Raw genomic sequence first — 144179 nt, 5'->3', positions numbered from 1 at the left:
GAAATGAAAGAATAACAACTATCACTAAATGCCTCATAGCCTTCCAATTATAAGTGTAGTGCATAACACACACATAAGAAAGACTCTACTACTTACGAGGTATGAACTTTCTAGGACACGGCCTGCTCTGATGCTATATTTTTCACGCCCCAAATTAGGTGAGGTGCAACTTGCACCTAGTAATTTATTTGACTAAGATAGCCATTGTAACATAAAATAAGTAGGACAATGAAAGCCGACAAGGCCACCACAATAAATGTCTAAAATAAGATGACAAAACTATCATGACTTGACCGAGGGCCTAGCAGTAATATGGAAATCGAAACCACAAAGGGTTCCAACCAATTCTCTTAAAATATCACAAAGAATACATAAGGTAAAGTAAGCGCGGAATAGAATATAAGAAGAGTCTAAACATGATCATAGAAAGAAACGTAACTTGACTACATAGACTCCACGATATAGGTCCAACAAATGCCTCTAGTACATGATAATGATGGGGGCTAAGATAGGTGCCTAGCTCACCCTCTAAATGAAAGAAATATAACAAAGTCTTTGAAATATAAATGATTGACTCTTAACTTGTCCCTAATGGATGAGTACTCACTAAATTTTTATCGGAATAAGCTCTACTAGCCACGCATAGGAATGTAATCCTCAACCTCTACATTATGAAATAATGTAGGCAATAATATGCATTAGTACGTATCAATGTACTAAGTAATAGGGCATGACATGTAACATAAATCATAAGATACCATGGTAAAGTAAAGTACATGGTAAGAATGACATATGCAAGGTCATGAGAAAATCATAAAGATCAAAGCATTTGAAAGGCATAGTTGAAATCATGAAAGTACATGGGAGATCATACATATGTGGGATAGAACCTTAACTAAAAATAAGACCAAGCGAGCTATAACATGGATTCCCAATGTCTCCCCATACAATGGAAGAAAGAGGAATCTACTTGCCAAGGTAGACTCTACCATGCTAGGCGGGTCACGTACATACGCTATATGTGGATCCACTAACTAAGCCATAAAGGCAACTAACGGTGACACATAGTTTAAAAGACTTGAGATTGCTACTAAGGCTTTTGGTAGGGCCCCTACCTCAACTCCATTGGGTGCTAAGCAAGACTTAGTGTCACGACCCAACCCCGTAGGCCGCGACTGGGGTCTGACCTGGACCCTCTTATGCGTATTTATCAGCTACACTTGAGTGGAACTATGTGTGATGTGACACTATACAGAAAAACCTTAATAGTTTAAAACTTTTTTATGTGCCTGTAGCCTTTTTCATTCGTATCATAACATGAAAGCGCACGCGCCGATGAGATTGCCATAACATAAAAATATTTACAACATATCGTATAGGCACAGTCGAAATAAACTTATAAACAACCCACATCCATATATCTACAGACCTTTAGAAATAGTAATAGCAACATATGGCGGGACAAGGCCCCCGCCGTACCCCTGAATATACAAATATATACATTAAGTGACTAGTATCAAAAATTAGGCTCCAGAACAGTGAAGCCCTTCCGACATAGCTGAGAGGAACTCCTAAGCTGACGAATCTCCAGAATGAACATCTGTACCTGCGGGCATAAAACGCAGCCCCCCGGGGAATGGGGGGGGTCAGTACATTATATGTATTGAGTATATAAAGCATAAAACATCACAACTGAGAGAACAACTAAAATGGGGATGTAGGAAACAATTATGATAGTTAATATGGCACTATACCTGCATCTTATAACATAAGGGCATGTAAACCATCTTCACATACCGTATCCAACCCGCTCAGGGACTCACTGTTACCATGTCATCGCATACGGCGTCGTGTCATATGTTACGATTACATTATTATATTTTCACATGCATGCCTATCTATCATTACATATCCTACCTTACCCGGCCCAGTATGGGTCTCGGTGTTATAATCATATCATTATATACCGTACCCGACCGTTTATAGGACTCAGTGTTATAATCATATCATCACATACCGTACTCAGCCCATTAGGGGACTCGGTGTTATCATCATATCATTATATACCATACCCGGCCCATTAAGGGACTTGGTGTTATTATCATATCATAATATACCGTACCCGGCCCTTTAAGGAACTCGGTATCATAATTATCATATATAGGTAGATCATTATCGGGGACTCACTAGGGTAATCATACTGAACTATCGTTCGTGGATCAGGATAATAATAATCTCAGGTGCCCTTTGAGTGCCACTAGGGCTATATTAAGTAAAGTCTCAGGAGTTATAGACATATATTAAGGCAATGCCAACTGGCTTAAGGAAATCATAAACATCTGTCATCACAGAGTCCTTAGGAATAGGAGCTCTAAGTCCCACTATTAACCGACATATAGACGGTTCAGGAAAGGTAGCTTAACTACGATGAGAGTTTTCCTGCTAAAGAGTGAATATGAGACATATAACATATTTGGAGCTTAGGAATGGACTTACTCTAGAGCTCGTATCTTGTATCATTTTTTAAGACATGTTAAAAGAAAGAAAGGGTAGGCCTCACCTGTTTTTCCCTTCCTATCCCAAAGGAGTTTGAGAGACAATAATTCACCTATCATAGGCGTCCTAGTATTCAGCAGTGGATAAAAATCAGGAGGTATGCTCGGGGCCCTATGAATGGGATTATCCCCACTTGCATACGCAGATATACATATTGCACTTTTATCAAGGATATGCCAAGAGGAAGGAATTAGCCTTATGTACCCTCTACTTTCTATTATCTAGGAGACCGTGAGAGACACTAACTCTATTGGCATAGGAGCTTTTACCTCCATTAGTAGGTAGGGGTCGTGAATCATATTTGGAACTTCATGAGTAAATTTGTCCCCACATGTTATATACAGGTCATATTTAGGACTAAGACACACCAAGAGAAGGGAAGCATAGCCTTACATACTCATCACTTCCTGACGTATGGAAGGCTTGAGAAGCCGTAGTTCAATTACTGTAGGAGTGCTTTCATCAAGAAGTAAATGAGGACCGTGAATTATGCTTGGAATTTATGATTAGATTTACCCTCAATCTCATCTTATTCAGTACTTAACTTGAAGACATGCCAAAAGAAGAAACAAGATAGGCTTTACATACTTATGACAAAAACATGCCAAAAGAAAGCTTCACATACCTTGTCTGAATTATTCCTTATCCTGTTTGCCTCGCCGTCCTTTGAACCTATTCAACATGAAAGTAATATGAATATCAAACCCTTTTACTTTCCATCACCCTAGGTTACACCTTAGTATTAATGGAATCTATTTCCTTAGTCGTTTGCCCGACTAGTTCTATTATTCGCTAAGGCATCGACGAAAATTGGGCAGCACCTCCTTTATAATGTGCCCTATACAAATTTACAATTAGGTCCCTAATACCTACAGCCAACAAAAAACAAAAACCTTCAGCAATTCACACCAACAATATACAACATAAACTCCGAATGACTTATTCAAAAATACGATATCACAATAGGGCGTCTAGCCTTTATTTTGTAACACCTTTAACTATACGAAATGAGGGGTCATGTGGATTCAACCAGAAGTAACCTAACCTACATTAGAATATATTTAGGCCCTGAAACAGCACATCACACCCCTGAAGCAGCAACTCACAAGAACAACGCCTTACTTCGACGATAATTCGACTATAACGACTACAATTTGGATTGTCTTCAATGCCAAGCATTTATATACTTTTTTCACGTTTACATCCACCAAAAAGGTGTATAATACACTCCATAACAACACCATAAAGTCCAAATTGAAAGGAGAAAACCTACCTTATCCGAATTTAGCAAAAATTGTCAAAGCGCAACTCAGAACTTCTCCAAACGCACTGAAATTTAACTGGCTGTTTGTGTTACTTCTTCGCTGCCCCAAATTGAAATTTTATGTTATTAAACACCATTATAAAAAATTAATAGTTCATGGAATGAAACTCGGAAGCTTACCCCAAAAGGGCCAAACCCGTAGCCCTCCTTCCTTGCCCCTTTAACATTTTTCTCTTCTTTTTCATCCAAACTTCCAATTGTAAAGATGAATTTTTGGTTCCATAAACATCATAAAACACATATATACATATCCACGTACTTAGGTAACATCGTAGATAATTAATTAACGGAAGAAAAGTGAAGAACTTACCTTAATTCTTCTTGAACCATGGCTGTCGTAGTACTCTCTTCCACTCACGTTTTCTCTCTATGTTTGGCTGATTTTTTTGGACTCCAAATGAATTAAGATTCATTAACACATATATATATGGTTCCTTAGGAAGTGACACATGTCATCCCCTAAGGATGACATGTGTCAAGCCCTTTTTGGACCACGGATCCACCCTTAGCCTCCAAGGCTGCCACGTGTCCTTGGTGGGGCCCACCCATAAGTAGGTGGGTCACCTACTTGACCCTTTGCCGGTGGGTCACCTTCTTCCATGTGGCACTTCCCTAGGCTGCAACGTGGCACCTCCTTTTGCTGCCATGTGTTGCCTTCTCCTCTCCCCGTGGGTTCCTAATCTCGTCTTGTCTTAAGAGCTGATGTAATCTGCACTACGTAAGCTTGATATATCCTTAAGAAACTCAAGTGTATGAGACTCTTAACTTAGTGTCTTACATAGGTAAATCGAGTCCTACAACTCATTTCTTAGCCTCCAACTCTTTTTGGATTCTTATGACTCTATTTCCAACCTTCCTTCTCGCGCGGTATCACAATCTTCTTTCCTTGGAGTTGTTTGGTGTGTGTAGATAGTAAGGGTCTCATGGATACTTTCAAGATAATTAGGGACACATTTCAAGGTTCAAAAGTGCAGGGTATAACATCCTTCCCCGTTTTAGAACAATCATCCCCGAATGTTAAATAAATTTCCCTTAAGACTTTATACGGATCATAGGGAGATTCCTTTCAACTTGAATAATATACATTTTCATCCAAGTAATTAATATACGAGTTTTAGGATTGGGGATTATCTGTAGACATCGGGAATAGGTATGGACACCTGTGTTTGATGTCTTCTTTAACTTCCCAGGTTATGGCTTCACAATTCTTATTCCACCAAAGTACCTTGACGGAAGCTATGTCTTTAGTTCGCAACCCATTTAATCTGCCGATCCCTGATTGAAATAGGTTGCCCCTCGTAGGATAACTCTCTATTATGTGGACCTCCTCCACGGGAAATATTCTGGGAGCGTCGTTCATATTTTTGCGGAGCATTGATATGTGAAAACTGAATGTATTGTTTCAAATCAGATGGTAGATCCCACTCATAGACAGCTTTATCTATTTTACAAATACCCTGAGAAGGATCAATGTATCCCCTTCTTGCCTACTCTAGGCTTCTATTCGATAACTTGTTTCGGATTAAGCTTTACTTCATCAATAATTTACTGGATCCCCTCTGGGCCTATCCATTAGTCGAAGGGCAAAATGTCATACTAAGATTCACCTGTGTTCCCAATCCTTACCGGAATGATCTCCAGCGATTAGCCGTACATTGAACTTCCTCGTCTGAGATAATAGATGTGGGAACCTCGTGAAATTTTATTATTTCCTTGCTATGTCATCTTGTATAACCCTTAGCTGAATATACCTTCCTAATTGGAAGAAAATGGGTTAATTTTATCAGCTTATTTACCATAACCCATATGAACTTATACTTCCATAGAGTACGAGGTCAGCCTGAACTATAACCTACATTAATCGCCTTCCATCTCCAAGTCGGGATTCCCATCCCCCGTAACAGACTATCAAGCCTCTGATGCTCCTCTTAATTCAACTTGTAACACCTTAGGTATGCTATCTTGCTCTTTTACTCAGATCTTCTTTCTAGTTTTATTACCACACATTATACTATAATTCTTACACAAATGTGTATAGGTATGTAGAGCCATTCAGAAAATGCTTTAGTGTCGCTATACTAGCGGCTTACCTCCTTTGGTCGAGGTTAGGGCTCCGTTATGGCTTTTGTCCTTAATACCGATCATATCTTAAGAGTTCTGCCTCGAACCATCTTACACTTTTTTGTAATAGATTCTAAACATGGAAATCATATTGCTATTACTGACTTCTTTTTATCGAGTAATTATTTGACCTCGCTCTTAGTATGCCAATGTTCGTAAGCTGCACAACTATTCTTGTGCCATCTTCACGAGGTGTATTGTATTTTAGTCATAATCTTTTCTTCTCTTGGCTTACTCTGTTCTATATGTGTCATTGTACTAACACGCCTTTATAATCTCTTTTTGTCATACTTGTTTTGTTCCCTTTCTCACTTCCTAGGGTTTCACCCATCCCAATGTTACTCTCACCCAAGCACACTTAACTTCAGAGTTTTAATGGAATCCAATGCATTAGTGCGGGTATGATCACGTCCATCCCTTATGGAGTCTCGTTAGAAGTTTAAGCATTCCTATTTGCATACGATAGCGTCAATTAATTTTCTCTTATGTTTGTACTTCTCTTGTCCACTTCCCCCCGTTTAGGGTGTACCCAGGTCATCCTCCATTTATTTTCAGCTATTCACACGCGGATGATTCCACTCCAACATATTTAACTTGCTGCATCATATCAACATCTTATGTTAAATCATCCCCATGTTAGGTTTCCTTTCTAGGAAACCCTAGCACAACCGTAGGGTGCTTTAGTATTTGCAATGTATCAGATAAAATCTCATTTAATGGTTGATACTCGAGTAATACCCATAATGTAGCAGTACATTCAAAGCCACATTCCATTCATCCCAATAAGTAATTAGCGCGGCTCGTAATTGGTTCAGATTCTCCACTTGAGAGTACTTACACTTTGATAATTCGTGTTTCAACCTCCGTCATTAGACTAACCTTATACCAGTGGACACCGCTTATTCTTCTAATAATCTCGTAATGCAGCAGTTGTTCTGCAAATCGACATTCCCTCTCCTTACAGGATCTCACTAATCATCAAGGTGGACTCACGTATACACAATACTTCTTTATACCTTCTAAACTTTCATTTTCTTGTCAGGTGCTTAAGGCTCACTTCTAATCCTGCTTAAAACCATCTCAACTTCGTTGTAGTAGTGGCCTTGTCTTAATACCTTTTCATCTTACTATACCTCCAGTTCATAACTGTCTATTTCTCTTTTTGTTCGATACTCATACTTAATTAATCACATCTATCTTGAGTGCCTCTATTAGAACTTCTCTATTATTCCTTCATCTCATTTCCGTTTTTGGTTGGGCGTAAGGAATTCCATATTACCCTTTATTTGCTTGCACTAGCTATCCTTTTCGTCATCATATAACCTTTATTCGAAACTTTCCTTATGGAACTTGATAAATCTTCCTTATTTGTTCCATAGCTTGCATTTCCGTTCCACACCTATCTTTACATTCCATTTACATGGACCACGCCATACCTTCTAGTTAATTCCTTACTACACTTTACTTATTCTCATAACGGTGTTTGTTATATTCACCTGGTACCCTGTTCGTAATCAGTCCCATAGTATAACACCGCATGACTTTCTTCATGATTCTTACAATGGGTTACTTACCCTTCTTAGTTAGTCTTATCCTTAATGTCTCACAAGCTGTCTTATTACTACTTTATATCTGTCACAATTCTTTTCCCTTTGTACTTTTGTCTTAACCATACTGTTACTTCTTTTAACTATAACTCATCATAGTTTATTCTTGTGTATTAATTCAGTCGGTCCCTTAATATAACATTCTATCCAGACCTATCAGTCTTCTCTGAATCATCTTCCTTCGATTATAAGTCTTTTCCAACTTCGTCCTACCGTACCCGTATTGACCTCCTAATTTCTATTGCAATCAATTTAGCAATTAACTTATTCCTTGAGCTCAACCATACTTGTAGTTTAGTCAAATCTCATTCTTATTATGGACCAGGCATACTACAATCCTGTATCTCATTCTCCTTTTACTCTTAGGAAAATTTGGGCAGAGTTTCCTCTATATTTCTTACTATCTCAACACCAGCACACAGAAAATACCAACAATGCCTCATAGGGCACACAGATATATATTCGTATCGTATCATATTGCAGCCACCCAAGGCACACATATATATTCATATCATCTTATATCGTAGCCACACAGGGCGCCCACATTAGCAGTATGAACATGGACTTACCTCGTATGTCCCCTCAAACTGCACCTGTTGCACTTTCCTGTATAATTTTTCTTTCATTTTCCAACTTTATATATCAATGGTATTGCAACATGTTACCTGACATAGGTCATTCATGCCTTTGCTTACCTGCGTGCTTCGTAACATCTAATATTGTTAGTTACTTTCTTCTATCGGCATTGTCTTCTTGCTAAAATCGTAGGTTAGTATAAGGAATTTCATTTCTTATGGCTCGGCTCTATCGCACGATCTTAGATATGAAAGAAGGTAACATCCTAAATGTACTGTAGCCTCCTGTCTATAGATGTGGTGCACAACACACTGATACACAAGACTCTACTAGACACAGTCTGTAGACATTCCAAAAACGAACTGCTCTGATACCACTTCTGTCACGACCCAACCTCGTAGGCTGCGACTGGGGTCTGACCTGGACCCTCTTATGCGTATTTATCAGCTACACTTGAGTGGAACCTTGTGTGATATGATACTATAAACAAAAACCTCAATAGGTTAAACTTTTTCATGTGCCTGTAACCTCTTTCATTCGTATCATAATATGACAGGGCATGCGCCGACGAGGCTTCCATAACTTAAAAACATTTACAACATGCCGTAAAGGCACAGTCGAAACAAACTTATAAACAACCCACATTCATATATCTACAGACATCTAGGAATAGTAACATCAACATATGGCGGGACAGGGCCCCCGCCGTACCCCTGAATGTACAAATATATATATTAAGTGACCAGTATAAAAAATTAGGCTCCAGAACAGTAAAGCCCTTCTGACATAGCTGAGAGGAACTCCTAAGATAACGGATCTCTAGAATGAACATCTGTACCTGCGAACATAAAACGCAGCCCTCCGGGGAATGGGGGGTCAATACAATATATGTACTAAGTATATAAAGTATAACACATCACAACTAAGAGAACAAATGAAATGGGGATGCAGGAAACAAGTATAACAGTTAATAAGGCACTATACCTGCATCTTATAACATAAGGGAAAGTACACCATCTTCACATACCGTATCCGGCCCGCTGGGGGACTCGGTGTTACCATGTCATTGCATACGGCGTCGTGTTATATGTTACGATTACATTATTATGTTTTCATATGCATACCTATCTATTATTATATATCATATCGTACCCGGCCCAGTATGGGTCTCGGTATTATAATCATATCATCATATACTGTACCCGGCCCTTTAAGGGACTCGGTGTTATAATCAGATCATCACATACTGTACCCAGCCCATTATGGGACTCGGTGTTATCATCATATCATCATATACCGTACCCGGCCCATTAGGGGACTCGGTGTTATCATCATATCATCATATACCGTACCTAGCCCTTTAAGGGACTCGGTGTATTAATCATCATATATAGGTAGATCATTATCGGGGACTCATTAGGGTAATCATACTGAACTATCATTCGTGGATCAGGATAATAATCATCTCAGGTGCCCTTTGAGTGCCACTAGGGATATATTAAGTAAAGTCTCAGGAGTTATAGACATATATTAGGGCAATGCCAACCGGCTTAAGGAAATCATAAACATCTGTCATCACAGAGTCCTTAGGAATGGGAGCTCTAATTCCACTATTAATCGACATATAGACGGTTCAGGGAAGGTAGCTCAACTACGATGAGAGTTTTCCTGCCAAGGAGTGAATATGAGACATATAGCATATTCGGAGCTTAAGAATGGACTTACTCTAGAGCTCGTATGATGTATAATTTTTTAAGACATGTCAAAAGAAAGAAAGGGTAGGCCTCACCTGTTTGTCCCTTACTATCCCAAAGGAGTTTGAGAGACAATAATTCACCTATTGTAGGCGTCCTAGTATTCAGCAGTGGATAAAAATCAGGAGGTATGCTCGGGGCCTTATGAATGGGATTATCCCCACTTGCATACGCAGATATACATATTGCACTTCTATCAAGGATATGCCAAGAGGAAGGAATTATCTTTACGTACCCTCTACTTTCCGTTATCTAGGAGACCGTGAGAGACACTAACTCTATTGGTATAGGAGCTTTCACCTCCACCAGTAGGTAGGGGTCATGAATCATATTCGGAACTTCGTGAGTAAATTTGTCCCCACATGTTATATACAGATCATATTTAGGACTAAGACACACCAAGAGAAGAGAAGGATATCCTTACATACTCATCACTTCCTGACTTATGGAAGGCTTGAGAAGCCCTAGTTCAATTATTGTAGGAGTCCTTTCATCAAGAAGTAAATGAGGACCATGAATTACGCTTGGAATTTATGAGTAGATTTACCCTCAATCTCATATTATTTAGTATTTAACTTGAAGACATGCCAAAAGAAGAAACAAGATAGGCTTTACATACTTATGCCAAAAACATGCCAAAAGAAAGCTTCACATACCTTGTCTGATTTATTCCGTATCCTGTTTGCCTTGCCGTCCTTTGAACCTATTCAACATGAAAGTAATATTAATATCAACCCCTTTTACTTTCCATCACCCTAGGTTACACCTTAGTATTAATGGAATCTATTTCCTTAGTCGTTTGCCCGACTAGTTCTATTATTCGCTAAGGCATCGACGAAAATTAGCCAGCACCTCCTTTATAATATGCCCTATACAAATTTACAATTAGGTCCCTAATACCTACAGCCAACAAAAACCAAAAACCTTCAGCAATTCACACCAACAATATACAACATAAACTCCGAACGACTTATTCAAAAATACGATATCACAATAGGGCGTCTAGCCTTTATTTTATAACGCCTTTAACTATACGAAATGAGGGGGCATGTGGCTTCAATAAGAATAAAACTAACCCAAATTAGAATATATTTAGGCCCTGAAACAAGACATCACACCCCTGCAGCATCAACTCACAAGAACAACGCCTTACTTCGATGACAATTCGACTATAACGACTACAATTTGGATTGTCTTCAACGCCAAGCATTTCTATACTATTTTAACGTTTCCAGCCACACACAAGGTGTATAATACACTCCATAAAAACACAATAAAGTCAAAATTGAAAGGCGAAACCTTACCTAACACGAATTTAGCAAATATTGTCAAAGCGCAACTCGGAACTTCTCCAAACGCGCTGAAATTGAACGGGCTGTTTGTGTTACTTCTTCGCTGTCTCAAATTGAAATTTTATGTTATTAAACACCATTGTATAACTTAGGGATACTTCAAATAATTAATTCATGGAATGAAACTCGGAAGCTTACCCCAAAAGGGCCAAACCCGTAGCCCTCCTTCCTTGCCCCTTTAACGTTTTTCTCTTCTTTTTCATCCAAACTTCCAATTATAAAGCTGAATTTTTGGTTCCATAAACATCATAAAACACATATATACATATCCACGTACTTAGGTAACATCGTAGATAATTAATTAACGGAAGAAAAGTGAAGAACTTACCTTAATTCTTCTTGAACCATGGCTGCCGTAGTACTCTCTTCCTCTCACGTTTTCTCTCTATGTTTGGCTGATTTGTTTTGGACTCCAAATGAATTAAGAGTCATTAACACATATATATATGGTTCCTTAGGAAGTGACACATGTCATCCCCTAAGGATGACATATGTCAAGCCCTTATTGGACCATGGATCCACCCTTAGCCTCCAAGGCTACCACGTGTCCTTGGTGGGGCCCACCCCCAAGTAGGTGGGTCACCTACTTGACCCCAAGAAGGTGGTTCACCTAAAACCATGTGTCACTTCCCTAGGCTGCCACATGGTACCTCCTTTTGCTGCCACGTGTCACCTTCTCCTCTCCCCCGTGGGTTTGTAATCTCGTCTTGTCTTAAGAGCCGATGTAATACGCACTACGTAAGATTGATAAATCCATAAGCAAATTAAGTGTATAAGACTCTTAACTTAGTGTCTTACGTAGGTAAATCGAGTCCTACAACTCATTTCTTAGCCTCCAACTCTTTTTGGATTCTTATGACTCTATTTCCAACCTTCCTTCTTGCGAGGTATCACAATCTTATTTCCGTAGAGTTGTTTGTTGTGTGTGGACAGTAAGGGTCTCATGTCTACTTTCAAGATGATTAGGGACACGTGTCAAGGTTCAAAAGTGCGGGATATAACACTTAGCATATATCATAACTTGTTCCTAAATTTCATACTTCATAGAATAGATCATTTCATAACATCATTGCAATGTGCGTATTGGCCTTTCATCATTATAAATAATATGCATAATTCATATAATTAGGTCCTAGGTCTCTGTATAGGGACTTAAGTCACCCCTCTTCATAACTTGCATGAAATCCATATCTTTAACATACTTATAATTCATGATCATAATTCATACTTGAATTTAGAGTACAAATCATATAGATAGTCAATTTGAATGAAAAACCATGATAATATCTTGAATTCATTGAATTTATAATCACACTTCATAATATCATCTTAGAAAATAACTTCATGCATGAGCAATCTTAATTCAACATAAAATCATATATTTCATGAAGAAACATACTTATAATGATCATATATAATGACTAAAAACATAATTTAAACAACCTAATAAAATTCATAAAACTAGGGTTACAAAACCAATTGAAATTCATGAGATTTTGAGTAGAAACCTTGGAACTCCATAGGTGAAAAGGGCCCTTGGATCATTCCCTACATACCTTGACTAAATCTGGCTTTAGAATTGAAAAAGGATTCTTATTATTGAATGAACCCTAGCCAAACTTGATGAAGAATATGAACCCTTGAATGCGCCTTGAAAGTGAAGTCTTAAAGTTAATTATAAATTAATGAGGGAAACGAATATGTTTAGGAGTATTTAGGAAAGTTTCATAATGAATATAGTCCCAGAAATGACCACATACATTAATAAAAGAATAGGAAAATGACCGAATTAATCCTCATTAAACTATAACTAGGACTCACCAAGAAGGACCCATTATATTCCGTGATGCTCATCACTACCCATGGTGGTGTCCGTGATGATTGATTTAGGCTTAGATTTTGGGAGTTACAAGGAAAGGTTTCAGAACTTCCTCCACGAAATCGTTAACAGTCCATGGAGTGAAATATGAGACAGGAACCATGAGCGTGGTACAGGACCTGCAATTGGGTATGCAAGAATGACCACCAGGGAATCCATCACAGTCCATGAAAAGCTACCCGGACCATGGTGGCCAGTCATGGTCCTAGCCTTAGGATCATGTTTTGAGGTCTCAAGGGAGGGGTCACCATATAAGGCTTCACAACTCGTAGTGCTCACCATGCTCCATGGTACCTTATCGTACACCTCACCTTGTAGCAGTAAACTAGGGTCACCATCACGGTGGCTCACCATGAAGCATGGTGCTCACCACAGCCCATGATGGCCTCCGCTTTTATCACGTGGTGCTAACATTGCATCTTTTTAAGAAATTCCATATTTTGATCCTCATTTTTTGACTTTCTAAAATTCAATGTCTTATAATATCTCCCCATTGGGAACATTCTTCCTCGAGTGGGACTCATGCTAGAATGAATAGAAGAGGGATTTGGTGAAGGATTTTCATCGTTTAGCTAGATTAGGGGTGAAGTTGAGTGCTTCTAATGATGGTGGTGTGTTTGTTCATAACGGGTCCGAATCATCTTTGATGGTGAATGTTAAGTCAAAACAAGACCTTGACTTGACATTGGTGGTCCAAAAGAAGGTAGTGAAATAAAAGAAAGTAGAAGTCTTTTCACAATGGGGGAGATGGGGTACATCACTACGAAGGTCATTTATGTGTTTTGAACATTGATGGCCTAAGGAATTTGATATTGAAGGAGGCTAATAATTCTTCAAATTCTATTCACCCAGTTCAACTAAAATGTATAGAGAGTTAAATGAGATTTATTGGTGGGTGGCATGAAAAAGGACATAGCAAGACTGATCACCAAAGGTCATATGGCCTTGAAAAAGATATTGAAATCCCCACTTGGAAGTGGGAAAATGTGAACATGGACTTTCTAGTGGGTTTGACTCATACCCGAAATGATCATGACTTGATTTGTGTGATTTTTCATAGAATGACGAACCGGCCAAGGATTATGCTAAGTTATATATATGAGAATTGTTAAGGTTGCATGGTGTGCCTTTGTCAATATTTTCGTATCATGGTACCTAATTCACTTCTCATTTTCAAGGGAGTCTTGGCACTATAGTTAAGCTAATTACCATATTCCATCCTCAAATTGATGGGCAAGCTGAGCGGATAATTCAAACACTAGAGAATATATTAAGGGGTTATGTGCTAGAGTTCAAATAGAGTTGGGATGACCTCCTACCTCTTATTGATTTTTCCTACAACAATTTCTACCACTAGAGTATTGAGATGGCGTTGTTTGAGGCTTTGTATGGGAGATGATGTAGCTCTCCAGTTACTTGGTTTAAAGCGGGAGAGATGACCTTGTTGGGTCCCGATTTGGTGCTTGCTGCTTTGGAGAAAGTAAGAATTATTAGAGGAAGGTTGACCACTGATCAAAATCACCAAAAGTACTATTCCTATACTAGAAGAAGGGATCTTGAGTTTAGTTGCCTTATAGAATCTTCAAAAGTGTTGGCAAGGTTGCTTATGAGTTGGAATTGTCATTGGAAATGGCTATAGTTTATACGGTATTCCATGAGCCGATGTTGAGGAAATGTGTAGGTGATCCAAGTTCCATTGTGACTTTGAAGGTAGTGAACGTTGAAGAAACTTTGACCTATGAAGAGGTTCCGATATAAATTTTGGACCGGCAAGTCAAGAGATTAAGGAACAAGAAAGTTGCATCCGTCAAGGTCCTTTGAAGAAATTAAGAAGTTGAAGGCGCTACATGGAAAGTGGAAACGGATATGCTAAAGTGATACCCTCATCTCTTTCACTTAACTCAAACCTAAGGTATAAACTGTTCATGCTCAAATTCATCAAGACTTCTACATTTCAGTTTTTCTGAAGTCTTCATATACATGCATGTTCACAAAGTTGATTTAAAGTCATGTTTTATTTTAAGTATGAAAGTCCCATGGTTTATTCATGGATATATATCATTGCATTCATGTTGGGTCGCTAGTCCTCATTCTATATCTTTTCTATGCTAGTTGTATCTCATTTAAGATTGAACGTTCCGAAGGGGGAGATATTGTAAGACCTCGTAAGTCGAAAAGTCAAAACGAAGGAGAAATTTTATGAATGGGCAGGATTTTTAAGTTCAACGACTCAGCCTATGAGTCATAGGAGTGACTCCTCAGACTTATGTTGAGGCTGGAAATTTAACCAAGTGAAGGAACAAGTCCACGAGTCAAGGTTTCGACTCATAAAAGACAAGATGAGTCATACAAATGACTCATAAAGAAACTTTAGAGACCTAAACTTGCAGGTTACTAAGACCCTACAGAATGACTCGAGTCTACCACTCGTAATAGGTTTGACTACTCGTAATAATGAGTCCTAGGGAAATTTCAGAGGATCAGTTCTCATGTCTTTCTCAAACCTTTTAGTACGAGTCCTCTAAATGAGTCATAGAAGGGTCTACGACTCGTAAGGACCATTTGTAAAGTTTTCCGACTCAACTTTTAAGGGGAATTTTAATCCTTTCCCATGTTAAATCAGTGAAGTATGGTCATTATGGGACTGAGTTTACCCTATCTAATGACCCTACACTATCCCAAACTTCTCATTCTCACACTAAGTCTCAAATTCACAAAATCCTTTCCTCTTAAGATTTCTCTCACGGGTTTCACGTTCCAAAGCTAGGGTGTTATCCCAAGATCTTCAAATCTTCATTTTCAAGCTTTCATTAGGTGTTTATTCCCCAAGGTATGTGGGTCTTTATTCATAGGCTCTTCCACCCATGGATCCTAAGTATTTTCTAATGTAGTAGCTCAATTTCAATGGTGAATTTTATGGGTTGTCATATTATGATTCCAAATGTATAGATTATTGAGTATTTGATATTTGTTTACCTATCTTAGCTTTTATTGGCCCTTAATTACTTAGAATTGTTGATTTATCAAAGGTCAGTATATGAAGGAGAGGAAGGGCTTTAAAATAAATTGGTGGGTTATTTTAAATATATTTTAAATCTTGCATTCCATTATTCTCATGCATGCTAATATTAATTTTTATGATTTGAAAGTTGAATTGAATAGAACCCACCTAGATTTGCTATGTTTTTAATGAAGTTTGATTTGAAAGCTTTTGGATCCAAATGAATGCTTATGAAAGTGATGCCTATGAAAAAAAGGGAGTCTTATGTAATGAAAAAATGATAAAATGAAGTGAATGATGTATTCTTATGCAATAACGCCAATCCTTGCATATTTGAGTCACCAAATATTTTAAGAAGATATGCATGATAATTTAAAGTTTCAAACTATATGTATGCTAATGTTACTATGATATACTATTTCATTGGATTGACTTATCCTCAAATGGGTTATTGAGGTGGGATTCAGTAAGGGAATTCTAGTAACAACCCCTTATCTCATTAAGTATGTGCCAACATAGGAGCTCTTGTAGTCTTTTAGGCTAATGGATCCACATATATCCACCTAAAGTTAAAGTTAATGAAATGAATAAAGTCTATGGAGTTCTACCCGGCAAGTAGTCTCCCCGTGCCAATGGCGGGGTTATGTTGGATTCCATGAAATAGCTTGAATGGTCTTAGATGTCGGTTATAAACATCTTCCCACAAAATGAATGTTTCAAATAATATTCATATTGATTGCTCATGCATGCATCTACTTATGTACTTTACCTTATAATGCTTTAACCTTTCCATTGAATTTCATGTATACTTACATAGTACATTCCAAGTACTAACATATACTATTTTTCCTACATGATATTACCATATAGGGACCGGCATTTATCCACGTTCACCTCCATGTGGCTAGTTGGATTTTTTGAAGGCTACTACTTTGGTGAGTTCCCATGTTTTGGGAATAATATTCCTTCCCTTTTCTAGCTTATGTTATGTAAAGACTTTTGGATACCTTTCATAGTACTTATTTCCATTTCTATTGAGGGTGACATAGGGACATGTCTTAGCCCCCTCCAAGTCTATAAGTAGATGTATGCTTGAACACAAATATGTGATTATCTAAGGTCAGTAGTGACTCCTACTTGATGATACTTTCCTTAGTCCCACTTCCCCCTTTTATTTCCACTTATTATTCTTTGTCATTACCTATGAAAGGGTAACGAATTCTAAGAGGCTTAGGTGAGATACCTCTGGGTTTCTTATTCGGCGTGTCACGTCTAGACCCTAGGCATAGATCATGACCCTACTAGTCCCGCATTTGAATCTAAGAAAGAAAAATAGTCTCTCCCTAAAGCCCTAAAGTCTCATGCTCTATAAAATATCTTTCTAACTAGTGCATTTACATATTTTTAGATCATGCCTCCTAAATGAAATTTCAGTTAGGGGAACCTCGCCGACAACAAGATCCCACTGATTATTATGCATACACTATCTAGAATGTAGACAAGGAACATAGCCCGAGTAGTTGAGCAAGAGAAAGACAATGGAACTCAAGAAGTTCCATAAATCCCTACTGCTCAGCCTACTATTACTTCATAGGTGGAGAATAGAGATGCTATTACCATTCTGACCCAGTTGATGGCTGCCTAGTCACACAATCAAATCACTTCAGCCTCTAGCTCTAGTTCTTAAGAACCTTCAACTGCTACAAGAAATAGGGACTTCTTGAGAATAAACCCACCATGATTCACTAAGTCTAAAGTTGAGGAGTATCCCCAGAACTTCATAAATGAAATGTGGAATATTCTCTAGGCTATGAAAGAAATTGAGATTGGGGAGTTGAACTTATTTCCTACCATCACAAAGATATTGCAAATGTATGGTATAATCAGTGGGATGATAGTTGTGGTGAAAAAGCCGACCTTGCTATTTGGGATGAGTTTGAGAATATATTCCTAGACCAATTCTTTCCCCAAGAGTCGAGGAAAGCAAAAGTTGAAGAGTTTTTGAACCTTAAATAAGAGGGGTTGACTGTGAAAGAGTAAAGTATAAGTTCATTTAGTTTTCAAGGTATGCTCCATATATGGTTTTAGATGTGAGATCAAAGATGAGGAAGTTTGTCTCTTTCCTGGGGAAATATGTGAAGAGAGGGTGCAAGGCTGCCTTATTAATTTCATACTTGGACACCTTTAGACTCATGGTGTATGCATAATAGTTAAGGAGGACAAGAAGAAAGATAGGGAAGAGCTCCAGCATAAGAAAGCAAAGTCGGCTGGTAATGAAACTAACCACTAGAAAAGTTATAATAGCAATCGATCGTTCTTTCAAATGAGGTATCAGGCTATCCACAATCATCAACAATTGCATCGATAATTAACATTAGAAATAACTAGATATATTAGAGTGATCAAAATTTTGGGGCTCAAGGTTCTCAATCTTAGGGAAGTGTGGCTTAAGGTTCTTCACATAAGTCGCCTTATGGTAAGTGTGAAAGACTGCATTTGGGGGAATGTCGTGATGGCAGTAATGGATGCTATAAGTGTGGTCAGATAGGTCACTACATGAAAGATTTCCCATCCCAAAGACAAGGTAATGGGAAAAAAAGGCCTAGTCTTCTTAAGCATTACTTTCTAGTAGGGTTGGCATAACAGGCACTACTTTGGTAGTAGGCAAAGGTTCAAGGCAACTGTACACTAGGGCTAGTTCCCAAGAGTAGAAGAACTTGTCCGGTGTTTTCACTAGTATATTTAAAGTCCTTTCTTATGATGTTTATACATTACTTGGTCCAGGTGCAAGTTTGTCCCTTGTGACTCCCTATATAGCTGTGAAGTTTAGGATGTGTACCGAATATCATTTAGAGACCTTCAGTGTTTCTACTAATATTGATGAGTCCATTTTAACTAAGAGAGTCCATAGATTTTGTATAATTTCCATCTATCATAAAAATATCTCAGTGACTTGGTTGAGTTAGACATGGTAGATTCCAATATCATTTTCAGCATGGATTGGATTTATGCTTGTTATACCTTATTTGATTATAAAACCCGAGTTGTTATGCTTTAGTTTCTGAAGGAGTCACTCATCGAGTATAAGGGTAGTCCGATAATGCCTAAGGTTTATGTCATCTCATAAATTAAGGCGATAAAGTTAGTCTCTAAGTGGTGTATCTACCACATTGTTAAAGTTAGAGATGATAGTGTGAAGTCACCATCCCTTTAGTCACTTCAAATCGTAAATGAGTTTCCTGAAGTATTTCATGATGATTTACCTAAAATACCTTTTAATAGAGAGATAGAATTCGGAATAGATATTCTTCCTAATACTAAGCCTATCTTCATTCTGTCTATAGATGTTACACCCCATACTTTTGTACCTTGGAACACGTTCTTAATCTTTTTAAGCTTCTTAAGTTCTTAAACTTTTAAAGTTTCTTGAAAGGCCCTTAAGCTTCTTATAAGTCACCATGTGAGTCAGATAATCTCTGATGTCATCAAATAACTCTAAGGTAGGGAGAATAAGATACCCTATAATTGAGAAGATTGGAAATAGAGTCGTAAGTATCTGGAAGATGTTGGAGACCAAATAATGAGTCGTAGGACTCGACTTACTTACTTAAGATACCAAATTGGAAATATTACGTACTTCAACTACTTGAGTACATACTAAGCTTACGTAGCAAGGATTACATAGGTTTATAAAGCAAGGCGAGATTACGAACCCACGAGGAGAAGAAGATAGCGACACATGGAAGCATGGGAGAGTGCCATGTGGAAGTATCTGGAGGTTCCATATGGCAGAAGCTGCAGAAAGGGGGTGGGTTCCCACCTTCCATGTGGCAACTCCTAAGGGGAGGAGGTGGCGCGTTGGCCCTGCGAGGGATTAACACGTGTCACCACTTGGGGCTTAACACATGTCACCTCCTAAAGTGTCCTATATATATATATATATATATATATATATATATATATATATATATATATATATATATATATATATATAATTTATGACTTTAATTTCATATTAATCCAATAAGTGTCATCTTCATCCAATAATGGTCTAGAAAAACAAAAAGAAGAGAAGAGAAACTTAAGCTAGAGAGAAGAAAGAGCTACGGTTTTGGGAGGAGAAAAAGGTAAGTTCTCCGATTCTGTTCCATGAATTAATTATATGGGGTATAACAAGAAGGTATGAAGGCGTTATTAATTTAAATTTATGGTTTGTAGAAGCCCCAAACGTACAAAAAATAGCCATAAAGTTTCAGTTGCGCTAGAAGAGCTTCCGAGACGAGTTTTGGCGAGTTTCGGACAAGATAAGTTTTTCCCCTTTTAAATTGAAGTTTGTGATATTGCTATGGGGTATATTACATGTATTAAATGAGGCTGGAAGTGGAAATATTGCATAAGGATGTTTGACGTTAGAAACAAACTAAATTGAAGTCGCTAGCGTTAAATCAAAGTAGAGTTGTGTGTGGTGATTGTGGTGCTGCGGTTGAAGATGGTTGGATAGCGTGTTGCAGGGATGTAAAGTGTTATAAAAGGGGTGTGATAACTTCTGGTTTTAGCCACGTGAACCTCCATTTCGTATTGTTAAAGGTTTTATGAAATAAAGGCTAAAAACTCTATTTGGTATCATAGTTTTGAGCTAGTTGTTTGGAGTTGTATTGAGTAACGTTGAAGTGATTTGATTGTATATATAACTGCTGGTTGTTGTTGATAATATGTATTCTAAGATTAACAGTTGGATAGGAAAAGTTATAGGGGAGATGCTACCTGATTTTTGTCAACTTCAGAACAATTAATAAGCTAGTCGAGGGAAATAGATAAGGGAATGGTTCCTATGACTACTTGGGTGTAGAGCTGGAAATTGGAAAATGAAAGGTTATTAATCTTAGTATTAATTTCATGTTAAATAGGTTAAGGAGATATTGAGGCAAGCTGTGTTATGATTAATCCCTAAAGAGGTATGTGAAGCTACCTTCTTTCTCTTGGCATGTTTTTGTCATAAGTATGTAAAACTACCCTTCTTCTCTCTTGATATGTCTTTGACATAATTTATGATGTTATGATAAAATGATTATGGTACCGATTCCCTTGATGGTCCAATTATGATATATGTTACTATATAAGGATCGGGCTGAACATTCCTCAGCATATGTTACTATATAAGGATCGGGTCGTACGTTCCTCGGCATATGTTGCTATATAAGGATCGGAACGTACGATCCTCAGAATATATGTATATGATGACTCCATGAGGGAAAGTAGAGATTATATAAAGCCTATCCTTTCTCTTCTTTTGGCATGTCCTAGGTGTACTTAAAAGATGAAAAAATCTCAGAGGTAACTCCATTCCTAAGTGTTTCTTACTTATCCTCTAATGTTGGAACTCTTGCAATAATTGAGCCATTGCTTCTCAAGTTTTTCTATACATTGGGAAGTAGTAAGTATGTAAAGCTAATCTTCCTTTCCTTTTTGCAAAATCTTTATGAAACAAATAGATGAAGTGTATACGATTCCAAGAAAGTTCCTCTTCTTAAAGCCACTAGGATAACCAACTTCTTGATTCCCAAAAGATATTTGTTGATGACTTGATATGGGTATATGATTCCAAATGTTCCATTTGGATCTAACGTATAGTGGCAATAAAAAGGCACTTGATATGACTCTTGTCTTCGTTTTTGAATGATAGGATATTTTGAGTATTCCATCGAGTCTCAAATACGATTTAAATTGCATATGGTTACTCATTACTCTACTCGTGTATGCTATAACCCGTCCTATCATTGAGTTCCAGGCTGGGTACGTAATCGTGCGTAGTTTACTTCTTTATCCATTGAGTCCCTTACTAAAAGGTCGGGTACGCTATACAAAGACATGATAGTGCAATGACCTGAACGACTCATCGAGTCCCTTACTAAAGGGTCGGGTACGCTATATGAGGAAATGATAATGCAATAACATGAATGACTTACTGATTCCCTCAATAGAGGGCCGGGTATGTATGTATATATATATGTATGATGATGTGATATGATAAGGTGATGATGGCACCAAACCCTATGATGGTCCTACAGTTATGATTCACGAGTCCTTGAAAGGCCTGGCTATATTGTATAATATGAGCATGCATGTTTTTATGATCAACAAGGTACATGTATAGTGTTTTCTTAAGTAAAGTATTTATCCCCCTAGCTCTCTTTATTTCAGATATTCTTCTAGTTATGCTTTGTATACTCAGTACATACGTCGTACTGACCCTAATTTTTTGGGGAGGGCTACATTTCATGCTCGCAGGTTCAGATACACACTTTGGGGATCCGCATGCATAGGAGTCCTGCTCAGTAGTTCAGAAGCGCTCCATTGTGTTGGAGCCTAGATTTTGGTACTAACCCTCAATTTATATATTTACATATTCACGGGTATAGAGGGGGCCCTGTCTAGTCTTATGTTACTGTTTTTACTCTTAGAGGTCGATAGACATGTATGTGGGTTAGGTACACATGTATGTAGGTTGTGTATACGTATATGTAGATTGTAAATGTATGTATGTGTAGTGGTGCCTGTAAAGCGAATATTTTGGGACGTCCACTTTGCCATGGCAGCCTTGTCGGTTTGCATGGGATTTTATTATGGGATTATCCTACATGTTACGATAGCCTCATCAGATCATATGATATTGTTCCTTTCAATACATTATAGCATAAATAGGGGACAAGTTTACTTATAGTTAGCAGGGGTATATGCGAGTGTCCAGTTCGAGCACCGGTCACGGCCTATGGGGTTGGGTCATGACAGAAGTGGTATCAGAGCGGTCCTTCCTTGGAATGTCCACAGATCATGTCTAGTAAAGTCCTGGTTATTAGTGTGTTCTGCTCACATCTATAAACTGGAGGCTACAGATATACCCTGTACCGTTGTGCTTCGGAACGTCTTCTTAAGCATCTTAAAGGTTGCCCTGTGACCCAGATTATCTATAACATTGTCAAATAACTCTAACGAAGAGAGGACATATGCCCCATAAGAGTGAAGGTTGTAAATAGGGTTATAAATATTTGAAATGAGTTGTGGGCCAAAATAACTAATCGTGGGACTTGACTTACTTGCGTAAGCTACCAACTGGGATATCTTACATACTTAAGCTACTGGAGTACATGTTGATCTTTCGTGCAAGGATTGCATAGGCTCCTAAAGTAAGATGAGATTATGAACCCACGGAAGAGACGAAAGGAGGCGTAGCACCTACTCGGAAGCAAGCAGGTGATGCACCTACTCGGAAGCAAATAGGTGATACACCTACTTGAAAGCAAGCAGGTGATGCACCTACTTGGAATAAATAGGTGATGCACCTACTTGGACCAAGTAGGTGACACACTTACTTAAGGTGGGTACCATACTACCATGTGGCTGCAAAGAAGTGTGTGCATGATTGAGGTGGTACCCTAGGGGGCTACCACATATCACCCCTAGAAGCTGCCACATGTCACACCCAAATAAAGGATATATATGCTTAGTCTTATGACTAAGCTTTCATTTTCAGCATTTTGGACTTGGAAAAGTTGAGAGAAAACTTTAGAGAGAGAAGAGAGAGTCGCGACAGCCACAAGAACAAGGTAAGACCTCCAAGAACATATTTGAAGAAATTCTGACCCCTGGTCGGAATGGTTTGTGGGTTCCGAACAGCTAGAGTGGCTGAACCTAATAAGATAGCAATTACAACCCAAGAAGTAATAAGTACTTGGCCATGTACTTGGAACCCCCTATTTGCCAATAGAAATATTGGCCTACTTCCACACTGGATATATCGTATAACCCCTTTAGAGTATTGATGGACCATGATAGAACATTCATATTGCCTTTCCCTCTAAAAAAATAGAACTTTAAACAAAATTCACCGGATCGATACTAACTTACCTACTCCTGCTCCTACCGGATCCAAGAGGTCCCGTCTTTCTCCAATGAGAATAAAGAAAGTTTTTGGGCATGACAAGAAAGGAACTCGCCCTTTGACACCAAGGGATAAGAGCTGATTGCTGGCGATGACTTGGTGAAGGTAATCTATCAGAGAAAGTTCTCGAATCGGGTTACGACCAATGCGGAACCCTCATACTTGGAGTGAGTCTAAGAGTCTTTTTTTTCGCTGGAAGAGCACAGATGCCTGTTCCGCCCCTGGATTTGGTTCCTTTTCGCATACCAGCCGACCGCTCTACCACTGAGCTACTGAGGAATAAAGGACTTAATGTTGGAAGCTGTTACGGAGAGAATAGAGCAGCAGATTCTACCGATCAGGCGGGATAAAGTCAAAGAGAGAAGATGGGGCTTAAACGGGCGGGGGCTTTCTATTTTCTATTAATCTTGTGAACTAATCGAGACAAAAATTGGAAAAAGAGATACGAACAGAGAGGAACATCTCTCTTTCTCGCATTGACCGGACAAAGGTTTCAAATGAGCATCCTATAGAGCCATTTCTTCTATGAAGCGTAAAACTTCAGATTGTAGGTAAGGAAATTTCTTGTTGAGCTACGCACTTACTTAAAAACTATTTATTTCGTCAATTTTGGCTAAGAACTCAGAAGTCAAGTTTCATTCAAATTAGTCTCTAAGCTTGATTGCTCCGAGTCGGTAACTGGTAGGTCACAATCTAAATTTCTCAGGATCGAGCCCTTATTAGAGGCGTGCCTACCGACACCTGTCAAAGTCTTTGGCTTGCAAGACGTCTCCTTCCATCTCCATGAGATGCGTCTTAGGCCAGCATGATGAAAGGGAAAGAAAGGAAAGATTACTACCTAAGAAAAAAGCTGATGGACTACGAGTAACTCTAGGGTTCCAACAAGCTACTGCGACATCCATTTCATTAGGAATTGATGATCTTTTAACAATACCTTCTAAGGGATGGCTAGCTGGATCCGAAGCTCTCTTGGTCGGCTTGGCTAGAACAACCATGATCAAAGTGATTGGTCTCTATCTTCCCTATAAGGCCCCACCGTCGGGGCATAAGCGCCCTCAACATGAATTCGTACACAAGATACCAAATTGGATCCCTTGCCCTTGCAGATAAGATAGATGAGATACGGAATAGGGAACTCGCTCGCTTCGTGGGGAAATGCCTACCTTCAGAAGAAGATTACCGAATGACTCCTGAGTTGGTGATTTGTCACCAGGCAACACATTACACGGGGCAGAGGCTTCCCCAATACCCCTTCTTTTTCCAAATATTTTTACGAATACGCTTTTTTGATGTCGAAGTGTGTTTTTTTGGTACTGCTATTTAGAAATTAAAAAATTACTCATTGTTATAGCTGCCCTCTATTGCTTTAAGCTAATAGCGGGAGGGGGGAACTCTTTTGAAAGAAGAAATGATTTGGTCTCAATAAAAGAGCCTATGAAAAGAAAAGAAAATGGAATGGAAAGTTCCTTGCCTTAGACTTCGAGTTGACAAAGAGGAATGACAGAACTCTTGGCCTTACGCGATGCGGGCTTCAAATTGGACATAATCTTTTATTTTTATCATGCTATTCTAGTATCTGCACATAAAATGTATTGGGGTTATGAAAAGAATCACTTCCATTTACAATTACCAAATTCCACTTTTATGGGAGTTTATGCCCTTTCTCGACCCTATCGAGGAGAAAAAGAAGCTAACTCGAATGAAGAATCTTTCTGAGGAGTGACCCGAAGTTGCTCTCCTTTTGCCTGCCTTCAATCGAGTTTGACTTTCTTCTGTCATGCCAGGCGAGCCATTCTAACTAGAAAAATCGCAAATTTAGCATTCCCGTTTTCTTTTTTTGCGGCTGAGTAGTAGGAGCAACTTTTAATTTATTATCTGCCCAAACGATAGATTTAATAGGCTTCTTTAGCTTTGTCTCTATCCGAGGAAAGAGTGTTCTAAATCCAAGGAAAATTTGGTCATAATTTGGAGAGTTTGCTTCTACACTGAAACGAAAACAAGGGACCTACTTCTCATCCTAGGAGTTAGCAGGTATCAAAGAGTCCCCTCTCTGTCGAGATCTATTCATTGATAAGAAAAAGAAAAAACATGAACGGGGATTGGATTGATGAGAAAATAGAATCTTGGGTCGCGTCTCCTTTTTTTGATTCCTTCAAAGACCAGATCTAAGTCCTGTCGAGTAAGAAGTGTAGAGATTTTAGTTGGTTGTTGACCAACAAAAAGCATGGGAGTTGTTAGGCGTAATTCAGATGGGTTGAACAATTCATGTGATTGTTTACAGTTGGCAATTGTATGCTCCTGGATTAAACATAAGAATCCAATTAGGTACGCCGTCAGTCTAAATTCCTAGTAGTCTTTTTCTGAGGCAAAAAAGACCGCTTACGCCCCTTGCATTTCCCTCTTTGAGTTGGCCGCCTGCCCTGAACAAATAGGAGGTGTGGGCCACAGGTCGCAAGAAAATACTTTCCAAAAAAAACAAAAAAAAACAATTTCTTTTTCTGGCTACGGATTTATGGAACCTGACTTACTATTTTTCTTTGTCCTTCCCCCCTATTTTTGCCCTATCACTAGTGATTACTCCCGATCCAAAACACTGACAAAAAAAGGGATTTCAATAAGAAAGCAGCGACCGGATAAAGAAGAAAAAAGAGGCTGGCTACACCATAAATTACTAGTCTAGATAGAAAGGTGGTTTTCGCATCTTTTAGAATGACACAGCGAGTCCAGACTAGCCTCCTGGACTGAACTCCCCATTGCCACGCCTTTCACTAACTCGCTTGAGTCGGACCGAATCTAACTCCATTTTCTTATCAGCAGACCAACTCTGTTCAAGAGCAAATTGGCCTTCTTCATTTTCGGCATTTCTATATTCTAAAATAGTTCGCCAATTCAGTGCTTATGGGGGTTCCATGATATTAAGGTGTCAAGGCGGTCGAAGAAGGCCACAGGTGGAAGTAATCGATGCCTTGATCATTCAATTGACTCAGAATGGAACCAGTTTATCGGGCTGACTTCCATGCCAACACGAGTATTTTAACTCATCACTACCTCGTAAGGGCATTGAGAATTGTTTTTGCCTTAAATCAAAATACTTAAAAGCATGGCGATACATTTATACAAAACTTCTACCCTGCCTTAGTAGAAGTGGGTAGCGGCACTGGGTGGATGGTGATTTCCCATCAAGGTTCAACTGTGAATTCGCAAAGAGGGACTTGAGGCAAAAAATGGCTTGATGAACCGTTCGCCTCCTTTCCTAAGCTTGAGAAACCCCGCTATGTTTCCGAACCAGTCTTTCTAAACTTGGAAAAAGAATAGGTAGCGGATGTCCTTAGAGAGCATATCTTATGATGCAATCTCTTGGGCAGTACTCCCCACTTGAGCTTTAACCTGAAGAGGAGTAGGGGAGACAAGGTTAGGCGCTGGGTAGCGCAGCCGCATAAAAAAGTGCTGCCCATCAAAAGTCTAGTTCCTTCGCGAATGAAGTTCAAAATCAACCTTTTTAATCTGTGAATTAATTATTTAAGGTATTCTACGGTTACATAACAGTGTTGAATAGCGTAAATTAATTATTTGGGGCAGCAGGAAGTGCAGCAAACAGCCCCACCAATTTTCAGCACATTAAGGGGTTTCCGAAGTTGATTTTTAGCAAGGTATGGCTTGGTTCTCCTCTCCCACATTTTGGTATGGGTTTGGACATGTTATAAAGGTATAAATATGGATTGGAAACATAAAAATATACATGTTATGACTAAAGAACGTTTCAGGTCATGTAGGGGCTGATGTGAAGTAATTTTAATGGGTTATAGTTTGTCTAAAGTCATTGTTATTGTGGTGTTGTGTTGGGTGTTGTTTTGTAGTGTTTCAGGGATGGAACATGACTAAAAATGACTGTATATACTGCTGTTTTCATCCACATGACACCCCATTTCGTGTGGTTAAAGGTGTTATGAAATAGAGATTAAAAACTCTATTTTGGTATCGTAGTTTTAGGTGAGTTGTTTGGATTTTGTATTATGTAATGTTGAAGTGGTTTACTTGTGTATAGGCTGAGGATTGTTGTTGTTTGTTGGATGTATTAGTTGAGTTTGTAATTGGAAGTTCGTATAGGGCGAGTTATAGAGGAGATACTGCCTGAATTCCGTTAACTTCTAACTAACTAATAGACTAGTCGAGAAAGGCGAATAAGGAATTGGTTCCTATGGATAGTTGGTAGTAGAATTGCAAGTTGGAAAGTCGAAGGTCACTAACCTTGGTATTACCTTCGTGTTAAATAGGTTAAAGAAGTAACGAAGCGAGCTTGGATGCGAGTAATCCATAACATGTATGTAGAGCTATTCTTCTTTCCTTTGGCATGTCTTAGATATAAGTTATGATTGATATGTATATGAAATGTGGGGATAATTCAACTCATAAAACCCCAAGTATGATTCATAAGTCTTTCCCACTTCTTGATGTTAGAACTCCTGCAATAGCTGAGTTGTTGCCTTCAAGTCTTTTATATGATGAAAAGTAGTACATGTAAATCCTATCTCGTCGTTCCTTTGGAATGGATTAATTGTAAGTGAAATGATATATGATATGGGTTTAGAGCTAATTCCAATTATGAGCTCCGAGTATAACTCATGACTTGTAGTCACTTCTGAACATTAAAAGTCTGAAAGTAGCTAAACTACTATTCTCAAGCCTTCTATATAGTGAATAGTAAGTGGTGGTACCAGCTCCTCATCTTAAAGGCTCTACAGTGATAATGGTTTCTGATTGCATAAGTTGTGTATTTGCTTGCATGACCTATGTGGTATTGTCTTGATGCATGTCTATGATTCCTGAGGCCCCAATTGATGTAATTCCTAATGACATCTAAAGGGTACTTCGGATAATTAGTTTCCTAGTCTTCAAGTGATGATTTAATTGACTGTTTCATTGATTCTCAGAGGGTGACTTAGTTGCATATGGTTTCTCACTACTCTACTCGTGCAGACTGCAACCCTTTTTTCTCCGCATCCCACGATGGGCCAGATATTATATCGGGCGTAATTTTACTACTTTTTTTACCGAGTCTCGGGCCGAGTACATATAATTCCATGTACGAGGAGACAATTCCATATGTGAGGCATGGTAATATGTTATGACGATACGATTATTCATTGATGGTATGTATTGTAATATGATGGTACGTGTGTGATTGTATATATCAAAATGTATACGATTATTCATTAAGTCCCAGGCCGGGTACAGTGTATGAGAATGTATATGACTACATGTCCTAAGATGCAAGTACAGTGAGTTGTTAAATGTTATATTTATTTCCTGCATCCCTGTTTTAGTTTTTATCTCAGTTATGTTATGTTATTCTTTATATACTCAATACATATATCGTACTGACCCCACTTTATTTGAAGGGCTGTGTTTCATGCCCGTAGGTACAGATGTTCATTTCAGAGATCCGCCAGCTTAGGATTTCAGCTAAGCCATGTTGTAAGTGCTCTACTGTTTTGGAGCCTAGGTTTTTGGGTACTATTCCTCTTATGTATATATTTGTTTTTTCAGGGGTACAACGGGGGCCCTGACCCTCCATATGTTACCACTACTATTCATAGAGGTATGTAGACATGTGTGAGTGTGTTATTTGTAAGTTTACTTCAATTTTGCCTATATGGCGTGTAGTAAGTATTGTTATGTTATGGCATCCTTATCGGCTTACGTGCCCCTTTATATTATGATACAAATGAAAGGGGCTACGTGTATAAGAAGATGTTATAACCCATTGGGGTGCTTAGGTATAGTTCTTATATATAATAGGTGTGCATAAGAGGGTCCAGGTCGGAACCCTATCGCGGCCTACGGGGTTGGGTCGTGACAATTTAAGATGTTATCCTTCTTTCTTGTCTTAGATCGTGCGATAGAGCTATTCTATTAGGATACTCCCTCTCTGACGCACTACTAGGAGTATAGTAATACGTCTAAGGAAAATTTATTTCTGACCTCCTTTCTTGCAGGTGGGTACAGGCTGAGGTGAAAAATAGAAAGGCTAGCTCCGGATAGTGGATGGGGTGCAGAGAAGGCCCCCAGGGTATATATGGGACCTCAGGCTCCAGGACCAAGCAGGCAGAGTCCCCGTTACTCGATTGAGACTAACCCCTCAAAAGACCCTAATTATGTTATACAGACCAATCTCTCAAAAGGCCCAATGACAAGTTCCCCAGAGCATCAGATGAACAGGAAAGTGGTTCCAAAAGCCATGCCAGTGGTTCTTATGACAGAGCACTATGTCAAGCCAGCTCCTACGATAAGTGTAATGGCATATTCAAGCCCTCTATCTTGGTCGTCGGTGAACTAGGAATTACCTAGCTATCGATGTCTTTTGGATTCAAGTGAGGAAGATGATGAGGGATAGACAAGCAAATAGCAACCAGATAGAGATGGGGAACATACTTTACCTCCTAGGTTTTTTTTGTTTTTTAATAAAATTTTCATCTTATATATATAAAAGTAAACTGTCGAGTACAAGGAGGGGGACGTGAAAGGCCTTACCTCCAAAAATAAAATGGAAGAAATGTAATGAGAGGACTCCTCTCGACTAGGAAGATCAAGTATAGGAAACTAGTTCTATTCAACTAAGGTACATAACCTAGCTAAATTGAAGAAAATCAAGTATACCCAATTTCCTTTGCATGGGTCGATATCGTTCATATCTTCTGTGATGCTCGACTAACATTTCCGAGAATCTATTCGGGCTTTACATTCTTGGGTCCATATAATAGCTAACATACAAGTTGTTGAAAGTTGTTAAAATTTGGATTTTGCCAAAGAAGAAGAAACAAAGAGGTTCCATAACAATCGACTATCTTTTTCAAGGTCTCTCGACTAACATCTCTGATTTTCCGTTCAGGCTGAAATTTCTTAGGCTCTACAATTATTGTAGTTGCTGTATTCCTTCAAAATTTGGAGCATTTTTGATGATGTATACTGTTGCTCCTCTTGAGAGTTACTGTTCTGCCTGCAACATCGACTGTCTTTTTCAATGTCACTCGACTAATGTCTCCGGTTATACGTTCGAGCTAAAATTTCTTGGGCTCAACCATCTTTGGGGATGCTAATATCCTGTAAAATTTGGAGGATTTTGGATGTTGCATGATGCATGTTGTTGAGGGCTGATGGCTGCTGCAGAGGTTTGTTTCTGGCATCTACTTCTCCTTAGTTTTGACAAACTTGTTGCAAGGAACAGCTTCTCTTGTTTTTGATCTTGAGATCTTGCTGAATCTGTAGAGCTGCATGTCTGCAAGTTGTTCAAATTATCACAGCTGGAGTGTGTTGTGAATCTGTACTGATAAACAGACAAACACAGATGGCTCAAGAGGTGCAATTTCAGGTTGGTAGGAGTTGTTGAGAGGTGTTCCTGATGAATGCTTTTGGATTATTGTAACTGCTGTAATCTTGGAAGAGGCTGGAATATTGTTCCTGCTGTAGTTTGTAACCTGCACAGAAACAAAAACAAAAGGCAAAATCTAGAAACAATTCTGTCACCTTAAAAAGAAGCACTTCCCTTGTGGCTCCTCTTGTTGTTACTGATGTAGAAAAATTCCAGGATGTGTAATGTGATGTATCTGCATAGACCAGCAAACAAAAACAAAAACAAAAACTTGAATGTGTCCCATGTGTGTTGCAAGGAAACCAGCCTGGGCTTCCAATCAAGATTCCTATACATGTTAAGCCAAGAAGGAAGAGAAGACAAAATATAAACTACTCTACTCCTTACCTCTAAAGTTAGACTGGTTCTTCTAAGAAAATAATAAAGATAGTAATAAGAGAGGGAGATTTTCCTTTTGCCAGGAGTTCTAACTGTGAGATCTTCAAGGTATTTATAGCTATGCATAGACAAAACCATGTTGAAGTTTGAGTTAGAACCAAAATGGAATGAGTTAGGGAGGTTTCTTGATTCTCTTGAGTTTTTTTCTTCTGAAAGAAGGCATTTCCAGCTTGTCAATCTCAAGGTATGCCTTAGCTTGTTTGGGGAGATCATGCACAGTGAAATAGAGTTCAGGAGATTTGCATTTGTGGCTGTGTTTGGATAAGACATCAGCTGTGTAGTTTGCTTCTCTAAGGATGTGTTTACAGCTGAAAGTTTGGAATTGGTTGATGATGTTGTTTAAATTGTCCAGCAGCTTCTTTATTGACCAAGGGGGTTTTGCTTCTTGTTGTAACCACCTGATTAGGAGTTGAGAATCTACCTCTAACTCTACCTATAAATAACCAAGATGAATACACCAAGATAGACCAAACATAGCAGACTTGATTTCTGCTTGGTTGTTAGTTCCTTCCCCCAATGGAACTGCATAGGCAAAGATAAGGTCACTATGAGTATTTCTAAGTATTCCTCCTCCACCAATGTTGCCTGGGTTGTTAAAGGCACTACCATCTATATTTAGCTTTACCATGTGATCACCTGGTTTGATCTAGCATATAGGGGTAATTTTGGTGTCATGGTAGCATTGTTCCACTGAAATGACTAGGTCCTTCCAGTTATTTGGCCATTTAATATAAGGAAAAGTTGTGATTTGCAGGTTAGAGATGTCTTTGTAGACAGAAAATTTGACTCTTGAAAGGTTAGATTTCTTCCCTCCATATTTGGAAGCACATCTATTCTTCCATAAGTTCCAACAAATGAAGACAGGGATTGATTATAACAGGAGCTTATGTTCTTCATTCTTGTATTTAGATGTCCACCATCTCATAAGCATATTTCTAAGAGGTGTGTAATCCTTTTTTATGCCCAAAGAATCAGCAAACACCCTCCAAGTATTCTTGGCAAAAGTTCCTGCAACAAAGGTGTGATCAATGGTGTCTTGGCCAGGTCTATCACAACAATGGCACTGAGAGGGGGCTTTGCCAAAGCTGGTTATTTTCTCATTGGTAGGTAATTTCCTTCTAAGAGCTCTCCAAACAAGAAAGGAGCATTTGAAAGGTATTAGTTGGTGCCAAGTACATGCATTCAGCATAGTATTTGTCCTCTTGTCTCTAATGAGCTCCCAGGCAGAGGAACAACTGAACTCCCTATTGGTATTAGGAATCCAGCATGGATGGTCCTGTTTGAGAGGATGGTAGCTGAATTGAGTTGCTAAAATGTTAGGAACAAACTGGGGAGGGGCTTTTTGGATAATGAGATGAACATTCCATTGGCCTTTAGTTAGAAAAGCTGAAACTTGGGTGTGGTTAAACCTACAACTGTTAGCAAAAAAGTGAGCTAAAGGGCCAACACCTAGCCAGTTGTCCCACCAAAAAAGGCAAGAGCCAGACTTAATTTGCCACTGAATGTGAGGCTCAATGTTGTATTTGTTGTTCATGAGGTGCTTCCAAATTAAGGACTGACCAGTGTCCCACTTTTTTGTAATAATATTGGCCCTCTGACAGTATTTGGATTTAAGGAAATCTCCCCACAAGGTGTTCTTGGTTCTAAGGGTCCACCACTGCTTGTATTGAAAAGATTTAACCACATCAGTGATTTGTCTAAACCCTATGCCCCTTTCATCATAAGGATAGCTAAGGTTCTTCCATGAGGACCAGTGGTACTTCCTCTTGTCATTTTTCTATCCCTAAAAAAAGTTAGTAGTGATGCTCTGAATCTTCTTGATGATGGTTGAGGGAGGGATGCTGGCTGAAAGCAAATGTATTAGCATGGCTTGAATAACATGCTTCACAAGAATAGCTCTACCCCCCATAGCTCAGGATTTTAGCATGCCAACTAGTGTTCCTGCTTACAACTTTTGCAATAAGATCAGAGTAGTAAATAACTCTTTGCCTACCAATATAAATAGGACATCCCAAGTATGTTATATGACTACTCTTTTGGTTGAAACCAGTGATACTCTTTATTCTCAGTACAATAGACTTGTAAGCATTGGAGGGAACCATGAAATGACTTTTTTGCTTGTTAATCAATTGTCCAGAAACTCCAGAAACTCTTTCATAGGTAGTTAATGTTTCCATAATGAGAGCTAAGGTGTGCCTTCTTCCAGGGTTATTGAGTCAAACTGGGGATTGATTGATCAGAGGTATAAGGGAGTGATAAGTATAGCTTTTGCTGGTTATATAGGGCAAGTTCTCATTTTTGTTTCAACCTAATGTAGGAAGCCCTGTGCTGCAGGGATATGAGATGCTATAAACATATGTTAATATTAGCCTTGTGAGGCATTATTGATGTGATATGATATGATATGGATGTATATATACGTTGGCCTTGCATGGCATTGTTGGTATTTCCTGAGTGCTGGTTTGGGATAGTAAGGACTATTGAGGAAACTCTGCCAAAAGTTTCTAGAATAGAAAGGGGAAATAAACTATAAGTTTATCATACGGCTTGGAAGTTGATACCGAGTACCCCTATTATGATGAGCTAATGCTGTAAAGGTACCCTCGGTATTGTTGGTAAAGGGGTCCCAAGTTTACTTATGAAGTTTTATGTCGGAGGGAAACTCTTGTTGGAGGGAAAGGTGTCCAGCAATTGGGTTCCACTTTGGTAGGGAAAGTACAGAACCCTCAACCATTGGTGGTGAAGGAGATAAGTTGTTCACGACTCAGGAATGAACTTAGAGGGAAACCACACGAGTTAGGCACTAAACAGTATTGTGGTACTTATTGGATATTAATTTTCTTTCTGGTAGTGGTTAGAGGATGCTTTATGGTAACCTTTTATTGGTTATTAAGTGACCAAAGTAACTTATGGACGGAAGACATAAACTTATGGGCTGTCCAGAATCATGTGCTTCATTTATTGGATAACATACTAGAAGGATGCATAAGGGTCGGTGATACCAAAGAATGATTTTCCCAAGGGATATAGGGGTAGCATGAAACTCCTCGGGCGAAAAAATAGCCGTGGACTGAAAGAACAAAGGACTACTGCAGGAAGCACTCTAGATAGATGTGATCAATTAAGTATGAGTATCAGACGAAAAAGGGAATAAATAGCTGCGAACTAAAGGTGTAGTATGAAAAGGAGAGAATATAAGACCAGTATTAAAGAAAAAGTGACATGAGACTGAGAAGAATTGGAAGTTAACCTCAGGGACCCGACAAGGATAAAAGCTTATGAGATATAAATAAGTATTGGGGATATGTGATTCCGCCGTGGAAAATATAAAGACCCCTCCAGGATGAGGGAGGTAGCTCTGCAAAAGCATTGATGTGCTGCGAGTCCAGTAAGAGGAACAAGTGGTATCCACGGAGATGAAGATAATGTTATAGCAGGCATAGAAACACAGGTCACTAGAGTACAAGTACTTCCGAATGGAGAAGCTAAAATGATTATGAGCGCTAGCTAAGCACTGGTGGGGAAGAAAGGAATGTGGCCCTGGATAAACTACTATATTAATTATATGACTCGAGTACCAGTACTTGAACTCGATTGGGTATTAGTTATAAATAATTCTAAGCACCCCATGGTTGCATTAACGGTTCTTACAAGGCAACCTAAAGTATGGATGATCTAATAGAAGGTGTAGATATGGTGCAGTATGTCAAATGTGTTGGAACAGAATCATATATGTATGAACAATTGAAAATAAACAAGGGGTGACATGGGTACACCCTAAAGGGGGGGAAAGGGACAAGAGAAATACAATTGTGAGATGAAGTCAACTGACACTATCACATGTTAATGGGAGTACTTAAATTTCAAGCAAGATCCCATGCCTGTATGAGTTAGCAAGGGATAAAGGCCAGCAATGAATGGATAGAATCCATGATATTTGAGATCGTACGGAGAACCATTAGCAGAGACCCTAATGGGTTGGTGCATACAAAAAGAGGTGAATACAATAAGTGAGTAAGACTAAGCGATATAAGGACTATGTAAAGGGTAGTCAGGCCATGGTTGAGTAAAGATTAAGATATGGCAACAGAGTTGTTGGCTGCTGAGTTGTGACATACAAGTAATAAGGAGAAAGGATAGAAAATCTCCTACGGTAGGGAATGAGGAAACCCAGGAGTACCCGAAGGAAGGAAAAGAAAGGGGTAGGACAGATTAACGCTAGCGCGAGCAAGTTCTAGTGTGAAGGTGATATGTAAAGCAAGATGGACCAGGAAATGAAAAGACCGCATCTACCTCATACCGGTTGTATAAAAGTAGTTGTGTAACCTACGGATATATATATAACATAAGACCAAGCGGAGGAGTACATGAGGAAAAAGTGGTTATGATATTTTGGACACGTTATAGAGAAATACAAAGAGAAGTTAAATCAAATGACCAAAAAGTACATGGTCATGGTTGAACTAAAGATCTACCCTGATACTAGTTGTAAGATAGAAAAGAAAAGGACAAGGTGGAACCTGACGACTAGAGAGACGACGCTAAGGTAAATCTTGGGCGAAGTTGAGTACCTTCGCACATTATTGCAAGAATTGCAATGTATCGTGTTACAGAAAAATTGGAGCCAAATCTGAGAAAAAGGACCATGGAAGAATCTGAACTAACGATGAAGCAACAACAAGAGATTATATACCTAGAGTGTTATAAGTTACGTTAAGGGAATTGTAAAAGGGCTTAAGCAAAACAAGCAGGATTAGCTGATTACTAATATATGGTGCACATGTATGCCACAGCTCTTCAATATAATACCAGTTAATGATAGGCAAACCATGGAATGTCTATATAGGACATTGTGTGAGGGGATTTCGACACCACTTGACAGCCAACTCTTAGGGGCAAAAAGCAAAACCCAAAAGGTAAGGGTACCAGTTGATGTCATCTAAAGAAGGAAAGAAGTATTACACTATGTCAAAGATTCCACAATACGACCTTGGCTACAAGAATCACTTCTCACTCCATGGACAAATGATTCTAGAGGGAATTTTACCCATAGATTAACAATATCACCCTATGCTTCTTCAATCAAAGACTACCTGCTTAGCCGAGAAGGTTTGAAATTATAGATAAAAGGGTGGTAAGACCTTACAGAGTCCCTATAGCTATTGTCCAAGACGAAGGAGCCTAAGTTACAGTTAACAACCAAAGATCAGTCTGCGAAGAGATTGGGAAGACAAATAGGTCTTCATACACTATTTTACCCTCAAACTAATAGAAAGACTAAGCTTGGTAGCTATAAGGTAAACATATATTGTGGGCCTATATGGTTGACCCCAAAGGTAACACGAATAATTTCCTACCACCTGTCAAGAGTACTTATGATATTAACTATCATTCTAATATATAGGTGGCCCCATACGAGACTTTGTATGGCAGACAGTATAGGTCGCTAATTAGTTGGTTTGGTGTTAGTAAAATATGGCTAATAAGACCAGACGTGGTTCAATAGGCAGTATAGAAGGTGAAGCTTATTCAGGAGAGATTATTAGTAGCACAGAGTCGACAGAAGTCATACGTGGATAATCGACGTCGATCTCTAAGGTTTCAAGTTATAATTAAGCACTCTCAAAAGTGTCTCCCAGAGAGAAAGTAATGAGAGCCAGCTAGAAAGAAGACATTAGTCTGAGATGTATTGGCCCTTATCATACCCTCCACCGAATAGGCAAGGTTGACGGCAAATTAGACTTACCGGCGGATCCAGAAGCAGTACATCAATTCTTCCAATTATCGATGCTTCGCAAGTATGGGTGATCCATCTCGAGTATATCGTAAAGAGGTTATCTAGGTTACAGAGGAGTTATCCTATAAAAAGCAACTGATCACCATCCTGGATCGGCAGAGTAGGGGAGTATGAACTAAGGACATAGCTTCTGTCAAGGTGTTATGGCGAAATGAGAGTTGCGAAGAAATGACCTAGGAAGCCGAAAGGAAAATGGAACATAAGTATCCGTACCTATTCCCTACGTCTACAGGTAATCCCAACTTTTGAAACTTTTATATTAGTTACTTGATGAAAGTGTGGGTTATTGAAATAGATAGGAATTTCCCCGTAATCTGTATAAGATCTTTAAAAATATTTTGGTTCACATTCGAGGACGAATGTCCTAAAGGGGGGAAGGATGTTACACCCCGTACTTTTGTACATTGGAACGTTTTCTTAAGCTTTTTAGGCTTCTTAAGTTTCTTGAAAGTATCTTAAGCTTCTTAGAAGTCACCATGACGTCATCAAATAATTTTAAGGTAGGGAGAATAAGATACCCTATAATAGAGAAGATTGGAAATAAAGTTGTAAGATTCCGAAAGATGTTGGAGACCAAATAATGAGTCGTAGGACTCGACTTAAATACTTGAGCTACCAACTTGGAAATCATACGTACTTAAACTACTTGAGTACATACCAAGCTTACATAGCAACGATTACATAGGTTCATAAAACAAGATGAGATTACGAACCCACGAAAAAAAGAAGTGAGCGACATGTGGAAGTATCTAGAGGTGACACATGGAAGTAAATGGAGGTGCCACATGGAAGTAGCTGCAACAAGGGGTAGGCCCCCACCTGGCACATGGCAGCCCCTAAGGGGAGGAGGTAGTGTATTGGCCCTATGAGGGCTTGACACGTGTTACCTCCTAAAGTGGCCTATATATATATATAAGACCTCCAAGAACATATTTGAAGAAATTCTGACCCCTGGTCGGAATGGTTTGTGGGTTCCGAACAGCTAGAGTGGCTGAACCTAATAAGATAGCAATTACAACCCAAGAAGTAATAAGTACTTGGCCATGTACTTGGAACCCCCTATTTGCCAATAGAAATATTGGCCTACTTCCACACTGGATATATCGTATAACCCCTTTAGAGTATTGATGGACCATGATAGAACATTCATATTGCCTTTCCCTCTAAAAAAATAGAACTTTAAACAAAATTCACCGGATCGATACTAACTTACCTACTCCTGCTCCTACCGGATCCAAGTGGTCCTGTCTTTCTCCAATGAGAATAAAGAAAGTTTTTGGGCATGACAAGAAAGGAACTCGCCCTTTGACACCAAGGGATAAGAGCTGATTGCTGGCGATGACTTGGTGAAGGTAATCTATCAGAGAAGGTTCTCGAACCGGGTTACGACCAATGTGGAACCCTCATACTTGGAGTGAGTCTAAGAGTCTTTTTTTTTGCTGGAAGATCACAGATGCCTGTTCCGCCCCTGGATTTGATTCCTTTTCGCATACCAGCCGACCGCTCTACCACTGAGCTACTGAGGAACAAAGGACTTAATGTTGGAAGCTGTTACGGAGAGAATAGAGCAGCAGATTCTACCGATCAGGCGGGATAAAGTCAAAGAGAGAAGATGGGGCTTAAACGGGCGGGGGCTTTCTATTTTCTATCAATCTTGTGAACTAATCGAGACTGAAATTGGAAAAAGAGATACGAATGGAGAGGAACATCTCTCTTTCTCGCATTGACCGGACAAAGGTTTCAAATGAGCATCCTATAGGGCCATTTCTTCTCTGAAGCGTAAAACTTCAGATTGTAGGTAAGGAAATTTCTTGTTGAGCTACGCACTTACTTAAAAACTATTTATTTCGTCAATTTTGGCTAAGAACTCAGAAGTCAAGTTTCATTCAAATTAGTCTCTAAGCTTGATTGCTCCGAGTCGGTAACCGGTAGGTCACAATCTAAATTTCTCAGGATCGAGCCCTTATCAGAGGCGTGCCTACCGACACCTATCAAAGTCTTTGGCTTGCAAGACGTCTCCTTCCATCTCCATGAGATGCGTCTTAGGCCAGCATGATGAAAGGGCAAGAAAGGAAAGATTACTACCTAAGAAAAAAGCTGATGGACTACGAGTAACTCTAGGGTTCCAACAAGCTACTGCGACATCCATTTCATTAGGAATTGATGATCTTTTAACAATACCTTCTAAGGGATGGCTAGCTGGATCCGAAGCTCTCTTGGTCGGCTTGGCTAGAACAACCATGATCAAAGTGATTGGTCTCTATCTTCCCTATAAGGCCCCACCGTCGGGGCATAAGCGTCCTCAACATGAATTCGTACACAAGATACCAAATTGGATCCCTTGCCCTTGCAGATAAGATAGATGAGATACGGAATAGGGAACTCGCTCGCTTCGTGGGGAAATGCCTACCTTCAGAAGAAGATTACCGAATGAATCCTGAGTTGGTGATTTGTCACCAGGCAACACATTACACAGGGCAGGGGCTTCCCCAATACCCCTTCTTTTTCCAAATATTTTTACGAGTACGCTTTTTTGATGTCGAAGTGCGTTTTTTTGGTACTGCTATTTAGAAATTAAAAAATTACTCATTGTTATAGCTGCCCTCTATTACTTTAAGCTAATAGCGGGAGGGGGGAACTCTTTTGAAAGAAGAAATGATTTGGTCTCAATAAAAGAGCCTATGAAAAGAAAAGAAAATGGAATGGAAAGTTCCTTGCCTTAGACTTCGAGTTGACAAAGAGGAATGACAGAACTCTTGGCCTTACGCGATGCGGGCTTCAAATTGGACATAATCTTTTATTTTTATCATGCTATTCTTGTATCTGCACATAAAATGTATTGGGGTTATGAAAAGAATCACTTCCATTTACAATTACCAAATTCCACTTTTATGGGAGTTTATGCCCTTTCTCGACCCTATCGAGGAGAAAAAGAAGCTAACTCGAATGAAGAATCTTTCTGAGGAGTGACCCGAAGTTGTTCTCCTTTTGCCTGCCTTCAATCGAGTTTGACTTTCTTCTGTCATGCCAGGCGAGCCATTCTAACTAGAAAAATCGCAAATTTAGCATTCCCGTTTTCTTTTTTGCGGCTGAGTAGTAGGAGCAACTTTTAATTTATTATCTGCCCAAACGATAGATTTAATAGGCTTCTTTAGCTTTGTCTCTATCCGAGGAAAGAGTGTTCTAAATCCAAGGAAAATTTGGTCATAATTTGGAGAGTTTGCTTCTACACTGAAACGAAAACAAAGGACCTACTTCTCATCCTAGAAGTTAGCAGGTATGAAAGAGTCCCCTCTCTGTCGAGATCTATTCATTGATAAGAAAAAGAAAAAACGTGAACGGGGATTGGATTGATGAGAAAATAGAATCTTGGGTCGCGTCTCCTTTTTTTGATTCCTTCAAAGACCAGATCTAAGTCCTGTCGAGTAAGAAGTGTAGAGATTTTAGTTGGTTGTTGACCAACAAAAAGCATGGGAGTTGTTAGGTGTAATTCAGATGGGTTGAACAATTCATGTGATTGTTTACAGTTGGCAATTGTATGCTCCTGGATTAAACATAAGAATCCAATTAGGTACGCCGTCAGTCTAAATTCCTAGTAGTCTTTTTCTGAGGCAAAAAAGACCGCTTACGCCCCTTGCATTTCCCTCTTTGAGTTGGCCGCCTGCCCTGAACAGATAGGAGGTGTGGGCCACAGGTTGCAAGAAAATACTTTCCAAAAAAAAACAAAAAAAAACAATTTCTTTTTCTGGCTACGGATTTATGGAACCTGACTTACTAGTTTTTCTTTGTCCTTCCCCCCTATTTTTGCCCTATCACTAGTGGTTACTCCCGATCCAAAACACTGACAAAAAAAGGGATTTCAATAAGAAAGCAGCGACCGGATAAAGAAGAAAAAAGAGGCTGGCTACACCATAAATTACTAGTCTAGATAGAAAGGTGGTTTTCGCATCTTTTAGAATGACACAGCGAGTCCAGACTAGCCTCCTGTACTGAACCCCCCATTGCCACGCCTTTTACTAACTCGCTTGAGTCGGACCGAATCTAACTCCATTTTCTTATCAGCAGACCAACTCTGTTCAAGAGCAAATTGGCCTTCTTCATTTTCGGCATTTCTATATTCTAAAATAGTTCGCCAATTCAGTGCTTATGGGGGTTCCATGATATTAAGGTGTCAAGGCGGTCGAAGAAGGCCACAGGTGGAAGTAATCGATGCCTTGATCATTCAATTGACACAGAATGGAACCAGTTTATCGGGCTGACTTCCATGCCAACACGAGTATTTTAACTCATCACTACCTCGTAAGGGCGTTGAAAATTGTTTTTGCCTTAAATCAAAATACTTAATAGCATGGCGATACATTTATACAAAACTTCTACCCTGCCTTAGTAGAAGTGGGTAGCGGCACTGGGTGGATGGTGATTTCCCATCAAGGTTCAACTGTGAATTCACAAAGAGGGACTTGAGGCAAAAAAAAGGCTTGATGAACCGTTCGCCTCCTTTCCTAAGCTTGAGAAACCCCGCTATGTTTCCGAACCAGTCTTTCTAAACCTGGAAAAAGAATAGGTAGCGGATGTCCTTAGAGAGCATATCTTATGATGCAATCTCTTGGGCAGTACTCCCCACTTGATCTTTAACCTGAAGAGGAGTAGGGGAGACAAGGTTAGGCGCTGGGTAGCGCAGCCGCATAAAAAAGGGCTGCCCATCAAAAGTCTAGTTCCTTCGCGAATGAAGTTCAGAATCAACCTTTTTAATCCGTGAATTAATTATTTAAGGTATTCTACGGTTACATAACGGTGTTGAATAGCGTAAATTAATTATTTGGGGCAGCAGGAAGTGCAGCAAACAGCCCCACCAATTTTCAGCACATTAAGGGGTTTCCGAAGTTGATTTTTAGCAAGGTATGGCTTGGTTCTCCTCTCCCACATTTTGGTATGGGTTTGGACATGTTATAAAGGTATAAATATGGATTGGAAACATAAAAATATACATGTTATGACTAAAGAACGTTTCAGATCATGTAGGGGCTGATGTGAAGTAATTTTAATGGGTTAAAGTTTGTCTAAAGTCGTTGTTATTGTGGTGTTGTGTTGGGTGTTGTTTTGTAGTGTTTCAGGGATGGAACATGACTAAAAATGACTGTATATACTGCTGTTTTCATCCACATGACACCCCATTTCGTGTGGTTAAAGGTGTTATGAAATAGAGATTAAAAACTCTATTTTGGTATCGTAGTTTTAGGTGAGTTGTTTGGATTTTGTATTATGTAATGTTGAAGTGGTTTACTTGTGTATAGGCTGAGGATTGTTGTTGTTTGTTGGATGTATTAGTTGAGTTTGTAATTGGAAGTTCGTATAGGGCGAGTTATAGAGGAGATACTGCCTGAATTCCGTTAACTTCTAACTAACTAATAGACTAGTCGAGAAAGGCGAATAAAGAATTGGTTCCTATGGATAGTTGGTAGTAGAATTGCAAGTTGGAAAGTCGAAGGTCACTAACCTTGATATTACCTTCGTGTTAAATAGGTTAAAGAAGTAACGAAGCGAGCTTGGATGCGAGTAATCCATAACATGTATGTAGAGCTATTCTTCTTTCCTTTGGCATGTCTTAGATATAAGTTATGATTGATATGTATATGAAATGTGGGGATAATTCAACTCATAAAACCCCAAGTATGATTCATAAGTCTTTCCCACTTCTTGATGTTAGAACTCCTGCAATAGCTGAGTTGTTGCCTTCAAGTCTTTTATATGATGAAAAGTAGTACATGTAAATCCTATCTCGTCGTTCCTTTGGAATGGATTAATTGTAAGTGAAATGATATATGATATGGGTTTAGAGCTAATTCCAATTATGAGCTCCGAGTATAACTCATGACTTGTAGTCACTTCTGAACATTAAAAGTCTGAAAGTAGCTAAACTACTATTCTCAAGCCTTCTATATAGTGAATAGTAAGTGGTGGTACCAGCTCCTCATCTTAAAGGCTCTACAGTGATAATGGTTTCTGATTGCATAAGTTGTGTATTTGCTTGCATGACCTATGTGGTATTGTCTTGATGCATGTCTATGATTCCTGAGGCCCCAATTGATGTAATTCCTAATGACATCTAAAGGGTACTTCGGATAATTAGTTTCCTAGTCTTCAAGTGATGATTTAATTGACTGTTTCATTGATTCTCAGAGGGTGACTTAGTTGCATATGGTTTCTCACTACTCTACTCGTGCAGACTGCAACCCTTTTTTCTCCGCATCCCACGATGGGCCGGATATTATATCGAGCGTAATTTTACTACTTTTTTTACTGAGTCTCAGGCCGAGTACATATAATTCCATGTACGAGGAGACAATTCCATATGTGAGGCATGGTAATATGTTATGACGATACGATTATTCATTGATGGTATGTATTGTAATATGATGGTACGTGTGTGATTGTATATATCAAAATGTATACGATTATTCATTAAGTCCCAGGCCGGGTACAGTGTATGAGAATGTATATGACTACATGTCCTAAGATGCAAGTACAGTGAGTTGTTAAATGTTATATTTATTTCCTGCATCCCTGTTTTAGTTTTTATCTCAGTTATGTTATGTTATTCTTTATATACTCAATACATATATCGTACTGACCCCACTTTATTTGAAGGGCTGTGTTTCATGCCCGTAGGTACAGATGTTCATTTCAGAGATCCGCCAGCTTAGGATTTCAGCTAAGCCATGTTGTAAGTGCTCCACTGTTTTGGAGCCTAGGTTTTTGGGTACTATTTCTCTTATGTATATATTTGTTTTTTCAGGGGTACAATGGGGGCCCTGACCCTCCATATGTTACCACTACTATTCATAGAGGTATGTAGACATGTGTGAGTGTGTTATTTGTAAGTTTACTTCAATTTTGCCTATATGGCGTGTAGTAAGTATTATTATGTTATGGCAGCCTTATCGGCTTACGTGCCCCTTTATATTATGATACAAATGAAAGGGGCTACGTGTATAAGAAGATGTTATGACCCATTGGGGTGCTTAGGTATAGTTCTTATATATAATAGGTGTGCATAAGAGGGTCCAGGTCGGAACCCTATCGCGGCCTACGGGGTTGGGTCGTGACAATTTAAGATGTTATCCTTCTTTCTTGTCTTAGATCGTGCGATAGAGCTATTCTATTAGGATACTCCCTCTCTGACACACTACTAGGAGTATAGTAATACGTCTAAGGGAAATTTATTTCTGACCTCCTTTCTTGCAGGTGGGTACAGGCTGAGGTGAAAAATAGAAAGGCTAGCTCCGGATAGTGGATGGGGTGCAGAGAAGGCCCCCAGGGTATATATGGGACCTCAGGCTCCAGGACCAAGCAGGCAGAGTCCCCGTTACTCGATTGAGACTAACCCCTCCAAAGACCCTAATTATGTTATACAGACCAATCTCTCAAAAGGCCCAATGATAAGTTCCCCAGAGCATCAGATGACCAGGAAAGTGGTTCCAAAAGCCATGCCAGTGGTTCTTATGACAGAGCACTATGTCAAGCCAGCTCCTACGATAAGTGTAATGGCATATTCAAGCCCTCTATCTTGGTCGTCGGTGAACTAGGAATTACCTAGCTATCGATGTCTTTTGGATTCAAGTGAGGAAGATGATGAGGGACAGACAAGCAAATAGCAACCAGATAGAGATGGGGAGCATACTTTACCTCCTAGGTTTTTTTTGTTTTTTAATAAAATTTTCATCCTATATATATAAAAGTAAACTGTTGAGTACAAGGAGGGGGACGTGAAAGGCCTTACCTCCAAAAATAAAATGGAAGAAATGTAATGAGAGGACTTCTCTCGACTAGGAAGATCAAGTATAGGAAACTAGTTCTATTCAACTAAGGTACAGAACCTAGCTAAATTGAAGAAAATCAAGTATACCCAATTTCCTTTGCATGGGTCGATATCGGTCATATCTTCTGTGATGCTCGACTAACATTTCCGAGAATCTATTCGGGCTTTACATTCTTGGGTCCATATAATAGCTAACATACAAGTTGTTGAAAGTTGTTAAAATTCGGATTTTGCCAAAGAAGAAGAAACAAAGAGGTTCCATAACAATCGGCTATCTTTTTCAAGGTCTCTCGACTAACATCTCCGATTCTCCGTTCAGGCTGAAATTTCTTAGGCTCTATAATTATTGTAGTTGCTGTATTCCTTCAAAATTTGGAGCATTTTTGATGATGTATACTGTTGATCCTCTTGAGAGTTACAGTTCTGCCTGCAACATCGGCTGTCTTTTTCAATGTCACTCGACTAATGTCTCTGGTTATACGTTCGAGCTGAAATTTCTTGGGCTCAACCATCTTTGAGGATGCTAATATCCTGTAAAATTTGGAGGATTTTGGATGTTGCATGATGCATGTTGTTGAGGGCTGATGGCTGCTGCAGAGGTTTGTTTCTGGCATCTACTTCTCCTTAGTTTTGACAAACTTGTTGCAAGGAACAGCTTCTCTTGTTTTTGATCTTGAGATCTTGCTAAATCTGTAGAGCTGCATGTCTGTAAGTTGTTCAAATTATCACAGCTGGAGTGTGTTGTGAATCTGTACTGATAAACAGACAAACACAGATGGCTCAAGAGGTGCAATTTCAGGTTGGTAGGAGTTGTTGAGAGGTGTTCCTGATGAATGCTTTTGGATTGTTGTAACTGCTGTAATCTTGGAAGAGGCTGGAATATTGTTCCTGCTGTAGTTTGTAACCTGCACAGAAACAAAAACAAAAGGCAAAATCTGGAAACAATTCTGTCACCTTAAAAAGAAGCACTTCCCTTGTGGCTCCTCTTGTTGTTACTGATGTAGAAAAATTCCAAGATGTGTAATGTGATGTATCTGCATAGACCAGCAAACAAAAACAAAAACAAAAACTTGAATGTGTCCCATGTGTGTTGCAAGGAAACCAGCCTGGGCTTCCAATCAAGATTCCTATACATGTTAAGCCAAGAAGGAAGAGAAGACAAAATATAAACTACTCTACTCCTTACCTCTAAAGTTAGACTGGTTATTCTAAGAAAATAATAAAGATAGTAATAAGGAAGGGAGATTTTCCTTTTGCCAGGAGTTCTAACTGTGAGATCTTCAAGGTATTTATAGCTATGCATAGACAAAACCATGTTGAAGTTTGAGTTAGAACCAAAATGGAATGAGTTAGGGAGGTTTCTTGATTCTCTTGAATTTCTTTCTTCTGAAAGAAGGCATTTCCAGCTTGTCAATCTCAAGGTATGCCTTAGCTTGTTTGGGGAGATCATGCACAGTGAAATAGAGTTCAGGAGATTTGCATTTGTGGCTATGTTTGGATAAGACATCAGCTGTGTAGTTTGCTTCTCTAAGGATGTGTTTACAGCTGAAAGTTTGGAATTGGTTGATGATGTTGTTTAAATTGTCCAGCAGCTTCTTTATTGACCAAGGGGGTTTTGCTTCTTGTTGTAACCACCTGATTAGGAGTTGAGAATCTACCTCTAACTCTACCTATAAATAACCAAGATGAATACACCAAGATAGACCAAACATAGCAGACTTGATTTCTGCTTGGTTGTTAGTTCCTTCCCCCAATGGAACTGCATAGGCAAAGATAAGGTCACTATGAGTATTTCTAAGTATTCCTCCTCCACCAATGTTGCCTGGGTTGTTAAAGGCACTACCATCTATATTTAGCTTTACCATGTGATCACCTGGTTTGATCTAGCATATAGGGGTAATTTTGGTGTCATGGTAGCATTGTTCCACTGAAATGACTAGGTCTTTCCAGTTATTTGGCCATTTAATATAAGGAAAAGTTGTGATTTGCAGGTTAGAGATGTCTTTGTAGACAGAAAATTTGACTCTTGAAAGGTTAGATTTCTTCCCTCCATATTTGGAAGCACATCTATTCTTCCATAAGTTCTAACAAATGAAGACAGGGATTGATTGTAACAGGAGCTTATGTGCTTCATTCTTGTATTTAGATGTCCACCATCTCATAAGCATATTTCTAAGAGGTGTGTAATCATTTTTTATGCCCAAAGAATCAGCAAACACCCTCCAAGTATTTTTGGCAAAAGTTCCTGCAACAAAGGTGTGATCAATGGTGTCTTGGCCAGGTCTATCACAACAATGGCACTGAGAGGGGGCTTTGCCAAAGCTGGTTATTTTCTCATTGGTAGGTAATTTCCTTCTAAGAGCTCTCCAAACAAGAAAGGAGCATTTGAAAGGTATTAGTTGGTGCCAAGTACATGCATTCAGCATAGTATTTGTCCTCTTGTCTCTAATGAGCTCCCAGGCAGAGGAACAACTGAACTCCCTATTGGTATTAGGAATCCAGCATGGATGGTCCTGTTTGAGAGGATGGTAGCTGAATTGAGTTGCTAAAATGTTAGGAACAAACTGGGGAGGGGCTTTTTGGATAATGAGATGAACATTCCATTGGCCTTTAGTTAGAAAAGCTGAAACTTGGGTGTGGTTAAACCTAAAACTGTTAGCAAAAAAGTGAGCTAAAGGGCCAACACTTAGCCAGTTGTCCCACCAAAAAAGGCAAGAGCCAAACTTAATTTGCCACTGAATGTGAGGCTCAATGTTGTATTTGTTGTTCATGAGGTGCTTCCAAATTAAGGACTGACTAGTGTCCCACTTTTTTGTAATAATATTGGCCCTCTGACAGTATTTGGATTTAAGGAAATCTCCCCACAAGGTGTTCTTGGTTCTAAGGGTCCACCACTGCTTGTATTGAAAAGATTTAACCACATCAGTGATTTGTCTAAACCCTATGCCCCCTTCATCATAAGGATAGCTAAGGTTCTTCCATGAGGACCAGTGGTACTTCCTCTTGTCATTTTTCCATCCCTAAAAAAAGTTAGTAGTGATGCTCTGAATCTTCTTGATGATGGTTGAGGGAGGGATGCTGGCTGAAAGCAAATGTATTAGCATGGCTTGAATAACATGCTTCACAAGAATAGCTCTACCCCCCATAGCTCAGGATTTTAGCATGCCAACTAGTGTTCCTGCTTACAACTTTTGCAATAAGATCAGAGTAGTAAATAACTCTTTGCCTACCAATATAAATAGGACATCCCAAGTATGTTATAGGACTACTCTTTTGGTTGAAACCAGTGATACTCTTTATTCTCAGTACAATAGACTTGTAAGCATTGGAGGGAACCATGAAATGACTTTTTTGCTTGTTAATCAATTGTCCAGAAACTCCAGAAACTCTTTCATAGGTAGTTAATGTTTCCATAATGAGAGCTAAGGTGTGCCTTCTTCCAGGGTTATTGAGTCAAACTGGGGATTGATTGATCAGAGGTATAAGGGAGTGATAAGTATAGCTTTTGCTGGTTATATAGGGCAAGTTCTCATTTTTGTTTCAACCTAATGTAGGAAGCCCTGTGCTGCAGGGATATGAGATGCTATAAACATATGTAAATATTAGCCTTGTGAGGCATTATGGATGTGATATGATATGATATGGATGTATATATACGTTGGCCTTGCATGGCATTGTTGGTATTTCCTGAGTGCTGGTTTGGGATAGTAAGGACTATTGAGGAAACTCTGCCAAAAGTTTCTAGAATAGAAAGGGGAAATAAACTATAAGTTTATCATACGGCTTGGAAGTTGATACCGAGTACCCCTATTATGATGAGCTAATGCTGTAAAGGTACCCTCGGTATTGTTGGTAAAGGGGTCCCAAGTTTACTTATGAAGTTTTATGTCGGAGGGAAACTCTTGTTGGAGGGAAAGGTGTCCAGCAATTGGGTTCCACTTTGGTAGGGAAAGTACAGAACCCTCAACCATTGGTGGTGAAGGAGATAAGTTGTTCACGACTCAGGAATGAACTTAGAGGGAAACCACACGAGTTAGGCACTAAACAGTATTGTGGAACTTATTGGATATTAATTTTCTTTCTAGTAGTGGTTAGAGGATGCTTTATGGTAACCTTTTATTGGTTATTAAGTGACCAAAGTAACTTATGGACGGAAGACATAAACTTATGGGCTGTCCAGAATCATGTGCTTCATTTATTGGATAACATACTAGAAGGATGCATAAGGGTCGGTGATACCAAAGAATGATTTTCCCAAGGGATATAGGGGTAGCATGAAACTCCTCGGGCGAAAAAATAGCCGTGGACTGAAAGAACAAAGGACTACTGCAGGAAGCACTCTAGATAGATGTGATCAATTAAGTACGAGTATCAGACGAAAAAGGGAATAAATAGCTGCGAACTAAAGGTGTAGTATGAAAAGGAGAGAATATAAGACCAATATTAAAGTAAAAGTGACATGAGACTGAGAAGAATTGGAAGTTAACCTCAGGGACCCAACAAGGATAAAAGCTTATGAGATATAAATAAGTATTGGGGATATGTGATTCCGCCGTGGAAAATATAAAGACCCCTCCAGGATGAGGGAGGTAGCTCTGCAAAAGCACTGATGTGCTGCGAGTCCAGTAAGAGGAACAAGTGGTATCCACGGAGATGAAGATAATGTTATAGCAGGCATAGAAACACAGGTCACTAGAGTACAAGTACTTCCGAATGGAGAAGCTAAAATGATTATGAGCGCTAGCTAAGCACTGGTGGGGAAGAAAGGAATGTGGCCCTGGATAAACTACTATATTAATTATATGACTCGAGTACCAGTACTTGAACTCGATTGGGTATTAGTTATAAATAATTCTAAGCACCCCATGGTTGCATTAATGGTTCTTACAAGGCAACCTAAAGTATGGATGATCTAATAGAAGGTGTAGATATGGTGCAGTATGTCAAATGTGTTGGAACAGAATCATATATGTATGAACAATTGAAAATAAACAAGGGGTGACATGGGTACACCCTAAAGGGGGGGAAAGGGACAAGAGAAATACAATTGTGAGATGAAGTCAACTGACACTATCACATGTTAATGGGAGTACTTAAATTTCAAGCAAGATCCCATGACTGTATGAGTTAGCAAGGGATAAAGGCCAGCAATGAATGGATAGAATCCATGATATTTGAGATCGTACGGAGAACCATTAGCAGAGACCCTAATGGGTTGGTGCATACAAAAAGAGGTGAATACAATAAGTGAGTAAGACTAAGCGATATAAGGACTATGTAAAGGGTAGTCAGGCCATGGTTGAGTAAAGATTAAGATATGGCAACAGAGTTGTTGGCTGCTGAGTTGTGACATACAAGTAATAAGGAGAAAGGATAGAAAATCTCCTACGGTAGGGAATGAGGAAACCCAGGAGTACCCGAAGGAAGGAAAAGAAAGGGGTAGGACAGATTAACGCTAGCGCGAGCAAGTTCTAGTGTGAAGGTGATATGTAAAGCAAGATGGACCAGGAAATGAAAAGACCGCATCTACCTCATACCGGTTGTATAAAAGTAGTTGTGTAACCTACGGATATATATATAACATAAGACCAAGCGGAGGAGTACATGAGGAAAAAGTGGTTATGATATTTTGGACACGTTATAGAGAAATACAAAGAGAAGTTAAATCAAATGACCAAAAAGTACATGGTCATGGTTGAACTAAAGATCTACCCTGATACTAGTTGTAAGATAGAAAAGAAAAGGACAAGGTGGAACCTGACGACTAGAGAGACGACGCTAAGGTAAATCTTGGGCGAAGTTGAGTACCTTCGCACATTATTGCAAGAATTGCAATGTATCGTGTTACAGAAAAATTGGAGCCAAATCTGAGAAAAAGGACCATGGAAGAATCTGAACTAACGATGAAGCAACAACAAGAGATTATATACCTAGAGTGTTATAAGTTACGTTAAGGGAATTGTAAAAGGGCTTAAGCAAAACAAGCAGGATTAGCTGATTACTAATATATGGTGCACATGTATGCCACAGCTCTTCAATATAATACCAGTTAATGATAGGCAAACCATGGAATGTCTATATAGGACATTGTGTGAGGGGATTTCGACACCACTTGACAGCCAACTCTTAGGGGCAAAAAGCAAAACCCAAAAGGTAAGGGTACCAGTTGATGTCATCTAAAGAAGGAAAGAAGTATTACACTAGGTCAAAGATTCCACAATACGACCTTGGCTACAAGACTCACTTCTCACTCCATGGACAAATGATTCTAGAGGGAATTTTACCCATAGATTAACAATATCAGCCTATGCTTCTTCAATCAAAGACTACCTGCTTAGCCGAGAAGGTTTGAAATTATAGGTAAAAGGGTGGTAAGACCTTACAGAGTCCCTATAGCTATTGTCCAAGACGAAGGAGCCTAAGTTACAGTTAACAACCAAAGATCAGTCTGCGAAGAGATTGGGAAGACAAATAGGTCTTCATACACTATTTTACCCTCAAACTAATAGAAAGACTAAGCTTGGTAGCTATAAGGTAAACATATATTGTGGGCCTATATGGTTGACCCCAAAGGTAACACGAATAATTGCCTACCACCTGTCAAGAGTACTTATGATATTAACTATCATTCTAATATATAGGTGGCCCCATACGAGACTTTGTATGGCAGACAGTATAGGTCGCTAATTAGTTGGTTTGGTGTTAGTAAAATATGGCTAATAAGACCAGACGTGGTTCAATAGGCAGTATAGAAGGTGAAGCTTATTCAGGAGAGATTATTAGTAGCACAGAGTCGACAGAAGTCATACGTGGATAATCGACGTCGATCTCTAAGGTTTCAAGTTATAATTAAGCACTCTCAAAAGTGTCTCCCAGAGAGAAAGTAATGAGAGCCAGTTAGAAAGAAGACATTAGTCTGAGATGTATTGGCCCTTATCATACCCTCCACCGAATAGGCAAGGTTGACGGCAAATTAGACTTACCGGCGGATCTAGAAGCAGTACATCAATTCTTCCAATTATCGATGCTTCGCAAGTATGGGTGATCCATCCCGAGTATATCGCAAAGAGGTTATCTAGGTCACAGAGGAGTTATCCTATAAAAAGCAACCGATCACCATCCTGGATCGGCAGAGTAGGGGAGTATGAACTAAGGACATAGCTTCTGTCAAGGTGTTATGGCGAAATGAGAGTTGCGAAGAAATGACCTAGGAAGCCGAAAGGAAAATAGAACATAAGTATCCGTACCTATTCCCTACGTCTACAGGTAATCCCAACTTTTGAAACTTTTATATTAGTTACTTGATGAAAGTGTGGGTTATTGAAATAGATAGGAATTTCCCCGTTATCTGTATAAGATCTTTAAAAATATTTTGCTTCACATTCGAGGACGAATGTCCTAAAGGGGGGAAGGATGTTACACCCCGTACTTTTGTACATTGGAACGTTTTCTTAAGCTTTTTAGGCTTCTTAAGTTTCTTGAAAGTATCTTAAGCTTCTTAGAAGTCACCATGACGTCATCAAATAATTTTAAGGTAGGGAGAATAAGATACCCTATAATAGAGAAGATTGGAAATAAAGTTGTAAGAATCCGAAAGATGTTGGAGACCAAATAATGAGTCGTAGGACTCGACTTAAATACTTGAGCTACCAACTTGGAAATCTTACATACTTAAACTACTTGAGTACATACCAAGCTTACATAGCAACGATTACATAGGTTCATAAAACAAGATGAGATTACGAACCCACGAAAAAAAGAAGTGAGCGACATGTGGAAGTATCTAGAGGTGACACATGGAAGTAAATGGAGGTGCCACATGGAAGTAGCTGCAGCAAGGGGTGGGCCCCCACCTGGCACGTGGCAGCCCCTAAGGGGAGGAGGTAGTGTATTAGCCCTATGAGGGCTTGACATGTGTCACCTCCTAAAGTGGCCTATATATATATATATATATAATTTATGAATTTAAGTTTATCTTTATCCAATAAGTCTCATCTTCATCCAAGAATAGTCTAGAAAAATAAAAAGAAGAGAAGAGAAACTTAAGCTAGAGAGAACAAAGAGCTACAGTTTTGGGAGGAGAAAAAAGTAAGTTCTCCGATTCTATTTTGTGAATTAATTATATGGGGTATACCAAGAAAGTATGAAGGTGTTAGTAATGTAAATTTATGGTTTTTATAAGCCCCAAATGGATAACAAACAGCCACAAAGTTTCAGTCACACTAGAAGAGCTTACGAGGCGAGTTTTGGCGAGTTTCGGACAAGGTAAGGTTTTCCCTTTGAAATTGAAGTTTGTGATATTGTTATGGGGTATAATACATATATTAAATGAGTTTTAAAGTGTAAAATTTTCATAAGGATGCTTGAAGTTAGAAACAAACTAAAGTGAAGTCGCTAGCATTAAATTGAAGTCGAGTTGTGTGTGGTGATTGTGGTGCTGCGGTTGAAGCCGGTTGGATGGAGTGTTGAAGGGATGGAAAGTGTTATAAAAAGGGTGTGATCACTTCTGGTTGCAGCCACATGACCCTCTGTTTCGTATTGTTAAAGGTTTTATGAAATAAAGGCTAAAAACTCTATTTTGGTATCCTAGTTTTGAGCTAGTTGTTTGGAGTTGTATTGAGTAATGTTGAAGCAATTTGATTGTATATATAATTGATGGTTTTTGTTGGTAATATGGATGCTAAGATTAGCAGTTGGAAAGGACAAGTTATAGGGGAGATGCTGCCCAATTTTCGGCAACTTCAGAACTAGTAATAAGCAAGTCGAGGGAAATGGATAAGGGAATGGTTCCTATGACTACTTGGGTGTAGAGCTGGAAATTGGAAAATGAAAGGTTATTAATATTAGTATTACTTTCATGTTTAATAGGCTAAGGAGATATCGAGGCAAGATGGGTTACGATTAATCCCTGAAGAGGTATGTGAAGCTACCTTTTTTCTCTTGGCATATTTTTGATATATGTATTTAAAGCTACCCTTCTTCTCTCTTGACATGTATTTGAAATAAGTTATGACGTTATGATGAAATTCTTATGGTACCGTGTCCCTTGATGGTCCAATTATGATATATGTTACTATATAAGGATCGGGCCAAACGTTCCTCGGCATATGTTACTATATAAGGATCGGGTCGTACGTTCCTCAGCATATGTTGCTATATAAGGATCGAGACGTACATTCCTAGGCATATATGTATATGATAACTCCATGAGGGAAAGTAGAGAGTATATAAATCCTATCCTTTCACTTCTTTTGACATGTCCTAGGTGTACGTAAAAGATAATACAATCTCGGAGGTGACTCCATTCCTAAATATTTCTTACTCATCCTCTAATGTTGGAAATTTTGCAATAATTGAACTATTGCTTCTCAAGTTTTTCTATACATTGGGAAGTAGTAAGTATGTAAAGATAATCTTCCTTTCCTTTTGGCATGATCTTTATGAAACAAATAGAGGAGGTGTATACGATTCCAAGAAAGTTCCTATTCTTAAAGCCACTAGGATAACCAACTTCTTGATTCCCAAAAGATATTTGTTGATGACTTGATATGGGTATATGATTCCAAAAGTTCCATTTGGACCTAATCCATAGTGGCAATCAAAAGGCACCTGATATGACTCTTGTCTTGGTTTTTCACTGATAACACATGTGGAGTATTCCATCATGTCTCAAATATGATTTAAATTACATATGGTTACTCACTACTCTACTCGTGTATACTGTAACCCCTCTTATCACTGAGTCTCAGGCCGGGTATGTAATCATGCGCAGTTCACTATATTATCTACTGAGTCCCTCACTAAAGGGCCGAGTACACTATACGAGGACATGATAGTGCGCAATGACATAAACGACTCATCGAGTCCCTTATGAAAGGGCCGAATACGCTATATGAGGAAATAATAATGCAATGACATGAATGACTCACTGATTCCCTCACTAGAGGTTCGGGTACGTATGTATATATATGTGTATAATAATGTGATGTGATAAGATGGTGATGGCACCGAACCCTATGATGGTCCTACAGTTATGATTCACCGAGTCCCTGAAAGGGCCGGCTATATTATATAATATGAGCATGCATGTTTTTATGATCCACAAGGTACAGGTATAATATTTTCTTAAGTAAAGTATTTATCCCCCTGGCTCTCTTTATTTCAAATATGCTTCCATTTATGCTTTGTATAGTCAGTACATACATCGTACTGACCCCTCTTTCTCGGGATGGGGGGCTGCGTTTTATGCCTGCAGGTTCAGATACATACTTTTGGGGATCCGCCAGCATAGGAGTCCCGCTCAATAGTTCATAAGTGCTCCATTGTGCTGGAGACTATGTTTTGGTACTAACCCTCGATGTATATATTTACATGTTCATGGGTACGGTGCGGGCCTTGTCCTTTCTTATGATACTATTTTTACTCATAGAGGCCGGTGGATATGTATATGGGTTGGGTACACAAGTATGTGGGTTGTGTATATGTGGATGTAGATTGTATATGTATCTATGTGCAGTGGTGCCTGTAAGGCGAATGTTTTGGGACATCCCCTTTACCACGTTAGCCTTGTCGGTTCACATGGGATTTTATTATGGGATGACCCTACATGTTATAATAGCTTCGTTGGGTCATATGCTATCATGTATGTCGATACATTATAACATAAATAGGTGATAGGCTTACTTATAGTTAGCAGGGGTATATGCGAGTGTCCAGTTCGGGCACCCGTCACGGCCTACGAGGTTGGGTCATGACAATAGAAAGGCTCCAGTCGAGTTAAAAGAGTTAAAGAAGAATCTGAAAGATATTCTTGATAAGGCTTTAACTAGGGTGAGTGTCTTACCCTAGGTCACTCTTGTCCTATTTGTGCATAAGAAATACGGTTCCTTTATAAAGTGTATGGACTACTATTAGTTGAAGATTGTCATCATAAATAAGTACCCTCATCCCAGAATTGGTGACCTATTCGACAACCTACAAGGTTCCACTTGTTTCTCTAAGATATACCTCAAATCAGGCTATCATCAATTGAAAATGAGAATAAGTGACATCCCGAAGTAAGCCAACTAAAACTCGAAATAGTCATTATGAGTTTATTGTCATGTCTTTTTGGTTTGACTAACACTTCTACAACATTTATGAACCTCATGAACAGAGTATTTAAGAAGTATAGAGGCATGTTTGTTATTGTATTCATCGATGACATTCTGGATTATTGTAGAAATGAGGAGGAGCATGCAAACCATCTCAGATTTATTCTCTATACTCTAAAAAATAGGGAGTTGTATGCTAAATTCTCTAAGTGTAAGTTATGGCTTGTATTTGTGGCATTCCTTTTCCATATTATTTTTAGTGAAGGTATCCGGGTTGATTTGCAAAGATAGTGGCTATAAAGAATTGACCTAAACCCACATTCCTGACTGATATAAGGAGTTTATTTGGTTTGGCCGGTTATTATAAAAGATTTGTAGAGGGATTCTTATTTATATCATCCCCATTCACTAAGTTGACTCAAAATAAGTCTAAGTTCTAATGGTCATACGCTTGTGAGAAAAATTCTCAAGACTTAAAAACTAGATTGACTACTAGTCCATTGTTGTCCCTCCCTAATGTAATAGTTGGTTTTGTTATTTCTTGTGACGCATCCCAAGTTAGATTGGGTTGTATGTTGATACAAAGAAGTAAAGTCATAGATTATTCTAAAGACTGCTTAAGATATATGAGAGGAATTAACTGACTTATGATCTCAAGTTGGCAATGATAGTATTTGTGTAGAAAATATTTCATTACTTTCTCTATAAAGTACAAGTGAATGTATTCACTGACCACAAGAGTCTTCAATATGTTTTTAGTCAAAAGGAGATGAACCTGAAGTAGAGGAGATGGCTTGAATTTCTCAAGGACTATGACATAAGCATTTTCTACAACCCACGTAAGGTTAATATTGCTATTGATACTCTTAGCAGGTTATCCATGGAGAGTAATGTTGATGTGTAGGATGAAAAAAAGTAGTTGTCTAAGGAAGTACAATGGCTTACACTTTTGGAAGTTCACCTTATGGACTCAAATGAAGGAGGTATCCTTGTCCTGAAAGGTACATAGTATTCACTACTTGTGGATGTGAAATAAAAGCAAGACCAAGATCCTATTCTACTTAAGTTAAAAGAGGATGTTCACAAGCAAAATGTGATGGCTTTTTCGAAAATGAGATGTAGTATGTTGAGATATCAAAGTAGACTATGTGTTCTGAATATTGATGGTCTCCGAGATAGAATCATGGAAGAGGTTCATAGATTTATATAATCAATTCATCCAGGTTCCACAAAGAAATAACATGACTGGAGAGAAGTTTATTGGTTGAATAGTATGAAGAGAGATATAGAATACTTTATTTCTAAGTGCCTAAATTGGATGCAAGTCTAGGTTTACAATAAAAGGCCTTGTGGTATAGCTCAGAACATAGAGTTGCCAGAGTTGAAATGGGAGATGGTCCACATGGATTTTGTTCTATGTTTACTGCGATCTCGTAGGCACCATGATTTGATTTGGGTAATTATAGATTAAATAACCAAACCATCCCACTTCTTGCCCTTTAAGACTGTAGATTCAGTAGAAGATTATGTGAGATTGAATATTTGATAGACAGTCCTACTTTGTAGAGTTCCTCTATCTATCATTGTAGATAGAGGTGCTCAATTCACTACTCAATTTTAGAAGTCTTCCAAAATGATGTAGGCGTAAAGGTGAATCTTAGTACCATTTTCCATTCTTAGACATATGGTCCAGCAACACGTATAATTCAAACTCCTGAGCACTAGTATACTTAAAGTCCTTTCTTATGATGCTTATGCATTACTTGATCAAGCTGCAACTTTGTCCTTTATGACTCAATATATAGCTATGAATTTTTAGGATCTGCCTCGAATGTCATTATATCCCTTAGTGTTTCTATTAATGTTGATCATGAGTCAATTCTAGCTAAGAAATTCCATAGAGATCGTAAAGTTTCCATCTATCATATTGACACCTCAGTGAATTGGTTGAGTTAGACATGGTAGATTCTAATGTCATTCTCAATCTAGATTGGATTTATGCTTATTATACCTCATTTGATTGTAAAATCCAAGTTGTTAAGTTTTAGTTTCTAAATGAGTCACTCATCGAGTAAAAGGGTAGTCCGGCAGTTCCTAAGGTTCATTTCATCTCATAAATTAAGGTAAAAAAAGTTTGTCTCTAAGTGATGTATCTACCATATTATTCGAGTTAGAGATTATATTGTGTACACACCATCGCTTTAGTAACTTCAAGTCATAAATGAGTTTCCTAAAGTATTTCACAATGATTTATGTAAAATCCATCACGACCGAAAGATGAAATTCGAAATAGATGTTCTTCCCAACACTCAGCCTATCTCCATTTTCACGTATAGATTAGACCCTGTCGAGTTAAAAGAGTTAAAGGTGAATTTGAAAGATCTTCTTGATAAGGCTTTCATTAGGCTAGGTGACTCACCCTAGGGCACTCTTGTCCTGTTCGTGCATAATAAATATGGTTCCCTTACAACACGTATGGACTATTATTAGTTGAACATGTCACCATAATGAATAAGTACCCTCTTCCCAGAATCAGTGACCTATTCGACAACCTACAGGTGCCACTTGTTTCTCTAAGATAGACCTTAGATCGGGATATCATCAGTTGAAAAGAAGATAAAGGGACATCCTAAAGTAAGCCTATAGAACTCGATATAGTCGTTATTAGTTTCTTTTCATGTATTTATTATTTGACTAACGCTCGTACATAATTCATAGACCTCATGAACAGAGTATTTAAGCAGTATTGAGACATGTTTGGTATTATATTCATCGATGGAATTCTTGTTTATTCTAGAAATGAGGAAAAGCATGCCAACTATCTCAGAATAGCTCTATACTCTCAAGGATAGGGAGTTGTATGCTAAATTCTCCAAGTGTGAGTTCTAGCTTGTATCGGTGGCACTCCTAGACCATATTATTTATGGTGAAGGTATCCAATTTGAATCGTCAAGATAGTAGCTATAAAAAATTGACCTAGACCCGCATACTCGAATGACATAAGGAGTTTCTTTGATTTGGTCGATTATTACAAAAGATTTGTAGAGGTATTCTCATCCATATCATCCCCATTGACTTGTTTGACTAAAAATAAGACTAAGTTGTAATGGTTAGATGCTTGTAAGAAAAGTTTTGAAGACTTGAAAACTAGATTGACTATTTCTCAGGTGTTCTCCCTACCCGAATGAACAAATGGTTTTTTTTATTTCTTGTGATGTATCCCAAGTTGGATTGGGTTGTATTTTGATACAAAAAGGTAAAGTCATAGATTATGCTTCAAGACAACTTGTGATCCATGACAGGAATTACCTAACTCATGATCTTGAGTTGGTAGCGATAATATTTGTGTTAAAAATATGGCATTACTATTTCTATGAAGTGCATGTGAATACGTTCACAGACCATGAGAGTATTCAATATGTTTTCATTCAAAAGAAGTTGAACCAGAGGCAGAGGAGATGGCTTGAGTTTCTCAAGGACTATGACATTAGCATTCTCTACCACCCAGATAAGGTTAATGTTGTTGTTGATACTCTTAGTAGGTTCTCCATGGGGAGTACTGCTCTTGTTGTGGAACAAAAGAAGGAGTTGGCTAAGGAAGTGCATAGACTTACATGTTTGGGAGTTTGCCTTGTGGACTCAAATGAAGGTGTTATCCTTGTCCAGAATAGGACCTAGTCTTCTCTAGTTGTGGAAGTGAAAAAAAATCAAGACCAAGACCCTATTCTACTTATGTTAAAGGAGGATGTTCACAACCAAAATATGATGGCTTTTTCCAAAGGGGGAGATAGTATGTTGAGGTATCAAAGTAGACTATGTGTTCTGAATATTGATGGTCTCCGAGACAAAATCATGGCAGAGGCTCATAGCTCTATATAGTAGATTCATCCTATTTCTATGAAGTGCATGTGAATACGTTCACAGACCATGAGAGTATTCAATATGTTTTCATTCAAAAGAAGTTGAACCAGAGGCAGAGGAGATGGCTTGAGTTTCTCAAGGACTATGACATTAGCATTCTCTACCACCCAGATAAGGTTAATGTTGTTGTTGATACTCTTAGTAGGTTCTCCATGGGGAGTACTGCTCTTGTTGTGGAACAAAAGAAGGAGTTGGCTAAGGAAGTGCATAGACTTACATGTTTGGGAGTTTGCCTTGTGGACTCAAATGAAGGTGTTATCCTTGTCCAGAATAGGACCTAGTCTTCTCTAGTTGTGGAAGTGAAAAAAAATCAAGACCAAGACCCTATTCTACTTATGTTAAAGGAGGATGTTCACAACCAAAATATGATGGCTTTTTCCAAAGGGGGAGATAGTATGTTGAGGTATCAAAGTAGACTATGTGTTCTGAATATTGATGGTCTCCGAGACAAAATCATGGCAGAGGCTCATAGCTCTATATAGTAGATTCATCCTGGTTCCAAAAAGATATAGCATGACTTGAGAGACGTCTATTGGTTGAATGATATAAAGATAGATATAGCGGACTTTGTTTCTAAGTACCCGAATTGGAAACAACTCAAGATTGAGAATAAAAGGTGTTGTGGTGTAGCTTAGAAGATAGAGTTCCAGAGTGGAAATGGGAGATGATCAACATGGATTTTATTATAGGTTTACTGCAATCTCGCAGGCACCATAATTCGGTTTGGGTAATTATAGATCAGATGACCAAACTAGCCCACTACTTGCCCGTTAGGACTATAGATTCAATAGGGGATTATGTGAGATTGAATATTTAAGAGATAGTCCAACTTCATAGAGTGCCCTTGTATGTCATTGCAGATAGAGGTGCTCAATTCACTGCTCAGTTTTGATAGTCTTTCCCGAATGATTTAGGCTCAAAAGTGAATCTTAGTATTGCTTTTCATTTTCAGATATATGGTCAAACATCAAATAGAGTCTTGAGGACATGTTGAAGTCTTACATCATTCACTTTAAAGGTAGTTGGGATGCCCACTTGCTTCTTATGTAGTTCGCATACAACAATAGTTTTTGCCCAAGTATTTAGATGACTCTTTGTAAGGCTCTTTATGGGCAGAGACATATATCACTAATTGTTTGATTCGAAGTTGGCAAAGTTGAGTTGATAGCACCATACTTGATTCATTAGGCTATGGAGATGGTGAAGATCATCCAAGAAAGGCTGAAAACTGTGCAAAGTTATCATAAAGTCCTACATTGATGTTAGGAGAAGAGACTTAGAGTTTGAGGTTCATGATTGGGTATATTTGAAAGTTTTTCCCATAAAGATTGTTATGAGATAAGGAAAAAGGGATTCCTTGTCCGCTATACATTGGTCCCTACCATATCATTAAGATAGTTGGTAATGTAGCTTATGAGTTAAAGCTACCATCAAAGTTAGCAGCCGTTCATCTTGTATTTCATATTTTAATACTTAAGAAGTACGTAGGAGATCCTATTCTCATTATTCCTACAGAAACCATTGGTTATATTTTGTCTAATAAGGAGATTTTGATTAAAATTCATGATCGTCATATTCGTAAGTTGAGGACAAAAGAGGTAGCTTCAATCAAAGTTTTGTAGAGATATTAGTTTGTTGAAGAGGCTACATAGGAAGTTGAAGAGGATATGAAATCCAAGTAGGCTCATCTATTTGCTCCTCCAAGTATTGATGATGAAGCTAATATTCTTTTTCATATCTCAAATATAGTGCCTTTTCGAGTAATTGGGTGATTCAATTCTTGTACTGTATTAGTGCCTTGAGTAAATTCCTAACTTGGTCATAATTAGAGGTAGAATGATCCATGGGGGAGCTATTATAACACCCTGAACTATTCTTACTTAGATCAATCCCAAAGATCCTAGAGAAAGTGAGGAAAGTACATTGTCGAGTGAGTCATGAGTGGTACCTACGACCTATAGAAGGTTCTACGAGTCATAAGAGGGACTCGTCGAACCCTCCCAGATTTAACAAAAAATTTATTTGTTGAGACCCTTTCTACGGATGGCTTCTACAGCTCGAAAAAGTTCCTATGGATAGTAGGAAGTGTCTGTAGAAGAGACCTTAAGATACAGTAGGATATCCTTTCCACAAGCCAAATTCTATGACCCGTCAAAGGGTCTATGACCAATAGAAGGGACTCATAGACCTAATAACACATTCTAGTATCTACTAGAATGTGTACCCAAGTTTCATAATTAGGGTCTATGACCCGTAAGAAGGTCTACGACCCATAAAAGGGTCCATACACCCTTAACCCTCAGAGACGTTATAACTTTCAACAAGAACCTTCTACTACTCATAGAACTTTCTATGATCCATAAAAGGGTGTCCAGACCTAATATAACAAAACTCGTAGGTCCAATTTTTGGAAACCAATTTCTAAAAGAGGCTTTTATACTCCATAGAAGGACCCATAGTTGACCCTGTCAATTTCAAATGAAGGGTAGTTTGGTCTTTTATCTTCCTTTCCAAACAAAAAACCTATTGTTTTAAGATTAATTTATGTCCCTTATAAGTATCCTACGTTGGTTTATTCCTCATTAATACTTAGAAGATTTTAAGGCAAGGTTGCAAGAGGTTAAAAGCTAGGGTTCATGAGAATACATTAGGGTTGTTGAGTTTCGTCAAGAACATTGTTCTTTTAGGTATGTAAGACTAATCATAGCATTGGATTGAGTTCATCCTCACTCCCTACATCTAAATTCCATTCTTATGAGTTCAAATTTGAGTTGTAATCCGATTATATTGAGTTTTTGAGTGAGTTAGGATGTCCTTTATTGAGTTCTCTGTATATTTAATTCTTTTGTGATTATTCCCTGACTTTGAGTTCTTAAGTTTTTGTTTATGATTATATTTACATGAACCCTAACTTAGAATTTAGAACTACGTTTTATTATGTGTTGTTCGAGGGGAAACATTCATAAGTTTTCATGTATTAATCACGAAAGGAGATTTAAGCATATTATAACACCTGAGTTCTGAAGTCTTTTACAACTAATTTTGACCATGATCCTTATCAAGCCTAAATGAGTTAAATTATTTATGCATTTATTTATCTAGAAACTAGACTTGAGAAACCTAAAGCTATATTTTAATGCACTTATTGAGTTTGAGAAGTATAACTGTTTTAAAGAGAATCTAATGAGTTTGAGAAGAGTTGAGTTAACCTGAGTAAAGTTTAATGATACTAAATGAGATATTATATTTAGTATTGACACTCACTTGAGTATATGAGCATGGTTACATATTTTGATAGTAGTATTAAGTACCGATGTGGGTAAGAATTTTGTTAAATCAAAACTTATAAACAATGTAACCAGCGTAGGATAGGAGTGTGATGTTGGTTCGGGCGATGCCTCACTTTAGTCCCTAATACGGACATTTATATGGATCTATAAAAAAAATTCCTTCCCTTAACTTGGGAAGGTATTGGATGGCTATGGTAATGAGAGCAGTTTATTATATCATTACGATGCTGATACTGACGGTTCGGTTAGAGAAACACCCCACAAAGTAAAACACTATTTTTATATTGGGTTGCATTCACTTATTTTTTTAAGTATTGGTTTGTTCTATATTTGCATGCTTTATTTAGAGTTGAGTTACATGACTATTCATTCCATTGAGTATTCTTGAGTATATTTTCTTTCAACTATTTTATATATCGTTCATTCCATGGACTGACGTCTTTTGATGCTGCATCATTTTAGAGATCATCAAAGTGTGTATCGGTGAAGATCACCTTCTATCAGGCTTTTGGGTAGACCTTCTTGCCTTCGAAGGAGGTCCTTTATTTTCATTACTTCATTCAGTCTTTATTCATTAGTTTTGTTGAGGTAGTCATGGGCCTCTCACGGTACATATCTTATGTGTTTTGAGGCTTCATAGACATAGATAAAGTTGAGTTAGTTAAATATTTTACGGTTTGTTTTTGAATAGTATTTTATTGTACATTCAGAGATTTACTTTAGAGATGCATGAGTTTGCTTTTAAAGTATTTTCAATTCTCACCCTTATGATTCTATTTCTATTTAATTGAGTCTTTCACCAAGTAGTTAGATAGGCCAAGGGTTCGCTTGAGAACCAGTATGAGTGTCGGTCATGCCTAGGGTGTAGACTTGGGGCATGAAACTACCATGAATCCTATAGACCTACTGCATGGCATCTCTAACAAAGGTATATCTAATGAGCCCATCTCAACTGATTCGAATCAAAAATCGAAGATCTATACCGCCTACCATAAAACGCCTCAAATGGGGCCATTAGAATACTAGAGTGGTAACTTTGTTCTAGGAAAACTCTAATAAAGGAAAGTGTTGATCCCAATGAACACCAAATTCAATCACACATGCTCAGACTATGTCCTCCAACACCTGAATCATTCGCTCGAACTGGCCATTTGTCTGAGGATGAAAGCCATACTCATATCTAATAGAGTACTCAAATCCTGTTGTGGGGCCCTCCAAAAGTGAGAAGTGAATAATGAACAAAAAGAAGTGTCACGATCAAAACTAGGGCCTAGATGTGACATGGTTAATTGGATTCTCGAAGAAACCCCAACCAAGCACCTTAGCATATCATAAGCACACATAAGTAAACAATAACTGGAAACTCATAAAAATCCAAGAATATAGCATAACTAGAGGGAGAATCAAGACAACATAGACTTCTTACACATATGCCCAACATGTCTCTACATGACTACATAGGAGGGGAGTAGGACATGTTACTAGCTCACCCTCAAGAAAGTAATCAAATGACATAGGATAGTCTCAAAAAATCAACATAGTCTAAAAATGTCAATAAAAATCGATTTGCCCTCGAAGCATGAATACTCACCACAAACTCTTCAAATAGATCATTGACTAGCCACAAGAATAAGATGGAGCGTCTATCCCTACATTGTGATATAATGTGTCACGATCCAAATTTGGGCCATGATGGAACCTACTATAACGTAGAGTAGTTAAGCCAAACCCAAGTCAAACATAAGTCAAATCTCAATCTAATTAAATAATTAGAAACATGATAAAATGGAAGCAAAAAAGAAATATAACAAAAGTAAAGTCGATCCAGGGTATAGATATGTAAATATGATACAAAATATATAAAATGCCTGATAGTGACCAAAACAAATGACGAATTGACACTAGATCAAATCCCGGACCTAGTGTTAGATACAGGAGCTACTAAATACAAAAGCTGACAATGAGTAAATATACAATATATATCTGACTATACAAAAGTACAAATATAAGTTAGTACAAAATGAGGGAGAGTAGAAACTCTCTGAACACCGAGAGCTCACCACAATCCGAATTTGGCACTACTACGGATAATCAGGCGTGCTCTACGGTGGCTCGAACTGGGAGCTACATTAAAAAGATGCAAAAGTGCAGTATGAGTACCAAACACAGGATACTAAGTAGGCATCATAGGTCTACAAGCTTCGAAAAATAAATATATATTAAGCAGCACGATGATACCACTATTTATAAGAGAGAAGGATAAAACTACAGTCATGGAAAAAAGGTGTACGGAGAGAATCATACAGTAAAAAAGAAACTTCCAACCACACAAGCAGTCATATTAATAATCTGAACCCACAAAATACCATAGAAATGCATCAAATATAAAATGGTAGATATAGGTCAATACAACCTTAAAAAAGATCACGGGGAGCCCAGAATTCACACCTAGAGCTTCTCAATAAGAAATGCCATAGTTAAATAAAATATCATCAGCATTTTCTTAATAAAAACCTTACCCTTATCCATTATTCAAAAGTCTTAATATCATTATTTTACTCTTTCTTTGAAAAGCGTTTTTAACACCAACAAGGTAATTATGACAGATAGCATGGCAAAGAATCATATAATACTCACCGGAAACTCCGGTGTACTGAAATTTCATCAAACGGCAACCAAGACTAAGAAAGTCAAACAAATGGCATCCTAATTTCAATCTACCAAGGAGTAAGATCTAAGGATTCTAGTCAAAGTAAGCAAGCCAAGATATCACCTAGACTAAGGATCCAACGGCTAAAACCCAAATTAGTTACTAACGATGATCATCGACTCCAAATTGTTAAAGGGATATCAACTCTTGAGTTATCAACCTAATTATGTCTTTCTACTCAAAATATACAAATTCTAACCAAGTCAAGTCTAACAAAAGTAAACCACACACTACCTCAAAGCTGAAACAGCACCAAAACTGCTAACCTTAAGTGTTTCCTTTCCGAGTTGCCTCTAAACGATACCTCTGTATCTAACTATCAAAGAACATACCAAAACATGGCCAATGATACCCATATTTCTATAATTACAAAAGAAACAAAAATTGGGTCAAAATTCGATATTAGGACCTGCGTATGAAATCAAAAAACTAACTCCATAACAGGATCCCAAATAACTCAAGAACGTTGTGCCCCAAAAATGGGCACATTCTGAGCATCAGAATAGCTCAACCAATTCCACTAAATTTAAGCCCTAGACTAGTTAAAAAATTCAAGAAATAACAAAATTTGTGTGAAACTTACAAGGTTTTTAGGTCGAAAAAGGGTCTCAGAATGTTCCCACAAGAATCCCAATACACAGAACGAGAATGATTGAAAATGATCAAGATTTTCTCCCAAAATTGTTTTTTGCTATGTTAGGAATTAGGAAATATGGGATAGCAATGGGTTTCAAAAGACCATACTGACATGCCCCATTTGGCCTGTGCAAACATGGAGACAAGCTCCACGAACATGGAGGTCAGTAAGATGACTCTCTACGAATGGGGAGACTTGTCTCAAATGCAGAGAACAACCATCCATAACTATGAATACGGCCTAATGCTCGCGAACGCGGAAAATAAAAGGCTTTACCTCAGCGAATGTGGCAAAGGGCCCGAAAATGCAGAGAGTAATTTTTAGGTGCCCTAGCAGTTGTGCAGGTGCATTTTCACTAAGGGAACAAGACCCTCAACGATAGTTCTGAACTCATTTGGCATCCCATTGACACAAACCAACTATGTCACCCAACTAGAATGGCATTCCAGACTCAATGGAATTGACAAATTTCCCAACAGAGGTCGTTTCAATGGAATGTTGACCCAAGTCAATGATTTCAAAGAAAACACTCAAAATGCACAAATGGCTAAAAACTCAATCCAATCACCTTGGAACCCAAACCAAAGGTTGTTCGAGACCAAACTTGGCTTTACAGAGCCAACCACTTTAACGTTATTTTCATCCGAGTGCGTTTACTCAAAATGTTGAATAAAGTTGGTCAAAAATTTATAGATAAAATCATAACTCGCACAAGATAAAAACAAAGACTGCAAAACCCAAACCCATCTTTCTTCTAGATAAAACTAGATATTTTGGAGCTGATGAAATCGTCACAATTCTGATACGACATCTGAATCTTTGAATGTTAACTAAAGTCAACTATTTCAGACCTTAAGCCTCAAAAATGACCAAACCACCTCAAAACTGAACCGAACACCTTGAAAGCATGCAACCCACCCCAACATCACATATCAGATATAAAGAAGCTATTGGGAAAGATAAAATGGTAAAAACACATAAAAGCATGAAAATGAATTTGGAGGTCATTACATAATGTAGGCAATAAAGTATGTGTCATTTCATTTGGATGTACTAAGAATGTAGGAAATGCAATACATAATTAAAACTAGGTTGTGCAAATAATCATTTCAAATAATTATGACAAAAGAAGTAGTGAAATCATAAGTAGGCATAAAAAAGATCAAAGCAGTTTAAACCATAAGAATTTTATATCAATGTAAGGATAGGAGTAGTCTTGTAAAACATTATAAGGACCATACATATGTGGGATATAACTGTAACCGACAATAAGACCATACGATCTATTACATGGAATCCCGATGTAAATCCCACATCGAGAAAGAGAGAGGCTACTTGCCAAGGTAGACTCTATCTCATTATAATCATTAAGTGCTATATGTGGATCCACTAGCTTGGCCATATTGGCAAACCTATGATGGCAAAGTAGGTTAAGGGACTTAGACATTTCTACTATGGCTTAGGTCGAGCCCCCACCTCAAACTCCTCTCTTTGCTAAGTCAACATCCCACGGAATATATAACATATCATAAATTATGCATTTTATAAATCATAAGCTTTTCATAAGCATACTTTATAAAATAGTTCATAGGAATAGTTCATTATAATGTGATTCATCTAATGTGAGTGTAGGCCTTCCATCATCATGAATCCTTTTTATAGAAACATCATTAGGGTCTTAAGTCACTCTCGTTCATAAAATTTGATTGTGTACTTGAAATCTAAGATCATATCTTATACTTGAGATTACAGTAGAAACATGAATACATGATCATTTACCTTAGAAATCATGAAATTCAATTGAAAACATGCATGATCATATAATTTATGTCAACCCATACATAATTCATGAAAATAATATAATTTGGAAGTATAACTAAAAATACTCATAATTCATATCATAAACCCTAAAAATCAATATAGTAAAATTTATTGAAAAACACTTCAATTCCATGCTATAATCATAAATTTATATCATAATAGATTCATAATCATAAGTAGAATCATAATCATGCAATTGAAATAGAGATCACAAACCCATAAAAATACATACTTGAATTTTGATTAAAAACTGAAAAATTAATTGGACATACCCATATACCTTCAGTGAGAAGATCAAAGAAATTTGAAGAAACTTTGACTTTCAATTGAGAGCTTGAGAAAATTTCTTGGAAGTCCTCAATAGAGTGGTTGAGATATTTTGTAGAGAGAGAATTATTTGAATAGGTGAATTGTAAAAGAATAAAGGAAATTAGAGGTTTAGATTAGTTTATAGAACTGAATTAGGTACTTGAAAAATCTAGATTCATTACCAATAGTTAGGAAATCCAAAGTGCCCCCACCTAAAAATTGAATTCGGACGGAAAACCTAAGCCAAGTAAGTGATGCGGACTTGTTCCCTAATAGGCAATTATAAGGGAAAGAGATTTTGGCCAGATTTTGACTTGGAGAGAAATTGCACTGTAGGGGAGCAGGTCCAGATTGTCGCACACCCTACTGTTTGTGAAATTTCTACGAAAAATTTGTCTTCCTATATACAGGTCTTAAAAGTCCACCGAGACCATTTTTGCAATACTTAACTAATTATATCATATTTCAACCTTCAAACGCCTTGGATATTACAAATATTTCCTAATTGTCTTCATAGACTCTCAAAGAAAAGTACAAACATCTCCATACCGATTCCCGAGACTCTACCTACACTCGGCTTGTATATACATAACACCTATAATCCTGGCTCTATTATGATTTGTCTTGACCCAAAAATAGACGCCATGGCACTCATCTTATCCCACAAAGACAAGTCATCCTAAAACCCACTTATAACGATAAAGTGAAGAATTAAAATAAGAATGAAATGTTTAACAACAAATAATAACGTGGAAAACAAAATAAATTTAATGAAGCCCCCAAAACCTAGTTGTCATGTGCACAAGCCTCTAATGTATCAGAATAGATTTGAAAGAAAAACACGTCTCAAATGCTATTGTGTCTAAAGTAGAACAAGATCATAAATAAAAATGAAAAGTTTTGCTGAGATAACAAACAACTATCTCACAAGAACAGAAGAGAGAGTATCACAAAAATCTAGCCTCGTAACCTATACAAATATAGAAGAAATGGGTGAGTACCAAACAACATGGTACTCACGAAGTAAGCTCCTAAAGATTAATTCAAGTAATATAGAATACGGGTACTCCTACTAGTCCAACCGAACTTCTACAACTACAACCTGCACAAAATAATCCTTACCTAATAGTTCACAATTTACATAGTACTCAACTTAACAACAACACTCCAACCATTACAGCTCCTCAACAACAAGCACAATATTCATCAATCACAAGTTCCATAGAAAGTTACTCACATGTCACAATGATAAAGATATGCAATAAAATGAAATGCAATGTCAAGAATAGTGGTGCATGTCTGACCTAATAATACACACCCGTTGTCTCTTAGTATGTACCCCATAGGGGCTTATCTGTCCATGCATCCATTATGACATGTGACACGACCTTCGATAATATAATTTATTCGTAATCACCTACAAGTACATTTCCATACTTTTGTGTGATTTTACCACTTTAACCCTTCTAGTAGCTTCATTATAGCCCTTATGTGGTGTCAGATGGGTGGCACACTTCACGAGGAGGTTGGATAAATTTTGATGGGAGTTTTTCTCTTTTTAGAGGCTTAAAGTGAATAGGGTTGACTTTAGTCAACTTCCAAAGATTTTATCATCATATGAAAAATTTTGATTGTTCCATCATCCCTAGAGGGTTCAGTTTTTCTAGAAGGAAAGTTGGTTCGGGTTTTGGAGTTTTCGTTTCGAGTTTATGTGATTTTATTATTTTAGCATTAAAGTTTTGGCTAAGTTTTATCACTGTCAACATTAGTTAAGTTCTATAGTTGCTCGGAATGAGTTTTTGGCCTTTTTTAGCATTGTATGGGTTTTCTTGGAAAAGTATTCACTTTAATCAACATTTCAACAAGATGACCTCCATTTGTCATTTCATCATTTTTGTTGAATCCGAAATTTTGTTTCCAATAAGGTACAATGATTTGTTTATGTCGATGGGGTTCCGATTGAATTTTGAAACCTTGATGAGGAATTTTCTATCTTTTAGAAGTTGTTGATGTTCAATTATTTGTGCATCTTAAATTCCTTTTTAGCGATCGTGGACCATTGGCGACATTCATGGAGGTATGGATTTTTATGCTCTGTGTTCATGGGAGGACCTCTAGTGCTTCCAAAGCACATGCAAGTGTATGCGGTCTCACAAGTAGGAAAGTGACTCTTTTTAAAGCTAGATTGTCTAACCCAAAGGAATTTAATAGAGCTCTTGCTAGCTTCTCAATGAAATATATTACTCGCGTGTGTTGTAAAGAGTTGATAGTTTTCTATTTCTATTTTAAACTATTGTAACTACTACTAAATACAATACAATGATTTCACTGAGATTTAATCAAATTCAAAAGAATTATAGGGCTGTAGCAATTATAGATTTCAAAAATACTATTCTTTACTTTGACATCCAATGTGTCATTTATTTATTGATTTACCGGGTTAATATTAGAATCATGGTCTTTTGAATTCTAATTCCTACATTTTTTAACAGGCTAACTACATCATTGAGCAGGGATAGGCATGAACCAAGAAAATGCATTAATATTATAATCTTTTTTAATAATCAAGCGAAGTATATATGTATGTGTCATAGGCATTCTATACACGAATTGTCCTAGTTAACTCAAGAAAAAGCATGTTCCTTACATTCGATGTTCTATCTCCTATCCATCTTCCGAGTTCAAGGTAGATAGCACAATAATCTTAATGTTGGCTAGACATTAAAATGGTAAAATTAAGAATATAGGAGTAATCATAAACAAAACCCATTATCAATCAAAGAAAATCAGTATTATACCACAATCTTGTGGCTACAACCCTAGAATAAGGAACCTAGCCACTCGTAGTTTGAATTAGAATAATCAAAACAATTAATGATATCGAGGAGTATTTAAAATGAAAGATAAAGAGAAAAGTAATCTTAGAGTAGTTCTTCCTTCATTTCCGTTCGTAATGTTCAAATATAAATACTGAATCACTAATAAAAATTATTAGTGTGTTATTAATAGCCTCAAAAAATGTGAAAATCCATATCTTATACTGAAGTCTGCGATGTGGATTTGTTTCATTCCTTTACCGTGTCACGATAAGATCTAAGGACTAGTCATAACACGACGATTAGAATTCCGAAGGACTCCAACCAAACCTCTTAACATATCATTCATGAGCATACATAAGAGAATTAAACAATAAATCTAAATCAAGATACAGAAGCCAAAATCTCATATAAAACACAGGTCTCCAAAATAGAAAAGCAACAACATAGACTAGTACTATCTAACATTCCTCTAATACTAGGTGGGGGCATGAGACAATCTCCTAGCTCACCTAATAGACAATATAGCATAATGAAGTATAACCGTCGAATGAAAACTAAATGTCGTATCCTCGAACTGTTAGGATTCATCTATAAGAAGCTAATAGTAGATTTTAGGCATGAGCAGGAGGAGGATGAACGTGATCGTCAATCCCTACATTATGATACAATATAGGCAAAAGTATGCATTAGTACATGGAATGTACTAAGTATGTGAGAATATGAATAAACAATAAACATAGGACATAAGTAATATGAATTATGAGATGCAAGACCAATATCTTTAAAACATGTCTAAAATTATGAAAACATTAAAACATTTATCTCATTAGTCAATGCTTAAAAAGAATATCAAAATCGTCATAAGAACTCATACCTCAACCTAAATTGTGTGGGATAAGACTTTTTACCGACATATAAGATCATGTGAGGTAATACATGGAATCTGATGTCCTGCATCGAGACAGGGGAGGCTACCTTTCCAAGGCTTACTCCATAAGTTACTCTTTAACTAGACTATATGGATCCACTAGCTTCGTCATATTGGCATAGCTAAACCTACGCAACGAACGTAGTTTGGGACTAAAGGTTGATACTAGAATTCTCTTTAGTAACTAATTGTGTTACCGAATAGAACAACACCTAAAAGTCCTCTCGGTATTTAGTCAATATCCTAACAGAACTCATAAAACATGATCATCGACAACATAGGGAAATATAGTAACTACATATCAATTCATTCTTAAAAACATCATAAAATAACTTATTTAGCATCATCATAGTAAAATCGTAGGATTAGCTCATCTATCATATAACTAATACAATGTGGGTGTAGGCCTTCCATCATTAAATATATTTGATCATAATCATCTTTAGGGACTTAACTTGACCTATATTTAACTTCGCATGAAACATCATATAATCATCATTCATAAATGTCTTTGCATAAAGCATCTCTAATTCATAGCATAAAGCTTTCAAAAAAAATAACTTGAACATTATAATCATATCTCATAAATCATACTTGAAATTTGTATATATCATAGGTCATTAAAACTCAACTTTAAATCATATAATATGATGTGAATTATGCATAATTAGACTAATCACAATGAAATATATCATAATTTAGAAGACCCACTGCAAATCATGAAATTAGGGCTTTTAATTGAAGAAATTGCAATAGGATTTGGGAAGAAATCTTTGGGATTCCATGAATGAAAGGTACCCATTAAAGAAGTCCCACATAACTTAACCTTGATTAGCCCTAGATTGTAGATATTGAAAGTTTTACCTTGAAGAACCCTTTTGAATTTTGCTTGAGAGAGAAGAAAACCTAGAGAGAAAACATAGGAGAAAAGACTTTGAGGTTTTGGGAGTTATGGATAAAATGAGAGAGTTAGAACACTTTTGGGTAGTTAATAGGTATAAACTTAGTCCCAAAAACCGTCCGTATTCATTTATGACATATAGGGAAAAAACTAGAATAACCTTCTTTAAAATTGAATTTGGGACCCATAATGGGCCATCACCACAGATCATGAAGGGCACCACGGTCTATGGTCCCCTTCGTGGTGAGGGAGTTGAGATTTTCCAAAATGGGTTTGGGAAGGCTTCCCTACACGAGACCCACCACAGCCAGTCATGGGCACCACGGTCCCTGGTGGTTTCTTTGAAATTCAAATTTTGAAGTTTGCATGGAAGTTTTAGAAGTTCCTCCATGGAGACCTTCATGGTCCGTGGAGGCTACTATGGTTCGTGAAAGTAGGTCGCAGAAGTGACCGTAATAGGAGAAATGTCCACCATAAGAGCCATAATGGTTCATGGACCACACCATAGGACATGGTGGCCTCTCGTGGTCCTCTATCATTACACCACTTGGCAGGGTAGGGACCACGATAGCCTTTCACGTCCTATGGAATGTATTGGGTCTCGCAAAGATCACCTGGTGCCTAAAAGCTGAGTTTCCTTAAATTTCATCTTGCATTCCTTGTTTTTCGACTTTCCAACTTTTGAGGTCTTACAGTATCCCCCTTGAGAATATTCATCCTCGAATGGAACTCAAACTAGCATAAATGGAATAGGAAAGAAACATAACAACCTAACATGAATGCAAAACATCTCGATAATGCATAAAACATGAAATCTTTAATCTCAAGCTTAATCATGACTTTAAAACTCATTTCATGAACATGAATGCATATGTAACCATGTGAACAACTAAAATACATAATTTGGGTTGAATGGATCATGAAGGTACTAAATACCTCAATCGGGGCATCATATCAGCACCCTCAACCTCAGTGTTCTTCCATAAAACTTTAACTGAAGCTATTTCTTTATTTCTAAACTTTCTAACTTGCCGGTCCAAGATCTTAACTCAAAACTCTTCATAAGAAACACTCTCCTTAATCTCAATGCTGTCCAATGTCATAATGGAGATAGGATTACCAACAAACTTCCTCAATAATGACACATGAAACATCGGATGCACCAACACCAAATATGAAGGCAAATCCAATTCTTAAGTCGCCTTACCAATTTACCTTAAAATTAGGTATCGGCCAACATAGTAGGGACTTAGCTTCCGTTTCTTACCAAAATGCATCATAGCCTTCATGGGGGAATTTTCAAGTAAACCCAATCATTAACCATAAATTCAAGTTCCCTTCTCCTTATATCTTAATAGGACTTTTGTCGGCTTTGGGACATTTTCAATCTTTCTCTAATAAGTCTAACTTTCTCCATAGCCTCAAATATCAACTCAACTACTATCAAAGCAACTTCTAATTCAAAACCAAATGATAGGGGATCTATACCGCCTACTATACAAAGCCTACAATGGACCATTATTGGTAAATGATCATCCTGAATTCCTTTAAAATCAATAATGCATGCTCTTAATATATTCTCTAATGTCTTAATAGTGTGCTCAACCTGACCATCTATTTGGTGGTGAAGAGCTGTACTAAGCTTCATTTGGGTACCAAAACCTTTTTGGAAAGATCTCCAAAGCTAAGATGTCAATTGAGTGCCTCGATCCAAAATGATAGATAATGGATCACCATGAAGATCAAACAACTCTTGGACATACAATCTAGCATATTCCTCCACTGAATATGAAGTCTTAACAGGAAGAAAATGAGACAATTTAGTCATTCTGTCAACAACCACCCAAATAAAGTCATGTTGCCTATGTTTCGAGGAAAACCTTTAACGAAGTCCATATTCAAGGCTTCCCACTTCCAAGTAGGATTCTCAATATCTTGAGTAAAACCTCTTAGTTTTTGGTACTCAACTTTCAATTATTGATAATTGGGAGACTTAGCCATGAATTTCGCAATATCCCTCTTCATGCCATTCCACCAATACATCTTTGTAAAATCGGGATGAATAGAGTACCGCAAACTATGCCCTTTGGACAATATCATATTTTTCAAGCTATCTACATTTCGAACACACAATCGTCCTTGATATCTTAAAACACCATCTCCCCCTTTCGAGAAAGCCTCAAAGGCTTTTTCGGCAACCTCTTTCTTTAATTCAACCAAAGCAGGATCACTATCTTGCTTTTCCTTTATATTTACCACAAGAGATGATTCAGAACCATTTTACAAAACAACAACACCATCTTCAGAATCAACCAATCGAACACCCAAATGTGCTAATATTTGCATACCTTGAACGAGCTCTTTCTTCTCATCCGCAATATGAGAAACACTATTCATAAACAATCTACTAAAAGTGTTGCTAACAATAATTGCCTTACCCGAATGGTACAACACACATGTCATAGTCCTTCAGTAGCTCAAGCCATCTTCTTTGTCGTAGGTTCAAGTATTTTTGAGTGAACACATATTGCAAACTCTTGTGATCAGTAAAAGCATCCACATAGATACCATATAGATAGTTTCTCCACATCTTCAATGCAAATACCACCACCACTAACTCCCAGTCATGAGGTTGGTAATTCTTCTCATGTCCCTTGAATTGCCTTGAGACATTAGCTATAACTTTAGCATTTTGTATTAACAATCAACCAAGGCCAACTCATGAAGCATCACAATACACAACAAACTCATTAGAACCTTTAAGTAAAGTCAACATTAGAGAAGAGTTAAGCCTATTCTTCAACTCTTGGAAGCTTATCTCACATTCCTTAGACCATTGAAATTTTACCTTCTTTTGAGTTAAAGTAGTCAAGGGCGATGCAATGGTAGAGAAACCTTCCAAAAACTATCTATAATAACCGGCTAAGCCCAAGAAACTTTGAATGTCGGAAGGATTCAATGGTCTAGACCAATTCTAGACTGCCTCGGTCTTCTTTGGATCAACCATAATTTCTTCTCCAAAAACAATGTGACTGGGAAAAGCAACCGACCTTAACAAAAATTAGCATTTGCTAAACTTTGCCTACAACTTACGGACCTTGAGAATTTGTAGCACAATCCTCAAATGATAGGCATGCTCTTCCTCACTTTGAGAATAAATTAAAATATCATCAATAAAAATGATCACGAACATGTCCAAAAACTACTTGAACACTCTGTTCATCAAATCCATAAAACCTACAGGGGCACTCGTTAGTCCAAATGACATAACCAAAAATTTAAAGTTACCATACTTAGTTCTAAAGGCTATCTTCGGAATGTCACATTCCCTCAATTGGACCGAATGCTAAAGGATGTCTTTGGAATTTCACACTCCCTCACTCGGAGTTGTTGATAAGCCAAATGAAGATCGATCTTTGAGAAATAGTTCTTTCATTTAAGTTGATCGAACAAGTCATCAATCCTTGGAATGGGATACTTATTCTTAATTGTGACCTTGTTCAACTTCCGATATTCGATACACATTCAAAGAGAACCATTTATCTTTCTTACAAAAAGAACTGAAACACCCCATGGAGAGATGGTAGGTCTAATAAAACCCTTGTTTAACAAGTCCTTCAACTGATCCTTGAACTCTTTCAATTCTATCAGAGCCATGTGGTAACATGGAATAGACATAGACTGAGTATCAGGGAAGAAATTGATACCGAAATCTATTTCCCTTTTGGGAGGAATACTTCGGAGAACTTCAGGAAAAACTTTTAGAAACTCACAGTACAAGAAAAAAGTCTTTAACTAGAGAAAATCCAGTCTCTAAAAGTCTATATCCGTTCTCTATTAGTCAATAACAACAGGAAAAAAATCCAATTGTCATTGATTGTTAAAAGCTCCATTGTTAAAAGTTAACGATCGGATTCATAATTCGGTCATTAAAAAAAATTGGTGACAACAAAAAATATGGTCGTTATATCTCATTTTAACGACCAAATTTTCCTTTAGTTAATTGTCATTCTGATCGCTGAAAACAATAAATTACAATAGTAGATCTATTTATTATAAGTTCTTTAAGCACTCAGATTTTACCTTTGCTAATTGTGTAGTAGATATTTGACAACAAAAATATTATCAGTATATGCATATTACTGAAAAATTGTGTAAAAACTAAATAGTCAGTATTCTTTCATTGAGATATATATGAACTTTCATAGTAAATTACAAAAAATTAAGAATAAAAATACAAATTTATATCTATCAAAATTCTATAACATTATACCGGTTAACTCCTAACAAAATGGAAATATTATGTAACATGTACAAATGGTAACATCATTAAACAATTCCTAAAAAGATAGAAAATATGTTTTTCTTGTTCTTCAACTTCTTTTAACATTTTCAGTCATGTTTATTTGCTGTACACTTTCTTCAAGGTTCATAAGCTTCCAAAGTCTTGATCTGTCCAAATATAAAATCCATGTCAATTTCGTATCAGTACTCCTACTTTATCTTGTTCATTCAAAAAAATAAATCTTTAAAATAGGTTTTCTCAAAATAACCCTTCAATTGCATTAAAACAATATATATGGTCACAAAAATAAGAGAAAAATAAACAAAAATGCAATTATAGATGAACTATAGCTTGTTGGAACAAAAAGACTCGGTTGACAAAACAGTACTTCTGAATCCATTTATCATGCCCTTGTCAGTTAATAAACCTATAGATAATGTTACAACATACCTGTAACAATGAACAAAGAACTTATGTGGTCTCATTACATGAAATAAATTTAGACATATATACAAATAAACATAAATTTATATAGAGAAAGGCCTACAATTTTATGAAATGTTGAATATAGAATATCATAGTGGTAACACAACTTGAATAAATATCAATATTATTATATCTAAAGTGGATATAGAAAATATCAGAAGCAATACAAAGAACCTTGGGTTTTGGTGAGTCCCTGACCTCCTATATGAGATAATCCAGGAAGAATCAATGTGTATAAAGTATCAAAAATAAATAATTCTCATTAGATGAGATAAATATTTGAAAGAGAAAAATCATTTTCTTGTAAATTTACTAACCAAAGAAAAATACATAGGCAGTAATTTTCCTCAACTATGCTATAGATAGACAGACCCTCAAGATAAGATAATGCTCCACTTAAGGTTTAAATGCAGTGTTTGAAAGTTGCATGTTTCGACAAGCCAGGGAGAGAAAATCTTATCAGGACCACTTACTGATATTATATGAAAGCTAAAGCAAGCATATCACAACTATTCTTATTCATGTATCGCATAAAATCATTGAAGATAATCATTCAAAATAATATTTATTTTTTATTCTGCTAAGTGCAACTGAGTTATTGATTTAAGGGATGGTTGGTTTTGAAGCTCAACAAACTGAAAATTGACTAGTTGAGACATAGTTCTCTTTGATCATTTAATAAGTACGGAGTTCATATTTAAACCTCCATGCAAGTGGATAAAAGTAAGGCATATTGTTATCTTCCGTTCTAAAAAAGAAGTGACATAGAAAACATACCAACCTTCCACCATGAAATAGTGTTGTCTATTTTTCTCCATTAGTTAAGAAAATAAGTAGGAAATTGATCAAGGTATATTTAGTGTTACCACATGGAATGCAAGAAAATGAGCAGCTAAACCTTAATTCCTCAAGAAATAATTACCTCAGGATTCTCAAACACTAAGCTTAGTTTTTTGCATTGCTACTTTCTACGTGAGATGCATCTAACAATTTTGAGTGCTTGATAATCCAATCAGTAACATTATCTATATTTAAAGAGTACTTATAGGAGATCATGTACCAGCAAACATCACTACACTTGATTGAATAAAGAGCTCTGAAACAATTTACATCATGAGTAATTAGGAAATGGAGATGTCACAACCCGAACTTAAGCCAAGCCATGACACGGCGATCGGGATGCGAGGAATCCCAATCATAAGTCATGCTAGGATACATCGCATACATAATATAAAGAACATGAAAACATAAGCAGAATAAATCATCATGTGGGTAACGGGAATAAGGGAATTCAACACAATAGATGTCCAAACAGGACTACATCATAATCCGTCTAAACATACCTCTAGTCTAACCTTTGATGGGGGCTTAGGACAAGCTCCTAGCTCACCCTAGCAATAGAAAAAAGGTCAAATTAATAGCAATATGAATAAATGTCATGTCCTCGATAGAATGAGGACTCACCAACTCCTTAAAAATATAAAGTAATCTCTAGCCATGAATAAGATGGTCGTGAGTGTCATCCATCTCTACATTATGAGACAATGTAGGCAAAACATGTGTTAGTACATTTGAATGTACTAAGTACGTGAGTTATGCACGAACAAGTAAAAGAATGTAATCAATATGCCATAAGATGCATGAACAATCATAATGAACATGAATAGAGCTTAGAAACATTTGTAAAAAAATGAAACTCATAGTCAATGCATATCATACAACTTCAACTTTCAACTCATAACTTAACTTCAACTAGTATGGGATAAGAAATCTCACCGATATTTAAGACCATGCGAACTATTACATGGAATTCGATGACTCCTGCATCAAATATGTCGATAACTCCTACAGCGAGACAAGGGAGGCTGAATTTCAAGGGCATACTCCACAAGTAACTTATCTCAACTCAACTGTGTTATATATGGATCCACTAGTTATTCCATGAAGGCAATCCTATGCGCGCAACGTAGTGTGGGACTTTAGGTTGCTACTAGGATTTCTTTGGGTAACTAAGTGTATTATCGAACCGAACCCCACCTAGAAGTCCTCTCAGTGCTTTGTTAATATCCTAATGGAAGCTCTTTAAAATATGATTCTAACATAATAGGGAAAGATAGTTACTGCCTATCAATATATCTTTAAAACATATTTGAAATACCTCATTAACTTAGTGATTCATAAAAATCCTTAACATTGGTGAGAATTATCCTTATCACCATCTTTAAACATATTTGTGTGAGAATTGGACTTATCATACTATAATAACATCTTTGATCTTAACTTTCATCAACATAATAACTTCATCATTCAAAATCGTAATCTTACCTATAACTCATACAACTTTCATTGAAAATCATTTAACTCATGATGAACTCATAAAAATCATCTTTAACTCATAATCATAGCTTGAGAATCGCTTTATACATGGGAATTAAAATTCAACTTAAAAACAAGCAATTCATATGAGAACATGCATATAATAATCATTGATTACATCTAAAAGTAGAATTTAATCAGCCTACTATAATTCATCAAAACTAGGGTTCATAACCAATTTATAATTGAATGAAAACTTGAGAAATCTTTCGATCTTCATGGTTAAAGGGTCCATGAATCAATATCCACATGCCCTGCTTGAATTCACTAAGAATTGAACAAGAACCTTTGAAGAAATATGGAAACCATAGATTGAATTTAGAGAGAAACCTTGAGAGACTTTGAGAGTTCTTACCTTGGAAAATATTGAGAGAATGAATTGATTAGGAGGAGAACTTGAAGAATTTCATATTTATAGACTTTGAACTTTGACATAAAAGTGGCTAGGTTCATTGAACTGAACTTTGAAAAAGTCACAATTACCCCTCATTAAACTTCAAATTTTGATCCTACGGATCACTTTCTACAGGCCATCTAAGGAATGTCAAGTCATCTAAATAACTCGTCTTGCAGGTCTGCGAAAAGTGCCAAAAATCGACTCTTTAAAGTTTGGTGACAGATCATGTTTACCAGTCGTCAACTAGTCAATGGGCCGTCCTTCAGGTCCCAAAAATCTACAATTGGAGAGTCTTTGAAGCTTTGTCACGAGTCATTCTTATGACCCGCAACAACTTCTACCACCCGTCCTAAAAAGTCGTTGACTTATCCTTGAGGAATCCCTGAACAAGGCCTCTGCACTATGGTTTACGAGGGGTTCCTACGGCCCGACAATAGGATGATGACTCATAGAACCTCTCCTGAGGCCTACATCTCATTTTTCTCGAGGGTTCACTCTATGACTCAACTTTACGAGCCGTAGAATGACTCGTTCACATGGGTCAGGTCAAGATTTTTGAGTATTTTCTTTTTGGTTCAAACTTTCTGAGTTACGGGGTCTTACAATATCTTCTCCTTGGAAACATTCGTGCTCCAATGATATTAAGTTATCATAGGAAGGACACGGAAAGAGGACTATCAACCCAACATGAACATGATAACATCTAAAAATGCATGAAAATTGAAAACTTCAACTTAACCTAAAATATGACTTTAAAATCAACCTTTTCATGAACATGCATGCATATGAATGACATAGGAGAAACTGAATACGCAAGAGTTCAATTAATTTGAATAAGGACAACTTACTACTTTAGGCTTGATTAGAGGGAAAAAGGTATGGGTATCATTTCATTATATCCGCCTTCGCCTCCTAAGTAGCACTTTATACTTGTTGATTCCTCCATAATACTTTGACGAACACAACTTCTTTTTTCTTTAACTCCTTAACTACCAATCTAATATTTCCACCGGAACTTCTTAATAAGTTAAATTCTCCTCAACACTTACATCTTTCAAAGGGACAATGGAATGTGGATCACCCACAATCTTTCTCAAGATATACACATAAAACACTGGGTGAACCATAGCTAAGTCAAGTGGCAAATGTAACTCATAATCCACCTTGCCAACATGCCTCAATATCTTATAAGGTCCAACATATCTAGGGTTCAATTTCCCTTTCTTGCCAAAATGCATTATGGCCTTCATGGGTGAAACATTCAAATTGACCTAATCATGTATTACAAATTCAAGCTCTCTTTTCCTAACATCCGAATAGGACTTTTTATGACTTTGAGCCAGCTTCAACCTCTCCCTTATGAGTCTTACTTTCTCCATAGCTTATATCACCAAATCTGGACCAATCAAGGTCATCTCACCTACCTGAAACTATCAGAATCTACATCTCCTCCCATAGAATGCTTCGAACGGAGCCATTTAGATGTTAGAGTAATAACTATTATTATAGGAAAACCCAATTAATGGCATATTTTCATCCCAACTCCCTTTAAAATTAATACCACACTCCCTTAACATATGCTCTAAAGTTTAGATCAATCTTTCGGCTTGACCATCGATTTGAGGATGGAAAGCGGTACTCACTTTAACCTTTGTACCAATACACTTTTGAAATGACTTCCAAAAGTGTGAAGTGAATTGTGTACCTGTATCTGATATAACAGACAAGGGAACACCATGAAGTCTTACCAACTCATGAACATACAACTTAGCATAATCTTCGACACTATAGGAAGTCCTAAATGGTAGAAAATGAGTCAACTTGGTTATTCGATCTACAACAGCCTAAATGGAATCATATTGCTTCTTAGTACGAGGCAAACCCATTACAAAGTACATATTCACATCTTCCAGGAATTTCAATATCTCGGGCAACACCTCCTAGTCATTGATACTTTACTTTAACTTTTTGGCAATTTGTATATTTAGCTAAAAACTTCGCTATGTCCTTCTTCATACCATTCCACCAATAAACTTCCCTCAAATCATGATACATTTTGATGGAACCCGGATGAATCAAATATTAGGAACGATGAGCCTTATTCAATATCAACTTCCTTAACCTATCAACATTAGGTACACACAACAAACCTTGATAACGAAGCACACCATCTCCCTTTTAGAAGAAAGCCTCAATGGATTTTTTATCAAATGACTTCATCAACTCAATCAATATCGGATCATGGTTTTGTTTGGGATTAACATCCACCAAAAGAGACGATTCCGAACCAATATGAACAAGAATACCTTCATCATTGGAGTTAACCAAAAGTACACCTAAATGTACCAATCTATGAACGTCTTTGATCAACTCTTTCTTATTTTCCCAAACATGTGCAACACTACTCATGGACAATCTACTTAGTGTGTCGGCAGCCAAAGTAGCTTTGCTGGGATGGTATAACACACTTACGTCATAGTCCTTTAACAATTAAAGTCATCTCCTTTGTCAAAGCTTCAAATCTTTTTTCTTAAACACATATTATAAACTATTATGGTCGATGAACACATCCATACATACACCTTAAAGATAGTATCTCCAAAGTTTCAATGCAAACATAACCGCCGCTAGCTCAAGATCATGGGTTAGATAATTCTGTTCATGCCCTTAAGTTTTCTAGAAGCATAGGATATTACCTTACCATGTTGCATTAAAATACAACAAAGACCAACCCTTAAAGCATCAAAATACACCATGAAATCATCGAACCCTTTTGGTAAGGTCAAGATAGGGGCGGTAGTGAGACAATCTTTTAACTCTTGAAAACTCTTTCCACATGCCTCCGAACATTGAAACTTCACCTTTCTTTGAGTCAACTTGGTCAAAGGTAATGATATCTATGAAAATCCTTCCACAAATCTCCTATAATATTCGGATAAGTCCAAGAAACTCCTAATATCCCAAGGAGATAAGGGTTTAGGCTAATTCTTAGCCACATCAATTTTCTTAGGACCAGCCATAATTCCTTTGCCGGATACAATGTGACCAAGAAAGGCCACCTCCCTTAACCAAAACTCACATTTGTTGAAGTTTGAAAATATTTTTTTATCTCTTAGAGTTTGTAACACAATCCTCAATTGATTAGCATGCTCCCCCTCATTTCGAGAATAAACCAAAATATCGTCAATGAATACAATCTCAAACATGTCTAAATAATGCCTGAATAGCCTATTCATTAAGTATGTGAAATCCATGGGGGCATTGGTCAAACCAAATGATATAAGTAGGAATTCATAATGGCCAGACCTCATTTAAAATGCCATTTTGGGAATATCACACTCCCTCACCCTCAATTGGTGATAACCAGAACGAAGATCTATTTTAGAGAAGTAACTTGCTCATTGCAATTTATCAAACAAGTCATCCATCCTTGAAATTAGATATTTATTCTTGATGGTTATCTTGTTCAATTGCTGATAGTCTATGCACGTACGCAATGAGCTATTCTTCTTTCTAACAAAAAATATGGGAGCACCCATGGGATATACTTGGTCTAATGAAACCCCTGTCTAACAACTCTTTAAATTGATCCTTCACTACTTTAACTCTGCCAGAGCCATCTAGTAATGAGGAATAGAACTAGTTTGGGTATCCAGAAGAATGTCTATGCCAAAGTCAATTTCTCTTTCGAGAGGAACACCAAGTAAATGATCGGGAAACACATCTGAAAACTCATTTACAATGAGAACCGACTCTACAATATGGGATTCAGAATTCTCATCCCTAACCCTTACAAGATGATATATACAACCCTTGGAAATAATTTTCTAATCTTTAAGTCACAAAATGAATTTATCTTTAAACACAAAATTACTATTCTTCCATTCTAGGATTGGCTCATTTGGAAATTAGAACTTAACCATTCGGGTTCTACAAACAATAGAAGCATAACATGCATATAACCAATCCATACAAAGGATAATATCAAAATCAGTCATCTCAAGCTTGACTAGATCACATAGAGTAACTTTATGGAAGACCATAATTGGACAACTTCTATTGATTTGTTTAGCCACAACCGACTCACCTATGCGAGTGTAAATAGAGAAAGGATGTAACAATATCTCAGGACTAACATCAAATCTCCTAGGAAAATAAGGGGTAACAAAAGGAATGTTTACTCCCGGATCAAGTAAAGCATAAACATCATAGTGAAGGACCCATAATATACCGGTAATAACATTGAGAGTCTCCTCCACCTCTTGCCTATCATGGAGGGCGTAAAACCTATTATTGCATTGACCACCCTTTGGTTGCACTTGGGCACCATGAATAACTTATTCTTGAGGGTGAACATCCTTGACCTTGCATTCTTTAGCATGATGGCCTGACATACCACACCAATAGCACACATTCAAACCAGCTAGACCTTCACCCTTGTGGTTCTTACCACACTTCTTGCATGTGAGAGTAACTTGCCTAATAGGAGCACCTTCTTAAAGCTTACGATTGGACACGTAATCCTTGTCAAATCTTGGAGTAGTGGCATTAGAAGACCCTTAGCAAGAGTACTTTTGGTAAAAATAAGGACGTCCACTATTTTCGGACATTGCATGGGAGAATTCACTACCATCGATCCTTGGTATCTTGGACTCCCTATTCTTCATCTTTAATTTATCACCTTTAACTTGCTCTAAAAAGGTCATGAGTCTAGATATATCCATCTCTCAAATCAATATAGCCATTTTGCACTCCGTCATGACCATATTTAAGACACCTGATATGAACTTACTTATGCGAGCTATTGAGTCGGCAACCATGAAAGGAGTAATTTTTTACAATTGAGTAACTTAAGGGCATACTCCCTCACACTCATATCACCTTTCTTAATGTTGATGAACTCTTGTACTTTGGCCTTCCTCAACTCTAATAGGAAAAAGCGATCAAGAAACACCTCCTTAAACTCATCCCAAGTTATGGGCTCCGCTTTTCTGGTCTTCTCACTTTTCCATTGATCAAACCAAATTTGAGCAACACCCCTCAATTGGTATATCGCCATCTCCTCCCTCTTTGTTAATCCCATTATCTTAACAATCTTATGGATGTTATCAACAAACACTTGTGGATCCTCTTCAACTTTATAACCCCAAAACTCTAGAGGATTCATCCTCATGAAATCATGAACTTTTTTCACCATACAAACATTTGGGTTCACGGGAGAAACCACCTCACGGTTAACTTGAATTGTAATGGCTTGAGCAAGTACTTGAAAGGCCGCTCAGAACTTGGCATTTGAAACTTGATCATTCAAAGAGTCATTTGGAGCTTGTTTCTCCTCTTCAACCATGTTCCTTCTAGCGAGGTATCTTCAAAGAGGCATATTCTAAAAATCTCTAAGACCAAGCGTAAGAGGAAAAAGACTTAACCACTCTACTGCATGACATAGATCATGAAACAAGTAAGACCTTTCCTAAGATATTTTATAGCCTCCGATTAAAGGATGTGGCGTGCTTCACCCAACGAATAAGACTCTACTTAACGCGGCATGTTAGACTTCCTAGGACTCTTCTAAATATTGTGCTCTGAAACCAAGTTTGTTATGACCCAAACTAGGACCAAACTGTGACACAGTTGTCGGAATGCGAGGGACCCCAATCATAAGACATCTTAGCATAGATTATATACATAAGGTAAAGAAAATGAAAATATAAGCATAATAAATCATCAAGTGGGGATGAGACTAAGGGAATTTAACATAATAGACATCCAAACCTAACTACATCATAAGCCATCTAAATATGCAACTAGTCTAATCTTTGATGGGGGCTGAGGAAAAGCTCCTAGCTCACCCTAACAATAGAATAAAGGTCAAAGTAATAGCAACATGAATAAATTTCATGTCCTTAATAGAATCAGGACTCACCAAGTCCTTGAAAATCTAAAGCAATCTCTAGTCACGAACAGGATGGTCGTGAGTGTCATCCGTTCCTATATTATGAGACAATGTAGGCAAAATATGTGTTAGTATTTTTAAATATACTAAGTATGTGAGGTATGTATGAACAAGTAAAAGAATGTAATCAATATGCCATAAGATGCATGACCAATCATAATAATCATGAATAGATCTTAGAAATATTTGTAAACATATGAAACTCATGGTCAATGCATATCATATAAATTCAACTTTCAACTCATAACTTAACTTCAACTTGCATGGGATAAAACCTCTAACTGACATCTAAGATCATGCGAGCTATTACATGAAATTTGATGACTCCTACATCGAGGCAGGCCGATGAATCCTACATGAAGATAGGGGAGGCTACCTTGCCAGGGTATATTCCATAAGTAACTCATATCAACTCAACTGCGCTATATGTGGATTCACTAGCTAGTCCATGAAGGTAATCCTATGTGGGCAACATAGTTTTGCACTTTAGGTTGCTTCTAGGATTCCCTTAGGTAACTAATTACATTACCAGAACGAACCACACCTAGAAGTCATCTCAGTGCTTAGTCAATATCCTAACGAGAATGCTTTATAACATGATCATAACATAGTATGGAAAGATAGTAACTGCTAATCAATCCATCTTTAAAACATATTAGGAATACCTCATTAACATAGTGATTCATAAGAGTCCTTAACTTTGGTTAGAATTGTCCCTATCACCATCTTTAAATAAATTTATGTGACAATTGGGATTATCACACTATAATAACATCTTAGATCTTCACTTTGATCATCATAATAACTTCATCTTTCAAAATCATAAGCTCACCTTTAACTCATAAAACTTTCATTGAAAATTATTTAATTCATGATCAACTCATAAAAATTATCTTTAACTCATAATCATAGCTTGAGAATGGCTTTATGCATGGGCATTAAAATCCAACTTAAAATAATCCAATTCATATGAGAACATACTTATAATGATCATTGATAATATCTAAAAATTAAATTTAATCAGCCTAATGCAATTCATCAAAACTAGGGTTCATAACCAATTTAAAATTGAATGAAAACTTGAGAAATCTTTGTAAACTCATGGTGAAATGGCCCATGAATCAATCACCATATATATTTCTTGAATTCCCAAAGAATTGAAGAATAACCTTTGAAGAAATCTGGAAACCCTAACTTGAATTTGGAGAGAAGCTTTTAGAGACTTTGAGAATACTTGCCTTGGGAAATTTTGAGAAAATGAATTGGTTAAGTGGGAAATTTGAAGAATTGAATATTTATAGACTTTGAACTTGGCCATAAAGGTGTCTAGGTTCATTGAAATGAACTTTGGAAAAGACACAATTGCCCTTCATTAAACTTTGAATTTTGATCCTACGGATTACTTTCTATGGGCCATCTAAGGAATGACGAGTCGTCTAAATGACTCATCCTGCAGGACTAAGAAAAATACCAAAAATTGAGTCTCTGATGTTAGGGAACCAGTCATGTTTAAGACCCGTCAACTAATCTACAAGCCATCCTTTGGGCTCGTCCTGTAGGTCCCAAAAACCTGCAATTGGCGAGTCTCTGAAGTTTTATCACGAGTCATTCTTACAACCCTAAAAACTTCTACGGCTCATCTCAGCAAGTCGTAGACTTGGCCTTGAGGAAATCTCTAAACAAGGCCTCTTTACTATGGTTTACGAGGGGTTCCTATGGACTGTCAACAGGACGATGACTTGTAGAACCTCTCCTGAGGGAAACATCTTATTTTGCTTAAGGTGTCACTCTAGAACTCAACTTTACAAGCCATAGAAAGCTCTACAAGTCGTAGAGTGACTCGTTCACATGGGTCAGTTCAAGATTTTTGAGAATTTTCTCCTTGGTTCCAACATTCTGATTTATGGGGTCTTATAGGAGAAGAGGGGGGAAATAGATCTCCTTATAAGAAAAATAATGGTTTTTATACTTACAGTTGATGCACCAACGCCTACTTTTTAATATATTCTAATTTGTTATTTTATTACCGAGGACTAACATGGGAGTTCCACTTAAAGAAGGTTTGTCAAAAAGCTCATGTAGTTCAGCTAGAGATACAAAAATACTATCTCTATCAGAAACATCTACAACATAATATATCACATAGAGAAAAACCAACTCAATTATCAATACTATATTCTCCGCTTATGAACATCATTCATATATATAAAGTTGTGGAGCAATATTACTGGTAAAGAGACTTGCTCATGAATAAGAAACAAATGAAATATAACGCACATTGTAATGCAAACAAATGAAGACCACTTGGAAATTTAATTAAGGTTAGAGAGGAAGATGTATGAATTACACTCCAACAATAGCATGGAACAATATTGAAGACACACTCCAACAATACCGTTCCAATGTGGTATGGAATCTCTGTTAACCTCCAAGGTCCCAGAGTTCAATAGTCATATTTTCTTTAGTAACTTTGTGCATATTAAGCATAATCTAATTACAAAAAATGTAAATAATCAACTCATGAAAAGAAAGTAAGATTGCCATGGAGATTGAATGATAATGAGTACTATCATTGAAATCATATCTTCATTTTAGCCTCTAATTTGATGAAGATCAAAATAATTAATGTAAGAAAATACGACACTAATTTTTTTAAAAAACAATGGTCGAGAGACTGGGTAAGAAAAAGGAGAGTATAAGGTCCTTGCAATAATGGAATTGATGCGAGATGTATTACCTACATTCTGAAAGCCTGTAAGGGAAAGTTCCATTTGTTGTTTAAAGAAAAGGCTGAACAAGAAAGTAGATTCATAACTTGTCCTTCTATATAAAAATTTATGGCACAAACTCCAGTATTAGATTCCAATGATTAGTGCACTCATCTAGAATATGAGGGGTATTAATACCCAAGGAGCAATAGAAAAAATCAAACAGCTCAAAGCATCCACCAGATTTCTCTTATTTCTATCTTGGAGCCAATTTCTATTAACTCTAAACTTCAGCATTTTAGAAACTAGCTCAACATGGACCATGCTTTTCATAATCCAAATGGTAAAATTTGGCTCTTTTGAACCAAAGATGTGGACTGCAAGATTTTAGAGAATGAGGAACAATTTATCACTTGTGAATTTTATCCTGTAATGGTTCAAAACCAATTCACTACTACTTTTGTCTATGCAAAATGCAAGGATCATCTCAGAAGAAGCCTATGGGATAGCATGCTACATCAGTCAACCACCTATCTTACATGGTGTACTTTTGGTGATTTCAATAGTATAACTGATCCTGAGGAAAAACTTGGGGGTGTCACCTACAATATGAGAAAGAGTATGGAGTTTATCAGCATCATTGAAGCCTGTGGTTTACATGATATTGGCTTTTGTGGCCGTAAATATGCATGGGGTAATCAGAGAGGCATAATCTTAAGAATTTGGAAGAGATTGGATGGGGGAATGGTCAATGACAAATGGTTGGAAACTATGCCTCAAACTTTCATTACCCATCTGTCTTTTGTGGGTTTTGATCACTGTCTATTACTCTTAAAAATGGGTGATAACTCTCAGAACTTCACCAAGTAATTTAAGTTTCTAAACTGTTGGACTAATCAACCTTCCTTTATGGAAAGTGTTAGTAGCTGCTGGAACAAGTGTATAGATGGTAATTCAAAGTGGATTTTTCATTAGAAAATGAAGAGGTTAATAGCTACACTTAGTAAGTGGTCTAGAATACAATTTGGGGACATTTATGCCAAGGTTGAAGAATAGAATACAAGACTCAAAAAGTTGAAGAAGAGCTTACTTCTGTAAACTGTGATGAGAATAGAATCAAGTTACATGCCATCAATGCACAATATATTAAGCACTTGAAAATGGAACAATCAATGCTCAAGAAAAAAACTCAATTGCATTGGTTCAAAGAAGGTGATATGAACTCCAGGTACTTTCATTCTTTGACCAGAGAAAGAAGAAGGAAACTTTACATCCATAAAATTCATAATGAAGAAGGTACATCGCTGCATAGTGATGAAGGTATAGCCAGGGCTGCATGTGAGCACATCCAACACATCTTCACTGGTGAGAAAAAACATATTCAGGAGGAGGCTATTCATTGTATCCCTAGGATGGTCAATGATGATCACAATAGAGATCTTCAAGCCACCCCAACCATAGAGGAATTGAGGAATATGGTCTTTTCTATGAACCCCAATTCAGTAGCTGGCCCTGATGGTATAAATGGAAAGTTCTTCCAAGTATGATGGGATATCATAAAAGAAAATCTCCTCAATGTGGTCCTATCATTGTTTTGTGGACAAACTATGCCTAAATACTACACCCATACTTGTTTGGTCCTACTCCCAAAAGTAAACCATCCTAGTAAAATATCCAAGTTCAGACCTATTAGCCTTAGCAACTTCACCAATAAGATCATTTACAAACTCTTATACCTTAGAATAGAACCTATACTACCAAATCTTATATCTCTCAACCATTCTGGTTTTGTCAAGTACAGGAGCATCTCAGAAAACATCAAGCTAGCATAAGAAATCATACACCAAATCAAGAAGCCAAATATGGGAGGCAATGTTGTAATCAAACTTGACATGGACAAGGCCCATGATAAGGTATCTTAGTCCTATATTTGTATAGTTTTTAGATAAATAGACTTTGAGGAAGGGTTCATTGACATGGTATGAAGGGGTTGCTACTAGGATTCCCTTACTGAATCCCACCCCAATGCCCCGTTCGCTGTTACGTCAATCCCACAGAATAGTTTAATACTTCAAAATATTCATAGAATATAGCTTGAGAATTCAAAATATCATATTCAGTGGAGTAGCTCATTAAAATATTTGGTTATTCAAATATGCAAGAATTTTCCTTATTGCATAAAGAATCCATCATTCATATCATTTCATCATTCTTTTATTTTATAAGACTCCCTTTTGATTATAGACATTTCTTTCATAAATATTTATTTGGAGTCAAAGTTTTCAAGTCAAACTTCATTAAAAATATAGTAAACTAGGTGGGTTCAAATCACTTCAAACCATCAATTCATACATATAAAATTATTTTACATCAAAATAGATCAATAATCATTAGTTTAACCATGATTAATGCTATTAAGTAGAAATACGCATTACCCATAAGAAAATCTTATTTGAAATCAAGTGATTTAGTTGAAAGATTTTTGGACTACATGGGTAGAAGAACCATTGATAAACACTCACATAACTTAAAGTAAAATTAAAGAAAATAAATATAATTTATTATACAATCAAAATACTTTAGGTAAGAGATGGAAGGAATACTCTCATTGAAGCCTTACATACCTTGAATCCGAAGTTTTCGTAAGAATCGAATGACTTAATGAACACTCTTAATTCCTCTCCTTGTCTCCTCACCGAAATATTTTATGTACTATCCTGAGTATATGAATCACCAGAATAGTATTTCTACACTACTAAGAACTAATACTATATTTTGAGAATGAGTAAAGATGTGTATACAGAGAAGATTTACTTGAGAAAGCTTGATGAATAAAATAATGAAATAAGGTGGGTATTTATAGGTGTGAAGGAGATACCTAACAATAATTAAAATAATTATAAAAAAAATCTAAAAATTTAATAGAGGATTGTGATGCCATGGGTGATGTCAAATGAAGAACTATTGATGTCATGAGTGATGTCAAATGGATCTAGATCTTTCCATGGTTGGTGTGATGAACCTTCTTTTAACGGAATACCCTTTTTCGGAGCTGTGTTTGGATAAGATAACTTCCTCATTAGGATTTGGTGTCTCATATGAATTGTTTCTCTAGAAGTCTACTTTCATGTTGTTCAAGAATCAATCGATTTGGAGCATTATACAGTGAGATATAAATTTTTTTCTATAAATACTCAATTTCGTCATAGCACCATATCTTGCAAAAATTAATTTTTTTGACCTACTTAGCCTCTGAATCTTAAGATATGGTCTTCAGAAATTTGAATCACCTAATTCGGACCAACCTATGAAGAGTTATGCCCAAAAATATAGAAGTTGTATTATTTTCGTCGAGAATTGGAATACCATATACAATATTTTTAGGTGGTGTTGCATTATATTCCCCTTGGCAACATACATCCTTGAATGAGGCAAGACTCAGCTTGAGTAGAGTAGAGTGTAAACCAATAACTCATCATTAATGAAATAGTGAAATTTAAAACATCGTTCGAAACATATTTCATAATTTTATAAGCATATAACAAGAAAAGTTGAAATGCAAGGATTTCAAGTAATTGAGCATGGACAACTTAATACCTTAGTTTTGGGTAGAGGGAAAAAGATGAGGGTGTCACTTACTTATATCTGCGTCTGCTTTCCATGTAGCACTCTGGACTTGTTGATTCCTCCAAAGGACTTTAACAGATGCAACGTCTTTGTTTCTCCGATCAAAGATTTCAACTGGGACTTCTTCATAGGTCAAGTTTTCTTCAACATTCAATACTCCTAAAGGAACAATGGAATTAGGATCACCAACACATTTTCTCAACATAGACACATGGAACACTGGGTGAACCATGAACATTTCCAATAGAAACTTCAACTCATACGCAACCTTTCCAACATGCCTCATGATTCTATAAGGCTCTACATACCTAGGGCTTAATTTCCCTTTCTTACCAAATCGAACCACACCCTTCATGGGTGAAACCTTCAGTACACCCAATCATCTGCATTAAACTCAAGACCTCTTCTTCTAGTGTCGGAATAGGACTTTTGAAGACTTTAAGCCATCTTCGACCTTTATCTAATGATCTTCACCTTCTCTAAAATATAAAGTACCAAATCGGGGTCCAACAAGATCATCTCACCTACTTTGAATCAATCAATTAGGAATCTTCCATACAAAGCGTCAAATGGTGCCATCTCAATATTTGAGTGGTAACTATTATTATAGGAAAACTTGATGAGAGGTAGATGATCATCCCCATTTCCTTGAAACTCCAACACACAATCCCTTAATATATCCTCTAGTGTTTGGATCATTCTTTCGGCTTGCCCATTAATTTGAAGATGGAATGCAGTGCTCAATTTTACCTTCGTACTGATGCCCTTTGAAATGATCTCCAAAATTGAGAAGTGAATTGGGTACCATGATCCAAAATAATGGATAACGGCATACCACGCAACCTCACCAACTCTCGAATATACAACTTGGCATAGTCTTTGTCACTATAGGAAGTCTTAACCAGTAGGAAGTGAGCCAACTTAGTCAATTTATCAACAATTACTCAAATCGAATCATGACGCTTTTGAGTATGAGGTAAACCCACTACAAAATCCATATTCATATCTTCCCACTTCTAAGTAGGGATTTCAATCTATTGGGCTAGGTCACCCGAAGTTTGATGTTCGGCCTTCACTTGTTAACAATTCGGATATTTGGATATGAACTTTACTATGTTCTTCTTCATTCCACCCCACCAATAAAACTCTTTTAAGTCTCCATACATTTTCATCGAACTGGGATGAATGGAGTATGTAGAATTATGAGCCTCCATCAAGATCTAACTCCTTAGACCATCCACATCTGGATGAACCGATGCTAACTCCAATGATAAATTACGTTCATAGGACACCTTACAAAAAAGTCTTAGGGCCTTATACCTCTATAAAAAATTCTATTCCAAGAGTACTACCCCTTATTACAATATTCAGCAAACTACGAGACCTAATAAAGAAACACCAATACATCATACATTTACCCACATGCCATCAATGCCACATTCAAGCCTCGTTCTATAACCATTATAATACACTTATTTGAAACCCTTAACAAGAAGTCATCAATAGCCTACTACAATCACTCACATATCTAAAACCACGCATTCAAGACTACCATTTTAACCACTTTACGACTCCCTTGAAGTCAACATCACTTAAGAATTTTCATGCCTACCTTAGCAGTTGTACATCCACATTTGCATTAACTCCTACCAAGGGCATATCAATATACTCTTACATATCTAATGCACAAAACAAGATCCATCTAGCTCTTCTTTCATGTCTATAACCTTAAATGGAATAAGCATGCCAACATCATCACTATACGGAACACCCACTCTCTTTCTATCTATCATGACTCATCTAATATTATTAACATTGGAACAAACAACCGACATTGATAACTAGGTACTCTATCTCCCCATTGTGATAGAAGTTCAAACTTCTTATCAACAACCATTTTCATTCATTTAACTAAGACTGGACCCATGTCTTGCCTTGCTTTTACATTCAATTACAATGATGATTCCAAACTATTTTGTACAAGAATTCAACCCTTATTAATATCAATCCCCCTTTGGATTGGAAATCTTTTTGAAGGAATCTTTTGAAAATCGCAAAGAACAATTGTTAGGAGGAAAAGACCTAGAGTATGCTCTATCGCACAACATTGATCACGAAAGAAAAGAAACTTTTCTAAATTCCTCATAGTCTCCTATTCATAATTGTGGCTCACTTAACAACCATGACCAAAACCCTATTCGATGCGGTATGTTAGACTACAAGGACTATTCAAAACCTAGAGCTCTTATTCCAAGTTTGTCATGACCCAAGCCTAAGACCTAGACATGACGCGGTGAATGAGGAACCCGAAAGTACCTCAAATAAGCCTCTTAGCATTCATTTAGTCTTTCATAGGTAATGATAAAAACATTTAGCGAAAACCATAATAGTAAATCTTCAACTTATAATTGTCCAACAATACCTCTAATTTTTAGATTTACTGGGAGCCAAGACAAGTCTCTAGCTCACCCTTAATCAAAATAGTATGAATTGCCATAATAAGTGTCTAGAGGTCTCAACATATCATAAGATAGAAAGACAAAGGAGTATTGTTTCTAAAACATGGGAACTCACCAAAAGTAGCCTTCAAATGAAATCTCAACTAGCCACGTTGAGGATAACGAGGAGGAGCACCGATCCCTACATGGTGATATAATGTAGGAAAAAGAATATGCGTTAATACTTTGAATGTACTAAGTATGTAGGCATGCATAAACATTCAGAAACATTAAAACATTTAGGTAATATGAAACATAACTTTAAGGGCTTTCATGGATCCATTAGCCTAAGCCTACAAGGGCTCCTATGTTGGCACATAGTTAAAGAGATAAGCGGTTGCTACTAGGATTTCCTTATTGAATCCCACCTCAATGCCCCGATCAGTACAAAGTCAATCCCACGGAATAGTTTAATACTTCAAAATATTCATAACTTATAGCTTGAGAATTCAAAACATCATATTCGGTGGAATAGTTTATTAAAACATTTGGTTACTCAAATATGCAAGAATTGTCCTTATTGCATAAAGAATCCATCATTTATATAATTTCATCATTCTTTTATTTCATAAGTCTCCCTTTTGATTATAGACATTTCTTTCATAAATATTCATTTGAAGTCAAAGCTTTTAAGTCAAACTTTATTGAAAATATAGTAATCCTAGGTGGGTTCAAATCACTTCAACTTTCAAACATATATGTAACTGAACTTATGCAAAAATACTTTGAAATCCATTAATAAAAAAATCATTTTTTAAATTACCCACCATGAATTTCAAGAACCTTTAAAGAGATAAATAGAGAAATTACATGCAACAATCAATTCATACATATAAAATTATTTTGCATCAAAATAGATCAATAATCATTAGTTTAACCATGATTCATGCTATTAAGTAAGAATAAGAATTACCCATAAGAAAATCTTATTTGAAATCGAGTGATTTAGTTGGAAGATTTTTAGAATACATGGGTAGAAGAATCCATGAATAAACACTCATATAACTTAAAGTAAAACTTAAAGAAAATAAACATAATTTATCATATAATCAAAATACTTTAGGCAAGAGAGTGGAAAGAATACACTCATTGAAGACTTACATACCTGCAATCCGAAGCTTTACTCAGAATCGAATGACTTAACGAACACTCTTGAGTCCTAGCCTTTTCTCCTTGACAGAATGTTTTATGTACTACCCGGAGTATTTAAATCACCGAAATAATATTTATACACTACTAAGAATTAATATTATATTTTGAGAATGAGTAAAGAAGTGTGTAGAGAGAAGAGTTACTTGAAAAAGCATAATGAACAAAATTATTAAATAAGGTGGGTATTTATAAGTGTGAACGAGGGACCTAACAATAATTAAGATAATTATAAAGAAAAATTTGAAAATTTAATAGAGGATTCTGATGCCATGGGTGATGTCAAATAAAGGACTATTGATGTCATGGGTGATGTCAAATTGATCTAGATTTTTGCATGATTAGTGAGATGAACCTTCTTTTAATGGAATACCCTTTTTTCAGAGCTATATTTAAACAAGATAACTTCCTCATTAGGATTTGATGTCTTCATATGAATTATTTCCCTAGAATTGTACTTTTATATTGTTCAAATAATCAACCAATTTGGAGCATTATATAGTGAGATATGAATTTTCTTTTATAAATGCTCAATTTTATCACAGCACTATGTCTTGCAAAATTAATTTATTCGACCTACTTAGCTTCTGAATCTTAAGATATGGTTTTCAAGAAAGTTGTACGTAATGATGTTAGAGTTATTCTGAAATTTGAATCACCTAAAATATAGAAGCTGTATTATTTTCGTCAAGAATTTGACCACCATATACAATATTTTTAGGGGGTGTTACAGTTCGGCCTCACAATATTAACCTTTTCAATATGAAGGGAATCAGCCTCCTCGTGTATATAGGTTGTCAATATTCTTCTAACCCTAATTTCCAAACTATTTTCTGCATCCTTAATCTTACTCAACTTTGTCTTCTCATCCTCCTCAACTAATTAACCACAACAATCCTTCACTTGTACGCTCACATTTCATGGTGTCGTAGAGTAGAAATTGAAGTATAGTGTTGTGCTCTAATTTGCCCAATCATCCCTATCTAGGCAACCAAGTCAATTGTGTCTAATTTTCCCAATCATCCCTCTCTTTCAAACTCACACACGGAGAAAAGATATAGAGAGAAATAAAGGGAGGGATGGGATGGCTAGGGCTTGAATTCCTTCATTGTGATGGTTTGGGAGAAGACCAATAGTTTGGGTGAAAAACATTAAGGAAAACATATAAAGTTGGGCTATATTTTTTGTACGGAAAATTTTAACAATCGGATTTTGTGGCTATTGTTAAAATGAAAATTAACATTTACCAATTGTAAAAAATATTGATCATTATATATAATTTGTAACGGCTGGAATCACAATTGATAGTTTAAAAATTATCGTTAAAACTCATATTTCTTGTAGTGTCATTAACAACTGAAACTGACTCAAAAGTAGGGTTTTCAGAGTTAGTATCTCTAATCCGAACTAGATGGTAGATGAAACCTTTGGAAATCACTTTTCGAGCTTTAAAGCATGATATGAATTGAAGCTTATACACGGAATTACTACCTTTCTATTCTAGGACTAGCTCATTTGGAAACTAAAATTTAACCGCATGGATTCTACAACATATAGAGGCATTAACATGCATAAGTCAATCCATATCAAGAATAACATCAAAAATGGTCATATAAATCTCTAGTAGATCAACGAGGTGACCTTATGAGAAACTAAAATTGGACAATTTCTATAGACTCTTTTAGCCACAATGATCGATCGACTAGAGTATAAACCAAAAAAGGCTCTAGCAAGGTCTTGGGATTATCAATGAATCTCATAGAAAGATAAGGAGTAACAAATGATAGAGTAGCACGTGGATCTAATAATATATAAACATGAAAGTCAAAGACTTTCAACATACCAGGGGAAACATCGAGGGAATCCTCTAACTCCTGATGAATCTAAAGGGCATAAAATCTGTTTTGGCACTGACTGCCACCCAAAGTAGTAGCATGCTCATTTGGACGATCAGTAGCTGAGTCTGACCTTAGGGCCTAGCGCTACCTTTACACTCCCTAGAATGATGACCGGCTTTCCATAGTTGAAGCAAACATCAAACCCCGCTAAGCATTCTCCTCTATGTTTTTCCCACACTTCTTACATGGAAGGACCATTTTACCACCTGAAGCTCCACTTTGTTCCTTAGCACCTTGTCCTTCTCAAACTTTAGAGCTAGAGTGATTGAAGAACCTTGGACTTGAAACTTTTGGCCTTGTCGGAAATGTCCATTTCAACCACCAGACTTGTTGTGAGAAAACTCACCTTCATACCGAGCCCTCTTTTACTCCCTTACATTTATCTCCTTAAACTTTTCTCCTTCAATTTGCTCGGCATAGGTCATGAGCCAAGAAATATCCATCACTTTGATATGGCGCTTCGGCACTCATTCATTACCAAGCCCGACACTCCCAAAATAAACTTACTCATCCGGGCATGAGAGTCGGCTATCAAGGATGGGTCATACTTGGACAATTTTGTGAACTTGAGGGCATACTCCCTCACACTCATGTTTCTTTGGTTGAGGTTGATAAATTCCAACACTTTAGCCTCCCTTAACTCAAGTGTGAAGAAGTGGTCAAGAAATACAAATTTGAACTCTTCCCAACCTCTAGGACCATCTTCAACCCATTTATCAATCCATTAGTTGTACCAAACTTGAGAGACATCCTTGAGTTGGTAGGCTACAAGTTCTACCTTTTCCTCCGAAGATAGTACCATGATAATAACAATTTTGTACAATTCATCAATGAAGTCTTGGGGATCTGCATCATGACTTGAGGATAATCTACCCCTCGATTAACTTGAGTAGTCACTTCTTAGGATAGCATTTGGAAAGCAGCTAAAAAATCTGCATTAGTCACTTGGTCATCCAATGGGACATTTGGAACTTATGGCTCCTCTTCCATAACATTCCATCAGATGGAAGCTCTTCATAGAGGTATGATTCCGTAATCGCAAACAAAAAGTGTTAGAACAGGGAAACTTAGCATTAAACTCTATAGCATGATAAGATCATGAAAGAAGTAAAGTGTTCCCTAAAATGCCTTATAGCCTCTTATTCATGGATGTGACGCACTTCACACCGATGAACAAGAATCTACTTGAAGAGGCATTTAGATACCCTAGGATACTTGATATCATGTTTTTAGCGAACTGATCTAGGGCCTAGTAGTAGCATGACGATTAGAATGTAAAGGACTCCAACCAATCCTCCTAGCATAATATTCATGGGCACACATAAATAAATTAAACAATAAAGCTAAATCAAGATACGAAGGCCAAAATGTCATATAATATGTAAGTCACCAAAATAGGGAAGCGATATCATAGACTCGTACTCTCTAACATACCTCTAATACTAGATGAGGGCATAAAACAATCTCCCAGATCATCTAATAGACAAAATAGCGTAATAAAGTATAACTGCCGAATGAAAAATAAATGCCATATCCTTGAATTATGAGGGTTCACCAATAAGAAGCTAATACTAGACTCTAGCCACAAGCATGAGGAGGATGAACGTTGTCATTGGTCCCTACATTATAATACAATGTACGCAAAAGTATGAGTTAGTACATAAAATGCACTAAGAATGTGAAAATATGCATGACAAATAAACATAATACATAAGTAATATGACTCATGAGATGCAAGATAATATCTTTAAAATATATCTAAAATCATGAAAATGTTAAAATACTTATCTCATTGGTAAATGCATCAAAAGAATATCATAATCATCATAAGAACTCACACCTCAACTGAATCTGTGAAGAATAGGACTTTAACCATTATATAAGACCAACTGAGCTAATAGATGCAATCTGAGGACTTCTGAATCAAGACAGGGGAGGATACCTTGCCAGGGCATACTCCATAAGAAACTCTTTAACTAGGTTATGTGGATCCACTATCTTTACTATATTGACATATGTAAACCTATGCGGACAATGTTGTTTCGGACTAGAGGTTGCTACTAGGATTCCCTTGGGTAACTAACTGCATTACCAGATCGAACTCCACTTAAACATCCTCTTGGTTCTTAGTCAATATCTCAATGGAACTCATAAAACATGATCATAGACATCGTAGGGAAAGATAGTAACTACTTATCAATTCATCTTTACAATATCATAAAATAGCTTATTTAGCATCATCATAGTAAAATCATAGGATTAGCTAATTTATCATATAACTCATGCAATGTGGATGTAGGACTTCCATCATCACGTATCTTTGATCATAAACATCTTTAGGAACTTAACTTGCCCTGTATTTAACTTTGCATGAACTATCATAAAATCATCATTGATAAACTTCTTTGCATAAAGCATCTTTAATTCATAGCATCAAGCTTTCATAAAATATAACTTGAAAATTATGATAATATCTCATAAATCATACTTGAAATTTATATATATCATGGGTCATTTAAATTCAACTTTAAATCATTCAATTGTAATGACCTCCAAGGTTATTTTCATGCTTTAGTGCGTTTTTCCCATTTTACCCCTTTTCGTAGCTCTTTAAGCTTCTATGTAATGCTGGGATGGGTGGCACACTCCTCAAAAGTGTTTGGTTGAGGTTCTAAGAGGTTTGTCCATTCTTGAAGCTTAACACTTAAAATAGTTCACTTGAGTCAACCTTCATAGATTCTGATGTTGGATTACCATCTTGTTAGTTCCATCAGCTTTAGAAAGGTCATTTTGGTCTAGAAGGAAGGTTGGTTTAGGTCTTGGAATCTTTTTTTTAGTTTGTGCGATTAGGCATCTTAACTTTGAAGTTTTGGCCAAGTTGGACTTCAGTCAACTATTTTAGACTTGAGGTAGGTTATGGCTTCCTCTTGTTAGACTTGGCTTGGTTGGAATTAATAAATTTTGGGTTGTAATGAGTGATTAGGTTGGTGATTTAGGTGTTGATATCATATTTAGAATTTTGGAGTCGATCATTGTTAGTATCTAGTTTTTTGATATTAGCCATTGGAGCATTTGTCTAGGCAGTAGCTGGGCTTTTTTACATTGCTTAAAATCCATAGAACTTGCTCCTAGATGATTTGAACGTAGGATACCCGAGGCCGTGCTTTTGGTACACCAGAGTATCGGGTGACGGATATATGATTTTTTACATGCTTGTTGTCTCTTTTACCCCACCGGTACTACAAAAATGTTTTTAAAAGGAAGGATAATAGATGATATTAAGATTTTTGGTGGGTGAATAAATATGAGGAATTTAAGGGAAATATGGTGATATCTTATTTATGGCATTTCGTGATTGATGAGCCTGAGGTATAATTTCGGGTGGCCCTTTTACTGACTTTTGGGTACATTTTATTTTATTTGTTAAGCTCGAGGTGTGAATTTGGGGTGGCTCGTTGATACAACTTCTAGCTTATTATTTCAATGTTGATAAACTCGAGGTATGATTTTAGGCGGTCAATTTTATTGATGAGCTCAAGGATTATTCCGAGCGCTTCACAATATTTTGGAGGATGTTGAGCCATAACTACGAGTTTACACTGTGCATTCTTTTGGTATTTTTACGAGTTGAGATTATTGATGTAATTGCATGATTTGTTGGATTTACTTGATTATTGGATGATCTTCCTAAACCCCTTTTCCCGAGATAGTAGTTTATGCTTCTCCCCTATTATTATTAGTATCATTGTAATGCTTATTATATATTTATTCTTTATGAGCTCGGTTGGCCTATGATGCCTACTAAATACCTGATATTTTGGTACTCATATTACACTTACGCATCTTTTTGATGCAGCTCCTAATTCAAGCCACCCTCAGCGCGTGCCGGATCATCCGTAGCTGTGTCAGATCTGGATTTTGGTGAGATCCTAGCATTCAAAGACTTATTTTTCCCTCTTTTCCTCAAACTTGTATTTTATATTTTGGAAAGTCAATTCTGCGTTGTGTATTTAAATATATTGTCAGTGTTTGTACTTAGTATCTCCTGTATAGGTGACACCCGATCTGGGGTTTGGTCTAGTGCCAGTTCGTTATTTATTTTCACTATCGGACCTTTTGTATATTTGTATCATATTTATATATATAGACCCTGGCCCGAGTTATCTTTTTTGATATTCATTTTGTTTCTGCCTTCTTATGTTATTAATTATTTAATTAGATCAAGATTTTATTTCCGTATGACTTGGGTTTCGCTTGCCTACACGAGGGTTATAGTAGGATCCATCATGGCTCAGATTTGGATCGTGACTACAATATAATGTGAATTATGCATATTTAGACTAATATATCATAATTGAGAAGTCCCAATGCAAATCATGAAATTAAGGCTTTTAATTGAAGAAATGCAAATGAAGTTGAGGAGAAATCTTTGAGATTCCATGGGTGAATGGAACCCATGGATTAAATACCATATACCTTAACCTTGATTAGCCCTAGATTTTAGAGATTGAAATTTTGAACTAACCCTTTTGAATTTTTCTTGAGATAGAAGAAAATCTTAACAGAAAACTTGGGAGAAATGTTTTTGGGGCTTTGGGAGTTATGGAGAGAATAAGAGAGTTAGAATGCTTTAGTTCGAAAAATCATCCATACTCATTAATAAAATATAGGGAAAAAGACTAGAATAACACTTATTAAAACTAAATTCGAGACCCATAATAGGCAATCACCACAGACCATGAAGGGCAACACGGTCCGTGGTCCCCTTCGTGGTGAGGGACTTGAGATTTTCCAAAACAGGTTTGGGAAGGTAGCCCATCATGAGACCAACCATGACCATTGTGTTATTATGTAGGGCATGTGAATCACCCTACATACTCTCCTGGCTAGATAGAAGACTTGTTCACTTAATTTGGTAAATCCTCATGCTTTGACTACCTATCGAGCTTATATTTTCTTACTACCTCTAGACTATGTTGTTATTTTGAGACATTTATTTTCTTGTTTGGGTGAGCTAGTGGCTTGTTCTATTCTCTCGCCTATGTTAGTATAGTAGAGGCATATTTAGACAAAAAAAATATGTAAGTCCATTTAATCAAGCCTACGCTTGACCTTTATCTTTCAATTTTATTTTTAGACTTACCCATCACCTTACTTTCTATTATTGTTTTACTTGACCTTGTGAATGCAATGTATTCTATACGGATTGATTAGGGTTTTTTTGGGAATCCTAATCATCGTATCATGGCTAGGCCTTAGTCCGGATTGTGATAGTGTAATACACAACTCATCTTAGGGAGTTGAGAGTGAAGGCTCACTTAGGACTTTCTAGGTTGTAATGTAGGCTAGCGGATGGATAGGTACTATTTTTGGATATGAATAGTGGCTATGTTCCCAAGCACTTTAATACACTACATTTTATATTTCAAGCACATTCTCAACCTTATTTTTACCCCTTTATCTTCAGAGTTCACCCCTATATTTTTAAGCACTTAACATTTTGTTTAGGAGTTTTTCTTTTTTTCGTATTTTATTTTTATATTTATCAAAACACCAAGGTTTTAATTTAGAACTCCCTAACAACAAGATTTTAGCTATCACGCACCAATGATTATCACTTAGTAGCAGAAAATTGTAACTTTTCCTATTGTTTCACTTCCCTTTTTCAAAAACATTTGAGCTCTATGGATCAAATTCACGATCTTAGGAAAAAAGGGATAATATTCAAACAAGGCTACAAAAAAACAAGACAAAGGCTCAAAAGGGGTTTACTATGGATTTATACCAAGGTGGGTATAACAAAGTGGTCTAAAATGAGGCTACCAAAGAAATGCCTAGATCACCTTCTAAACTCTAAACTCCTTTTGTTTTCGCTTTACACATACCGGGCAAGTTCTAGCAATCAAAAAGCAACAAGGACTTTCAAACAACCTCACACACATGCCAGATTCCCAATTCAAGAATGTCAACTATTATGAACTTTCAACCCTACAATCACATGAAAATTTAAAATTAAGCATGCATACCTTAAGTCTAACAAAAGATCTTAGGTGTCTTAGACTAGACATTTCAGTTAAATTTCATGCTTTTTAACCAATCACTTTCCACTTATGCAACCATGTAGACTCATAAAACACCTTACATACATACTTACACAATGACGATGAATACCCTTAGGATGGTCGTCATCCATCCATCATCGGGCAAAGTTATACAACAATGAATTTACATAATTGCATGACACTCTATTTTTTTTATGATTCAAAGGGAATATACAAAGCCAAAGAACCAAAAACGAATTCCATGGAACCCAAAACAAACAAAACAACCAAATAGTCAAAAATAAGATAAAGTGTCACAAATAAAAAGACGTATTTAAAATTGTAAACAAGCATCCCCCACCCCATACTTAAAATATTAGCACTGTCCCTAGTGCAAAAAAAATAACAGTATAAATTAACAGTAAGGTAGGGACCGCCCTGTTTACTCATCCATCCCTTCGGCATTGCCAGATCCTCAAGTGCCAAGGGTATGACGTCCTCTCCCTCAAAATTAGATTCACCATCAGACCCGAGTTCTCCTTTTTTCCTCATCAGTAGGGACATCATCATAGAAAGGCTCAAAGAATTTGGGCACGATATGAAGGACAGACTTTGCATGATTATTGAGGGTGTATTGGTTTTCTACCTCACTCAATTCAGCAATTGTGGATGGTCGAAAGCCTGTTTGGAGCATTTCCAACCCATACATATGGGCTATTTTCATCTCATCGCTTTCTGCCTGATCCATGGAACTAAGGATGGGACCATAGGTGGTGTCTGGACCTTTAGTCATGGGGCTCGTCAGTATCCCAATTAGTCAGCATAGTAAATTAATTAAGCCCCCAAAGGCATATCTCTACCTCTGTACACCCTGGACTTTCTTATGGTTGACTTTATGACAACACCTACATTGATCTCTATGCCCTTCATGAGAATATAAACCAGGTATACCTTCTCCCTTGTGACCTCTGTAAAGTGGAGCCCGGGTATGAGACAATGCATCATAATATTTACCCAGACTTATGCTTCCCTATTCATATAAGCATAGGGATAGGAGAGGTAGAAGCCTCTATGCCCATGGTATACCCATTTAGTTGTTGACCTAGACCCACAGAATGTATGCAAGATGTCTTGATAAGGAGGGCCAATGTTCATCCCTATTAATGTTGCCAGAGGTAACTTAGGAGTCACCAAGATCTCATTGATGACCAAGAGGGATAATGGGACATCTTCTCCCCACATAGTGACGTAATGGATGCGGGTATCCATATGGAAGTTCGCATAGAACTCCCTCATCACATGCAAGTTGAAAGGATATGGGTCTACAAATAAGAAGCTTATGTTGAGTTCCATTAAGCTTCTCATGATCTGGAGAAACTCCCTGGACAAGCTTTTATCGTCAAGTGGCATGCCCGAAAAGTATCTAGATTCAATATGATGCTTATACCTGTTTTTCTCTTCTTGGTGCACAACCTTTTGGCTATACTTGTGGGCCTTCCCTCATAGGACTACGAAAGAAAGTGGTCTTGAGGGTGCACCTCTTTCCCTCTTTTGGATACTAATGGCTGGCTCCTTTTCATGGTTACGGCTCGAAGATATAATGAACTACATCCAATCACCAAACCAAACATAAGTATCTTCAAATTATGACTGAAAACAAAAGACATATACCACCAACCAACTACCCCATACTTGAATGTTATCTTCAAAAGAAACAAAAAGTAAAGGTACTCATACTTTCCCTTTTCAACATAATTTAGTCAATATGCAATCTCAAACATCAAGAACAAGCACCTTAGGTGAGTATATGTGAACCTCAATTGAAAAATTCAAGCACAAACATATTTCATGCATCAATATTCCCACAACTAATCTTGCATGCTACTCAATACTTCACAAGCCTAATCAAATTTAGCGTAACCCTAACTATTGCCCACAATTTAGCTCATATGTTATTCAAGAATTCACAATCTACTACTAATGAAGCACAATTTCCGTAAATTCCCACATCTACACATACATGTTACTCAAGAATTCACATTACATGTTCATTAAATCACGAAGTTACCCTTTTTTCACAATTTTTCAACTTAGGGTTTTAGTCCTAGAGACTCACCCAATCAAAAGAATCCAAAGAAATCGATTGAAAATCGAAATACTTTCACCCACAACAATTTACACAAATATCTAACCAAAAATAAAAAGGAATTTCGAAATTTTGACTAAAAAGCATACCCATAACAATTTTCGGCTCCCAAAATGAAGAAAAGTTGAAGAAAGCATACCTTAATAATTTGGAGGATATTAAAACACAAGAAGAAGTTGTTGAAATACAAGAGTGTCACGGATTGAGAGAGGAAAAGAGTGTTTGGGAGTAGGGGAGAGGGAATTGTATTTGTTTTGGGTGAGGGGAATAAGGGTTTGGGGTGGATTTGGGGTACTAAAATGGGATGGGATGGGTAGGGTAATTAAAAATTGATCAAACCCCATTATTTTAATAAAATTTATTGAAACTAGACTAAAGTCCACAACGCGGACATGTCGCAGACTTAATTGTTTTGTGCGAAAAAATATATAATTAATATTTTCCTGGAACTTGCTAGGTCCCAATATGAACCTAGCGTGGAATAGCCTTCTACCCAAAAATCAAATCAAAAAATTGAGAAAACTTACCTGGGCTCATTTGTTCCTGGAGGGAGTGCGTTAGCGATGTTTTGCATAGTGTTGTTTTTTTTTTTTGCTTCAAGTACAATTCATCCTAAGATTAAATTTATAATAAAAATAAAACAAAAGTTAATATATCCTCAAACCAACATTTACGAAATTAAAATCACCAATATTACACCAAATCACGGGTTGCCTCCCCGTGTAGTACCTGATTTAGTGTCTCGGCATGACACAACTCCTGCCTTACTCATTTTCTAGCTCCAATTCTTCTTCCTCACAATCAACATCATTTCCAAAGTAATGCTCTACTCTTTATCCATTTACCAAATAAATGTAGTTGTTTTTGCTGCATATACTTTTTTGAGGCGCGCATACACAAAGGGAATTCCTTTCTTGTCCAATACAAAATTAAATATAAGAAAATACTTTCTAGAAAAAAACAATTAATTTTTCTGGCTACAGATTTATGGAACCTGACTTACTAGTTTGAAGTTGAAAAATAGATTTCATGCAAATTGTACACTAAGCTTTTGGTATAGGTCGTTGATGGTGCCTCAATGTTGGCACCAACGTTCATTTTGACACTACATATTGAATGCTCCAGTTCATGAGACCTCGAATTCCCACATTCCAGTGTGCATTATGCCAATAGGTCCCACCCCACGCAAACGAACCTCAAAAAGTCACATGAAGGATTAGGTTGGAGTGTTCTATAGGTACTGGCCTTAGTTTAAGTGTCAAAATATAAACTGGAGCCAACTTTGATGGGTCATCTATATATGTATTTGGCATAAAGTAATCTATCTGCTTTGGTTTGGGGAGTTCAATATCTATCTTCTTTGGTGTTGTTTCAGAGCAATTCTTGCCTTAGCAATAATACCCAAGAACATAGATTATCCAATATAAGCACTTGTTTATAAGCACATTAGAAGAGTAGATATGCCAAAAAAGTGCTTATAAGTTAGTTTGATCAACTTATAAGCTTATCCAAACACCTTCTAAAATGGTTGTGCATGAACATACTAGTTACAACCTCAAATTGGTAGACGTTATGAATTTGCGGTTCGTGCTTAAAAGCTTGTCCACTGATCCCAACATTAGACAAAGTGCCACGAACTGCGAGGTGAAGATAATCAGTCCAAGATTTAGGTGCAAGTCCAAGTTTAAGACTTTCATGCAGGACATTTATCCAAACAACTCCATAAAATGATATTATCACCACTTCAAAGGGCTCGCTCCACTTAGACTTTAACTTATCTGGAAAAAGTTAAAATCTAGAATTAGAGAGAAGTATCGTTTGTCCTGGTTCGAATGTGTGAGTGATGATGTGCTTATCATGCCATCTTTTTATCTTCTCCTTGTAGAGTTTGGCATTTTTATGGGCGTGTAGACTAAATTCCTCTAACTTGTGTAAGTGATATATGTGCTTCCTGCCTACGAGCTCCGTAGCTAGATTACACTTCTTTATGGCCCAGTACGCCCGATTCTCTAGTTCAACTAGAAAGTCGGAAGCTTTGCCAAACACCATGTAGTACGGCGAGGTTCCAATAGGTGTCTTATATGAATTCATGTAAGCCCAAAGAACTTCATCTAGTATAATAGACCAATCTTTCCTTGTGGTATTCACTGTCTTCTGTAAGATTTTCTTTACCTATCTATTTGACACTTCAACCTATCCACTTGTCTGGGGATGCTATGTTGTCACCACCTTATGCCTAACACCTAACTTATCTAAGAGATTCTTTATTGTCTGATTAATGAAATGCTTACCTCCATCGTTGATAATAGCTCTTTAAGTATCGAACCTTGTGAAAATATGATTCTTCAAATATGTACTCACCACTTTTGAATCATTGATTGCAAGAGTGATGGCATCTTCCCATTTGGACACAGAGTCAACTGCAACCAGGATATATTGGTTCCCATATGAATGTGGGAAAGGACATATGATGTCCATGCCCTAAACATCAAAGATCTCAACCTCCAAGATGTGGTTCATTGGTATTTTATGCCTTTTTGATATAGTGACCATCCTTTCACACTGATCATAGCTCCTAACATGACATGCATCACCTTTAAATATTGTGGGCCAAAAAAAACTAGACTGTAGTACTTTGTGAGCAATGCGCTCCCCTCTATGATGGCCTCTATAGGATGATGAATGGAAACTCTATAGCACTAGGTGCACCTCAGCTTTGAGCATACATCTTCTAATAATTCTGTCAGTGCCCTTTTTAAATAAGTAGGGCTCATCCCATATGTAAAACTTTTCCTCGTACATTAACCTTTTCTTTTATTGTACAGTTGCTCCTGGGGAAAGACTATACTTACTAGGTAGTTGACTATATTTGCATACCATGGCAACTCAATCACCTTCAAAGCTTATAGATGCTTATATGGAAACTCTTATTTTATTTGCATTTGTTCACCAACATGTGATAAACTGTCAAGTTTGGACAAATGGTTTGCATTTTATTCTCACGGCCTTTACAATCTTTGATCTCTAAGTCAAACTCTTATATTAGTAGGATCCATCAGATAAGCCTTAGCTTGTCGTTCTTGTTGCTGAATAGGTACCTGAGAGCTGCATGGTCAGTATAAACAACAACTTTATTACCCACTAGGTATGACTTGAACTTACCAAACACATAGACTAGTTCAAGCATCTCTTTTTCTGTGACAGTGTAGTTTGCTTGGGCTGAGTCGAGAGTCTTGCTTGTATGATAAATGGAATGAAAAATCTTCTCCTTTCATTTTTCCAAGACTGATCCCACTACTATGTAACTAGCATCATACATGAGCTCAAATGGAAACTCCCAATTGGGAGCTATCAAGACTGGGGTTTCAATCAACCTCTTCTTTAAGAGCTTGAACTCCTACATATAATTTACATCAAAAATAAACTTTACCTCTTTTTCTAGAAGGCTGCATATGGGCCTGGTAATCTTTAAGTAGCCTTTGATGAACTTCTTGTAAAACCCAACATACAACAAGAAACTGTGGATAACCTTAACTTAAATTAGAGGAGGTAGTTTCTCAATCACCTCAATCTTAGCCCTATCTACCTCTAGCCCTTATTTGGACACATTATGGTTGAATGCAATCTCATCCTTCACTAGGAAATGATATTTGTCTTAGTTGAGGACAAGATTGGTCTTTTCATACCTTGCTAAGACCTTGTCTAATTTTTTTAAGCACAACTCAAAGTACTCCCCAAAGACTAAGAAGTCATCCATGATGATCTCTACCAAATCCTCTACCATATAACAAAAGATTTCCATCATGCATCTTTTGAAAATGACAAGAACATTGCATAGTCCGAATGGCATAATCTTGAACGTATATGTAACATAAAGGCAAGTGAAATTGGTCTTATCCTAGTTTTTAGGAGCAATGGTTAACTGTAGTATCCTGAATATCCATCCAGGAAGCAGCAATACACCTACCCAGCCAACCATCCTGGCATCAGATTAATTAATGAAACTGGGTAGTGATATTTCTTTGTCGCATCATTCAACTTCCTATAATCTATGCAAATTCTCCATTTAGTGACTGTTCTGGTGGAGATCAATTCATTTTTCTCATTGGTTATCACGGTCATCCCACCCTTGTTGGGCACACACTGAACTGGGCTCAGCCACTTACTATTTCAAAAAGGGATATATGATTAGTGCGTCCATCTACTTGATTATTTATTTTCTCACCACATCTCTTATTATGAGATTTAGTCTACATTGTGGTTGTGCAACTGGCTTATGCCCCTCCTTCATGAAAATCTTATGCATACACAAAGCTAGTCTAATCCCATGTGGATTAGCCATTTGCCATCCTATTACTTTCTTTGGCGAGCATTTCTAAAGATGTTGTGACTTGCACTTTAGACAAAGAAGAAGAAAGGATTATAGGTAAAGTATTATTGACACCGATAAAGGCATATGTGAGATGGGTTGTAAGAGACTTCAACTTCAATTAAAGAGCTTCCTCGATTGACGGTTTGGGTGAAGGTTTCAATACTAGAATCAAATACCTACATATTATTTTTCAACATAGTTACATTTAGGATGTCTAACACACTGGCCAATTCATTTGCTTCAACATTTGGGAAAACACAAGCTTAACACGTCTTTCTTTATCTTTTTGATATCCAGTTCTCTATGATGATAAAGAGAAAAGAACTCAATCAAATAGCCACAATGGAGGCGAGTGTTCTCGAAGAGAAAATCGTGATGGAAAATTGTCACACAAGATAAGCACGCTGCCCGCCTGCTGGCTGGGCGAATCGAAGTTATCTTCCGGTCAACTGTCTACCCAGTCAAGTGATGACTCCTCGCCTTGGTCTCCAAATAAGTTTTTTTCATTGTCAAAAGAACCTTAAAACCATGAATAAGTTAAAGATGAGGGTGATCTAAGATCCCATCTCCAAAGGGTCTTTTGTTAACACACATTGACCTGCCACTTCCTCATCGATCTCAATTATTACAGACAACTCCTCATAGATACTAGGCAACATTAATGCTTGATAGACATCGAACACCTCTACCTTAACATATTCTCTCATAGTAAGTCTTCCAACAACTACATCAATTAATACAACTCCTATTGTTAAGAATAGGCTTCCCAAGATGAAAGGGACCTCTAGGTTAGGCTCAAATTCTAGAATAACAAAGTCCACAGGGAAGATAAGAGTTCTCACTAGGACTAGCACATCCTCAATTATACCATCTATCTTAGCCATAGAGCGATCAACTAATTGCAATATAATTATGGTACGTTTGGGTCTCGTAGGCCCAATTTCTTGAGCATGGATTTGGGTATCAAGTTGATGCTTACACCAAATCACAGAGCCCTCTAGCATTGCTACACTCACAAATAGTTAGCTACATTGTGAAAATCCCAAGATCTTTTTGCTTGGTTGGAAGCTTTACTTTGTTCAAAATTCTGGAACTACACTCCTTAATGAGTGGTACTGTCTATATTCTACCAACTTGCTCTTGTTGTCCACAATGTCCTTGACATACTAGCATTCTTTTGAATACCCTGCTAAACATTAATTAAAAGTAAGTTAGTATGTACTAGTTTCAACACGTCGATGAACTTCTCAAAACCCTCCTCCTCTTTCTTCTTTATGAACTTTTGTTGGAACGGAGAAGGTGGTTTTTCTTTTGGTTCCATGTCAGCTCTTGACAAAGTAGATTCACCTACTTTAACAGTCGTTTCTTGACCTTTTCCCTGAAAAACTTTGTTTTGAGGAGCAAACTAAGATATTGGATGAGCACTACCGGTACTTACAACATTCACCTTCTTAGGGTTTGGGTAAGTGTTACCTAGCAGACCACCTTGGTGGCAGGAGTTCTATGCACTAGCTAATTGTCCAACCTTCTTCTTTAAGTTTTGGATTGCTAACTAATTTTGGAACATCTCTGTAGCTAACTTAAATTGGTCATCTATGAGTTATTTTAACTTGTCCTCAACACTCACATCTCCTGATTTACATATTTGTTGGCTACCCTGGCCTTGTTGTTGCTTCATTGTGGTCTGTATTGGGTTTACCTTTGGTGATGATTTTGTTGTTTTCCACCCCATAAGAAATTGGGGTGGTGGGGTTTTAAGTAATACCATAATTCTGCTGGCCTCCACCCTTTGGTGCATTTCACACAAAGTTTACTGATTCAAGATTTGCTCAACAATGCTCAGACATATGTTAACTGCTACCACACACCTCGCACCATTGTTTTTTAATATTGTACTATATTTATTGGAGCATGTTACTGCCCTAATGCCATTCTATTAAAATGTGTAGTCATTATGTTCTGCACTGCTGCAGTTTCAGGTTTCAAGCCTATCAAAACATTAACTTTAAGCATCCCTACCTATTTTTGTACCACAGACCTAGAGTTTCCTACATTCCATTCAGGATTTTCCTGAGATATGCTATTAAGAAGTGCATAAAGCTCATCATAGGTCTTCTTTAGTAAATGTCCTCATGCAACAAAGTCAAGAAGAATTTTGGTGTTGGATTCCAACCCTTCAATGAAGGAATGGACCAACACCTCTTTAGATTGATGATGGTGAGGAGAACTAATAAGTAAAGATTTAAACCTATCCCAGGCTTGGTACTAGTTTTCTCCTGATTTTTGTTTGAAACTCAAAAATTCACTTCTTATCTTTGGTGTCTTTCCTGACGGAAAAAATCTAACGAGAAACGTTTAGGCTAAATCATCCCAATTAGTGATTTAGTTTGTGTGTTCTTACTTAAGCCACCTTCTTGCTTCCCCCAACATAGAAAAAGGAAACAAGGTTAATCTCATATAGTCCGATGACACTCCAGTTGATGTATAAGTGTCACTAATCTCCAATAAGTTCTGTAAATGAACTAGGGGATCCTCATGTTGCAATACATTTAACTAGCCATTAATGTGCAAGAGTTGCACCATATTTTTCTTTAGTTCAAATCAAGATCCACCATGAGGTTTTCTGAATATTGTTGGTAATGTTTGTAGTTTGAGGGATTGCCACATTCCTAACCGTTTTGCTGCCATATTTGCAGGAACCTCTATAGGTGACTCTTGATCAAACTCATGGATCACTTGTGGCACTGTATACTTCAAAGCCGCTCTTCTCCTTTGTTAATGTAAGCATATTTTAGTTTTAACTAGCGGCTCCACAATTTCCCCACTACTGTCCAGTGTACTGTTTAAGGGTACCCACAAAAAATCACAGCTAAGACCAAGTTGTCAACACTAGCACAAATAATGAATAAACTTTGAATAAAACCAATTTCCAAATTTAAAGTCTCCAGCAACGGTGCCAAAACTTGTTGCTACCAAAGCACACACAAGTGTACACGGTCTCACAAGTAGTAAAGTAACTCTTTTCAGAGTCAAATTATCAAACCCAAAAGAATTTAATGAATCTCTCTCTAACTTCTCAGTGAACTAAATTACTCGTGTGTGTTGTAAAGAGTTGATATTTTGTTACTTCTAATTTTAAACTATTGTAAGTACTACTAAACAGAATTCAGTGATTTCACTATGATTTACTTAAATTAAAATAAGTTTCAAGATTGTAGAAATTATAGATGTAAGGAATACTATTCTTTACTTTGGAATCCATTGAGTTATTTTATTACTAATTTACAAGGTTAATTTTACAATCATGGTCTTCTGACCTCTAATTTCCTACCTTTGTGGACAACATAACAACTTCATTCAGCAGGGACAGGCATGAACCAGCAAAAATGCATTAATATTATCATCCTGTTTAATAACCAAACATGATCGGGCATCCTATACACGAATCATTCAAATTAACCCTAGAACCAACATGTTCCCTATATTCCATGTTCTATCTCCTATCTATCTTCTGAGTTCAAGGTAGACAACACATTCATCTTAATGTTGGCCTGACACTAAAAGTGTAAAATCAAAAATATAGGAGTATTCATACACAAAAACCCATTATTAACCAAAGCAAATAAGTATCATATGATAATCTCGTGGCTACATACCTAGAATAGGGAAACTTAGCCACTCAAAGTTTGAATTACACCAATCAAAACAATTAGTGACATCCAAGAGTAGTTACAATGAAAGAGAAGGAAAAAAGTAACCCTACCATAGTTCTTCGTTCATTTCCCTTCGTAATCTCCAAATAAAAAAAATAGAATGACTAATAAAATTATAAGTGTGCTAATTATATCCTCAAAAAATGTGAAAATCCATAGTACGCACTAAAGTTCTTGATGAATATTTGTTTCATTCTTTAGAGTTTTTTAAATCTCTACTTTCTCAGCAAAGTTACACTCAGCATTAGTTAGCTCAGTATCGCGGACCTGGTGGAGACTCTACTTTCTATATGATGTTTTCATAGAACATCTAGGCCTTCATTTATAGAAAATAAGTATGATGCGGAGGAGTTCCCATCCTGTATATATTCTGCATTTTAGATTCCCAACATCACTCTTAAGTTCAATTTTCATTGGGATTCCTTTTTATGGACTATTTCTCTTTGTTTAACCCTGAAAGTATCTAATCACTTTGGTTAGCTTAAATAACACACAAATAACTCTAAAAATAAAATAAACTTAGGGATTCATTCTCAAATTGGACTACAAATATGGATTATGTTGTCTATTGGATGCATAAATACACCCAAGATCAACCTCTACAATCAGAGATAGTAATGGGCTTGTTCTCCACAATCATGTCAGGAGTTATGCGTTCACGGAGTTTATTGTGTCAGTGTTCTGTATTTGTGCAATTTATTGGGTTAGTGCTTTGCGTTTGTAGGCTAGCCTCCACATACGCAGAGGGTAACTTGACTGATCATTCCATTCATGGATCTAGCTTCTGCATTCGCAAAGGACAAAATGCCCAACACCAGTGTACTTTTAAGCTGCTTTTCAAAATGACAAGTCCCATTTCCAACTTAAAGAAAGTTCAATTTTGAGAGATTTACCTAGAAATATTTAGTGATTGTTGTTTCATTGGGTTGAAATTTCTTGCAGGGACATTCTGGGAACCTTTTATCCACTAAAAATCTTTTAAGTCTTGGTCAATTTTGCCTAATTCATCTTTTTTGACCTCTTAGGGCCCTAATCTTAGTGGGACTGATTTAGGTCCTCCATGTGCTCGAATTGTGCCCATTTTTTGGCGCACAAGTTTCTTGAGATATTTAAAACCTTGTGATAAAGTTGGCTTTTCAATTTCATGCGCGGGTCTAATGTCGAATTTTGACCTAATTTTTATTACGATTTTAATTATTGTAATTTGGGTATTGTTAGCTTTGTTTTGATGTTTTCTTTGATTATTTTGTGAAGTGGCATTGTTTAGAGGTTTCTCAGAAAGGAAAAGCTCTGGTATCACTGTTCGAATGCGGTTTTGGCCTTGAGGTAGGTTACGGTTTCTCTCTTTTAGACTTGGCTCAATTAGAATGGATGTACGATGAGTAGTATCGCATGCTTAGGATGCTATTCCCTTTTGGTCTTATTAGGATTTTGATAGCCATCGTTTGTTAGGTAGTTTAGCTATTTCCCATTGAAACCTTAGTTTAGCTGATTTCTTATTTATTTGTAACGCTTAGTATCCTTAGAATTAGCTCTTAGGTGATATGAAACATATGTTGCCACGTGTTTTTATTTGTTGGTTATGTTTCCTCCCTTGCTTTACTTTTCGGGCTCATATCCTTATTACGTGCTTTACATTATTGAAATATTGGGCCCGTGGATGTGGATTTGGAACACTGGAGTTTCTAGTTAATAGTTTTGATGCCCTTGGTGGGAATTCTCCCAGTTCTGTGTGATATGTGATCATTTGCTATGTTACTTGTCTTAGTTGTTTCATCATTGGTTAAAACTGGAAAATTCCTTTTAAAAGAATTAATTAAGAAAGTACTAGAGTTCTAGGTGAATGGAAGAACTTAAAGTAATGAGAAATTGCACAATCTTACTGTTTACGGCTTTTTCCTTGATATTGATAAGCTTAAAGTATCATATCGAGCTCTCCCGCTTTTATTTATCTCGAACATGTTGCAACTTTCATTGATGATGAGCTAGAGAGGTGATTCTAGGTGGCCGGTGTACATGTTCCAGGTTATTTCCCTTATATTGATGACCTCGAGAGTTATTCTTGGCGTGTCATAATATTTTTCTTTGGGATTATGGTTATATTGTCATCGGGTTATATATATATATATATACACACACTCTATTTCGTAAACTGTAATTCATAGAACTTATTATGGTTACTCGTAGCTGTAGTTTATGTTACGTTTCATTGCTATTAGTATCATCTTGCTTTTGTTGTGTATTTATTCTTTTTTAACTCGATCGGCCTATGATTCCTACTGGGTACCCCGTGTTTTGGTACTCATACTGCACTTCTTTATTCTTTTGATGTGGCTCTCAATTTGAGCCACCCCAGCATGCCTGATCATCCTAGCTGTGATATATCCAAATAGTGGTGATCTCCCGATATTCAGATACTTGCTGCTTTTGTTCTTTTGCACTGGATTGTATTTTGTATTTTGGACAGTCAGTTTTGTATTATATATATTTATTTCAGTCTTTTGTACTTAGTAGCTCCTGTACAAGTGACACCAAATCTGGGAATTGGTCTAGTGTCAGTTTGTCATTTTGGTCACTTTCAGGCCACTTTGTATATTTTGTATCATATTAACACATCTATACAATGGATTGGGGTTCATTGTTATATTATCTATGCTTTCGTTTGTTCATTTTAGTATTTTTATTTATTGATTGATTAAATTTTTGACTTCCGTAAATTTGTGTTTGGTTTGGATTGCCTACTCGGGGGATATAGTAGGAGCTGTCATGGCCCGGGTTCAAGTCATGACACCATCACTATGTGAAAACTTCTCTCGAATCATAATATATTTCACGGCATGAGATAAATCCCTCAAAATGGATCTTTGATTTCTTATTCTTCCTTAGTCCACATACCACTTTACACAACCTTGTCTTAGAACCAAAGAAAAAATACTTGTTCGCACAAATAATGAGAAAATGACCATTTTCATAATAATGCATAATTCACATCAACATAATCATGATACAACATCAACAATTAATCAATAAACCTTTCAAATCATTTTCAACACATCAAACATCAATGTATAAGCAAGTTGATTTTTATTGCCCCTTTTCATAAATGAGACAATTCATTATGAACAAGTCAAACCATCACTAGTTTCAATTTCTATAAAACACATATAATAATGAAGAATGAGATTTTATACACTTAACAAGCGTCGAGAAATCCATTTGCCTTAAATAATCACACAACCACTCGGGTACTTGAGCCTTTCCCTTTCGGTGGGATTCCAAATCCGTGCAATCTAATCAATTAATTAATCATAATAATATTTCAACACTAAAAACACTCATATTACTATATGTCTAGCATAGACCCAAAAGCTCACCTAAATATATAATCGGATTCCTACTCTTGATGCCAATTAACATGTCAACTATCATATTTTCTAATTTTCAAGACTAGGGTTAAGTCTTAATTTCTCTAAATATCATAAAACTAATGATATATATAATATAATACACCTATATTTAATTAGATATAATAATATCTCAAAGCTTTAATCATAATGTGATAACCAAAAACATAAAATTCAAACCCAACTAATATACTAAATCAGTAAGGCACTGCAAAAATAATTTTGAAAAACTTAATGTATTTGCAATGTTTCTATCAACACCCAAGCCTGGGTCCTAATGTCATACGACGAATGAGACACCCGGAGGTACCTCACCCAAGTCTCTTAGCATTCAGTTAGCTTTTCATAGGTAATGACATTCAACAACAAGAGGAATTTAAAAGGGGTAGCTGGGACTAAGGGGAAACGTTTAAATGAGAATCAAGTTAGTCAAATCTTGCTTGTACATGTCCAACAATACCTCTAAATCATTGACTTAATGGGGGATAAGATATGTCCCTAGCTCACCCTCAATTAATACAAAATGAAAATTATAGTAAAATGTCTAAAAGTCTCAACATTTAGTAAAATAGAAAGACAAAGGACTATTGTTCCCGAAATATGGGAACTCACCCAAAGGTAGCCTTCAACGTTCTCTAATATCCATGTGGAGGAGAATAAGGAGGAACGCCGGTCCCCACATGCTGATATTATGTAGGCAAAAGTGTATATGTTATTACTTTGAATATACTACGTATGTAGGAGTGCACTAACATTGAAGTAACGTTAGAACTTTAACATAGCATAAAATATAGTGCAATTCATGCATGATCAATTAAATCAATAACTTTTGAAATGTACATTACTGGGAAGATATCCATAACTAATATTTAATAGCATGCGAGTTGTTACTTGGAATCCAACATTACCCCCTATGTTGGCACAGAGAGACTACTTACCATGTATAGCTCCGTGAACTTCATTCATTTCTTTAACCTTTAGGGCTATTTGTGGATTCATTATCCTAAGCCTACAAGGGATCCTATGTTAGCACATAGTTAATGAGACAAGGGGTTGCTACTAGGATTCCCTTACTGAATTCCACCTCAATGACCCATTCGGTGCTAAGTCAATCCCACGAAATAGTTTAATACAACATAATAACATAACTATTTACATAGATTTAGATCATCAAAACATCATTCAGTAAAATAACTCATAAAAACTCTTCTTTGATTCACATAAGTGATAATTTGCCTTTCACAATTGAATACATCATTTCATAGTCATTTTACCATTCTTTGATTTCATAAGACTCCCATTTATCATAAATATTTGCTTTTATAAACATTCGTTTTGGAGTCAAATCTTTTAGTTCAACTTCATTATAAAATAATAAAACTAGGTGGGTTCTATCCAATCAAGTTTCAAATCATTCAAATCCATAATAGCATGAATGAGAGCAATGTAATGCATCAATTAAAATATCTTTAAAGTAACCCACCAATACATTTTAAAACACTTTTCATGCCCGTATATAAGGACCTTTGATAAATTAACCATTTCATGAAATTAAGTGTCAATATAAGCCAATATAGATAAATAAACATAAATTAGACAACAATCTATGCATTCAGAATTATGATATAAAAACTCATAAGATTTCACCATTTGAAATTGAATTGACAAGTTTAGAAAATACGTGGGCTCCATGGGTGAAAGAACCCATTAATGAGACCCACATACCTTGAGGAATAAATCCTAATACAAGTTTAAAATTAGAGGCTTAAAGATCTTGGAATGGAACCCTAGCTTTTTTTGGTGAAGAAGAAAACGTTGAGAGGGGCCTGAGAGGTTAGGGTTTTGAGTCTTAGGACTTGAGTAAGAATAATGAGTCAGGGAAAGGCTTATGGTCTTTTAGATAGGTTCAATTTATCCCCCAAAATGACCTCACTTTGTTGATAAAACACAAGAAGAGAGCAAAATAAACTTCAGAAAACTGGCCAGACTGGGATTCACAGAGGACGTTCAAGGTCCGTGATCATCACCACAGCCCATGGAAATGTCTGTGGTAACTGACTTAGAGGGGAAATCTTAAGGTCTGCTGGGAAAGTCTCAGTACTTCATCCATGGAGACATTCTCAATCCATAGGGGGTATCATGGTTTGTGAACCGTGGTCTTGGTGCAGGACCTGCAGGAGGGCCTGTAGGGGTGACCCCCACAGAATACACCACGGTCTGTGAAGAGCTACACAGCCCTTGGTGGTCAATCATTGTCTTTTCCTTGGAAATTTTCTTAGGGGTCTTAGGGAAGTGTTCACCACGGAGGGCACCACGACCCGTGATGGCCTTCGTGGTCATGGCATGGTGCCTATTTCTGCATTTCTCTTGAATATCATCCTTTGTTTTTCGTTTTAGGAATTTCCAACTTATGGGTCTTACAATATTACCCCCTGTGGAACATTCGTCCTTGAATAAGATCCAACTACCATAGAAAGGACATGGAACAAGGACTAGCAATCCAACATAAATACAATGACATTTTGAAATACATAGAACATGATATTTTAAAACATTCCATAAAACATGACTTTAAATTTCAACTTTATGAACATGCATGCATATGAAAGACTTAGGAAAAATCTAAAACATAGGAGTTTTAACAATTCTAGCATGATAACTTAGAACCTTAGGCTTAAGTAGAATGGAAGAGATGAGGATATCATTTCATCATATTCGCTTCCGCTTCCCATGTATCACTTTCAACTTGTTGATTCCTCCAAAGGACTTTAATGGATGCAACTTCCTTGTTCCATAATATCTTGACATGCCGATCCAAAATTTCAATTGGAATATCTCCATAGGTTAAGTTTTCATCAATATTCACTATATCTAGAGGCGCAATGGAACTAGGATCACCCACACATTTCCTCAGCCTAGACACAGGGAAAACCAGATGAACCATGACCATCTCTCATGGAAACTCCAACTCATACGCAATCATACCAACACATCTCAAGATTCTATAAGGCCCTACATACCTAGGGCTTAATTTTCCGTTCTTACCAAACCAAACTACACCCTTCATGGGTGAAACCTTCAAGTATACCCAATCATCCACATTAAACTCAAGATCCCATCTACTAATATAAGAATAGGACTTTTGATGACTTTGTGCCATCTTCAACCTTTCTCTACTGACTCTAACCTTCTCCAAAGAATTAAGTACCAAATCGGGACCCAATAAGGTCATCTCACCCACTTCGAACAAACCAACCGGAGATGTACATCATCTTAAATCAAAGCATCAAATGGTGTCATCTTGATAATTGAGTGGTAGCTATTATTGTAGGACAAATCAATAAGCGGTAGATGGTTATCCCAACTTCCTTTGAACTCCAACACACAAGACCTTAATATATACTCTTGTGTTTGAATTGTCTATTCTGCTTGCCCATCGATTTGAGGATGGAATGCGGTACTTAGCTTCATTTTTTACCAAAAACCCTTTGAAACAATCTCTAAAAATGATAAGTGAATTAGGTACCATGATCTGATATAATTGACACCACTACTCCATGCAACCTTACCAATTCCCGAATATACAACTTAGCATAATCATTGGCACTATAAGAAGTCTTGACCAGTAGAAATTGAGTAGACTTAGTCATTCTATCTACAATCACCCAAATTGAGTCATGACATTTCCGAGTATGAGGCAAACCCACTACAAAGTCCATATTTACATCTTCCCTCTTCCAATGGGGATTCCAATGTCTTTTTCTAGGCCACACAACCTTTAGTGTTCAGCCTTAACCTATTGGCAATTTGGGCATTCACCCACAAACCTTGTTATGTCCTTTTTCATGCCACCCCACTAATAAAGCTCCTTCTAAGTATCAGTATCTTTTAGTCGAACTAGGATGAATAGAGTATGAATAATTATGAACCTCCTTCAAAATCAAACCCCTTAGGGCATCCAAATCCAGAACACATAACCGACCTTGGTAGTGATATATCCATCTCCCCCTTGTGAAAAGGCTTCTGCTTTCTTTTCGTTCATTAACTCTTTAACTCCACTAGTATCGGTTCAAGGTCTTGTTTTAGTTTAACATCCACCATCAAAGACAATTATGGCCCATTATGAACAAGCACACCACCATCATCGGAACCACTCAACTTCACCCCTAATCTAGCCAACCGATGAACATCCTTTACCAACTCTTTCTTTCCTTTATCAACATGGACCACACTCCCTATAGACACTCTACTTAGTACATCATCAACCATATTGGCTTTACCCAGATGATAATGCACACTCATGTCATAGTCCTTGAGTTCAAGCAACCTCCTTTGCCTTAGATTGAGGTCCTTTTGGTTAAACACATATTGGAGACTCTTGTGATCATTGAAAATATCTACATGTACCCGATAGAGATAATGCTGCCAAATCTTTAGAGAAAATACAACGTCTGCCAACTCAAGATCATTGGTAGGGTGCTTACGTTCATGTAACTTCAATTACCTAGAAGTATAGGCTATAACCTTTCCATTTTGCATCAAGAAACCACCAAACTAATCTTTGAAGAAGCACAATACACAACAAACCCTTTTGAGCCCTCTAATAGCGTTAAAATAGGAGTGGAGGTAAGTTGATCTTTTAAAGTTTGGAAACTCTTTTCACACTCATCCGTCCATAGAAACTTTGCCTTCTTTTGAGTGAACTTCATCATAGGAGATGAGATGGAAGAGAACCCTTTAATGAATCTTCTACAATTAATCGGCTAGACCCAAAAAACTCCTAATGTCTGAAAGAGACAATGGTCTAGGCTAATTCTTGAACACCTCCATTTTTTAAGGATCAACCTTGATTCCATCACCGGACAGTATGTGACCCAGAAATGCCACCTCTTTCAAGCAAAATTCATACTTACTAAATTTTGCAAATAATTTCCTATCCATAAAGGTTTAAAGCAGAATCATAGAATTGCCCGTATGCTCTTCCTCACCCCGAGAGTAAATCAAGATGCCATTAATGAAGACTACCACAAAATTATCAAGGTAGGTTTGAACACCATATTTATTAGGCCCATAAACACCGCCGATGCATTCGTCAATCCTAATGATATTACTACAAACTCAAAGTGACTATACCTTGTTCGAAATACCATCTTGGGTATCCCACACTCCCTCACCCTTAGTTGATGATAGTCGGACCGAAGATAGATCTTTGACAAATGACTTTTCCCTTGTAATTGATCAAATAAATCATCTATCCTAGGGAATTGATACTTGTTCTTAATGGTTACCTTATTAAATTGTAGGTAGTCTATGCATATTTAGAGTACCCATCTTTCTTCCTCACAAACAATACAGGAGCACCCCATGTCGAGGAGAATATCGATACCAAAATCAACCTCTTTTTCTAGAGGGATACCAAAAAGGTCATCAAAAAAGATGTCGGTAAACTCATTGACTAAGGGAATCGACTCAATAGAAGAAATTTTGGTGTTGACATCCCTAACCCTCACAATGTGATAGATACAACCCTTAGAAATCAACTTTCGATCCTTAAGACAAGAAATGAACCTACACTTGACTACCAAATTATGACCCTTCCATTCAAGAATAGACTCATTTGGGAATTGAAACTTGACTCTACGAGTCCTACATCTATAGAAGCATAAGATGCATACAATAAATCCAACCCAAGAATAACATCAAAATCTACCATGCCAAGTTTAATGAGATCACAAGGAATAAATTTATGCAATATAGACACGGAACAACATTTATATACATTTCGAGCAACAATCTACCCACCAATGGGGAAAGATACAAAATAAGGCTCTACTAATATTTTGGGTAACACATCAAACCTATTAGCGAGGAATGGAATAACAAACAACAAATTGGCACCCGGATCTATTAATGCATACACATCAAAATCAAAGACCTTTAAAATACAAGTAACAACATTGGGTGCTTCCTAAAACTCTTATCTCCTATGTTAGGTATAAAAGCAGTTTATATGTTGGCCATTTCTATGAGCTTGTTGACCATGAGTAATTGGGCCTTGAGTCCTACCACTACCACCTTTACAATCCCTAGCATAGTGAACTGGCTTACACACTTGAAATATGCATTGGATCTGGCTAAATATTCCTTTTTATGAGTTTTCCCACACTTCTTGCTAGTGGGAAAAACTTGATCACCAACATTATCTCTTAGAATCATCTGGTTAGCAACCTTGTCCTTGTTAAAACTTGGAGGAGGAACATTGGTGTAACCTTGTCCCATAAATTATTGTCTACCTTGGCCCTTTACATTACCACCATAACCGGACCGTTCTCTACCTTCTTGCACCCTTTTTACCTCTCCTTCAACTTCTCTTCCTTAATTTCTTTCACATATGTAATTAGTCTGGAGATGTCCATCTCTTTAACCAACATGACCATCTTGCACTCTTTGGATACCAAACTAGAAACACCATAAATAAACTTTCTCATTATTGCCCTTGGATCAAAGACCATGAAAGGACCTACTCAAATAATTTAGTGAACTTGAGGGAATATTACCTCACACTCATGCCCCCTCGGCGAAGATTGATAAACTTTTAGATCTTCTCCTCCCTTAGCTCCAAAGATATGAAGCAGTCTAGGAAGACTCCCTTGAATTCTTCCTATTCTATGGGCTACATCTCTGCCCCCACCCCTCCATCAACAACCCATTGCTCATACCAAAACCTTGACAAACCCTTGAGTTTATAGGCCACTGGCTCGGCCTTTTCATGTAGAGGCATACCCATTATAGCCATAATAAGATAAACTTCCTCAATGAACTCCATGGGGTCCTCAACTACTTTGGAAACATCAAACTTGGGCGGATTCATTCTCTTGAAGTCTCAAATCCTAGAAGCCAGAGTAGCACTTGAGGAGGAGGAACAATGCCTTGGTTAGATTTTTGGCTATTTCCTTGAGCTAACAAAGTTATGTTTCTGCAAAATTCTACATGTGTCACTCCTTTCTCATGGTGTAGAGCTTCGAGAACTGGTGGAGCTTGGTCCTCATCTTCAACACTTGCTCTAGGTAGAGGTACTCTTCTTGGAGGCATGATATAGAAGTCATAAAATGATGCATTAGTTAGAGAAAGTGTTAGGACACTCTGCGATACGACATGAATTTTGAATGAAGTGAAAACTGTCCTAAGCATCCCATAGTCTCTTATTCATAGTTGTGGCACGCTTCACAACCATAAATAAGACCCTATTTGATGCATTATGTTGGACTCTGAGAAATATTCAAAACCTCGAGCTCTAATATCATGTTTGTCACATCTCAATCCTAGGGCCTAAATGTGACAAGACGAATAAGACACACAGAGGTACCTCACCCAAGCTTCTTAGCATTCATTTAAATTTTTATAGGTAATGACAATCAATAATAAGCAGAATTTAAAAGGGTTAACTAGGACTAAGGGGAAACATTTAAATGAGAAATAAGTTAGTCAAACCTTGCTTATACATATCCAATAACACCTCTACATCATAGACTTGGCGGGGGCTAAGATATGTCCCTAGCTTACCCTCAATTAATACAAAACATAAGTTATAGTAAAATATCTAGAAGTCTCAACATTTAAGAAGCTAGAAAGACAAAGGACTATTGTTCCCTAAACATGGGAAATCACCTAAAAGTAGCCTTCAACGATCTCTACTAGCCACTTGTAGGAGAATTAGGAGGAACGCTGGTGCCTACATGGTGATATCATGTAGGCATAATAGTATCATTAGTACTTTGAATGTACTAAGTATGTAGCCATGCAATAATATTGAAGTAACATTAGAACTTTAGGATAGTATTAAATGTAGTTCAATGTATGCATGATCAATCAAATCAATAACATTTGAAACATACATAAGTGGAAAGATGACCATAACCGATATTTAAGACCATGCGAGCTATTACTTGGATCCAACATAACCCTCTATGTTGGCACGGGGAGACTACTTACCGGTTAGAGCTTTATTAACTTTGTTTATTTCTTCAACCTTTAGGGATATTTGTGGATCCACTAGCCTAAGCTAACAAGGGCTCCTATGTTGGCACATAGTTAATGCGACAAGGGGATGCTACTAGGATTTCCTTACTGAATCCCACCTCAATGAACCATACGATGCTAAGTCAATCCTGTAGAATAGTTTAATACAACATAAGAAAAAATTCATTTACATAGCTTTAGATCATCAAAACATCATTCGGTGAATAACTCATAAAAACTTTTCTTTCATTCACACAAGTGAGAATTTGCCTAATACGTCATTTCATAGTCATTTTACCATTATTTCAACTTCATTATAACATAGTGAAACTTGTTGGATTCTATTCAATCAACTTTCAAATCATTAAAATCCATGATAAAATGCATGAGAGAAATTTAATGCATCAATTAAAACATCTTTAATGCAACCCATCAATACATTTTAAAACGCTTTTTTATTCCTTTATATATGGACCTTTTATAAATCAACCATTTTATGAAATTAAGTGTCAATACAAGCCAATATAGGTAAATAAATTTTGAATAGACAATAGTCTATGCATTTGGAATCATGATGTAAACACTCATAAGACTTCACCATTTGAAATTTAATTGATAAGTATAGAAAATACGTGGTCTACATGAGTGGAAGAACCCATGAATGAGACCCACATACCTTGGGGAATAAATCCCAATGCAAGCTTAAAAATAGAGTTTTGAAGATCTAAGAATGCAACCCTAGCTTTTCTTGGTAAAGAAGAAAACCTTGAGATGGTCTTGAGAGGTTAGGGTTTTGAGTCTTATAAATTGAGCGAGAATAATGAGTTGGGTAAAGGCTTAGGGTCACTTAGATAGGTTAGATTCAGTCCCCAAAACAACCTCACTTTGCTGATAAAACACAAGAAGAGACCAAAATACCCTTCTTAAAACTAGTCAGATTAGGGCTTCACGAAAGACCTTCGTGGTCCGTGATCATTACCACGGCCCATGGTAATGTTCAAAGGTAATTAACTCAGAAGAGAAATCTATGGGTCTGCAAGGAAAGTCTCATTACTTCATCCATGGAGACCTTCACTATCCTTAGAAGGCATCCCAATTCGTGAACTAGTTTTAGGGTGTAGGACCTGCAAGACGGCCAGCAGGTGTGACCACCATGGAACACACCATGGTCTATGAAGAGATACACGGCCCTTGGTGGTCGATTGTGGTCTTTTCCTTTGAGACTTCTTGGGGGCCTTAGGAGAGGGGTCACCATGTAGGGCATTACGGTCCGTGGTGCTCACCACCATTTGTTGTCCCTCATCATGGTCCCTTTATTTAAGGTCTAGGTTTTAGAACCTCTACCATGGTGACTCACCACGAGGTGTGGTGCGGTCCACAACTTGTTATGACTTTTATTGTCATCACCTAGTGCCAATTTCTACATTTCTCTGGAATATCATCCTTTATTATTTGTTTTAGGACTTTCCAACTTTTAAGTTCCTATGCCTTTGCTTACCTACGTGCCTTGTGGCTTCCAATATCATCAGTCACTTCCTTCCGTTGTTGTTATCCTTCTGTTAACATCCAATGTTAATATAAGGAGTTTTCCTATAATTCGGATCTATCACACGATCTTAGATATAAAAAAAAGGTAACATCCTAAATGCCCTATAGCCTCCTATTTATAGATGTGGCGTGCAACACACCGATAAACAAGACTCTACTAGACATGTTCTATAGACATTCTAAAGAAGGACCGCTCTAATACCACTTCTGTCACGACCCAACCCTATAGGCCATGATGGGTGCCCGAACTGGACACTCACATATACCCCTGCTAACTATAAGTAAACCTGTCCCCGGTTTGAGTTATAATGTATCAACATGTAAGATTACATATAAGCCAATAAGGCTATCATAGCATATAAGGGAAACTGTACACGCATACATATATAATCTATATATACATATCCACAGACCTCTAAAAATAGTAACGGTAACATATGGTGGAACAGGTCCCCCGCCGTACACTGAACAAACAAATATACACATAGGAGGACCAATACCAAAAAGTTAGGCTCCGAAATAATGGAGCACTTCCAACATAGCTGAACTAAAATCCTAATCATTCCTCTAAATTATTGACTCATATGGCCAATCATTGGCCCATCATTACCCATTAACTACTAGTCATTAATATTATCATCCAAACTTTATATCGCCAAACTAGGACCATAATTTTTTGCCTAATGGGCTCAGCGAGCTAAGTCAAGCTCGCTAAGTATTTTAGAGGAATTCTACTCAAAAATTAAGGAGGTTTTGCAAGAAGGGACAGGAGATCGGCAACTCGCCGATCAAGATGGGGAGCTAGACCTATCTCTCCCATAGAACACCGTCGTTTAATTTTAAGGTTATTTCAGTCTTTTCTTAATCTTTCTAAATCAAAACTTTGACATTTTGGGACTAGAATTAAACCCTTAACAGTACTGAGTGGAGTTTCCCCCCTTATTAACCCTTAATAACCTTGAGAACAAGGATTAACGAGAAGAGAAGAAGCTTGGGTTTAGGGATTTCAACCTAATTCTTCAACTTTTGAATTATAAATCTTTGTTCCATGTATATACACTATCATTACGTTGTATTAAGTTCATCCATGTGCCCTACATTTTATTTAGTCAAAGTTGTATTTCAAGTTCGAATTTTTAGTCCTTTATTGTGTATTCTTGAGTTTCAATATCAATTTCATTGTGTTCTTATGTATATTAAAATTTACCTTGATTAGTTCTTGAGTTGAATTTTGAGATTTAGGATTCATTGTTGCACTCACATGAACCCTAGTTGAATTTTATATTGATTGTTTTATGCATTATTTGAGTTAAAGAATGATTATTCTTTTCAATATTTGACTAAAAATTAGCTTCAGCATGAGTTGAATTTGAGAAGCCTTTCATTTACTATTTTGAGTATGAAATTTTTTGATTATAAATGATGTGAGCATTTTTGAACAGTTATTTTGAGATTGAGTTTAAAAGTCCAATATTTCTTTTAAATGCATTCATTGAGTTGATTTTATGTCCATTTTAATGAGAAGGGATGAATTAAATTTTGAGCTATGTACAAAAGACACTTATTGAGCGTATTGAGTTATGAGCATAATAATATATTTTTATAGTAGTATTGAGCACCGATTTGTGTAAGAGTATAGAGTAACTCGAATCCCATAAACTACATAGCCAGAATATGATATGATCTTAGAATTCATATAGTCGACTCCTCATTATCCCAAAAGAGGACTTTTATTGAATTTAGAGATATGTTTGCGTCCCTTACCCTATCAAAGTATTGGATGATTGTGGCAGTGGAAATAGTTCATGTACCATCACGTAGCTCATAAGTGATGGTTTTCTATTAGAGAAACTCTCTAAGAAGTAAATTATTATATTTTATACATTGATTTACATTACTATCCTTCAAAGCATTGTCTCTTATTTTTTCCATGTTTATTTGAGTTGAGTTATTTTCAGAGATGTGTTCTTAAGTTGAGTATCCTGAGTAAGTTTCCTTTTGCCATTTTACATAATCATATCTTCAAGTACTAATGTCATTCAACCTACATCATTTTATGATGCAGATACAGGTGATAGAGATCCTCAGCCAGCGCACCATTAAAGATCAGTTTAGTCTGGAGTCTTTATTTTTTTCAGTCATTAATTATTAGTTTGAGGTAGCCGTGGGCCTATACTAGTACCTATTTCAGAGTCAGTATTGTAGAGTCTTCATAAACTAGTAGATAGTGTCCAGTTTAATTCCCTGAGTATGTTTTGAAAACATTAAATTAAGTCCCATACATTCTTTTTTATGTTTGAGTTTCATGATTTATGCTAAAGAGTATTAAGTTGTATTTTAGTATGCCCATCTGGGCTTAGTTATTATAAGACCCCATAAGTCGTAAAGTTGGAACCAAGGAGAAAAGTCTGAAAATTTTAAACACATCTATATAAAAGAGTTCCTTTAAGGATCATAGTGCTTTCTAAGGCTCGTAAGGTTGGTTTATAGAGTGACCCTTCAAAAACAAGTTGATGTTTCCCTCAGAAAAGGTTCTACGACCTTCCAAGATGAGTTGTACTAGAGAAGATGGGTCATAGAAACCCTCATGAATCAAGTTTAGAGGCCAAGTTTCAAGTATCCCTCACGCAAAGATGACGACTTGACAGGATGGCTCATAGAAGTAAGGATTGGTCGTAAAGACCACCGATCACAAAACATCAGAAACTTAAATTCTGCAGGTTTTTGGGACCTACAGGATAAGCCCAAAATATGTGTCATTTCATTGACAACGGGTCATACATCCTGCCAATTCCCAAACTTTAGAGACTCTATTTTCATACCTTCTCTCAAACCTGTAGAACGAGTTATTTAGACGACTTGTCGTTGCCATGACTACCCGTATAATAGGGTACATAGGGTCAATTTTCCATAATTAATGAAGGGCAATTGTGTTTTTTCTATAATTTGGTTCAATGAACCTAGGCCCTTTTATGGCCAAGTTCAACATCTATAAATACTATTTTCTTCAAAATTCCCTCTTATCCAATTCGTTCTCTTAAAATTCCTAAGGCAAGAACTCATAAGGTCTTTCAAGGATTCTCTTCAAATTCAAGTTAGGGTTTCCAAATTTCTTCAAGGCTCTTCTTCAATTCTTAGTGAGTTCAAGAAAGGTATGTGGGAATTGATTATTATCCCTTTCCACCAATGAAGTCCCAAAGATTTCTCAAGTTTTCATTTAATTTATAATTGATTATGAACCCTAGTTTTGATGATTTGCATTAGGTTGAGTTGATTTCATTTTTAGATGTTATCAATGATCTTTATATGCATGTGTTCATATAAGTTGCATGATTTCAAGTTGAATCATAGATGCTCATGCATAAGAGATATTTTCAAGCTATGATCATGCGTTAAAGATGATTTTTATGAGTTAATCATGAGTTAAATGATTTATAAATATACTTTTCAATCAGTTACAACATAGATTATGATTTTTGAAGTTAAAGTTGAGATAATGATTAGAGTTAGGATCATTAGATATTTTGAGATAATGATCATAGTTAAGATTATTAGATGCTTAAAGATGGTGATAAGGACAATTCTCACTGAAGTTATAGATTCTTATGAATCATCAATTTAGATGAGCTATTCCTAAATGTTTTAAAGATGGATTGATAGGTAGTTACTATTTTTCCCTACTATGTTATAAGTATGTTTTACGAGTTTGCATTGTGATATTAACTAAGAACCGAGAAGACTTCTAGGTGGGTTCGGTCGGATAACGAATTTTGTTATCTATGGAAATTCTAATAGAAACCTAAAGTCCCAAACTACATTGCCCATGTAGGTTGCCTTTATGGGCTAGGTAGTGGATCTATATAGCCTAGTTGATTTGAGTTGAGTTATCCTTTGAGTATGCCCAAGCAAGGTAGCCTCCCAATTTTGATGCAGGAGTCATCGACATATCTCAGTTCTAGAGTAATTAGATTCTATGAAGTAGCTCGCATGGTCTTAGTTATAAGTTAAAGGTCTTATCCCACACAAGTTCAAGTTAAGCTTTAAGATATCAAGTTTTGAGTTGAAGTTGAAGTTTTGTGATGTGCATTGACCAATAATTTCTTATGTTTAAATAATTGCTTTTAAGCTATACTCATCTCATTATGATTGGCCATGCATCTTATGGCATATTGATTATGTTCTCTTACTTGTCATGCATACCTCACATACTTAGTACATTTAAACTTACTAACACATATATTGCCTACATTATCTCATAATGTAGGGATGGATGACACACACGACTACCCCGCTCTCCGCTAGAATTTTCATTTGTTCTGCAAGGAGTTGATGAGTCCTAATTCTACCAAGTAAAAGACTTTATTTCATATTTCTATTGGTTAGACATTCATTCTAATGCTAGGGTGATCTATAAGCTTGTCCTAAGCTCCCATCGAAGGTTAAACTAAAGGCATATTTAGACGATATAGTTATTTAGTCCAATTTGGACTTTTATAAAGTTGGGTTTCCCTAAGTCCTTTACTCCACTTTTGATTAATTCCTGTTATATTTATATTGTTCTTTACCTTATGTATGCAATAAATGCTAAGATATCTTATGGTTGGGGTCCCTCGCATCCCGATCACCGTGTTACAACTAGGTCTTACATCGGGTCATGACAAACTTAGTATCATAGCACAAGGTTTAGAAGAGTCCTAGGGAGTCTAACATGCCGCATTAAGTTGAGTCTTATTCATTGGTATGAAGCACGTTACATCCATAGATAAGAGGCTATGAAATGTTTTAGGAAAGGTCTCACTTCTTTTATGATCTATGTCGTATGGTAGAGTGGTTAAGTCTTTTCCCTCTAATGCTTGTTCTTTGCAATTATTAGAATATGCCTCCATAAAGATACCCCTTAGAACGAATAGTGTTGAAGACGAGCAACAAGTTCTGAGTGACCTTACGAATGATCAAGTTTCCAATATTGAGTTCTGTGCGGCCTTTCAAGTACTTGCCCAAGCCATTGCAACTCAAGTGCATCATGAGGTGGTTTCTCCGATGAATCCAAATGCTAGCACGACTGCAACAAAGGTTTGTGACTTCATGAGGATGAATCATGAGGATCCCCAAGAGTTTCTTTATAGTATCCATAAGATTGTTGAGATAATGCGGATTAGCCTGGTTAAAAGGGTGGAGTTGGCTATGTACCAACTGAGGGGTAATGCACAAATTTAGTTTGATCAATGGAAAAGTGAGAGGCCTAGAGAGTCGAAGCCCATGACATGGGATGAGTTTAAATGGGTATTTCTTGATCAGTTTTTTCCTACTAGAGTTGAGGACAAGGTGCAATAGTTCATCAACCTCAAGCAAGGTGATATGAGTGTGAGGGAGTATGACCTCATGTTTTCTCAATTTTCAAAATATGCTCCATTCTTGGTGACCGACTCAAGAGCTCATATGAGCAAGTTTGCATCAGGTGTGTTGGCTATGGTTGCAACAAAGTGAAAAATGGCTATGTTAATTTGAGAAGTGGATATATATAGACTCATCACCTATGCTGAGAAAATGGAAACTGATATATTAAAGTTAAAGAATAGAGAGTCTACGAGGCTAAGGAACGATGATAGTGAATTCTCTCATGCTAAGTCCGGAAGTGGTGGAAGTTCATATTTTTGCCAAAGGTACTCGATCCAAGGCTTGTATAATGCTACTACTTAAAGGTTTGACAAAGATAGGGTGCCCAAACCTAAACCTCAAGGAGGTTCTCCCATTGGCCAAGTTACTTCCGTATGCAAGAAGTGTGGTAGGAACCACAAGGGTGAATGTCTAGCCGAAGTAAATGTGTGCTACCGGTGTGGTAAGTCGGGTCATCATGCTAAGGAATGTAAGGGTAAATATGTTCTTCCTCAAGGCAAAGTTTCTCAAGGTGGCCAATTGAAATCAATGCAATAATAGGTTCTTTTCTCTCCATGGTAGGCAAAAGGTGGATGAGACACCTAATTTTGTTACTGGTATGTTACGGGTCTTTCACTATGATGTTTATGCTTTGATAGATCAGGGTGCAAGTTTATCTTTTGTTTCCCCTTATGTGGCCATGAGATTTGATGTTAGTCACCAGACATTGTTAGAGCCTTTCTCCGCGTATACTCTCATAGGTGAGTCAGTTGTGGCTAAAAGAGTCTATAGAAGTTTTCCGATTATGATTTTCCATGAAGTTAACTTGTGTGACCTATTTGAGATTGAGATGATTGACTTTGATATCATCCTTATGATGGATTGGCTATATGCATGTTATGCTTCTATTAATTGTAGAACCCGGATGGTTCAATTCTAATTCCCAAATAAGCCGGTCTTGGTATAGAAGGGTAGTAACTCTATGTTTAAAGGTTAATTCATTCCATGTCTTAAATATCGGAAGATGATTTCCAAGGGTTGAATATACCATCTTTTGAGGGTTAGGGATGAGAATTTTGAAGCCCCTATCTTAGAGTCTGTACCTATTATAAATGAGTTACCGGATGGGTTTCTTGATATTTACTCGATGTCCCTATCAAAAGGGAGATTGATTTCTTTATAGATATTCTTTCGGATACTCAACCTATTTTAATTCCCCCTTACTGGATGGCTCTGCTGAAATTGAAGGAGTTCAAGGATCAATTGAAGGACTTATTGGACAAAGGGTTCATTAGGCCAAGTATTTCTCCATGGGGTGCTTCCATATTGTTTATTAGAAAGAAAGATGGCTCACTACGTATGTGCATTGATTACCAGCAATTGAATAAGGTAACTATAAAGAATAAATGCCCAATTCCGAGAATAGATGACTTGTTTGATCAATTGCAAGGGACAAGTTACTTTTCCAAAATATATTTTTAATCTGGTTATCACCAATTGAGGGTGAGGGAGTGTGATATTCCTAAAATGGCTTTTCGGATAAGGTATGACCATTATTAGTTTTTAGTCATGTCATTTGGTTTGACCAATACGCCTGCCTCTTTCATAGACTTAATGAATACGGTGTTTAAGCAACACCTGGATATGTTTGTGATTGTGTTCATCGATGATATTTTGGTTTACTCTTAGAATGAGGAGGAGCATTCAAATCACTTAAGAATTGTGTTGCAAACTCTAAGAGACAAACAATTATTTGCAAAGTTCAACAAATGTGAGTTTTAGTTTAGGGAGGTGGCTTTCCTTGGTCATATTGTATCCGGTGAAGGGACTATTATTGATCCTAAGAAGACCGAAGCAGTTAGAAATTGCCATAGACCACTATCTCCTTTGGATATGAGGGGTTTCTTAGGCCCAGAAAAATATTATAGGAGATTTGTGGAAGGGTTTTCATCGATCTCGTCACCTTTGACCAAGTTGAATCAAAAGAAGGTGAAGTTTCAATGGTCAGAAGCATGTGAAAAGAGTTTCCAAGAATTGAAGGATCGTCTCACTGCCGCTCCTATCTTGACCTTTCCAGAAGGGTTTGATGGTTTTGTGGTATATTGTGATGCTTCAATGGTTGTTCTTAGTTGTGTATTGATGCAACATAGTAAGGTACTAGATTATGCTTTTAGGCAACTAAAGGTGCATGAACGAAACTATACAACCCATGATTTCGAACTAGAGACGGTTGTATTTACTTTGAAGATTTGGAGATACTATATTTATGGTGTCCATATGGAAATGTTCATCGACCATAATAATTTACAATATGTTTTTAATAAAAAAGATTTGAACCTTCAACAAAGGAGATGGCTTGAGTTTTTGAAAGATTATGATATGAGTATGTTGTATCATCCGGGTAAATCAAATGTGGTTGTTGATGCACTAAGTAGATTGTCCATGAGTAGTGTGGTACATGTTGAAGAAGATAAGATTGAATTGATTAAAGAGGTTCATAGATTGGCATGTTTAGGTGTGAGTTTGGTTAATTTCATTGACAGAGTTGTTCTTATTCATAATGATGTGGAATCATCTCGTGTAGTAGATATTAAGCCAAAGCAAGACTGATATCCAATGTTGGTCGAGTTAAAGAAGTTGATTGTCGAAGGATCCATTGAGGTTTTTTGTCAAGGAGAAGATGGTGTATTATGTTATCAAGGTCATTTTTGTATACCTAATGTTGAGAGGTTAAGAGAGTTGATATGGAATGAGGTCCATAGTTCCCAATACTTAATTCATCCGAGTTCCACTAAGATGTATCGTGACTTGAGAAAAGTGTATTGGTGAAATGCATGAAGAAGGACAAGGCGGAGTTTGTAGCTATGTGGATAAATTGCCAACAAGTTAAAGTTGAGGACCAAAGACCAGGAGGTCTATCCGAAGATATTGAGATATCTATTTGGAAGTGGTAATATGTGAATATGGATTTTGTAACAAGTTTTCCTCGTACTAAGAAGAAACATGATTCTATTTGGGTTGAATTTGAGGTGGATTATTGGGTCAATTTAAAAGTTTCACCCATGAAGGGTATAGTGCTTTTTGTCAAGAAAGGGAAGTTGAGTCTTAGATACGCAGGACCTTACAAGATATTGAGAAGTTTTGTCAAAGTGACTTATAAGTTAGATTTGCCACTTGAGCTAGCTATGGTTCACCCAGTATTTTATGTGTCGATGTTGAGGAAGTTCGTGGGTGATCCATATTACATTGTTCCATTGAAATATTTAAGTATTGAGGAGGATTTGAATTACGAAGAAGTTCTGGTGGAAAGTTTAGACCGGCAATACCAGAAGTTAAGGAACAAAGAGGTTGTGTCCATCAAAGTTTTCTAGAGGAATCGACAAGTAAAAAGTGCTACTTGGGAGGCAGAGGCGGATATGATGAAATGATACTCGTACCTCTTTTCCTCTACGCAAGATTAAAGTAGTAAGTTGTTCTATCCAAGCTAGTTAAACTCCTAAGTATTCAGTTCCTCTTATGTCATTCATATGCATGCATGTTCATGACAAAGTTTATTTAAAAGTTATAATTTTATGTTAAGTTGAAGTTTTCATGTTCCATTAATTTTAAGATGTCATCATATTCATGTTGGGTTGCTAGTCCTATCCATGTTCTTCTTATTATAAGTTAACCGCCTTCGAGGATGAATGTTTACATAGGCGAGATATTGTAAGACCATGTAAGTAGGAAAGTTTGACCCAAAGAGAAAAGTCTAAAAATTTCAAACCTATCCTTATGAACAAGTCCCTCTACAACTTGTAGAGCTTTCCACAGTTCATAAGTTTGGGTCGTAGAGTGACCCTTCGAACAAAAGTTGAGGTTTCCCTCAGGAGAGATTCTACGACCTTCCAAGATGAGTAGTCCTCGATAAGATGGTTCGTAGAATCCCCTCGTCAACTAAGTTCAGAGACCAAGTTTCAAGGATCCCTTAGGACAAGATGACGACTTGACAGGATGGCTCATAGAAGTAAGGACGGGTTGTAAACACCACTCGTCACAAAACTTTAGATACTTGAATTTTGTAGGTTTTTGGGACCTTCAAGATGAGCCCAAAAAATGGGTCATTTCCTTGATGATGGGTCGTAAACCCTACCCATTCCCTAAATTCAGAGACTCAATTTTCAGATCTTTTGTCAGACCTTCAGGATGATTCATTTACATGACTCATCGTTTTCTAGACGGACCATATAATAGGGTCCGCAGGGTCAATTTTCTTGAATTAATAAAGGGAAATTACATCTTTTCCAAAGTTTGGTTTAATGAACCTAGACACCCTTATGACCAAGTTCAAAGTCTGTATATACTTTTTTCCTCAAAATCCCCTCCTATCCAATTCATTCTTTTAAAAATCCTAAGGCAAGAACACACAAGGTCTTTCAAGGATTCTCCCCAAATTCAAGCTAGGGTTTCTAGATTTCTTCAAGGTTCTTCTTTGATTACTAGTGAATTCAAGTAAAGTATGTGGGAATTGATTTATGGTCCCTTTCTACCAATGCAAACCTAAAGATTTCTCAAGTTTTCATTCAATTTATGATTGATTATTAACCCTACTTTTGATAAATTGCATTGGGTTGAGTTGATTTCATTTTTAGATGTTATCTTTGATCTTTATGCATGTTTTCATATAAATTGCATGATTTCAAGTAGAATCATAGACGCCTATGCATAAGAGTTATTTCCAAGCTATGATCATGAGTTAAAGATGATTTTTATTAGTTAATCATTAGTTAAATGATTTATAAAGATAGTTTTCAATGAGTTACAGCTGATATAATGATTTTTGAAGTTAAAGTTGAGATAATGATCAAAGTTAAGATAATTAGATATTTTGAGATAATGATCAAAGTTAAGATCATTAGATATTTAAAGATAGTGATAAGGATAATTCTTACCGAAGTTATAGATTCTTATGAATTACTAATTTAGATGATTTATTCCTTAATATTTTAAAGATGGATTGATATGCAGTTACCGCCTTTCCCTATTATGTTATGAGTATGTTTTACGAGTTTCTATTGAGATATTGACTAAGCACCGAGAAGACTTCTAGGTGGGGTTCATTCGGATAATGTAGTTGGTTATCCAAGGGAATCCTAGTAGCAACCTAAAGTTCTAAACTCTGTTGCCCACGTAGGTTTCCTTAATGGCCTAGCTAGTAGATTCGCATAGCTCAATTGAGTTGAGTTGAGTTATCCTTGGAGTATGCCCTGGCAAGGCAGCCTCCGCTGTTTCGATGTAGGAGTCATCGACCTTTCTCAATGCAGAAGTCATTGGATTCCATGTAGTATCTTACATGTTCTTAGTTGTCGATTAAATGTCTTATCCCACACAAATTCAAGTTATGCTTTAAGATATCAAGTTATGAGTTGAAAGTTGAAGTATTATGATGTGCATTGCCCAAGAATTTCTTATGTTTAAGAATTGTTTTTAAGCTATACTCATGCTCGTTATGATTCGTCAGACATTTTATGGTATATTGATTATGTTCCGTTACTTGTCATGCATACATCACATACTTACTACAGTCAGATGTACTAACACCTAGTTTGCCTATATTGTCTTATAATATAGGGATAGACGACACTCACGACTACCTCACTCGTAGGTAGAGTTTGCTTTAGATCTCCAATGAGCTGGTGAGTCCTCCTTCTACTAAGGATAAGACTTTATTGCATGTTTCTACTGCTTAGAAATTTCTTGTAATTCTAGAGTGAGCTAGGAGCTTGTCCTAAGCCCCCATCGAAAGTTAAACTAGAGGCATGTTTAGATGATGTATTGGTGTAGTCCGGTTTGGACGTTTATAAAGTTGGGTTTCCCTAAGTACATTACCTCACTTATGATTACTACAGCTTATCTTTATATTATTATTTACCTTATGTATGCAATGAATGCTAAGATGGCTTATGATTGGGGTCCCTCTTATCCCAATCATTTCAGATCGTGAAAGTTATGACTTAAAGTCTTCAGTTGAGTGAGTTTTCCAGGCCTAGTTGCTTCCTTGGGACAAGCAATAGTTCTGATTTCCAGCCACGTCCAGGACGTAGGCTTATCACACGACCCGACCTAGGGCCTAGTCATAACATGGTGATCAAAATCCCAAAGGGCTCAAACCAAGCCTCTTGTTCATGTCATAAGAATACATAAGGTAAAGTAACAACAAAAACATCATAAGAGAGTCTAAACTATGAATAATATATGAAGAATGTCACATGACAACACAGACTCAAAAAATTGGTCCAACTAGATGCCTCTACTCATTAATATGGGTGGGGGCTAAGACCTGTCCCTAGATCACCCTAAAAATGAAGCATAAAAAAAGTCTTAGGAAATAATAACCAACTCTATAACTAGTCCTCAATAAATGAGGACTCACCACAACTTCGGCGAATAGGAAGCTCAACTAGGCACGTAGATGGAGACGATCCTTAACCTTAACCCCTATATTGTGAGGTGATGTAGGACACAATATGCATTAGTATGTTTGAATGTTCTAATTATGAGGGAATGACATGCAATGTAAATAATGAGATGCAAAGGTCAAGTAAAGTACATAATAAAATGAGTTAAGTAAAATAAGAGAGAATCATAATGACAAAAGCATTTGAAAAAGCATAATTGAGATCATGAAAATACATAAGCGATCATACATATGTAGGATAGGAACCATAACAGACAAGAAGATCATGCGAGCTATAACATGGAATCTTGATGTTACCCCTACACCGAAAAAAAGGGAATATACTTGCCAAAGTAGACTCTACCCTGCTAGGCAGGTTATATACATACGCTATATGTGGATCAACTAGCTAAGCCATGAAGACAACCTATGGTGGGATGTAGTTTAATAGACATGAGGTTGCTACTAAGGCTTTTGATAAGGTCACCACCTCAAGTCCACTCGGTGGTAAGTCAATCCCACATAATACGTATCATAATATAGTAATCATAGTTAACATACATCGTAGACATGATCATAGGTTTGAAATTCATAGAGTAGCTCATTTTTATAACATAAGTGCAATGTGAATACTTTCCTTGCGCATTACAAATATTACATACATAGTTCATATCATTAGGACTTAAAGGATCACATTGGGCCCTAAGTCACCTTTTCCATAATTTGCATGAAACTCATAATTTGAAACATACTTATAATCCATGATCATAATTGAAATACATAATCATAATTCATACTTGGAACTTTGGATAAAATATGAATACATGATCAATTGAGTTGAAAATCATGAAATAGACTTGGAAACATGTATGATGATATACTTTCTATCAGCACATACATAATGTATAAAGATAATATCTTTTCAAAGTATAATTGAAACAATCCATAATTCATATCATATACCCTAAAGATCAATATAGGAAAATTCATGGAAAACACTTCAATTTAATGAAATACCCATCAATTTATATTAAAATAAACACATAATAATAATTAGAATTATAATTCATGTAATTGGAATAGGGATAATAAAACCCATAAAACTACCTACTTAAATTTTGATAACAATAGATGAAATTGGTTGGGCTCCATGAGTGAAAGTACCCTAAGATCAATTACCCAAATACCTTAGGTGGTTCTAGCTCAAATTACCTAAATTCCTATGTTTCATTGTTTCCTATGTATTCCGTATGCATGCATGTTTTATGAAGTTAATTTTAAAGTCATGTTTTATGTTAAGTTTGAAAATCTCATTGTTTATGGATCTCTATGTGTCATCGCATTCATGTTGGGTTGCTAGTCCTCATTCCGTGTCTTTCCTATCCTAGTTAAATATCATTCAAGGATAAATGTTTCTAAGGGGGAGAAATTGTAAGATCCCAGAAATTGTAAGGATAAAACAAGGAAGATTTGGAGAAGTTTCTTCACTATGTCACTCTACGGACCGACCTACAACTCCTAGGAGTTTCTACGGATTGTAGGATGGATCCGTTGGGATGATACTAAGGAAAGGAAGTCAACTAATTCTGGAAAAAATTGACGAGTCAAATTAATGACTCATCAGAAGGATGATGACTTATAGGGTGAGTCATAGAGTTGACCTCTGACTTTATGAAAATTGACAAGTTCAAGACTACTTCTACGACTCAATAAGATGAGTCGTAGAAGATTTTATGACTTATAAAGATGATTCATAGTAAAACATTCGAGGCTCAATATTTCAGTGATTTTCAGGCTCTATAGGACGAATTGGGTCAACAACCTTTAATAATTTTGACGAGTTATAAGGACCCATTCTTAGGGTCTTCCAACCAGGTTTAATGAGAGGTACTTAGGTCTTTTCCCTACCTTATTAATGTACATGGATGTTTTTGGAACTAGATTCTTTCTTATTGACAACCCTAAGTATTCCTACATTTCTCGTTCTGCTCTTAACCCTCAAAAATCACAAGTCTTCTCTCCCAAGGTTAGTCTCGAAGGACTTCTTCATCACTAAGTAAATTGACAGGGTTTCTTCAAGATCAAGAATCATTTTTTAATTTTAAGGTCAAAATTCACCAAGTTATGTTGGACTTCATCCATGGGTACCTTCCACCAAGGTTTCTTTCCAAAATTCGTTATGATTTTTATTGAAAAAGCCCTAATTTCAATGTTTATGCATTAGGTAATCTTATTTATAGAGTATTATATGATTATTGATTATATTATGCATCTAATTGGTATTATTTTCACGAATTAGGTATGGGTTGGTATAAAGAATATGATCATGCATATTTTCAATCTAATTTCATCATTTCTACGCAAATTATTTATGTATTCAAAGTATGTACTCTAATTTCAATTATAAGTTATGATTTTGGATTTTAATTATGTTCAATATATGAACTTCATGCAAGTTATGAAAAGAGGTGACTTAAGATCCTTAATTGTTGACCTAGGAACCTAATGCTATGTATCATGCAAATATGATATTTGATGTTTAAAGGCTTTACTTACATTGCAATTATGAGATAAAAATGAGCTACTCTATGAGTTCTGGAACCTATCAACAAGTATATGAATATATGTTAAGTATGATTACTATGTTATGTATTCCATGAGATTTGACTTAGCACCGAATTAGGATTGAGGTGGGGGAATCGACCTACAAGGTCCTTTTATAAAGTATCTAGCCTCATAACTACGTATCACTGTAGGATTTGCCTTTATGGCCTAGCTAGTGGATCTACATATAGCACATATTCATGACCCGTCTAGAAGGGTAGAGTCTACCTTAGAAAGTAGATTCCCCTTTCCTCCATTAGATGGGGAGAAATTAGGATTCCATTAAAATCTCCTTATGCACTCTTTATGATCTCAATTATGTCTTTCAAATACTTTGATTATCTATGGTTTTCTCACGACTTCACTTATGACCTTATCTAGCATATACTTCATTTGATCATTACATCTCATGATTTATATTGCATAGCATGCCCACATACTTAGTACATTAAAATTTACTAATGCATACTTTATTGCCTATATAATATCAAATTATAGGTGTTGATGATCACATCCATTCTCTGCGTCGCTAGATTGAGTTGCTATACATTATCATTGGTGAGTCCTTATATATTCGAGGTCAAGCCTATAATTTTACATTCTTCTTTGAAATACTTTGATATATTACATTGAGGCTGAGCTACAGATATTTCTTAGACCCCTCCTAAATTAACTAATAATGGCTTATTGGACACAAATGTAGAAGCCTATGTTGTCAAATTTTACACTCATATGATTCATGTTATTGATATTTTCTTATGTTTTTTCCACTTAATTATACATTATGCATGCTTATGATATGTCAACAGGTTTAGTAGGAGCCTCTTCGGGGTTTTGATTACCGTATAATATCTAGGGCCTATCTTGGATCATGACAGGATGACCAATTGCCACTTATTGAGTTTGCTTACAATAACAACTTTCATACGAGCATTCAGATTATGCCATATGAGGTTCTTCATGGGAGGATATGTAGATGACCAATTAGGTGGTTTGACATTGGTGTACTTAAAGGTTTCTCCCATTAAAGAAGTTATGAGGTTTGGGAACAAAGGGATGATCAGTCCGCGTTATATTGGTCCCTACCAGATTCTAAAGAGATTGGGGAATGTGACCAAAGAGTTAGAGCTTCCTTTAGAGTTAGATGTCGTTCATCCAATTTTCCATATATCCATGCCTAAG

The sequence above is a fragment of the Solanum dulcamara genome, chromosome 12 (genome assembly GCF_947179165.1).
Source record: "Solanum dulcamara chromosome 12, daSolDulc1.2, whole genome shotgun sequence".
Classification (NCBI taxonomy): Eukaryota; Viridiplantae; Streptophyta; class Magnoliopsida; order Solanales; family Solanaceae; genus Solanum; species Solanum dulcamara.
Note: the sequence above shows the minus strand (reverse complement) of the source record.